The sequence below is a fragment of the Puma concolor genome, chromosome B3 (assembly GCF_028749965.1).
Source record: "Puma concolor isolate L17-30 chromosome B3, mPumCon1.1.hap2, whole genome shotgun sequence".
Taxonomy (NCBI): Eukaryota; Metazoa; Chordata; class Mammalia; order Carnivora; family Felidae; genus Puma; species Puma concolor.
The window spans coordinates 129,974,681-130,105,934 of NC_141672.1; the positions used below are offsets into that span (position 1 = coordinate 129,974,681).

Below are 131,254 nucleotides of genomic sequence, written 5' to 3' on the forward strand. Positions count from 1 at the left end.
CAATGATGTATTAGGGAAATTAGATAGTAAAAGCTTGATTATATCTCTGAAATTTTCATTTTAGCTGCTTGCTGAGGGGTGAGAGCCAAAACTTGAAAGAAAATATTTGGGGGATTCTTGCTTAGAATCTGAGGCATTCTGGGCTGGGGTATTGGCTAATTAGTTGATGGCAGCACCCACGTGGCCAACTGGTTTCATTTCTCTGGGTCCCGGTTTCCACTTGCATCAAACAGGAGCAGTTGCACCAAATAAATGGTCTGGGAGAATTCGTGGTCTTAGTGATCAATACTCTGTTAATATCATCTTTGGGCTTCAATTTGTGGGAAATTTGTATCATTTTTTGGAGGGTTAGATACATAATACAATCATGTAACAAAAAATCAGACAAATATTTAAGTCTCTACTGGGAAATCTCACTCACATTTTCCCTCAACCGCCAAGCCCCACACCTGGGGCTTTTCTTCTCTTATTTCTTGTGCATCCTTCTAGTGTTTTGTTACAAATACACTAGCAAAATTCTTATTCTCTCTGCTCTTTGTTCTGTACCACATCATACTCTTTCCATCTCAGTAGGGGGTGAATGCTTCCTTGCTCTGTTTTCCATCTGCAGACTATTTCCTTCTCTGATGGATGCACCATTGTTTATTTCTCTATTCCTCATGAAATGGACACTCGGGTCTAATCATTTAGTGTCACGAACAATGTGGCAGAGAATAACCATGTACAAGTGTCATTTTGTACTGGTATAGCTGGGGAACAAATTCTCAGAAGTGGCATTGTTGGGTTAAAAGTCAATGCACTTGTATTTTGCAATTTTGACCAAATTGCCTTCTCAGTGGGTTGCATGATTTTGCTCCCAGACTGTTGGAGAGCCTCTTTCTCCAGACTCTCCAACAGAGTGCATCATCATACTATTTTTATTTTGAACTCCTGTAGAGGCCTTAATAATCACTTCTGGATAATCATCCTTATAATGCATTAGATGGGTAATGATGTATTTATGACCCTAGCATGGGCGTGATAACACAACAAGGCATGTGAAAGATTAATGACATGGGGTCGTTTGAGCAGGTTTTATGTCATTGATGTTTTCTTAAAAATTTTTTAATGTTTATTTATTCTTTGAGAGAGACACAGAGAACACGAGCAGAGGTGGCGCAGAGAGAGACAGAATTTGAAGCAGGCTATGAGCTATCAGCATGGAGCTCAACGCAGGGCTCAAACTCACTAACTGCGAGATCATGACCTGAGCCAAAGTCAGATGCTTAACCCAGGTGCCCCTGTTGTTGATGTTTTCTTATTCTTGCTTTGCACTCTATGTGTTTGTGGATATGAATTTCTGCTGCCTCAATTTGTAGCTTAAAACTTCTTCTGCAACTTGCATATTTTTTTCCTCCAAGCAATTTTATGCTTCATTAGGCTGTGAGTAAAACAGAGAGAGTCTGAGCTTTATATATGTCTGGAGCGTTTCCACGAGGTGACCAGGTCTGACCACCATATGGACCCCTGAAGGTGGCCATGCTGCCGACTAGTGCTTGTGTTCTGATGGGGGGGGGGCACTCCTTCCCCCCCTCCTGTGGAATGGAAGCTTTGTCTTTGTGCAAACTTTCCAGCTGTGGAAACTCTGGCACTGCTCTAAAGATTAATGGCATTTCTTGGCAAAGGATGGGAAAAGCAAACTTCTCTGCTCTACAAGGATTAAGTCTTAGCCTAGAAGCAAACTGTCCCCGGCCTCCGCAGTGAGGTTATCTTGCAGAGAACATTCAGGCTGTTTCTCAATAGCGCCTGTGCTGGCGTCAGCCAATGTTTCCTAGTTAGTAAGATTACATCCCATCCGCCCAGCATGCAGAGTGGTGCTGAGTTTCTTCTGTCTGTCAAACACACACACTTGTGTGAGAAGCACACCCACAATGACTCAGTATCTGACAGAAAGAATGGACAGAGCTGATAAGCAGAGACCAAAGAAGCATGAAGATCATTCTAGCACAACCAGTGTCAGATCCACTCATGTCTGGAAGCCAGAACATAAGCCACAGTAGCTTGCCCTTTCCTGCATCTGCCTGGAAATGCTGCAAATAGAAGGAAATATTGAGCAAAAGTAATTAGCTAATGAGGACCTTAAATGCCAGTTTAATAGCAGCATTAATAATAAAGCAAAGTTTTATTGGGTTAAAAGAGGTTAAGTGGCAATCTTAGTAAAATGGTCATTATAGATTTTCTTCTTTGCAGGCAATGAACAGAACCTTCTGAAAAGACCAATTATTATAACTGCCTCCTCTGAATTTGCTGTTTCTCAAAAGAGGTGTTTCTAAAGGTTTTAAAAAATGATTACCACTCTTTGCAGGGCCCCTTGTCTGAGGCCGGAGTCTAGGAGCTGTGTCTTTAAAGAAGCCCTTACAGGGAACTCTGTCGGTTGCTCAAGGCTTGCTGCCAACAAACAATTGAGGTATTTACCAAGGGTTTCCAAGAAATTGCTGCAAATTATATGAAATGTTATACCTGTTACAGGCATTCAATGTATTAGCAACAGAAAAAATAAATGTAACGTGGGTGGGAAGAGGGTTGCAATTTGTGAGAAAATGTTCAGTAATGTAGGTAGAGATGAATTTTAGGTACGTGACATAGATAATCACACTGCATGAAGACAGAAATGAAGTTAGCATGGCATTTTTGAACACATTTCTAAATATCAGTCTAGAATCACGGAGAAGGGACTTTAACATGACGTGTGGAAAGACCCATTTGGAGATGAGGAAACTGAACCCCTGAGGGGGGTGTGCAGCTTGTTCCTGGTGGGACTTCCTCGTGTAGAGGGATGACCAGAATCCCAATTCTGCACCCGAGCCAGCCGGGGACCCCCATCTTAGGTGGTGTGTGTGCCATTAGGAACTTTCATTCTTAAATAACTCTCTAGTTTGGGGCTTCCCTTGCAAGTTTTTCTGAGTGTGGCTAACTCCACTCCTTTTTTTTTTTTTTTTAAGTTTATTTATTTTGAGAGAAGGAGACACACACACACACACAGCATGAGTTGGGGAGGGGTAGAGAGAGAAGGAGAGAGAGAATCCCAAGCAGGCTCTGCACTGTCAGCGCAGAGCCCAGTGTGGGGCTCCAACTCATGCACCGTGATATCACGATCTGAGCTGAAATCAAGAGTTGGATGTTCAACCCATTGAGCCGCCCAGGTGTCCCAAACACCACTCCTTGTTTAAGATGGGAAAAATAGTCAACGAGTCCCTCAATCTAAGAGGGAGGGCTCCTAGTGCAGCGAAATCGAGAAATAGTTCTTTCCTCCGTTTACTAAGGTGCAATGCCTATGAAATCTGATCAACCTGACTTCTCCTCATCTTTAAAAATAAATTAGGGGGAGGGAGACATAGGGAGTGAGGAGCTGCCTGGCCTGGAGCAGGTTTTGAGGAGGGTGCTGTGTGCGCATTGGTAGGCTGGGGTCTCAGATGCACGCCATCCTCCCAAGATCCTTGCTGGTAATGGCTGTGCAGGAGCTGGTAGGGCTGGTGTCCAGACAGGCAGGCCTCCACAGTGGAGTTACCGATTTGGCCCTTTGGGCTGTCACTGAAATCCTGGCATTTGCCTTCAGCTATGAAATCCCATCCTGATTCAGGCCTCTGCAGGGCCCTTGTTGGGACATCTTTAGATCCTTCCCAGGGAGAACTATCTCAGCTTGAAGATCGAGCTGCTGCTTCCAGCTGTGTTGAAGCTTCCCCTCCCTATCCCCAGGCTGCACTTGGGAAGCGGCCCTTTCACCAGTGTAGAGGCTCCAGGAGCCCCTGGCTGACTTCTATAGGTCCCTGGCTCTCCTCCCTTCCCACCATCCTCTGGGCAGGCATCACCCTGCTTTTCCTGGGAGGACTTCACCTATGTCACATTCTCTTTGTACTGGGCGTTCTAAATGGTCAGACTCAGGCTTTATGGAGATAGGGAATCCTCTCTACATCATGAAAGACACACTTCATGAGTCTGCAGATGAGGCAGGTGAGGCTATGGATCTAGGAAGCAAGAAATTGAGGAGGACAAAACGTTTACCAGCCACAAAATGTTAAGTCCCAACACATGTTTATATGCTTTTCATTGGATTTCAGTCTAGAAGAGGAAATATACAGGGTTTTAGGCAGGTTAGAAAATACTGAACTCATTAAGTATGTCACCAGATTGAACATCTGTGTCTTGCCAGATTCGTGCTTTATGGAAATCATTGTGAATTATGGGGCTGTTGCTGAATTTGGGGCATCTGGTGACTACTTGGCATTTGTGGCTTATGGTCTTACTGGAAACCCCTTTGGATGGTTTTCAAGCCTGTAATTCATGGTTATATGTTCTGTATTTTGCCCAAGACCACTGCTGGAATCCTGTGTTCACTGTATAATGAGCATTTTATTTTTAGATGTGGATCACCTCTTCAGGAGGGAGTCTGTGGGGAAGGTGGGTAATGAACTATTTTTGACATAAATCACAAGTGCCAAAGAAAGTGGTAATATCTGAAGAATAAACAACAGTGACCACCATTCAATTGCAGAGACTGTGTCTGTATCTCCCACAACTTGCCACTTCAAATTGTGTAATATTTCAAACATTTGGTCATATTAACAATGAAGAAAGATCCAAAGGATTACCCCAAGCATGCTTACTTTCTGTCCCTAATTCATTTGATGACATGAAGGGGACCTGTCAGGCTCCAGGGAAACACTTTGCTCTCCAGGAGTTTCATTAGAAAACCCCAATATATTGGCGACTAAGTAACAAGACTAATATTTACTCTATGCAAACATTAGTTGTATGGACACTTCCTTGGCTTTTGTAGCCTTACTAAGTTTCTTTTTAAAAAGAGGAAATGTATAAAATTTAAAATCCATCCTAGAGAGGCTGTTATTCAAAACCTGTGTCTAGAAATACACGGCACTTTTATGGATGAACTATGTAGAAATATTGACAAAGATTCAGGTAGATTGGGGGTACTAGTCGACTATCTGCCCACAAAGAATGTAAATAAAAGTAGTGTTTACCATCCAGAGTATTAACATCACCTACCATTTCTTCAAATCCATTAAAGACTAGCAGTGTTAGGAGCTTGGGCATTAAATACGGGTGTTTTTTTTTTGTTTTTTTTGTTTTTTTTTAAGCTTAGAAACTAGGGGCAGGGAACAAGGTAAGTGAATTCACGGTTCACTCTCTAAGCTTGCACGTCTCAAACGGCTCCTGCACTGTTTATTCTATATGTGCTCGTTCCTGCCCACATAACGGCGGGAACAAAGGTGCAGTGTGAATCGGGAAGACGCGGGGAAGGTAGACGGTCAGGTCCGCCTGGCTGGAGGGCAGGGCGTGGGCAGTGGGGTTTATGTGAGGACAGTCTCAACAGATGGAACGAGCGGTTCGTGCAGAGTTTGGGGACCAAGAAGCCCCTTCTTTAAAAATCCCTCCTCAGCTTCACGCCAGCAGTGCATCTTGCAGGATGGGGCCGCCTGGAGGACACGGTCCCGGGGAGAGGACGCCCCGGGGCCAGGGCTGGGCGCCGCCGCCAAGAGTCCGAGCAAGGACCGGCGGGGGCGTGGTCGCCGGGCGGATAACGGGCTGCAGGGCGCCGCGGCCCGGGCCCCCGCCGGCGCCGAGCCGGCCCCACGCCCCCTCCGCCCCGGCAGCCCAGCCGCAGACCGCGCGGGCGGGGCGGGCGCCTAGCGCGCGCCGGGAGGGTTTTTTTTTTTTTTTTTTTTTTTTTTTGTTAAACTTTGGCCACGTGAACCGCCCCCCATTCACTTTTGCGCCAATCCGGCGGCGCGGACGGATCCCGAGAGGGGCCAGGCTCCACCGCCGCCGGGGCCGCTTCATAACGCGCCGTGCGTGACGTGAGGGGCTCCTGTTGCAATGGCGAGCTAAGCCGGAGGATGTGCAGCTGCAGCGGCGGCGCCGGCCACGAAGAGGACAGGGGCGGGTGCCGCGCGAGCCTAGCCGAGCCAGCCGAGAGACGCGGGCAGGGCGGGACTGGGGTGCGGACTCCGCTGCCACAGCCGTCGCCGTCGCGCTGGCCCCGCGCCCCCGTGCGCCAGCGGGAGGAGCCGCCGCCGCCTCGCGCTCTAGCTGCTGCCGGCGCGCGCCGGGCATGGTCCCCTCTTAAAGGCGCAGGCCGCGGCGGTGGGGGTGGGCGTGCGGAACAAAGCGGCGGCGTCGGGCCTGCGGGCGGCTCGGGGGCCGCGATGGGCGCGGCGGGCCCGCGGCGGCCGCGGCGCTGCCCGGGCCGGGCCTCGCGGCGCTAGGGCGGGCTGGCCTCCGCGGGCGGGGGCGGCGGGCTGAGGGCGCGCGGAGCCTGCGGCGGCGGCGGCGGCCCGGCGGGCAGAGCGGCGCGGGCATGGCCGCGCGCGGCCGGCGCGCCTGGCTCAGCGTGCTGCTCGGGCTCGTGTTGGGCTTCGTGCTGGCCTCACGGCTCGTCCTGCCCCGCGCCTCTGAGCTGAAGCGAGCGGGTCCTCGGCGCCGCGCCAGCCTCGAGGGCTGCCGGCCAGGGCAGGCGGCGGCTTCCCAGGCCGGCGGGGCGCGCGGCGATGTGCGCGGGGCGCAGCTCTGGCCGTACGGCCCGGCCTCGGATGGCGGTCCGCGCGACAGGAACTTTCTCTTCGTGGGAGTCATGACCGCCCAGAAATACCTGCAGACCCGCGCCGTGGCCGCCTACAGGTGAGTCCCTGCTCCCCGGGAGCCGCCTCCTGTATCCAGCATCCCCGCGGGCGGCCCTGCCGGTATTCCGTTGGCTTGAGCATTTACCTGCTTCCCAGACCCGAAGCTCCCCGGCAATGTCGGGCGTTGGAAGCTGAGGTCAGTGGTGGGGCGGTGAACGCAACGCACAAGAGCACGGGCTTTGGGGTCAGGCCGACCAGGGTGGCCCCCGTGGGTGTGGTCCTCAGCCCGAATTTGTGCAAGGCACTTTAGCTTTCCACGTCCAAGTCCTCTGCTAAATGGGTGTGATTGACCATCGCTCTCATACCTGTGATAGCAGTGACAGTAACGGTTATCGTTTGATTCTCTGAAATATGCACCTTTGCTTTTGCAGAGCTAGAGCCGAGGTCAGTTAATCTGGTTACAACCCTTCCATAGCATACTTACAGATTTCCCTGGTGGAGGCTCTCCTGTAAATGAAGAGGGCTGCCCACTGCACTCTTGACCACACCAGTCTGTTGAGTTAATGGAAAGAGAACCTTGGGAAAAGTAGTTCTTAGCCCGTGGTAGATTCGGGGTTAACTAGCTCAGTTTAGGGATGTGTGTGTGCGTGTGTGTGTGTGCGTGTGTGTGTGTGTGTGTTATCCAGTATCTGGGTCCTCATTGGCCATATGAGTCATAAAAGTGGCTGGAATCATGTTCAGGATTAACAAAGGGATTAACCAAAGTAATCTTTGGAAGGGCGATGATTTTGGAATGACAGACTTGTAGTGGAGTGAATTTGAGGTAGAAGAGGAATGTGGACTCAGTAAAGGGATTTAATGGGACAGCGTATGTGTGAAGTACAGAAATGCTTACTGTGTGGGTAAGATTTGGGATTCATCCAGCCACAGAACAAACCAATGCAGGGAGGTCCCCTGAGAATGAACTTTTAGAGGAGTCAGTGCTGAGGCCAAGCTGGTTACTGTTGGTTTTTAATTTGTAACCAATACCTTTGAAACTTTGGCTTTTAAATCTAGTGCTGGTCTAAATGTTCAAGCATTAGATGTGAGGGGAAAACATATATGGATACTTGTTCCTCTAAGGGAGGAAGTACAGGATTGGGAAAGAAGATAAAACAGCAGTTGAGAATGTCAGTGCTTTCAGCACATTGATCCCATGTTCCTATGTGTTTCCATTAGGATCTTGTTTAAATCCAGAGCCCAGCTTCTGCCAGGAAGGGTCCTGAGTGTCTGAAAAGCTTAGAGGATAGCCACTTAGGACAAATTTAAACTATGGTAGTGATTTAGGAACCCGCAGATAAAAATTTTCTCCCGGATCTCCCATGAATTACCTGGAATTTTATGCAAATTGTGCTTTTGGACAAGAGAAATGTCCACATCTGAAATTGAGGATGAGCTGTATAAATTGTTTACAGAATGGTTTTGAAAGTAAGTCCACATGACTGCCATTGGGTGAAATCACACCTTTGGAGATGATTACCAAAGTAGTTCAAATGCTAGATTGCCCACCAAACAAATACATTTTTCACGGATTCAGAATCAATATATACAAACCAGTAGGGGTCCTGGTACGCCAGAAAATGTAGCGCAAACTTGACCTACCCTTCTTACACTTGGAGAGTCCTTTCCCTAAGCCCATGCTTGACCCTCTTACTTTTGGTCTCCTTTAGCAAATCTCCTACCTCATCTTTTTTGGATGTAGGACTTGTATCTCACTGTTTATTAACTTTCAGACAGTTGAGATAAAGTAGAAACCCAGTTTGCCCTCTGGTGCCAGTTCTTCCTTTTTTGTGACCACTCTGCCTTTCTGGTCAGGGAAACCTTTCCGGGGAAACAGTGTACCTGCTCAGGCATTCTGTCGGCTTTCCTGCAGCTCTTCTCTTTTCTGTCTTGGATCCTAAGAAGTCCCATTACTTGAAGCTTTGGAGTGGACTTACCTTTCCGGTTCCGGTCCTCTGCTTCTCAACCTGTCAACCCTCTGTTTAGACTGGCTGCAGGAGATGGCACAAGACGATTTTAGTCTTAAAGAACTTTTGGGGAAGGCCTGAATTGGGGCCGAGGTTACAGTGTGTAACTTATGATTATGGCTTTTGCTGTGCTTTGCAGCCCAGGCTGAAACTCCACACTCGGCTCTTAAAATGGAAATTTCACACACAGTTTGGCATAAAAGTCGGCCTGAATCTTAACAGCACTAGTTAGTTTGGCAATGGGTGTGCTCAGTTTTACATCTCCCCTAAAAGGCACACTCATTCTTTATCTTAAGAAATACTCTAATGTTTTTAGTTTTGTTTTTTTTTTTTTTTAATGAAATTATTGTTTGGCTTATGGCTTGAAGGAGATGCCAGCATTTTTAGTAAGATGGCTGTATGGTGTACTTTTATCCTAGGATATTGAAAATGTCAGAATTTAGGTGTAGGGACCAGTAACTGTCTGAGATCCAGAAAGGAGCTTAAAAAGCCTTTTGGAAATTCAGTGAGATCTGCCTTTCTGCACTAACGTTAGTGGACTTTAATGATGGAACAGCCCCATCGTTATAGACTTTTATTTTCCCGACCTGCTAAATGGTTGAAGTGGGGAGAGGGGCCACCAAGGGATGTTAGCAGTGCAGTGACAGCTGATGGCAGGCAAGAAACAGATTTTAAAAAGGAAGCAGAACAAAACTCAAAGTGTAGTTGATCAGAGACTGAACAGGGCTAACTTCTTCCTTAGGCCCTGAGCAGACACCATAGCTGTTAAGTCAAGGAGTAAAAATATGGTTCGTAAAAATATTCAGTTACAGGGGTGCCTGGGTGGCTCAGTCAGTTAAGTGTCTGACTTCAGCTCAGGTTATGATCTTGTGATGATTTATGAATTCAAGCTCCACATCAGGCTCTGTGCTGCACATTCTCTCTCTCAAAAAGAAACATTATTATTATTTTTTTAAATATTTAGTTCTAGGGGCACCTGGGCAGCTCAGTTGGCTAAGCGTCTGACTCATGATTTTGGCCCAGGTCCTGATCCCACAGTTCTTGGGATTGAGCCCTGGGGTGGGCTCTGCACTGGGTGGTGCGGAGCCTGCTTGGGATTCTCTCTCTCTGTCTCTCCCTGCCCCTCCCATGCTTGCTTTCTCTCTCTCTCAAAATAAACATTAAAAAAAATTATTCAGTTGCACTTAAGATTCATTCCTTTGTTTAACAAATACATGCATGGCTCCTCTGGGTTCAGACCCTAAGTATTAAGGACACAGTAGTGAAGATGTTTGTTCTCATGGTGCTTTGCTTCTGTTGTAATGGAAGGGAAGACACTGAAAAGAGGGTTAATGATGGATACTATGGAGAAAACAAAACAAGGTAAGGAAAGGGTGGGGTGGCATCTGGAGAATTTGGTATTTTGGGTGCAGTCTTAACCATGGTTGTGTGAATATCACTGATGAGCAAGGGAGGAGAGGGAAGAGCTGGTAAGTTACAACTTGATTCCAAGTTACAACCAACTTGGAATCAAAGAAGGCCGATAAAAGAAAGCGGATGAGGCCTGATAGTGTCTGGTCTCTTATTCTCAGTGAATTAGAAAGCCTTTGGAGGGTTTAGACAGGAAGGGGAGGTGATTGCATTATGTCCTAAATTGTGAGTTCTGCCCGTTGTGTGGAGCATGGACTGGAGATAAGCAAGGAGATGTTAGGAGGTGGTCAGGTTGGATGTGTGGGTGGCAGGGACTGGTGTAGCAGTGGAGGTGGAAGTGGATGGTTCTGGGATATATGCTGGGGCCAAGGTAAAGTGGTGCTGATGGAATGCTAGTGAGGGGTGAGGCAGAGAGGAATCACGTGCCTCCTGGGGTCTTGCTTGAGACACAGTGTGAGTGGTTGTATCATTTATTGAGATGGGGAAAATGAGTCAACAGGTCTGGTTTTGCATAAGAAGTTTGAAGAAGGCTTTTAGACACGCAGGCAGAAGTATCCTTAGCTTCATAAATGTAATGAATTTACAAAGAAATTAAGAAAAGGGACCCCTGAGTGTCTCAGTCGGTTAAGTGTCCAACGTCAGTTCAGGCCATGATCTCACAGTCGGTGAGTTCAAGTCCTGCATTGGGCTGTTTGCTGACAGTGTGGAGCCTGCTTGGGATTCTCTGTCTCTACCCCTCTCCCATTCGCTTGCCCGCTCTCTCCCTCTCTCTCCCTCTCTCTCCCGCTCTCTCCCGCTCTCTCTCCAAATGAACTTAGAATTAACAAAATTTTTTAAAAAAGTAAAAAACAAGAAATTAAGAAAAGATTTATATCTGAGGTGGTTACAGTGCTAGAGCTCTGAAGCTGTCTTAAACTAAAATTGCCTAAGGGTTCTGCATAGCTGGGGTTTTACAAATATATAAAGAAATTCATTTTGACTCATATCCTAGAGTACTTGTTTTCTCGGCAATTTCACTTCAGAATGGTACCTTGATTCCTCCGAGTGATTTGTTAGGTCATTTAGTGACTGATCATCAGAACCCTGTGTTCTTTGGGTCTTTTGTTACTAGCTACAGTTCATATTATTTCTATATTTTATTCTTTGTTCTTAGTTATGGTGTTTGATACACAGAAGTTCATGTAGTTCAGTCTTTACCTTTCTGATTTTAGGGTCCCCCCCACCAAGCTCAAGCTCAGAAGGTTATTGCCCTGGAGAGATTGTTAAAAGCAACATTTTTTTGCTGATTCTAGAAGGGGTAGAAATAATCTTAATCTCATTTTTTCCCCCAAATAGTGCATTGTCTCAGTACCATCTGTTGAGTAATCTCCCATTTCCCTACCAATATGAAATGCCATCTTCATCATACTCAGAATTCCTGGGTATGTTTTTGGACTTCTTATTCTGTTCACTGATCTTTCTCTCTGTTCTTGTGCCAGTACCACCCATTGAAATTATTGGAAGTTGAATAATTTTTTAATATCCGGTAGACAAGTTCTTCTTTGTTCCTCTTCTGTTTCAAGCATTTCTTGGCTACACTTACCTGTTCTTGCTGGGAGAGTTTTGATACCGTTTGGGTTTTCTTTTTAATTAATGGTTTGATAAAAAACAAAACAAAACAAAAAAAAAAAAACCATACATACTTTGCTTTTTAGTCCTTTCTTATGCCCAGAACGCTAAGCTAATCCAACACCTTTCATTTGTCTTGATTCTTACCTCCCCTGGGCTGAAGGTGGGGAACTGTTTTGTTCTTTCTTTACTTTCTCAGAGGAAAGAGGTGGATGGTTTCCCTTCTTTGCCCTGGGAGTGATAAAGGGCACCATTAAAGATTAGCATCAGTCTGTAGGGAACTGTGGGAAGAAAGTTTGAGAAACACTAGCTGGAGATATAGGAATCTTGTTGCAAGATGTTGTTATACCAGTTAATGGCCTCTTCCTAATGCTTTCAGCGAAGGCACACTGTTCTTTTACCAATCTTAATGAGCAAACCTCAGGGTTCCTTTCCTTATTCTTGAACCCAGTAAACCGTGCTTATCTCGAGACAGTTTAGAGCAATACTTTCTTTCTCAGATAGAATTCAGTTTGGCAAAAATTTACCGACTGCCTTCTATAATCCGAATAATCAACCTGTAAGTGAACTTACGGAGCACAACCCATTTCACATTGTGAATTGCCTGTATAAGATGACCGCTGGAATACGTGATCCTGATAAAGAGTTTAGTTTTCTATGCCGTGCTTTCAGAACTTGATGCCCTCAAATAGTCAGAATGTTCCAAGTTAGGGATAGCTGTGGCTGTCGACAGAAAATGATACAAGGTTGTATTTTCACTTCCCCTGTCCATTCATTAAGGTGGTCTTTATTGGAAACGAATTAATAATTCTATCCTTGCAGGGTTTGTCATCCAGGGAAGGAAAGAAATGGAAATACTTCATGATAAGGGCTCACTGGGTGCCTGGGCTCACTGGGGTGGGAACACAGGAGAAAGAGGCCTGTGCTGATTTATGAAGGGGATCAGGAAAGGCCTCACCCACACTCTCCTGCCCCCTTTCCCTCACTTGGTCTTGAAGGATGAATAGGAGTTTTTGAGGCAGAGACAACAGATTCCCAGAAATGTGGAATAGCAGGAAGTAGTGAAGGAACGAGATTGTTCATTTTGAGGCTGGGACCTGAAATCTAGCATTTCCTCTAGAATTTTTCAAAGGGATTTAAAGATGTGCTTGAAGATGTATGTAAGGAGTGGAAATTTCAAGTGTCTTTGGTGTCCTGCGTGAGGAACTGTGGACCTTAATCGATTTCCCAAGTTTATCTATACTGTGATGTCTCTCTAGCCACAAAAAATCAAGTGGCTCGAATATGTTGACTGAAATGAAGAGAGATTCACAATATACTTAAATTTAAGAGTAGGTTATAAAATTGTATGCCCGGTATGGGTTCCATTTTTGCTTAAAATCAAAATAATTTTATGTTTGTGTAGTGTAGAAAAGAAAGTGTGAAAGCATCTATACACAATGATGCCGAGGAGTTTTCATACTCTTCTTGGCCCTCTTCTGTACTTTTGTGTTTTACTATAGTGAGCAATTATTTTGTAATAAATCTACAGAGCTACAGTTAAAAAAAAAAAAAAAGAAGGGAGGAGGGGGGAGGAGGGGGGAGGAGGGGGAGGAGGGAAGAGCCCTTGGAAGGAAATGAGTGCAGTTTCCAGCGAGTTAGGTTGTAGGTACCTGTAACTTGGGCACAGCAGGCTCCCTGGGGCTGGGGTCAGAGGTCATTCTTTTTTGCAAGTAACAGTTAATCCTGCACTGAAAAGTATTTATTTGGTTACTGTAACTGTATTTTCCTCAGTTACTCTAACTTCCCAGTCCCCCCCCCTTCCATATGTGGATGTCGGTATCAGTGTTTCCATCTGCCAATGTCTTTTTGTGGATGTGGGTGGAATTGGGAGGAATAAAAAACTTAGTTACGATATATAAGTCCTGAAACTGTCCATCTACTTACCTTAATTCAGTGTCCTTTCTGAAGCATTTATAGCGATGGTATTTGTTCTGTAGCTGAGGACCTTGGTTTGTGGATGATTAAAAATATAAGGTGTCCACTGCTCTGATTTGATGCAGTCCTAGGCTTGCAAACCCAAAGCCTGAAGACTAATGAAAATGTAGTTATTAATGCCATTAAAACGATTGCTTTGTAAGTAGAACCCAGGTGTGAAGGCGGCTTTTGTGTTGGGGTTTTCTGTGTTTCCAACCTGCTGTGGGGAAAATGATTGGGCAGGATTTACAGTAGCGAAGGGACCCACACGGAAGGAGGGTTTCAGAAGCTACCATTTGAGTAGAGTCTTCTGACCTTCAATTAAATCCAGCTTAGACTCTGAAGAGGTGTCCTCAACAGGCAGGTTTCTGCCAGGCAGACACAGTGGAAGTGGCTTAAGTAGTTGTAAGTGTGCTCCCCGTGTCTGTGATGACTCTGTTTTCTCAGCCTTATCAGTGGAGTATAGTCTGCAAAGGAAATGTGGGTGCTAACCTGGAAATAACTGCGGGATGAAAAAGCCAGTAGCTGGCCAGCAGAGCCTTTAGAGTCAGACCCCATTTGCATTCTGGCTTCGACTTTTATTAGCCTTGTGATCTTGGGCAAATTACTTACCTGGCCCTGAGCCTCCGTCCCCTCATCTGGATTATGTGGGTGGCAATACCTCAACACACCCCATTGAACTATCACAGACTGAGTTACTTTGTTTTGCTTAAAGTGTATTTATTTTGAGAGAGAGAGCCTGCGCGCGCGAGCATGTGTATGCAAGTGGGGGAGGGGCAGAGAGAGCCCAAGCAGGCTCTGAGCTAACAGTGTGGACTTGAACCCATGAACCATGAGATCATGACCCAAGCTGAAGCCGACTTGGACACCTAACCAACTGAGCCACCCAGGTGCCCCCATAGGCTGAGTTTCAAATGCCCTTAGCATGGTACACCACACTAGGTAACTGCTTGGTTGCTGGGTGGCCGTGGGCTGCTGTTCAGTGGTTCGATACCAGGAAGTGCCTTGATAACAGTAACACTGACTTGTAAGGGGGTGGGCCAAAATAGGTTCGGGTGGTTTTATTGTTTGCATTAAGTAACACTTTTTGCTGTTGTTGTTTGGGTTTTTTTGCTTAGAATTAAATTTGAAAACGAATTTTGTTCATGCGTGATTAAGAATTAGTTGCATATTTATACTTTTAAGTGCACAACAGCAAAATACAAACTATATAAGGTAGCTTTCCAACATTTGAAGCTTTGGAAATGTATCACTAGGTTACATTTTGCCTTCTGTTATTAACACTCCGAATTTTGATTCTTAGGTTCCAAAGAGGGCGTTTTTTTGTGGTCTGTACTGATGAGTATTCCCATTGTTTGCTGTGAGCCTGGGCTCAAAGGGCAGGTTGCTGTTAGCTCTTAATACCTTGGAGCTGCCTCCTGGGCTAGTGGCCAGGCCATTGTGGAGGTGGGAAGCTGTAATCCACCAGCCAACGGCTTTATTGAACGGAAAAAAAAAAAAGTCTCCTTAATGCTTGCTTTCACCTTTAGTGTGCTTTTTAAGGATTAATGGTAAAGAGTATAATTTGATTTCTTTTAAAAAATATTTTCCCCACCATTTGTGATTTCTTTTCTATTTCCCCATGTAATTCTAAAAAGAATTGAGATTGCTCACGTCATAGGGTGTTGCAATAAGACAGTTAAAGACTTTACAAGAGGAAGCCGTGTATCCGGAAGGCAGACAGAGGAAGGAAAACCTACGGCTAAGGGTGCTGGCTGCAGGGCTGGTCCCTCATCCTAGGACAGGGCAGAGGTAATGGACTGAGTAATGCTTGCAGCCTTCTGCCAGAGGGCACTCCTTCAGGGCCAGGAGAGGCCTTGAGCCTTCACTTGGTAGCCTTGGAAGACCTCTGAGTTTTCACTAGGCCTGGTCAAGTTCAAGTGCATGGCTGCTCTGCCTGCTCAAGTGCATGCTGTTCTCCACATACTTTTTGGGAGGGTGAGCTGAGACTGCTTGCTGCTTCATCAAGCTTGCGCTTCCTGTGACGATGCTCACCACGTTTGCCCTGCTCTCTCTACCGTGGCCCCGCAGAGAAGTTTCTGTCAGGTCTCCCTGTCTGGAATAGTTACTTCACTTAACCCTGAGCAGTGGGACACAGTCCTGTGACTTCTCTTGGTTGCCTGCTGGAAGGCGTGCTGCCGATTTGGGCCACTGTTAGCGGACGTAGAGACCACATGATGGCAGTTGGTCTCATCACGCGGGCTCCCTTGTTCTAGTTGGCATCTTTTCAGAGGACTCCCCTTGGTTGAGTGTTTCCTGTGGGCACAGCGCTGAGCAGGCAGCCCCTCCCAGGCAGGGTTTTGCCTTCCCTGGTATAGGTACCACTTTCCTGCCTTGCTCCCACGACCCTACTTTTATTTTTCTTCAGCCTCGTTTTCTCGCTTCTGTTATCGTACTGTATGCCTTTTGGTTAGGTTAGCTGAAATCTTTTCTGTAATGCAAGAATGGAAATACATACATTCAATTCCTATTATCTATCAGTTCTACGAGGGGAAAAACTATATTCTCCCTTCCTTCCGTGACTCCAGGTTCTGATATGATTTGATCGTGAGTCCTTTCAAATGTATCACTGTAACTGTCTGACAATGTATTTATTTATTTTTTTATTTTTATTTTTTTAAATTTACATCCAAATTAGTTAGCATATAGTGCAACAGTGATTTCAGGAGTAGGTTCCTTAATGCCCCTTACCCATTTAGCCCATCCCCCCTCCCCACAACCCCTCCAGTAACCTTCTGTTTGTTCTCCATATTTAAGAGTCTCTTATGTTTTTAAATGTATTTAATCGTGATTTTGGGGAAATCACAGAAGAGCTCCTCTTTTTGTAAGAATTACTATAGCTATTCAAATTCAGAAAATGTGCAGGAAAAGTACTCAGTCTTACTGAGTTTTTGTCCACTGGATAGAATAGAAAAATGTTTATTATAAAAGTAGAATTTTCTGTTGTCATATCTTTTCATTTCTTTGGATGCTTTTTAGCTTAAAGCTTTTCTCCAGATTAAAAATTTTTTTTTCCCAGTTCTAAATACACCTTTCTGTTGCAGAAAATTTAGAAATGTAGAAAACATGAAGAAAATTAAATGCCTTCTGATCCTCCAACCACAAATAACCATAGTAAGCACTTTGGGGCAAAGTTGTAAAATATTTTATTTTTGTATATGTACTTTTGTTCCCTTAATAGTCCACATCACAAGTATATACTCTTGCCTGCTTTTTGCCCGTGGATTACGAATGTGTACTTAGGACAGGAGTCCTGCTATAGATGCAGTTTTATACAGAAGTGTATTTTATGTAGTTTTTCTTAAAATGGTAACCGAATGGGAAGGGGGACTATATGAAGTCTTAAGTCAGCAAAGGCAACCCTTAGCGAAGCTAATTATCATCTAGCTGCATTACTTAACAGTGATTTAACTTGGTGGAGGGATAGCGTTTAGAAGCCCCGAGGAAGGGCTGATAGCTTTCTTGGCTCTCTCAGATTTCAGTTGTCTTATCTGTGCCTTTAGCTAGAGTTGGTTATCGGTCCACTGAAACTTGAGCTAGCTGGCGAGGGCCTCTGCAAACGTTCTGTGGTTTCAATCAAGTGAGAGCTCTTTGCTCCCGGTAACAAACGTGTCAGTGGCAAGGTTGACATTTGCTTATGAAAATTAAGGAACTGGACCTGGTTCTCTCACGGAAGGAGGGCCAGCCTGCTGCTTGAGCAGCGTGCTTCCTTCACTTCTTAGCCATTATTACAGCCCCCCCCCCCCCCCCCCCCGTTCCCCCAGGATGGTGAATCATGATCTCTGTTCCAGAAGCCTTTAACCGGATGACGCTCTTGAAGCCAAAGGCACCCTAAGTGAAAACGGTCATCATTTCTTAAGATTGGAGGATTGATTTACAGAAATTCGTTCTGAGAGATTTCCCTCAAACTGCCAGTCATTTAGACAGAAAAGGGCAGCTTGAGGTTTTTGCCTGGGTTACCTAAAAAGGAAAAGATAATAATTGGGTGGAGTTGCCATAAAACTGCAGAGAGGCTTTTAAGGATGGTTTGAGGTTAGATTGTCTGTTTTTAAAATTAATTGGCTTCTCTTCTTAGACAAATTACACCATTTCAAGTCACAGTGCGGGCATTAATCGCCTGGGTGCCGGTTGTACCATCGGCACTTTCTCTGCCTGCTCTGTCCGCGGGGGCACGGGCGCTGCGGGCCCGGACCGGGAGGGGTTTCCATCCTCAGTCTCCTACAAAGGATTCCAGCATTAAGAAGTGAAAAAACTTTTAAAAGTTGAAGTCTCCTTAGACTTATACCCTGATGTTGTCTGAGATTGACAGCAAAACGGAATTCTAATAGCTGGCTTGAGTGTCAGGTTTTCAGCCAGCAACGTGAGAAGCAGCATTTTCCACAGCGCCTCCGCGCTGGCGTGTGATCCTGTGACGGGCTGTCCCGGGTCCATCCCACGCTCCCTTGTGTCCTTCATTTTCTCTTTCACCGTCTTATTTGCAAACTGCTGTCTTCCCCAGTAAGTCACCCTTCTGTTATGCTTACTGCGTGCCAGGCCGACGTCTGAGCACTTGAGATAGAAGGGTCCATCTGACCCTCACAACAGCCCTATTAAGGTAGGTGCCATTATTACCCCATCCCCCAGCCTGCAGATAAGGAAAGGGAGGCACAGGGTGGCTCACCCAAAGTGGGGCCAGGACCATCACCCCACAAGCCTGATTCCGGAGCCTGTCCTTTTAGCCGTGACACAGCGTGTTGTGTCTTGAGTAGGTTATTCTTTTGAAGGCGGATGTTGTCTTACTCATCCCATGTCTCAATATCATGGTGCTTTAATATCTTAACAGCTTCTGAGCTCACCCGACCCCAGTACTTTAGTACTTACTGGTTTGAACTTGGTCTGTTTTATTAATCACATTTTAGTTCAGAAGCAGTTGGGTAGAAGCTGAAGTTAGGTTGATTTTATTCACTATCCGTGTGTAATCAGTTATGAGATAATGCAGACTCTTTAGCTTTAAACTACATTTCAGAGGGACCATGGACGGTAGTATATTTGAACTCCAGCAGGCCTGTGAATTTTACCTCTTGTTTTCTGGTTGGGTCTGATTAAGTCCGGTTCTTCATGTAGGAATGGCAGGAAGTGGTAGAGTGTTATGGAAAGTGATTAGAAACTCACTTGGAGGTGTCTCAGAGACAGAAATGGTTTCTGCTCTTTTCCGCGTGGAGGTGTGCTCACACTTGCACACACACACACACACACACACACACACACAGCACTTTAAGTCACTTTTTTTAATGCAAGTGAGCAGGATTTATTGACTTGTTATATGCCAACCACTGAAATTATTTACTTTTTCAAGTAATTGATATGACTCCCAAACAAAAATCATTTCTCTTAGAGGAAGGAATCAGAGGCTCCTTGCCCTGGATGGTGGTCCTCTTAGTACATCTTCATTGTCACCCACCTCCTGGGGCTGGGAAGTCATCTCCCCTCTAGATTACCACGTCAGAAGGGTGTCTTTCAGTTATTATACATTCTGTGTAGACTGTGGTTCATTCTCATGCTTAGAATTTTTTTTTTAATGTTTATTTATTTTTGGGGGGAGGGAGGGAGGGAGAATGAACGGGGGAAGGGCAGACAGGGAGACACAGAATCCGAAGCAGGCTCCAGGCTCTGAGCTGTCAGCATAGAGCCCGATGCAGGGCTCGAACCTGCAAACCATGAGATCATGACCTGAGCCAAAGCTGGACGCCCAACCGACTGAGCCACCCAGGCGCCCCCAGTTCATTCTCATTTTTAAATAGACTTATCTCTTTATGGAAACGGTTGGTTTCTCCTTAAATTAGTTGCTACATTCCTGCCATGTTTACTTTTCATCCATTCTTTTGGGTGCTTATCCTTTGTGAAAATGGGAGTACAGCATCTGTAGTCCCATCAGGTACCATATATGCTGAGTTTTGTAAATGGCATAAGACTCCATAGGTCCATTTTAAATCCACAGGCATTAAGGGAAAAACATTACTACGACTGTCTTACATCATTCTAAGATGCACATTTCCCCCCACATTTTAACATCTCTGAAACAGGATGCGTTTTACAGTTGCTGGCATCATGTGATTATGATTGGCACTGTTTTTTCCTTGTTATTGGCACAAAAAACAATTGTGTGTCTTACAGTCGACTTCCTAGCTTTGATGAAAAACGGTATGTATTTAATCCTTGGATTTTTTTGAGAAGCATGTTTGACAAGTTCATCGAATTCCTCTTCTGCTTGAATGAGAGAAATTTGAAGTCATTTTGTATTCCTTATATTTGGGTTAGGAGAAGAATTAAAAGCCAGTAATTGCTTTTTTAAGTAATTCATTGTAGATCATTTATAAAATTACAAAAATAATACTGTACTTTAGAGATTTAGTTTTGCAGATGAAAACATTCTGGAGATGCATGGTGGTGATGTTGAAGAACAATATGAATATGTTCAATGCCACTGAACAGTAGTACTTAAAAAATGGTTAAAATGGTAAATTTCAAGTTACATATATTTTAGCACAGTTAACCCTCCCCCCCCCAATAATATCCTGCTTATAAAAACTTTCCTTCATTTGAAGATACACAGAATAAAAAGAGAAAGCTCTTTATCCCCTTCTTAGTCCCTCCCCACTCCCCTACTTCTGTACCTCTCCTCTGGGGGTTGGTATATGTCTTTTACAAGAATTTCTCTCCCTAAGACCTTTCATGTAAGATGTGTGGTTTTCATTGACCCTTCAAGTTCACTTTTCACTATAATACATATGATTGTAATGGATAAGCAAAATAAAAATATATTGGAGAGAATATCACCTGGGAACAGACCTTTTTTGATCTGCTTCATTTATGTTCTGTTTATTGACTGCTTCATTTATGTTCTGCGATGTTTTTCCTAGAAGTAGTCTGTATAAATGCATATTTGTAGCTGGACCGCTTCAGCTCTTACTACATAAAATGAGGAAGGCATAAGGAAAGTTGGAACACGATGGCCTTAAATCAGTTGTGCAGGAGCAGGATTCTTTGTTTCCTTTTCGTTCATTTCTAATCTCTCCTCTGACAATGGGACGTGCAGTTACCCTTGGCACCCCCCGTCCAGGCTGCTGTGGCAGTTCCCACCCAGTGGCCCCAACCCTCTCCTCCACCCCCGAAGACCGTGGAATACTCAGCGTTCACCCGTTTCTGTGCCATCCCTTTCCTCTGCTGCATCCTGGGTCTGTATCTCATCCTTGACATTCACCCTGTCTCCAGGAAGCATTCTCTGCATTGTGTGTCTTGTTTGTGATCTTTCTGTGTGTTTGCTCTTGAAGGCTGTGTGCCTTTCAGAGCACTTGTTTTAATTCATAATAGTATGTACATTTGTGTGTGACTCCTTTGATAAACGTCTGTCTCTCCTGATGACTGCTCTATAAGTTGGCATCTGTGTTTTGTTCGCCCTGCATCCCCTGGCTTAGCACATACTTGGCATTGATATGCATCCAAAGAAACTTTGCTGAATGAAGAATTTGATTTTTAATTGTCTTCTGGAGTGGAGGAGTTTGTAGGTGGAGGGTTGATAGTATCAGAAAATTAACCTGGGTGTTGAAACCTTGGTGTCCCGGCAATTTGGTTTTCAGCCACAGCTTAAAACTTAGTTATCCCGGAAATATTTTAACACTTCATTAATCTCTTTTTGGTGGGATTCTTTTGAAAATGAACTTGGGCCTTGCAATACCCCATAGCCTGGACTTCTGTTAAGGGGAAGCAAGCAGATCAGGTAGCTTTTTATCATTCCTTCTGAACACACAGTGCTTCAACATGAGTAGATCTGTGGATTTCTGGAAATGAGAAGCTTGAAATAAACTGTTCTCTCACTGATGCTTATTTTAATTCCAGAACATGGTCCAAGACAATTCCTGGGAAAGTCGAATTCTTCTCTAGTGAGGGTTCAGACACCTCGATACCAATTCCGATAGTGCCACTACGGGGCGTGGACGACTCCTACCCACCCCAGAAGAAGTCTTTCATGATGCTCAAGTACATGCATGACCACTACCTGGACAAGTATGAATGGTTTATGAGAGCAGATGATGACGTGTATATCAAAGGAGACCGTCTGGAGAATTTTCTGAGGAGTTTGAATAGCAGTGAGCCCCTCTTTCTCGGGCAGACAGGACTGGGCACCACGGAAGAGATGGGGAAACTGGCCCTGGAACCCGGTGAGAACTTCTGCATGGGGGGGCCCGGTGTGATCATGAGCCGGGAGGTTCTCCGGAGAATGGTGCCGCACATTGGAAAGTGTCTCCGGGAAATGTACACGACTCACGAGGACGTGGAGGTGGGAAGATGTGTCCGGAGGTTTGCGGGGGTGCAGTGTGTCTGGTCTTATGAGGTAAGAACAGAAGAAAAAAAAAACCGGTTAATTTCATCATCAGTTATGCGCCAATTGCAGGAAACTAGTTGATGATACCTTCTCTAAGGCTTGAAGTTGGTATTAAGTTATTACACATTCTTACCTTAGTTTTTTAAATTTGAATTCCTTTTTAGTATCTTTCAGCCTTCATTTGTAGGACATACCTTCTATACTTTTGTCCTCATACCTTAGTTAATAAATCATGGCATTTGGAGCCCAAAGAAATGATACGTTTCACTGTAGGTCACCGTGATATTTTCACAGTTATCTGGAAAATTCATCTAATCTGAGTATTGCTGAATCTGTAGATGTGATTACAGTTGTATCAACTTTCCCTGTCCCTGTTCTCCCAAAGGCCTGACTTCTCTCATGTCGTTTGTTGACCCACACAGTATTGAAACTTAACGTGTTTAGAATTGATAAAATGAGTAATGATATTTTAAAAAAAGCCATTAGCATTTGGTTTTGCATTTATTTTAAACCTTGACATTTTAGACCTTTATTTGTAGTCTGTAAGTTTGCAGTAAGGTTGTTCCTTTGAGGATAGTGGGTAGGCAATCCCTGACTTATCTGGACACACAAATGCAATTTGTTGTAGGAAGTCTACTTGTAGATGTTTTCTCTTTAAATGCTCTCGAGAACATGAGTTAGCTTTTGACTTTTCTCTGTTTTTATTGGCAGATGTGCACCTCTTGCCTGCAGTTACAGGATCTGATATTAGTCAGAATGGAAAAAATTATTTAGGTTGTTGTTGTGTTTAAATTGATAAACTACTGATAGTTGTGATGAACAGAGGGAATTTCTAGACCTCTGCCCAAGAAAAAGAAACCTACTTTCTGATGTGAACTGTTAGCTTTTGTTATGAGTTAATTTTCTCAAGGGCTTGAGTGAAGAAATTGTATTCCTGCCAGTACTTGCCTTCTGCCCCCAAGACTTGCTTTTAAAGGTTTCCTAATAACTGGTTCTTTCATTTGAACTGTTAGGGAAGTGGACATTTTCAAGAATACCGGAAGTAGTTTTCATGTTGTTTCTAATTATAAAAGGTACATTCAGATGTCATTTGAGTGAAACCTCTGATCTCTGTGTGTGTGTCCCCCCCGCCCCCCCCCCCCCCCCCCCCCGACCTCCTCACTGGATCTAGCGGGGGTTTCTGTTGCATTGGATTTTTGCAGCGAGGAAACTATTTGGGGATGTCATGCAGTTTTAAGAATACAGCTGGCAGTGTTTCTGCATTTCCTCCCATCCTTAATTTAGTAGTTGTAACCTTAACATGCTTCATTATAGTTAAAACATGCAGTGCCTTGTGTATTTTGGAATGTTTTACCCTCTCTCTCCCTGATCTCTGAGAAGCTAGCCGTCCTGCTGAATTGTAGACAATAGGCCTACCTTTGAGAGTGAATTTTTAACAATCTGTGTCTTAGTGTCGTGGCGCTGTTATATCTTAACATCCTGCTAGATAGATGTCGCTGGGGCCAGCGTCTTGTTTATCCAGAACTCTCAGCTAGCATTAGTGCCAGGATGTTGTTAGAAAGTATTGTCCTAGGGCTTCAGGGGCTGGGAGGTAGTTTTAGGGCTGTCCTCTTGTAATCGCCAAAGTTCTCTAAGGCCTGAACCTGGGTGCTGAGGATCCTCCTTTCTGGACACTGGAGGCCACCTCTTTGCCTGGAGGCACCTGGTGAATGATTTTATTAGTTAAAGGGATCTGGTGGAGAGGAGGCTCCCTCCCTGGCCAGTTCCCTGTCCCTAGGATCTCTGGGGGGTGTGGAGGACATGTGTGCAGCCAGGGGACAGTCAGCTCTGGGTGGTGTCGCTGCTACTCTCCATGTGTTTACAGGCCTGATGACGACAGAGCTTTTCCTGGGTGCTGCCAGTTTGTGAGCTCCTTTTGCAGGGGCCTGTCCTCTCCCCAAAAGTGACTCGTCCTTTCCCTTTAAATGTGGCTTTACTTCACATGCAAATTGTGAGTTTTGAGTGTAGTTTAATTTCTCATTCTTCTCCTGTATGGCTTGTGCTTTTTTATGTAAGAAATTTTCCCTTCCTGGAGGGATGGGAATTGTCTCCCGTATGTTTTTCTGTAAATTTAAAGTTTTGCCTTTCATGTGTAGTCCTTCATCATTGTCATTTCTAAGAATTAGATCTATTGGGACATGTACCATTTTATTAGACCTTTGATTTCTGTTTTCTTTTTTGGTAGGGCTTTAAGTGCTCTTAACCTACATCGTTAGCTAGGATTTATCATTGTGTTTGCCACTCAAGCGAGATTAATCCCTCGTGTGGATGAGAACTTTTATTAAACTTCCTGTAAATCTAGTTTCTCCATTAAGGTTCACATTATGAGAAATTACTGAGGTGGAGTCTTATGTTAAAGACAATTATGTTAAGCTTTAGGTCTTGGAAGGTACTTATTTAGCTCTTATAAATCTAGCCAGAAGGTGTAATTTTTACTTTTTTTTTTTTTTGCAAATTGAAATAGTGCCTTGGCATTAAAATGCGTCATGAGAGGCAACTGTCATAATCAAAATCCAGATTCATTTCTAAGCTTGTTTTGATTCTTATTGGTAGTAATTTATTAATACATGGTTTTAAAAGACTTTATTTGGAAGTAATTTTAATTTCACAGAAAAAAAACCAACACAAAGCACATCCACACACCCTGGACTCAAATTAACCTGTTAACATTTTACCCTATTCTCATGATCATTTGCCACTGCTGCTTAGTCTCCCCCTGTTCCCGCATACAGGGACATAGACCTGTCCCTCATTTAAGAGTAACTTAACATTGTGGCCCTTTACTTTAACTAACATCAATTGTATTTTGTTTTTTTTTTTTTTTTTTAATTTTTTTTTTCAACGTTTTTATTTATTTTTGGGACAGAGAGAGACAGAGCATGAACGGGGGAGGGGCAGAGAGAGAGGGAGACACAGAATCGGAAACAGGCTCCAGGCTCTGAGCCATCAGCCCAGAGCCTGACGTGGGGCTCGAACTCACGGACCGCGAGATCGTGACCTGGCTGAAGTCGGATGCTTAACCGACTGCGCCACCCAGGCGCCCCTGTATTTTGATTAAGAGTGGGGAAATGCTCTCATATGACCATAGTATAGCCTAAGTTCAGTTCAACACGGAGACTTCAACCTGCCGTTTATTTTCTGATTTTACCTGTTTATGTAGCAAAGTCCTGGGTAACAGTTCTCCCTTCTCCATCACAGAAGCAGCCTCGGGTCAGGTGTTGGATTTGACGGTCACGCCTCTATAGGTAGCCTCCTTCTGTCTGGACTGTTTGCACAGCCTCCATCTGCATCCTTTGTGACTTTGGCATTTTTGATAAGTCTTTAAATACTTTCATTTTCATAATTTAAAAATGTAATTGCAATGCAGTAAACCATAAGGTGGTTTTTAGTAATGCTCCTCAGTGCTTACTGAACCCTCCCAGCCCAGAGTGAGAATGTGGGACTGGAGGCCGTTACTACTGATGGAGAAGCAGAGCAGGCAGACCTGAGCCCCCTTGTCACACGGGCTCGGCATGACATCTCAGTCATAGGAGGTTGCTTTTGAGGAACATTGCTGAACAATTTGAAACAATTTTTTAGGCAAATAAATGACATATACTGGCCTTTTAATAAGGGAACAAAAAGACAGTTGACCTAAGTAACCTTTTCATTTTATGTTTGACTTTTTATTGAGGTATATTATACCTGTGGAAAAGTACACAGATCATAATTAAGTGTAGAGCTCAGTGGATTTTCACAAAGAGAACATAGCTGGGTAACCAGCAACCAGATCTTGCTTTTCTTATTTTAACCCAACATTTGACTTAGTCATAAAGGTGTTTTGCATAGAAAATAGTCATTACTAGGCATAGGTGGTTTTGGCAACTTTAAAAAGTTTATTGGGGTGCCTGGGTGGCTCAGTCGGTTAAACGTCTGACTTCGGCTCAGGTCATGATCACACAGTTCATGAGTTCCAGCCTTGCATCGGGGCTGCTGACAGCTCAGAGCCTGGAGCCTGCTTTGAATTCTGTGTCTCCCTCTCTGTCTGCCCCTTCCCTGCTCACACTCTGTCTTTCTTTCTCTCAAAAATAAATAAACATTAAAAAAAATTATTGGGGGGCCCTGGGTGGCTTAGTCGGGTTGAGTGCCAACTCTTGATTTCGGCTCATGTCATGATCCCAGGGTTGTAGGTATGGAGCCCCACGTCAGGCCCTGCACTGAGTGTGGAACCTGCTTGAGACTGTCTCTCTCTCTTTCTCTCCCTCTCTCCCTTCCCTTTCCCCTTGCCCTCCCTGCCTCCCTTACCCACTTTCTCTCCTCCTCTAAAATAGAATTCAAAAAAATTTAATGCCGTCACATGCTTTAAAATTCAGAAGTTCAGTGGGTTCATTGGGATAAGTTTTCCCATCTCCATCTCTACCTCCTGGGTTCCCTTCAGGGCCAGCCACTGTGGTGTACCCGTAAAGGCGTACCGTATGCATAGGTAATCCATGAAGTGTGTGTATGCTCCTTATTACGTGGATGGTAGCATGTTTTACATACTGCCTGGATCTTGCTGGCTTTCACTTACGTGTCTTGGAAGATTTTCTAGTTGGTACATGAGGAGGTTCATCTTTTTTATGGACATTCAGTCTCTTTCTAGTTCTTTTCAGAAGTGTTTCTAATTAGTCCTTTAACCCAGGGTTTTTTTGTTGTTGTGTGTTTGTTTCTGAGAGAGAGAGAGCGCACGTGTGCAAGTGGGGGGAGGGGGCAGAGAGAGAGAGACAGAGAGTCTTAAGCATCCATGCGGTGCTCAATCCCATGATCCCACGACCCTGGGATCAAGACCTGAGCCGAAGTCAAGAGTTGGAGGCTCAACTGACTGCCACTCAGGTGCCCCTCAGCAGTGTTTCTAATTAGTCCCTTAACTCAGTGTTTCCCAGCCTTTTTCACATGGTGATGCACACATTGAGGTGCTCCTGCTACCCCAACCTCTAACCACTGCACCCCCTGCCCCAGACCCAAAGGGGTTGTTATCTTGGCACATCTAGAAGTTGTTTGGGACACACCAGTATATTAGGACACACCTGTATGACCCTCTGAGTTAACCAGTATTTGTTAAGGGAGCATTAATGAGCCCAGCACAGCTCTCTGAGCGGGCAGGGAACTACAAAAAGGAGAATGAAACATGAATGGCCTTTTTTTCCCCCCAAGGGCTTTAAGTCTGGTTAAGGAGACAAAAACATGTTCATGGAGCAGTTTAGAAAAATGTGAGAGCGTAAAACCCTGTGATAGTGATTTTAAGTATAAAACAGTACAGGGAAGGGTAAGATTGATGATGTTCTTTTTATGGGAAGGCATGTCCTCAAAGGAAATTGGAATTTAGAGCAAAATATGTAAAAAGAGAACGTCTTCCTTTTGTTAGTCTGACTGGCTTATAAAGGAATGTTGAACATCTTTATATCAGAAGGCTGGGAATTTTTTTTCCTTAATAATGGAAGAAGTAATGTTTCTTAACCGCTGGTTGCCATGGAACTGATTTGCATTATACTGGTGCCTTCCTGGGCCTTTAGGCTGCCCATTAACCTTGCCTGCCTAAGAACTAGGCTGGCTCCTAGGTGGCTAGAATAAGATGCTCCAAATACTGATCCCTAATGCTTCCTGATTCTTCAAGGCAGAGCCCCTTGTGGTTTTATACTGAGCCTTATTCTTTTGTTCTGCAAGTTCGATGGTTCCATCTCCAAACTTCTAATAGATTATAAGGGCAAATTAGCATCCACAATGGCGGTGGGGGGGGTTACCATACAAAGACACTGTCAGCAGTGAGTGGGAAGGATATGAAAAAGTGAAACACAAGAGGAAATGAGACTGAACAGCACAGCAGTCTAAGACCCACCATTGTGTTACTGATTTTTAATTTCATTCGGTATGGTTGGAGAACATACTTTGTATTATTTCAGTTCTTTTAAATTTATTGAGACTTTGGGGCGCCTGGGTGGCGCAGTCGGTTAAGCGTCCGACTTCAGCCAGGTCACGATCTCACGGTCTGTGAGTTCGAGCCCCGCGTCAGGCTCTGGGCTGATGGCTCAGAGCCTGGAGCCTGTTTCCAATTCTGTGTCTCCCTCTCTCTCTGCCCCTCCCCTGTTCATGCTCTGTCTCTCTCTGTCTCAAAAATAGATAAACGTTGAAAAAAAAAAATTAAAAAAAAAAAAATTTATTGAGACTTTTTAATGGCCTAACATATGGTTTACCCTGGAGAATGTTTTGTATGTGCTGGAGAAGAATGTGTATTCTGGGGGCACGAGGGTGGCTCAGTCGGTTGAGCGTCCAACTTCGGCTCAGGTCATGATTTCACGGTCTGAGTTCAAGCCCCACATCAGGCTCTGTGCTGACAGCTCAGAGCCTGGAGCCTGCTTTGGATTCTCTGTGTCCGTCTCTCTCTGCCCTTCCCTTGCTCATGCTCTGTCTCTCTGTCAAAAATAAATAAATATTAAAAAAATAAAAAAAAATGTATATTCTGCTATTGAGTATTCTGTGGGTATCTTTTAGGTCTAGTTGATTTGTATGTTGATTAAGTCTTTTTCCTTGTGTGTTTAGTTATTCTATGCATTATTGAAAGTGAGATATTGAAGTCTCTAATATTGTTGAATTGTGTATTTCTGTCTTCTGTTGTGTCAGTTTTTGCTTCATGTATTTTGGGGCTCTGTTGTTAAGTGCATATATGCAATTATGGGTGGACGAGCCCTTTTATCATTATAAAATTCATTCTTTGTCTTTAGTGACAAATTTTGTCTTAAAGTCTGTTTTGTCTGATAGTATAATCATTCCAGCACTCTTTTGGTTACCAGTGCATGCTAGATCTTTTTCCAGCCTTTCACTTTTAGCCTTTTTTTTTCAATGTTTATTTATTTTTGAGAGAGAGAGAAAGAGCGCACGTGTACGCGCACGAGTGAGGGAGGGGCAGAAAGAGGGAGACACAGATCAGAAGTGGGCTCTGGGCTAACAGCAGCGGGCCTGATGCAGGGCTCAAACTCCCAACCGTGAGATCATGACCTGAGTGGAAGTCAGACACTCAACTGACTAAGCTACCCAGGCACCCCTGGTCTGTTTGTCTTTGAATCTAAAATGTTTCTCTTGTAGAGAGCATGTAATTGGACCAGTTTTTAATTGGAGTGTTTAATCCATTTACATTTAATGTCATTACTGATAGGGTAGGATTTATGTCTGTCATTTTGCTCTTGGTTTCCTAGGTCATGTCTGTTTTGTTTCTTTGTTCCTACAGTGCTGCCTTATTTGTGTTAGATAGTTTTTATACATTTTCACTCTCTTGTCATTTCTTTTACTTTATTTTTTCTGAGTTATTTTTTAAGAGGCTACCCTAAGTGTTAACAGTTAACATCTTAACTGGTAATAACATAGGTTGGGTTAACACCAACTTTGCAACTAGTATACACAATCTTTGCTTTGATATAAAGCTTTATTTCTCCCTGTTTCCCTCCTGCTATTATTGTCACACAAATTAACATCTTTATACATGATATGCCTATCAACACAGATTTATAATTACTGCTTAATGCAGTTGTTTTTTAAATCAGATTAGAGAAAAAAATGTTACAACCTATTTATACCGTCTTTTATATTTACCTATGTAGTTACCTTTTTTGGGCTCTTTATTCACGTGTATTTGAGTTAATGTTTAGTGTGCTTTCATTTCAGTCTGAAAGGCCTCTTTTAATATTTCTCATAGGGTAGGTTTGTTAGTGACAGATTCTTCCAGTTTTTGTTTATCTGGGAACGCCCTAATTTCTTCCTCACTTTTGAAGGACAGTTTTGTTGGTAGAGAATTCTTGGTTGACAGTCTTTTTCTTTCAGCAGTTTGAATGGAGGCTTTCTGGTATCCGTGGTTTCTTTGGATGAGAAACCAGTTGTTAATCTTACCGAGGATCCCTCCAATGCGATGAGTCTCTTCTCTTGCTGCTTTTGAGGCTCTGGCTTTCAGTAGTTTGATTATGACGAGTCTAGGTGTGGCTCCCTGAGTTTATTATACTTGGAGTTCCTTGAGCTTCTTGGGCATGTAGATTGTTTTTCATCACATTTGGTAAGTTTTCAGCCATTATTTCTTCAAACATTTTTGCCCTTCTCTCTTTCTCGCTCCTCTCCTTCTGCCACTGCCCTATGCATATGCTTGGGCTCTTTCTTTTCCTTTTTTCTTTCAATTCCTCAGACTGGATAATCTCAACTGGCCTATCTTTTGTCTGTTCAGATTGGTTGTGGATTTTTTGTTTTGGTTATTATGACTTTCAATTCCAGAATTTCTGTTTGCCTCTTTTCTTTATAATTTCCACCTCTTTATTGGCTGCTTCCTTCCTGCCCTACCTACCCCCCTCCCCACATTAATGGGCTGTACCTTCTTGTTTCTTTGAATGTCTCATAATTTCTTGTAGACAACAGAACATTTAAAATAATACAGCAGCCCTGGAAATCAGATTCTGCACCTTCCCCAGGGGTTAATGATGTTACTATTGTTTTAGTGACTTTTTGGAAAATTTTGTAAAGTCTGTAGCGTGTGTGTTTGTAGCCACTTAAATCTCTGCTTGGTTTGCTTAGCGGTTAGCTAATGAATGGATGAAGATTTCCTTAGATGCCTGGAACTAAGTCTCCCAGTCTTTGCTTAGGGGCTCTGTGTACTCATTGGTGCTTGCCTTTAATACTCACCATGCAGTTTTCAGCTCTTCCTTAGCCTCACCTCCTGCCTGTACACAGCCTTACGGTCAACCAGAGATGAGAGCTTAGGGCCTTCTCAGGTCTTCCCTGGGCATGTGCACAGCCCGATGCATGTTCATGGCCTTCTAGGTTCCCAGATATATATAAAAGCTTTTCAAAGTGCCGTATGGACATGTCATACCCCTACTTTTCTTTTTAAGCTGTTTGGTTAGCCTGTGTTTTGCCCATACTGTTAGCCACATCCTCAGGCAGCATGATATTCAACAATTACCTGTGATTATTTTTAACAAATACTTCCTCCCCTCCCCACCAAGAGACTTTTTGCAGTAGGAGGGCTCTGAGTCAGGTCAAATAAAGACAGCCTTACAAGTAGGGTCTTCTAGGAAACCACCAGGCAGGTCAGATAATGACAGTTCTCTGGGAATGGGGCTTTGAAGGAGCTCCAGCCCTGCCTGCTCTGTCTCCTTCCAGTGGCTGCCAGTTTGCTGGTTTTCGGCATGGTTGTGGATGTTGGTTTTCAAGGTTACCACCACATTGCTGGGGAATAGGGAATGGGAACGGACAGTTAACATGCCACAGAATTCACTCTTCTTACCAAAATTTCACTGTTTTTCTTGCATAAATGCTTCTTGGGTTACTCTAAGCCTTTGGTTAATATCCAGAGTCCTGAATAGGTGCCGGAAACTATTTTGGCCCAAGTTCTCTTTGCTTTTATGGAGGAGAGAATTTTTGGAGGTCTTTACTCCACCATTTTCATTTGGTATCACCTAAGACCATCAATTATGGAGCCTTAGCTTCACAGCTTAAATTTTGCTTTCTCCAATTAGATAAATCACTCTGAATATCCTCTTATCCTCTGCATAAGAGGTCAGGGAATTGTGCCCTAAAAATTAGGAAGATTTTCAGCAAGTCAGTTACAATATTCACACATACTTACTTTTCAAATAAATCGTGAACGTCTGCTATGATTAAGACACTGTTCTAGTTGGGGACGCAGCAGTGCAGAGAGCAGAGGTCCTGCTCTCTCCTGTTCCTGTGGGGCTGGGCTGGGGTGCAAAGGGACAGTAGAGTAATGTATGAGGTGTTTAACACATCACAAAGGGACCAATGTTTTTGGTGTGGGGTGAGCAAGAGGAGAGAGGTGTAAGCTGAGGCCAAGTGGCACAAAGGTTGAGGGGAGCAGGGGAGTGAGTGGTGAGGACATGCTTTGGGATACAGTGGGCTGGAATCTCCCAGTTCATTCGGTATTCTTCACTAGCAGTGTCATCCTGGGCAGCGAGTAGCCTAACTTCTCTGGACTGTTAGCTCCTTAAAAGATGGCATAAGACATTGCCTACCTTGTAGGATTGTCTCAAGCATTGAGATGCTGCATATTATCGTAGCTCGTGCTTGGCACAGAGTGAGTGCTTATGAAATACCCAAGTATCTGGAAAACTAAGCCCTTCAGAACTCATTCCCTGAGGACTTTGCATAGGTTTTGACCTGCATAAACAAGTACTTGGATATGACTTGTAGGAACACTGTGGTGTTAGAATCCTTGGTTTTTGCTGTTAAAATTTAAAGAAGACTGTTCTGACAGAACACATCAGAGTTGACCTAAAATGGAGAAGTTAGTTGCTTTGGACCTGTAATTATTTTACTGTCAAAACCTTCTGTAAGTATACAAACATCTCTGAAATGGTGTCCCCATTTGTTATATCAGAGTCTTGTGCTTGTGAGGGAGGGGGTGTGGTCTCAAGGCAAAGTGCTTTGTTCAGGTTTGGTAGGAGTGTGTTAAAGATGTTCGAGACTTTACATGTTCATCATCTTTCTTATTATAAGGTCATCACTAGACATACCTAATTTAGGTTGAATTGACAGAAAAGGGCTCCTTAGCAACATTATCAGGAAGTGGGATCAGAATATCATTTTCCTTATCTTTTTTTTTTTTTTTTTAATTTTTTTTTAACGTTTTTATTTATTTTTGAGACAGAGAGAGACAGAGCATGAATGGGGGAGGGGCAGAGAGAGGGGGAGACACAGAATCGGAAGCAGGCTCCAGGCTCTGAGCCATCAGCCCAGAGCCCGACGCGGGGCTCGAACTCACGGACCGTGAGATCGTGACCTGAGCTGAAGTCGGACGCTCAACCGACTGAGCCACCCAGGCGCCCCTCATTTTCCTTATCTTAAGCTAATAGCTGAAGAGTATTTTCTGTGTAGATGAAAAGATTGAGATCACATGTGCCATCAACTCAATTCCTATAATAAACTGACAGTTTATTTGAAGTGTTAGATGAGACATTTTGAGGTAATACGAGTGAAATGAGCTCTGAGAACTTATTTTCACTATGTGAAAAGGGACTAATCTTTATGAAAAAAAAAATACCTCCCTGCCTAATTATAGTAAAGCAACAATAAACCAGGGAAAAATAGTGTGAGCTGCACAGTAAAGTGTGGAGGGCTGTGGGACTACTGGCGCAGGGTGGAATGGTTTGGGAGGGTAGCGTTGAGGAGGCTTGCATTGTGTGGGTCACTCCTTTCTCTAATCGATTTCTGGACTGTTTTCCACTGTCAGGATGGTATCCATTCACAGTTGTAAGAGATCTAGGGATGTCAACAGCAAAGCTTTATAAAGTTTGTAATTCCAGTATTTAATCATCCTTTCTGACCTGAACTGGTAAGACTATCTGGCACCTGAAAAATAACAAGTGAGGGGACAAAGGCAGGAATGAACTTGATGGTAGCAGTGTTGTGTGGGTCAGAAAGAGACCTTTGGAGGTAAAGCTTTGTAAGGCATAACAGTGTGTTGTAAGTCAGTTTTCCAAGCCTTTTTCAGTGGGAAAATTGTGTGTGTGTGTGTGCGTGTGCATGTACTTCAAGTATTAGCATTGTCCATAGGTCTTACACTAAGTTGCTCTTTCTCAGAGGGAAGCTATTTAAAAGAGAATCACTTGAGGTGTTTGTTACAGAGCAAATTTCCAGACCCAACCCAGAACCAGACTCTTGGTAGGTGGAGTCCAATGATCTGCACTATTTATAGGCTTCTCTGATCATTCTACTTGCTCATGTGTAAGAACCCTAGATGCCGTTAATACTCTTACAACATTGCTTATAATCTAATGAGGTTTTGGAACTAGGTGGAGACTGACATTATGTTTTGATTAATTGGCATCATCTTATTTAGCCCCTGTTCAGTGCAGAGCATTTTGTTGGTGGTGGAGAAGACAAAAAAGGAGTTTGGACTTTGGTCTTTCCAGTAAATGACTTACAGTCCAGTTGCAGGGAAGCCATACTTGGCATACGGTGTCGCCCCATCATACATGTTTGACAGACTACTGCTTTATCATTTTTCCCCTTTCTTCTCTCCTATGAGCCATGTTAATTGCCATGAGTTGCATAGCCGGATAAAAGTCAGTAAGGATGAGAGCTGATCAGCAGTAAATCTTGAGTAATGATAAGGGTAGAAGCTCTATTTGATGTGATGACGAAAACAAAGAACTTTTGGCCAGAGATAAAACTGACAAATGCTCTAAAGCTAAAATCAAATGATATTTTTAAAAATCTTTTTGTCTCTGCAGTTGATGATTTCACAAATGTCTGCCTATGTGGTCTAGTTATAAATCTTCTTTGAGCCTTAGCCTTTTTTATTTCTTTTTTGCCTCAACTTTTGTTTGTTGCCATGAACCATAAGCTGAGATTTGTTTAGCTAAACAAATTTCATTAAAAAAAAAACAAAAGAGGGACTTACAAAGTATTCATTAATTGCCATGGTGGTTTTAACATTCACAGATTTTTGAATAATCTTCCCTCCTGGTGGTGGAGCTTGACTTCCTTCCCCTTGACTGTGGGTTGGATTCATTTGTAATGGATGGAGTAGGGAATAGGAAAAATAGTAACTTCACAGTAGAAAACCTGGCAGACACGACCTTAACATGAGCAGTATAAAGTCATATTTATATGTCAGGTATGATGGGATGAGATGGCTCTTCACCTGTGCCTTAGTCCTCTCAAAGCCATAATTCCAGTCTGGTCGTGAGAAAACATCAGACAAACCCAACTTGAGGGACATTCTACAAAATACCTGACCATTGTTCTTCCAAGTGTCAAGGTCATGAAAAGCAAGGAAAGACTGAGTGATTGTTCCAGATTGGCAGTGACCAAAGATATGACAGCTGAATGCATTGTGGGGTCCTGGACTGGAAGAAAAGAGACATTAGTGGAAAAACTGATGAAATCTGAATAGATCCTGTGGTTTAGTTAATAGTGTTGTATGAGTGTCAATTTCTTAGTTTTAATATGCATAGGATATAGTTACATAAGATGTTGACATTAGAGGAAGTGGGGTCAAGAGATGGGATCTCTCTCTACTGTCTTTACAGCTCTGCTATAAACCTGAAGTTATTTCAAAATAAAAAGTAGTTAGACCCCAGAGATGATCTGATTGGACACACAGAAGTGGAGTGTATGGTGTTGACTGCCCAGTGCCCTGGGAAGCTGGGGTGAAGCCACAGAAGACTAGATCTTCTGTGAGTCTAAGTGGATATTGTGCAGGATGTGATTTTTAGCTTATTGACTTCTAGGAAATCTAAGACAGAAAGGCCTTTGTTTGAGAGGGCTGCAGACTTCTAACCCTCATAAAGAGCTTATCATTTGAGCAAGCTTATAATGTACCGTGTTATTACTGTAAGAAATTTGTAATGGTACCATTACAGCAAAACTTCTCCCTGGCTAAAAAGAGTCCTTCAGCGTTCACTCAGCAATTTTATGCTAGCGCTCCTACCAACGTCATCCTGGTTAACCCTATAGTGTTTCGTTTCTGGGTTTTCTCCCAGTGAGCCTTGTGAGGATAAAGAAATCAGTATAGAGTTTTTTTTCTTTGCTGCCTGGCACTTATTTTTGAAGATTTTTTCTTTTGAAAAATACTGCACTACTTTTCTTTTTGTACATGTTCACACCTGTGCATTCCCCTTTGGCAGGAACATTCAGTTTAAGGGCAGAAGCCATATTTTTATTTATAATGATGTGGTCCATTTAAGGCAGAAAGAGGAGTACATTCTTATTTTTTACCACCCGAGGAATGCCTGTTTGCTTTTTATGTTGCTATGAACAGATTCTGCAATAATTTAGAATTCTGGTAGTTTTATGGGGGGAAGATGGGCATGGAAATTGAAATAACCCAGATGATACAAACAAATCTTTAATGGTTAACTCACTAAATAAACTATCTTCTTGCGTGCTCTGTGACAGGCCCTGCTCAAGACACTGGGGCTACAGCAGTGAGCACAGCAAAGCCTGCTCTCCTGGAGCATTTACTTCTTTATGGGGACGTCTGAGGAGACAAATATATACTGGCAGGTGGTGCCAATACCTGCTTGAAGAAGTACAAGCATGGTGAGGTGACAGAGTGATGGAGGGGTCAGGGAGTGCCAGCCCAGCTGAGAGAGTGAAAGTGAACTTTGCTTACATCCAGGAAGAACCATCTCCAGCCAGAGGAAATGGGGCATGCAAAGGCCCAGAGGCAGAGATTGTGTGCATGATTAGGACAGCAAGGAATCTGCATGGCTGGAGCACATGAGTGGGAGGGTCTGGATTGTGGAAGGCCTGTCCCTGATAAAGGCTCTGTGTTCTATGCCCAGTGAGCTGGGCAAGCACTGGGGGTTCGGGGCAGAGGAGTATAGGGAGCTGTTTCAAAAGGACCCCACCAGTTGGTGTTTGAAGAAGAAACTGCAGGGGAGCAAGAGTGGGAGCAGGGAGATCCATGAGCAAGCACTTCTGGTAACTCAGAGAACGGAAAACGGTAGCGCTTGGTGCAGGTGGCAGCAGTGGGAGTGGGAAGAAGTGGTAGCTTGTGATGAATTTCGAAGGTACAGCTGATAGGACTTGTTGAGGAGTGAGATGTGGGAGAGAGGAGAGTTTTCTGAGCAGCTGGAGGGATGGGGAAGACTTGGAAGGTCAGGCTAGAGATACCAATGTGAGTCCTCTGCATCTTGACAGTATTTAAAGCCGGAGGATGAATGACATCCATGAAGATAGAGAAAACTCTAGGGCTGAGCCCAGGGGCTTCCAGGGGCTGGAAGTCTGAAATGAGGAGGATCTGGCAGAGGAGACTGAGCCAGGGAGGCCAGTGAAAGAGGAAGAAACCTTCACCTTTGATTTACATTTGCTTAGTTTGAACTTGAAGTGTTGGAACACTCACCATTTAGACTTTTTAATCTATTGATGACTCATGGGGTGAATAGTTCCTAAAACTGATAAACCTTAGGGGACAGCTGAGAACCGGTGGACCACAGATGGCTGGTGGTCAGCATCCAGGCAGAAACTGGAATGTTGTTTGCTTGGAGTAAGAAGCAGTGGGGCTTGTGTCCCAGTGATACAGAGGTCTTATTTGTCATGGAATTTGATGTTCATGTATGTTCATTGAAAACTACATGGTTTTACTTATTAAAAAAAAAAAAAAAGCCACTCCATAGAATTGCGTATGTCATCACAAAGTTGGTCCACATCCTTAACTAATTAATGATAGAAATGTAACAGGGGCTTAGCCTTTCTGTTATAATCTTTGGCCTATAATACTACTACTAATAGACAAAGAGTTTACTGATCATCAAGTGATCTAAGTCACTTTGTAATAGTTACAGTAGATCAATGAAGTTTCCAAGTGGGCACTTACCATGGAAGGCAGAAATCCCTGTTAATTTCAGGAGACAGTTAGAATTGAACATTGATTCAGTTAAGCCTTTGTATTAAAGAATTTGTTTTTGGAGGCATAGGTTTAAAGGACATCTTACACTTTTGGTGTGGTGAGAAAGTGTGTCTAAACTCTGCTTTCCCAAGTCTCAGTTTCCTCTTATCTGAAATGGGAGATCAGTTAACGCATCCTGGATTGGACAGATGGTAAAGTGCTCAATTCAGAATTTGAATCCAGGCAGTTTGGCTGCTGAGCCTACAATTCTAACTCTAATGAAATAAATTTTCTTTTTCTGTATCACACTGTGCTGCACTCTACCTTTTTATTGTAACTATTGCTGGTATTTGTTTGAAAAGAATCAATTTAAACTTTAGACAAAGGGAAAATTTTCATGCTCCTTACATTTCTTTGGTGCAGTATTTTCAGTATACTCATAATGTTTAGGATAATATTCAGCTGAGAGCAATTAGACCGCATAGTACTCTGTCACTTTTATTTGTTAGACCCTTGCCAAGCTAGTGTAAATGTCTAGCTGAAAAGTAGTGGTTTAAATGGGTTTAAAGTGGTGGACCTCAACCCAAGAACAAACAAAAGAGGTATTTGATCTCCAATCCCTAGATTTACTCTTAGGAAGTTTTTAATGTAAGAGAGAGCAGCAGAACAAACATTCCTGGATCAGTTTGCAAGAGATCTTTAAGCTAAATCTTCAATTCTCAAGAAATCCTTAAACTAAAAATCTTTCATTTTAGTCTTAAAATTTCTCAAAAGTCACTTTAAAGATCCCGGTTTGTCACAGTCATCTAAAACCAGCCCTCTGAAAACTCTGCCCTTGATGAAGGTGTTTATTAACTGTGTAATTGAATTTTAGGTAGTTTAGGAGATGGTAATACTCTACATCCACAGTTGATTTTATGTAGTGTTCTGTGGTCATCCCTGCAGGAAGGAAACAACTGCCAGATCCTTGGTCAGAAATCTTCATTCTCTGCTATAATTTTGTAGGGGAAATCCATTGATGTCTTCTTGACTTACAGCGTGTGTAGTAGGTTGAATAATGACCTCCCACAGGTATCAGGTCCTAATCCCTTAAATTGGTAAATATTATCTTATTTGGAAAAAGGGTCTTTGCAAATGTATTTAAGGAGATGAGATTACCCTGGATTATCCAGTTGGGTCCTAAATGTCATCATGAGAGTCCTTATAAGAGAGAAGCAAAGAAAAGTAACACAGACACAGAGAAGACAGAGACTGGAGTGATGTGGCCAGAAGCCCAGAGTGCCAGGGCCACCAGAAGCTAGAAGAGGTGAGGGGTAGAATCTTCCTTGGAGAGAGCATGGCCCTGTTGGATTTCAGACTTCCAGCCTCCAGAACATTGAGAGAGTAACAACTTGTTGTTCTAAGCCACCTAGTTTGTGGTAATTTGTTAGAGCCACCTCAGGAGATGAATACATTACCCAGAAATGAGGCCCCTCAAGAGGACAGGACAAAGGCTCCACAGTCCAGTCATGCAGCTGTGGCCTGAGGAGAACTACTCTCTTTCTCTAATATGGGGGTGTTTCTTGTGGTTATGTTGTGGTAAGTACCTGACACATGGTAAGCATTCACTAAAGGCCTTTCTTATTGCTTGGCTGGCCTAAAGCAGTGATTCTCAAAATGTGGTCCCCAGACCAGCAGCCTGAGCATCACCTGATTCTGAAGTCCCACCCCCATCCTGTTTCAGAAATCAGAGCGTCTGTGCGTGCAAATGTTATTGTGTGTCAGAGTCACGGAAGGGGCTTTTTAAAAACACAGATTGCTGAGCCCTATCCCTGGACCTGATTCAGCAGGTCTGGGGCAGGGCCTGAAAAGTGGCATTTCTAACAAGCTGCCAGGTGGGTCTGATGCTGCTGGTCCAGGGACCACACTTCGAGAATCACTAGTTTGGTGGTTTAGAGAACAGTGGTTGGAGTGAAGGAGATTTTGGTTTGTTTATTTTGTTTTAAAATAAACTTTTGACTTTAGGAGAGTTTTGGATTTACAGAAAAATCATGAAGATAAAGTAAGTCCATACTTTATTCAGATGTTTTTAGTTTTTACCTGCTGTCCTTTTTATCATTATATCTCCTGAGGCTCCTATGGTCTGTGACAGTTTCTTAAGCTTTCCTTGTTTTTGATGACCTTGATGGTTTTGAGGAGTATTGGTTAGGTATTTTGTAAAATGTCCCTTTTTAGGATTTAACTGATGTTTTTCTTTTTCTCATGATTAGACGGGGGTTATGGAATTTGAGAGGAAGACCACAGAGGTGAAGTGCCGTTCTTTTCACATCATGTCAGGAGTAATATTGTCAACATGACGTATCACTGTACGTTGACTCCCAGCTGAGGGAGTGTTAGGTTTCTCCTCTGTAAACAAAACTCTTTCCTCCCCTTTCCAGAGTGTGCTTTTTGGAAGGAAGGCACTAAACACAGCCTACACTTAAGGAGTGACAGGTTATGCTCCCCCAACTTGAGGTTGGACTGTCTGCAAATATTATTTAGAATTCTGCACAGGAGATATGTCTCTTCTTTCCCATTTATGTATTCAGTTGTGAATTTGTATCAGTATGGACTCATGGATATTTATTCTATATTTTGGTTATATACTACTTTATTTAGTTGCTAAAATTGTTCCAGCTCTGGTCATTGGAAATTCTTTCAGCTGGATTTCTCCCCTCCCCTGTCCTCGCCTCTCCTCCCCCTCCACTTCCTCCTCCACCTGCCTCTACCTCTCCTCTCTCTTGAGTACTTCCCTTACTCTCTGGCATTAGAAGGTACTGCAGGCTCATCTTGTAAATTTTCTGCCAAAGTCCTAGAATCAGCCATTTCTTCAAGGAGCCCACGTTCTTTCTATTGGAAAATGGCATTAGAAACCAAGACCTGGGTGCTCGGTGTGCTTGTTGCTATTGGGGTGTCCGTTGCTTCTAGGCCCCCCTCATATGACAGAACAGGGAAGCTATATGTGTATACTGGCCCATGCATATATACAAGTGTATAAATATTTCTGTGTGTAACCATCTGTGTCTATATGAAACTAGACGTGTGTTGATACTGACGTCTCCAGGTCAGATCGTCAGCACACGGATCATTTTAGCCTCCTCTCTTTGCTTAACTGTCACCTCCCACCTCAGCACTGAGAGCTGTCGCTGTCACCCTCCACCATCCCTTTAGTATATTGTTCAATCCCTGTGTACACATACAGTCGTTTCTGAATCTTTACCACGTATCCCCGTGAGAAACTTTATCAATGATATGGCACTCTTGTCCGCTTTCATTTGCCTGTAGCCTTCATTTCTGCTTCGTTATACTTAGGTCAGCAACCTTTTCCCCACTCCCTTTGGTGTCACTGTTCCATACATTTGTAAAACTGTTTTTGTCATTGGCTGCATTCTGTCCTGGGATCCCCTGACCTCTTTAAAAGACTTTCTTTAAAAAATTTTTATACGTTAAGGTTCACTCTTTGTGTTATATCTGAAGTTCCATGGGTTTTGATGAATATGTGTCATGTGTCTGTCATTACAGTTGAATACAGAAGAGTTTCACTGCCCTAAAAAATCCATGTGCTTCACCTGTTCAGGGTTCCTCCCCCCACTAAGCCCTCGGCAGCCACGGATCTTTTTATTGTCTCTATAGTTTTACCTTTTCCAGAATTGGAATCATACAGTTTTTTCAAATTGCCTTCTTTAGTTAGGAGTATGCATTTAAGGTTCATCCATGACTTCTACCAACTAATACTCCATTGTCTGGATGTACCACAGTAGATTCATTTGTTACAGGACATTTTGACTGCTTCTAGTTTTTGGCAATTATGCATAAAGCTGTTATAAAACATATGCGTGTATGAGTTTGTGTGGACATACGTTATTAATTGGGTAAATATGTAGAAGTGTGATTGCTGGATGTATGGTCATAGTGTGTTTAGCTTTGTAAGAAAGGGCCAAACCGTCTTCCAGAGTGGCTGTACCACTTTGCCTTCCCACCAGCAGTGAATGAGAGTTCCTGTTGTTCTTACCCTCTCAAGCGCCTGGTGTTGTCATTGTTCTGGATTTTAGCCATTTTAATAGGTGTGTAGTGGTGTTTCATTGTTGTTTTAGGAAGAGGTTTTTAGTACCCTATTTATGGTTTAGTCCAGGCAGACATGCTTTTATTTGGTATTCTTCTAACTGTGTATAATTTGGGCAGGTGGCTCTTTCCATTTTTGTATTTTAATAATATTAAGCTTGGACAGGTTTGTGCTTGACTATAATGAGGATATGGAAAATTGTTGAATTGATCTTCCCAGAGGTTGGGTTTGATTTTTTCCCCCCCTCCCTGTTCTTTTTTTTTTTTTTTCTTTTTTTTTTTGGGTATTCATGCGCCTTAGGCATGTGGAATATTAATGCAGAGAACTCAACCTTAACGGTAATGGCAAAAGTTTTTAGAACAAGTCTGAACAACTTACAGAAGATGATCACATTGTGTGTTTCATACCTAGGTGAATATTAACAAAAGCTGAGAGTGATTCTGAAGAGATGAATATGAATTGCTTATTCAACAGGCAGTTAATAAATGTGTACCATGAAATAGTGGGGTTGTGTGGCAGGGGTACTAAGGTGGTAAACTTGTACCCATCCTTGCCATCGTGGAAATTTTCTAAAGGGAGAGACGGGATATATAAACTTCTGTGATTCATTCAGCACTCAGCAAAATCAGTACTTAGCAAAATGTTGTGTGCTTGCCATGTACCTGGTACTGAGGAGTCAGGGGTGAGCAGCGAGGAAGTCCCTGAGCTCTGGCGCGTACGTATGTCTGTGCAAAGGCACTACTTCATTCTTTACAGCGTTGCTGCTCTGTACTGCGAAGACAAGAGTACAGAGAGCTGTTAGCAGGCTCTGTAGAGCAGGCAGGCTGACGTGGGGCAGGGCGTTCTCCATGAGGAAGCATCTAAAGGAGGAAGTAATGAGTTCAGTGGGTTCAGGTAGGGAGAGGGGAGATGAGGAATGTAAGGAGTAGAAGGAGCCAAGTTCAAGTTAGATAGTAGCGCCTGGTAGTGTTCTATAATCAACTTGCTTTCAGTTTGATGTTTTCCCCCATTAAAGGCTGTTTTAGTGCTTCAAATCCCAACCCTTTCCCATTTATAGGTAAATAGAGTGCCAGTGGTATAATTGAACATACTTCTTGCAGACTGAATTTTTACTGTCCAATAGAAACAGTACAGACTAATGTTAAGAGTAAAAAACATTCCCCTCTTTTTAGCCAGAGGATCAAAGATGAGTGGGACAAGAACCTTACTTTGAAGTAGCCCATCGTCCTGCATGGGAGAGATTGTGTTGTAATCACACGTATCAGAGAGAAGTAGTACTGACATAGCCGGGAACAGGGTGTTCCAGGAAACCAGCGGCAGACTGCTTAGGGTGGAGGAGAGGGTGGCAGGGAGAAGTCCACGTGGGGGGCTCTTAACCCAGAACCTTGTTGACCCCAGGGGCTGTCCCAACCTTACAAAGATGGGGCATCCTGTCAAAGGAACAGTGAGTATGAAGTCACAGGGATCTGGGACAGTCCAGCCTGTTGTGAAAACCACACGTGGCTTAGTATGACTGGAGTGGTGAGAAATTAGACTGGAGAGATGGGTGGACAAAGTAGTTAGTTTTTATTTTAGGGGCTGAGGGCATCCACCATGAAACATGCTGTATGCAGTCTGCCTTGATGTTTTAACTAAACTTCCCTGATTTTTGTAACAAATAAACCAACAGACCTTTGTATGGAAAAACTGAGCCTTCTATAAACTGCAGTAAGGTCATTACAGTGAAGAGATTAAAGATTTCCATAGTTTATTTGCTAAGGGAGGTGTATGTGCCCAGCATACATTGCCTGATCCATCCAAGTGAATTTGTAATAAAAATCATCCCATGGTGTGATAGAGGAAATAAGGACTGTGCATTTTCTTCGGCAGTTACAAAACTATGTGGAAAAAGCCAGTGCAGAATAAAGTATTATTTTAGTGGAATTGAAAGGTTGTGCTGTAGTCTTACCAAAGATGTTCACTGAGCTGCTTCTGCTCAAAGACAGGAGGACCCTAAGATCTACATCTTAACCACCCCCCACCAAAACGAGTGGATCACAAAATTATTTTTTTATCAGAACTCAAAATTTGAAAAACCTGTGGAAAAGTAAGCAGACTTATGATTTGTTTAGCAAAGTACAAGAATTCAGACTCAAAGAGAGCAAATGACTCAAGCAGTTGGCACCTGAGAGTGGAACTGAACCATATTTCATTGATTCTAAGATGCCAACCATTATAGGACACCACGCTCTTCTGTGTACCGGTGAGAAAGAAGACACTGCTGCGCGGTAACTGTTCCGGGGTGCTTTCTTACGGGTGATAGGACACATCCTGACCTCAGAGATGCTGAGATGTGGGAAACTTGAAATGGGGGCAGTTCTCTATTCCCTATGCATACTAGCCTACTGGATTATCAGAGTGATTAACTATAGTCTGTGGATACCACGTTTTGTTCCCCTTGCCCTCAATGCTTAGTACAGTCCCTGGCACATAGTAGGTGTCCGATAACTGAGTAAGTACATAAGCGGAAGGAAGGATGGATGGGTAGATGGATGGACAGACAGATGGACAGACACATGAGGTAGGGTTGAATGTGGATAGGTAGAGAAAGTATGTGGGGAAAGGTGTTCTGAGCAGCTTGAATTTTTAGAAAAATTACTAAAGTAGCAAATTTGACAGAAAGATTGAATACTTAAATAAGTGCTTGGCCCTTAGAACTTGATGTTTACTAATTCATTTTATCGTCATAACAGTTCAAGGAGATAGGTGCTATTATTCCCCATTTTACAGACAAGAACACTGAAGCCCAAGATCATAGAGCATTGACTTAGAAGCATGTAATAAGAATGCTGGCATAGAAATACTGTAAATCTGTTTACAGTTGGAAATTATTTTGATTTTAAAAAATCATTTTGAAAGAATTTACTTTTCTCTGTATTTTATAATTATGTCAGTCTGTGCCATGGCAACTCCTTGAAGGGCTTACTCAGTAGCTACTAAATATTATATACTTACCCTTTCGTTTTTTAATGTCCTCTCAAACTTAAGTTTGCTTGCGCTATCTGACATTGTAAGCTTTTATTGATACTATACTCCAGAACACCCTTTAAATTATTGGCTCCATGAGTTATAGTCTTCACCAAGTATTTGCAGCTCTTTGTACATCATTTAATATACATCATTTAAGGGGCCCTGGGTGGCTCAGTCAGTTGAGCGTCTGACTTCAGCTCAGGTCATGACCTCATGGCTTGTGGGTTCGAGCCCCGTGTCGGGCTCTGTGCTGAAAGCTCAGAGCCTGGAGCCTGCTAGAGATCCTGTGTCTCCCTCTCTCTCTGCCCCTCTCCCACTTGCACTCTGTCTCTCTGTCCCTCAAAAATAAACATTAAACAAAAATTTAATGTACATCATTTAATAAAGTATATAACATTTGTTAAAATTACAGAGGATGTACCTGATTGAAATTGTTACTGTTTTGTGTTTTGTTTTTTTTAAGATGGCAGATGGAGACACAACTTGTAGGGTGAGGTTGATGCAGACCTTCCTTGGTATATAGTCAGTGGTCTCCCTAAAAAAGGGATATAAAAATTATATTGCTTTTAAGATATAAACAGGCCCTGGTAAGTCTGTGTTGAATGCGTTTGGGGGTGAGAGAAATAAGAGGTGCCCAGGGACATGAAGTTGCTGTTCTCCACTGCACCCCTACACTTGAGATGCAGTTCTCCTTAATCTCTCTACTTGCTTCTGTTCTGCAGTCTACTTAATTGTTATGATTTTTTAACTTTATTTTAAGAGAGCGAGTGTGTGTGTGAGAAGAGGGGAGGGGCAGAGAGAGGGAGGGAGAATCCCAAGAAAGCTCCATGCTGTCCGTGCAAAGCCCGATTTGGGGCTTGATCTCATGAACAGTGAGATGCTTAACCGACTGAGCCACCCAGGTGCCCCTGATGTTTTTTTATTACAACTTAGGTCCCAGTTTCTCTCGACTCCCGGAAGTTATTTCTAATTTGAAAACTTAAGAAAACTTAAGAAAAACTTGAGATTCAATGCAATATCTTTCCAGCACCCATGTATCTTTGTATGTATCACTTCTAGATTGTTACTTAGAGTGAATTTTTCTGTCAAATGCAGTGTTTTTGTAGTGACAAGAGTATGATTTCAAGAGGCTGATGTTCAAGGTGTGGTAGAGCCTTCAGCCTCGCTTCCTCCTGAGCAGTTCAACTACGTGTGCTGTGCAGAATTACGGCTGTTAGTATGCCATACTGACAGCTGCCTGTGGCCACAGGTTTAACAAACCTGACCAGTAAAAGGTCCTGCCTAATTGCAAACTGTTTAATGAGTAATTACAGTCAAATCTTTTAAGCCAGTGTAAAAAACAGAGATCTTGTTTTTGGAGCTTTCTTTTGTTTTTTTGGCTTTTTTTCTTTTTCAATGCTTTTTACTAGAAGCCTTCAGAAAGTTTTCCCAGGGCTAGTGGGTAGATGGGAAGAGAACTTATAATTTTTTTTTTAATATTTATTCATTTTTGAGAGATAGAGAGAGACGGAGCATGAGTGGGGGAGGGGCAGAGAGAGAGGGGGACAGAATCTGAAACAGGTTCCAGGCTTTGAGCTGTCAGCACAGAGCCCGACGTGGGGCTCTGACCCACGGACTGACTGCAAGATCATGACCCGAGCTGAAGTTGGATGCTTAACCGACTGAGCCACCCAGTTGCTCCTGGGAAGAGAAATAACTAGAAGAGAAACCAAAAGTCCAAAACAAGTACTTGGAGAAGCTTGATCAGTATTTTAACAGCACTACCTTGTAGGAATCTTAAAGAGTCGATGTTACAAAGTTGAAGGCACTTTTTATATTTTATGTGTTGAACTTAGCCGTTTAAATGATCTTTTAAGACAGCTTGATCACATGCCAATAGATTTGTCTTTAACATAACCCTATATCCACCCTCACCTTCCAGGAGGCCGAAGTGTGCTACTGTGTGTGTTCTAAACAAATAACGTTTGTCTGTTGGAGTGGTTTCTGATTTGTTTACAGCCTATCCTGGAAATTTAGCATAGAAGATATAGAAAGATTTATTTTTACTGCCTTTTATCCTCCTTTGTTGACTTCATGCAAACATATCTCATTATTGTTGCATAGCAACTGACTTTGTGTTTGTGATTTTTGTTTAGCAGTTTTTTTTCCTATGGAACATTGAATTTGTATAACAATTTCCAGTCTCTGAAGCATCAGCGATGAAGATTTATAAGTTAACTCTTTTTCCTTAAAATAGAAAAAGCTACGTGGCATTCTAGGTATAGATCCCTTTGTTCCTTTTCTAAAATCTGTATAAATTGAGATTCTGTTTAAGTGTTTGACGTTTACAATGCTGTGGGTGTTCTCTTTAGTCACCTTCAATCTGAAATAGCGGCTGGCTTTCTTTCCTTGATGTTTAGACCTTGACACTTAAGGGGATTTCAAGCTGGTGGAATGTTTAGCTATTTGGATTTGTTTATTGTTTCCTCATGATTAGATCCAAGTTCTACATTTTGGGCAGGAATGTTACAGAAATAATGCTGTGTTCTTCTTTTTTTCCAACAAGTCATGATTTTGATTTGTTTTCTCATTGGTGGTATTAACACTGGTCACTTGATAAAGGTGGTATCTGGCAGCTTTCTTCACGGTGAAGTAACTTTCCTTTTATAATTAAGAAGCATCATTGTGGAGAGATGCTTTAAGATGGTGTAAATATCCTGTTCCTCATCAGACTTCCAGCTGCTGTTTTTAGCAACCATCGATGTCTCTCAGCTGAATAAAGTATTGCTGTAATGATTGTCAAAAGGCACTTTTCTAATTCCATTCTTTCTTTCTGCTTTTATAATTAAAAGTAAGGAAAGCTTGTTCTTCCCATTTACCTATGCATACATATGTTTGTCTGAGTGTAGGCTCTGTATTCCTGTTTTATTCGATGGGTTATCATTTTTTTTCCCCCTCTATTTCATGCCTCCTCTCCGCTCTGGCAGTCACCAATTTGTTCTTTGTATTTAAGAGTCTGTTCTTTTCTGTGTGTGTGTTTTTTCTGTGTTTTCTTTCTTAAATTATATATATGTATGTCATGGTATTTGTCTTACTCTGGCCGATTTGTTTCACTTAGCATAATACCCTTTAGGTCCATCAGTGTTGTCACAAATGGCAAGATGTCATGCTGTTTTATGGCTAATATTCTATTGTGTGTGTGTGTGCGCGCGCGCATGCGTGCACGTGTGTGTGCATGTACAAACATGCATATGCATACACACCACATCTTTATCTGTTCATTAATCAGTGGATACTTGGGCTGCTTCCTTATCTTGGCATTTGGGTTCTAATGTTTTACTATTATATATTTTTGTGTTTAAATCATCCCAGATTTGTCCAGTGGCAGCCCTTTCTTGCCAGTTTGTGTGTCTTTTTGTCATGTCTCTGTCATTCTTTGAGCAACTTCTTGCTTTCTGGCACAACAGAATATTTCAGGCTCCTATTTTTATTTTTTTCTGGCACAGCTCTGCAGTCTGCCATTTCTCTAAGAGACCCTGGTTCCTTTTAATGAAAAATATGTAGAAGCCAAGATCTAGGCTCTAGGTGTGCTCATTGTCGTTGGGGTGTTGCTGCTTCCAGTCCTGTTCAGTGAACTAAACCAGGGAAAGTGCGTGTGTGTGTGTGTGTGTGTGATGTGTATCCACGAGTTCACAGTGATAGCCCAAATCCCATTTCAACACTAAAGAATTTATTCTTGTCATCTCCCTTTTCATATTTTTATCTCCTTTCTTTGACAGTTGAGGAATCTTAACTCCCATTATTTATAGATACATTGGTAAATTTAGCAAAACAGCATTTCTGTTTTGATAGTATGTTCTTTGAAGATAGATTTTCTTTGAGTCTTTGCACCAAATGTTTGTCTTGGTCTTTTTCCTAGTAGATTGGGTCTTGTCTTAACCATTCTTTATTCCTTTTAAAGGCTAATATATCAGACACTTAAATGTTTGATAATTAGCATATATAGGCAATACAGTAAAGGTACATTGAGGCTTAAGAAAAAAGTATTCTGTTAACATTGAAATCAAATATTGTGTATAGCTGTGACAACTAGCCAGCATCATGACTTGTACTCTCAAAATTGGAATGGATAATTTTTAAAATACTGTTGCTAGTTGGCAAACTTGAGAAGCACTTGGTGATACTAATTCTTCCCATTCTGAAGTTTCATATGGGTGTAACTCTTTCCTCTTATTTTAGCCAAAAAAAATTTTTTTTTTGTTTCCAAAAAATGAGGTATAGAAGAAAAGCCTTTTATTCCCATTTTAGGTAGTGAGTGGTTTCTTTTTCTTTTTACCATAAATGCTATGTTAATATAAAAAACATTTTTCAGGAGTGGACTTTTTCCGAGAAGTGGACTAGACAAGATTTGTTTCAGAAACCCCCCTTCCAGTTTTGTTTCTTTGCTTTTGGTTTTGTTTTGTTTTGTCTAGCCTTGTTGGTTTTAGATAAAATTTTACTGTTAGAATCAGGTTTCTCCAAAAGGGCATTCAGGTGTGTGCTGATATGCCAGGGCCAGAGGATAAACATAGCTTACATCCCTAGAACCCTAATGTTATATCAAGTTGGGGAGCAAGAGAGACATTTTTACAGTGAGACAGACATGGATATCATAGAGCAGCATAATGCAAATTTGTATGAAATTTTAAGAGTAAAAATATGAAAAATGGAATTTAATGTTTACTGGAGGACTGCTTTAGCTATGTGCCCCCAGACTGTGGAATGTGCAGTCATTCTTCCCTGCCCTTTGGGTACTTCTGTGTGCAGAAAGTGAAAAAGCTGCATTTATTTTCTCATAGGTTATATTTTAGTCCTTTCTTCTTTTCTGTAGCCAGTTTAGTGATGTGGTCTAATGCCTCTGTCTTTTCTAGCTTCCATAGTACACTACCTTACATAGGACACCATATTCTTTCAGTGAATAACGTGAGAGCTGTTTATTTTCTGAAGTGTTACTTCTGTGTAGTTAGCTCACATAAATGCTTCTGTCCCAGACCATTTTCAGAGGAAACAAATCTCCGTTGTGACCGTAGCACTTAGCCCAATTCCATCTTCAGAGCCCAGGGAATTAAACTAGCTGAGGAGTTTCTTACTCCCTGTCCAGGGTATTGTGAGGTATCCTGCACCGCACGGCCGTCCCCCCATCCTGTCCCTGTGGCTTAGTTGCTTTCTTTCAGGGACCACATGACTCTTTAAAAACAAACATCTGGGAGTTGGTTGTCCTGCAGCTTGGAGACCTGTTGAGTTTTCCGTCGTCTATCTAATCTCACGCCTGGCACGTGGGCCTGACTGTGCTCGTGTGGCCTCGGTCTGTTTCCTGGATTTTACCTCTTTGCTCAGAGACTGCCTGTAGGAGAGAAAGGAGAAAGGATTTGAAACTAAGCTTCTCATTTAGTCATGCAAACACTGTGTAACATCCACCAAAAATCAAATGCCCTTAAATACTATTATTTTAAGAATGGGACATGTTACTAGCTATACGTACTTGAACTAGAAAACTCTGCCATACCGTTACAAAACATCTTCAAAATTAAAGTTCTCTTTGAGCGGAATAAGTGTATGTGGGTTTGTGTATCTAGATATCAGAGCGGCTCATACTAATAGTCATCAACAGACACGTCAGATTCCTAACGTTTTGTTATCACAATACCCTTTAGATGTGAATATGGATCTCTCAGTGAATAGCTCAAATAGTGGCTGGTAGAGCTATTTTTTTCTACTTACCAGGAAGCTTTGTAGGCTCCGTGTAGGTTGATGGCTGCTTTATATTAAGGGGAAATACAAGAACCAGTCTTTTTCTTAAACAGCTGATGGGTATGCCGGTTCCAGTAGTACATACTGGCTTCCCCCCCTCTGAATCATCAGCGTGTATGGTGGTAATTTAGTGACTAGGAGGCACTGTAAATTATTGGTTATAATAAATTGATGTCATGCTCACAACATAGCAGGCAAAAAAGGATGAATTAGAGACAGAAATAGTAACAGGTTTTTGTCCAGGAAACCTCAAAGAATATAATGAAGTATTGCCATGTTGGTTATTTTAAAAAAAGAAAAAGGGAAAGAAAGATCCAGAAGACAAAATGTTGAAACCTTAGGTTTAATAAAACAGATTATAAATCAAAGGCTTCTTGCTTTACACTTCTGAAAATCTCTGAGCAGCTAAAGAACGTTTAAGAAATCTCTTACCAGAAGTTCATGATTAATTTGTGGGTGGGTGGAGTATACAGTATTGCAGAAAGCCATCACTGTCATTTTTAACCTCTCTTTTTGGTAACTTTTTTAGATTTTGAAATAACTTTAGAACAGTTTCAAGAATATTACAAAGAACTCCCACATACCCTTCACCCAGATTCCCTTATTAACTTTTTCTACATTTGCTTTATCATTTTTTTCTATACGTATATATTATTTTTTCTTGAGAACCATTTGAGAGTAATTTATGGACATAATACTCTTTTTTGACCCTAAATACTTCAGCATGTATTTCCTAAGAAGGATATTCACCTATATAGATACAGTGCAATAATCAAAATCAGGAAATTAATATTGACATAATACTGTTATCTAATCCACAGACTTTATTTATATATCACCAGTGTCCTAATAACATCCTTGATCACCAGTGTCCTAATAACATCCTTGATAGGAAAAATAAAAAACAAACTAAAAGCAAAACTGAAAAAAACCATCCAGACTGCAGTTCAGGGTCACATGTAGCATTTACTCAACATGTCTCTTAAGTGTGATTTAATTCTGACCTGGACATTGTCAAAAAGTACTGACCAGTTATCTTGCAGTATCCCTTAGTTTGGAATTATCTGTTGGGTCCCTGGCTAAGTGAGGAGTGTCCTCCTCGATGTGTCATCTCAGGAGACCCACAATGTCATTGTGACTCCAATGGGCAGGATTAACTGATCTCTTACTAAGTCTCCACTGTAAAATTGCCGTTTTCCTCTGTTAATTAATGTATACATTATAGGGACATATTTTGAGACCTATTCCTATTTGATTCCTCCTCTAGCTGCCATCCACTAATTTTAGCATCCATTGATGATTCGTACCTGAATTGATTACTCTATTTGTCAAATGATGGTATGCTTCGCTCCACCAGATGGTAGTTTTTTAGGCCCAGCAGCTTTATAATGGGGGCTTTTGGAAATTATTTGCTTTCTTAGAAGTAGTTTGAGTTCTACTCAATACAAATTGAGTATTTGTATTGTATTGAATTAAGTAGTGTCTCTCTTGTCCTCTGTTGTCCTGTTCCCTTGGGCGTATCTCCGGCTATGGAACGGGTGGAGATGGTGTGTGGCCTGGGGGGACTGTGGACAGGATCTGCCGAGTGCCCTCTGGGTACCTGCTCTGCTCTTCTATATTCTGCACCCCTCATTTCCCTCTTTCAGGGGTTTAGGGCTCTGGAACTCAGCGCATTCCACGTTAAAGCCTGCTTTTAGGTGTTCGGTTCTTAACACAGTTGATCTGTGGTTGCTTTCTTGTTATCTTTAATTATTGGTCCTTACTTTATAGTCTTTAGCCTTTGGTCTTAACTACCTCTCCAGAATTCCTCAACATGCAAACTATTTATTAATCAACCTTTTTAAAGTAAAAAAAAACAAAAAAAAAAAAACAAAAAAAACAGCCAACATCCTAAATTGGGGTCACCTTGTCCCATCTGTACCAGTGAGTGCTGCCAGTGGTCACAGATGCCCTGGTCCTTCACTGCAGACTGTACCCCTGAACTTCAGACCCCACCGCCCCTTCCAGGCTGGTGCGTCCTTCCTCTCTGGGGCCAGGTAGGAAGAGAACTTGTCATAAACAGTGTCTGAAGTTGCTAAAGCTCATGGAAATGCAGTCTGACCCATCACATTAGCTCACATTGAAAGCTAGAGTGTGGGCGGAGGGCTGAGGGTTGTCCTCAGCTGTGGTGTTGGGCCCTGGCTGGCTTGATGCTGACCTGAGATCACTTCTAACCCCTCCTGTCACAGCTCCATGGGCATGAAGGCAGCCTTCAGTTCTTGCTCGGGCTCAGCTCAGGAAAGGTAGAAGGTGACAGTCTTCCTTTCCTTCCTTTTCAACTGGTTAGCCTGGTCTCCCTGAGAGAATACGTCCCTCAAATCAAAAGAAAAGGGCAGTCCCTACCAGCCCAGGGCCACCAGAGCTGCCAGGGAACGCCTGTCTGTATTTCTTTCCTGCCGCTGGTCCTTGTAACCTTTTGTAATCTCCCCATTCCGTGACTCACAGCTGTAGCCTTCAGCTGAGACTTAGCTCCTTTGACTTGGTGCCTTCCTGCTGCCCTCCCCACTTGCCCAGCGTTCTGGGAAGGAGCCTCTTCTCTACTCCCTGAGTGTAGCAGGTTAGCCTCCAAGGACATTAAGAGTGGAGGCTGGAGATCAGCCTTGAACCCTTTCTTAGGCATGTTTCTTATGCAGTGCTTCCTAGTCTGTCCATTTGTCCTCCCTTGTTCCGTAGGATTTGAGAGGTGGTCCTTTCTGCGAGAGCCCCTCCATGTTGATATTCATAGAAGGGGACAAGGGGGGAAGAATAGGCAACTCTTCCCGAGGTCCCTTTGTGCAGACACTTGCCTCCTTATATTCTTTATGTGGTGGGTTTTGCCAGGGATGTGCATTAGAATCCCACATGGTTCTGCCATGTGCCCCTGTTGGAGAATCACTGCTCTGTAAGAAGAATAAAGGAGATTGGTCTCCTATATCTCATTGGCTCTCCCGATACACACACAGCCTTGTAGGCACATCTGGGAGATCCTGGGAGAGCAGTGGGGTATTGTGACAGAAAGTACACAGGCCCTTTGGGGCCCACAGCCCCGGGCTCAGGGAAAGATGAGTCCTGGGGAGGCTGACCAGGCCTGGAGATTGGCTTGCATAGAGAGTGGAAACCTGCTGGCCCAGCCACAGGCTGCCACAGAATTGGGCCTGTTGGACGTAGCTGGAATGTGAGGGGACCTAGGGATTACGCAGAGAGGTTCTTTTGATGGAGTCAGTTATTCCCAGCAAGCAGTTCAGCAAGCAGGCAACATGACCAGAGTTCTGTATTTGAAAGACCACCCAGCAAGCTTAGAGGAAGGTAAGGCAGGGGGCAGGGAAGACAGGAGGTTTCTACTGCAGCCAGGTGAGGAAAGAGGAGGGTCAGAGCTTAGCTGATGGGCTGCACGAGGGCTGCACGAGGGTGGATGCAACGGTAAGACCCAGGGGCTGCATTTCCCAGAGTTTGGTCACCTGCAGCTTGTCCGTTTTTATTGGACTGGAGAGCAGGCTTCGCATGATCCTTCTTAAACTTGTCCATACTATTAATTTGCCCTAAATTGTAACCTGGAAAGGGACTTTAATGTTTAGCCCCCTCATTTCACAGTTAAACTGAGATTTGCTTAAGGTCATCCAGTCTGTGACACAGAGCAGGCCCTGGCTTCTCAGCGCCTCGTGGGCATCATACTGAACATTGAGTGTTACAGCACGGTAGACCCTGATTTTGTTTATAGCTAGTATTCGTTCTTTGGTCATTGTCTCTCCCTTCCTCCCTCTCTGTCTCTCTCTCTCTCTTTTTTTTACCTTGAAACTCGTAAAAATGAAAATGAAAAAAGAATTTTCAAGGTAAGCTGGCTCATGAAATGACTCCAACTGGTGAAAATATGTTGTCTTACTCATCCTAGGTTGTCACCTGAGTGGTGATGATGAGTAGTTGAAATTAAAAATATTTACTCGTGCTGTAGAGTATCGGATAACAGTACAGCTTTGCCTGGCATACAGTGGGCATTCACAAAATATTTGTTGTGTGAAATGAATTGTGTGTGAAGCACTTTCTTGTACCTTATTCACAGTGATGCTTCCGAGAGCTTTTGTGACTCATTCATATCCAGTTGCTGACGCAGCTGGAAAGCTGGTCAGAAGTAGGCATAAAATGAGCACACGCTGCTGGTTCGTGGTCTTTGAGGGTTCTATTTTGAGGAGCGCTGTGTCTGTTTTTAGTTTCTTGAAACTGCCTTTTATGCACAAAACCGAAGTAGCATGAATGTATACCACAAAGTATAAGGCATGCAGAATTTGATTCATTGTGTTTTCTGCTTCTGGTGCTATTGCTTTCAGGTTTTTAATTTAGCTTGAATCAAATATGTTTGTTTTTGAACAACTCTAAGATTTTGACTTCGAAAGTACTTTTTTGGAATGAGTTCTGTTAGCACTGAAAAAGTAGGAACACAGAGGCGTTGACTTGCACAGGCATGACATGGTGTGTTGGCGAGATACAACCTGACACCGGTCAAGACAGGTGGGCGTGGGGTCAGGGAGCAGAGAGCAAGGAGACGGGACGGTGAACCACGTGGGGAGAACAGCACAGGTGGGAACAGGCGTGTTGTTTAGGCCAAGTCTGCACGTGCTGGCCTACCTCTATTCAAGGAGGCACAGTGGTGGTGAGTGGCCCTAGATCGGGGGTCAGCGGGCTTTTTCTGTCAAGGGCCAGACAGTAAGTATTTTAGGTGTTGGTGGCACATAAGGTCTCGGTCTCGACAGAAGCAGCCAGAGACAGCTGCTAAGCAAATGCACATAGCGTGTTCCAGTAAAACTTCCAACAAGCGGCAGGCCACTTTGAGATTGTGGCCCCGGGGCCATGTTGGCCAACCTCTGCTCTGGTTGCAGACCTGAGTGTTTGGGTGTTTGACTCTGCTGTTACTCTGTTGCCTTGTCGGTTTGGCCCGTTTCTCAAAGTTCTTTTTCTGCTCTGTAAAATGGGAATAATCCAGTTGACCCTTGAACAGTGCTGGGGGTTAGGAGTGCCCTAACGGTCAGAAATCCACCTTCAGTCAAAAACCTGTGTATAACTTTTAACTCCCCCAGAACTTAACTGTTAATACCCTGTTTTTGATCAGAAGCTTTACCAGTAACAAAGTCAATTAACACATTTTGTATATATATTATGTACTGTATTCATAACAGTAAGGTAAGCTAGAGGACAGAAAATGTTAGGAAAATCATAAGGAAGAGAAAATACATTTGCAGGACTGTTCTATACTGATCGAAAAAAATCAGTGTGTCAGTAGACCTATGCTGCTCATGGGTCACCTGTACTGAAGGCTGGCATGAAGTTACGTGAAATAATATGTAAAATACTACTCAGAAAATAATAGTTGTCCTGCTTTTTTTGTGAGGTGTCATTTTGCAGAGTTGGATTTAAATCGTAGTTTGTTCATCGGCTCATGTATTTAATATGTAGGCAAATTTATAACTTCTATGACTTACAAAAGGGCTAAACACTGTAACAGACACCTGAGGAATGCAGTGGAGCTGGGAGGTAGGCATTCCAGGATACTGGGACTCTGTTCCTTACGGTCATTTAGGGACCCATGTTCTCCTTTTGCTTCCCTGCCATCGCCTGCGGCATCCTCCTCAACCGTGTGGTTACAAGGCTGAGGCTGTGGGTACAAGAGCCACAGGAGGGGACAAGAGCCTGGGGACACAGAGCCAGGCCCTGAGGAGGCACCAGCTGGAAGGGGAGCACATCGCTTCCATTCACACTTGCGGGAGAGAACTCGGGTGTGTGGCCACACCTAACTAGATGGGGCAGGCGGCTGGAGCCAGGCCACCGTCTGTCCCCACGCAGGAAGGGAGGACAGATGCTGGCAGTCAGGTCACAGTCATTGCCATACAACTGAAAGCAGTCTTTACATCCTGTAGTGAATCTTTACATCCAGAGTAGCCTTTCCTCTCTGGTGGATTTGTGGATTGAGTTCCTCAGGTTGCAAGTGCAGGGCGTCTGAATATCACTTTTAGAAATCATGGCAGTGTACCCAGGTCAGACGTTGAAGAAATACAATTGTGTAGTACAATTTAATTTTTAACTTTTAGGTGAAAACGCACCTAATTATGAGGTCTAAATAGGAAATAGGCTTCTCCCAAGGATTTCCATTGGCAAGAATCATTGCCTGTTAGGAACTGTTTGTTTTATATGACGCTCTTATAATTTAACTTTGTATAAATGCCACCATTTGGGATGTCCATAGATACTTTGCCTAAATTTTTCTCTTCTAGAAAATCATTCTGGCTGTAACAGTAAGGGTATAAAGACCTGGGGATATTTTCAAAATATAGAATGAAACCATCAAATCAGTCCAAATGGGAAAGTTTCCCTTAAGGTGTTTTCTTTTAAATTTATATTACGTCGCTTTTAGCTTTATCCTTTCCATAACATGGAGACTGGGGATGCATTCGTGATTAAATTTGCATCTGGGGAATGTGGAAATGCCTTACTGGTAGTTATCAAAGCTTAACCTGATGTTTAAAGAAGGAATGTAATTAATGGGCTTGCAGTCAAATTCGTCAATAATTTAAGGAAAATCTCTAATTGGATTACCTTCTTTAGGAAGAAAATAAAGTTTATGATTCTTCAGTATTTACTTAGTTACATACTTTTAAGGTAAAACAAAGAATAAAATAATTAAACGTAAACATGAATTGCTCCTTTGTATTCTAGGAGTATGCCTGTAGTTCATTGTGAACTGCTAAGCTTTCATACACCCAGTGTAACATTTTAGCATGTTAGACCAATGCATTTGAAGAAACCAGGGCATTCACATTTAAATTTATTTTGACATCAATTGGACCCTAAGATAGTAACAGTGGTTATGGCCGGGTAGTAAGAATAGAATTCTTGTTTTATTTTACCTCTCTTGAGTTTTCCTGGTTTCGACCAGTGAACAGGGGTTGTATATTAAACCTCTCCCCACTTTGCAATGGCACAGTAATGTCTGACACCCGGACTTCACATCAGTATGGGACACCAGAAAATTCCTGACCAGGAGGCTTGTAAAGAAAGAGGTTTTCATTTCTTTCAGTGCAGTTCATACTTACAGGGTTTGATGAGTGATACATTGTTTATTTAGAGTATGCTTATTTCACAGACACATCTACTTTGTATATTTATAGATGACTTATGTTGACTTACTTGGGTCAAGATAATGTGCAACTAGAGGTGCCTGAGTGGCTCAGATGGTTGTGTTGGACTCTTGATCTCACCTCAGGTCTTGATCTTAAGGTCATGAGTTCAGGCCCCTCATTGGGCTCCACATTAGGCCTGGAGCCTACTTAAAAAAAAAAAAAAAAAAAAAAGATAATGTGCAACTTGAATTTGAACCTATGTGGAATTCTCTGGTTACTGTCCCTTACCGCTTTTGTGAAAAAAATTTGTACTTCTCCCCTTCGTTTGACATATGATTTATTCCTTTACGTTACCCTATAAGTTTGCTCACGTCTATGAAATGTTTGCTTTTCTTGTGGCTTATAATTTTAGTGTTTCTTTTTCTTTGGTTCAAAGGTCCTGATTTGACAAATAGCAGAATCGCTTGATTTTAGTTAGGAGTTAGTGTTGTTAACTATATCAGGAAAATAAATGTTCAGAAGTAGAATTACTACTCCAATAGAATGTACTTATAAGTATATACATACTGTACAGCTTGCAGAATGTATTTGGTTTTGTTACCTTATATGTGAGTATGTACATTAGAATGAATATTTGTCAGATGTGCCCAGAGTAGGTTTGTGATTCTCCCTCTTTTCAGCATTTTATAATGAATGCATATTGTTTCATAACAATAAAAAAAGATTTAAAAATAGTAATCATGTGATTTGAGTATTTCTACAAGATGGCATTTTAAAAATCACATGGCGGGGCGCCTGGGTGGCTCAGTCAGTTGAGCGTCCAACTTCGGCTCAGGTCACGATCTCACGGTTCATGAGTTCGAGCCCTGCGTCGGGCTCTGGGCTGATGGCCCAGAGCCTGGAGCCTGCTTCCCATCCTGTGTCTCCCTCTCTCTCTGCCCCTCCCCCATTCATGCTCTGTCTCTCTCTGTCTCAAAAATAAATAAACATTAAAAAAAATTTTAAAAATAAATAAATAAATAAAAATCACATGGCTTGCAGTGTAGACAGTAAATGCTCTTTGTAAGACTACACTTCATTTGTGAAATTCCCCTTTATTTCATTGTACTTGATCTTTGTTATAACATACATGTTGTAGAATCTGATCGAAACTTTGAGCAAAGAAGTAGATGAGATCTTATCTTTTTGTCATCCTTTTCAGAAGTGTCCTTTTGAAAATAGAAATTTGAGGGGTGCCTGGTGCCTCCCTCAGTTAAATATCCTACTTCGGCTCAGGTCAAGATCTCATGGTGGGTTTGAGCCCCGCGTCGGACTCTGCTGACAGTTCGGAGCCTGGAGCCTGCTTCGGATTCTGTGTCTCCCACTGTCTCAGCCCCTCGCCCTCTTACACTCTTTCTCTCTCTCAAAAATAAATAAACATTAAAAAAATTAAGAAAATAGAATTTTGACTTTTCAGAGCAACCAGTGGTTATCTCCCACCCCTACCTGTCACAGCTCTCACGGTCTCGCCTTTCCCCCAGCCAGCACATGTGCACACAGAGTCAGAGGTTGCTGTTTGATTTAGAAATAGAGGCAAAATTTGAAAGTCTGAGTGTGCAGGGACTTGGAGACGGTGCGTGTGCAGTGTTTCCAGCAGGAGTGGAAAGTTCTGGGTGCGACTGACGAAACACCGCTGCCTTTGGCATGTAGCATCAAATCTCCCCTTCTCTTCCTAGCACCGGATTGTTAGTTATTTAATGGTGCAGAATATTAGATAGGAAGCAAGGACTCACTGTAAGGGCAAGAGTGATGGCTAGATAGTTGTATTGGCCACAGACTTCAAAGCACAGTTAAGACATTCTCATCTAAAGTGCTGTAGTGAAAATGTTTCATTTCAAAACAGAGTACTTTAAAGTGTTACCCTGCTCCACTGTTTCTTGCTGAGGTACCTCTGTAAAATGTGCCCACATGAACAGGGCAAGGAAGAAGCAGGCGAGTAAATCGTTGAATTAGTTGAGATAGCGTTACCTTGAATGAACTTTTTCATTCTGTTTGCCTTCAGCCTAGAGTGCTGGAGGCCCATGTGTAAATAAATGTCAGTAATAAAGCCAGTTGCCCATTCTTATCTTTAGGAATGGCTTTCTTTTCTTTTTTTCTATGTTTAAGATCACTACCATTACCAGTGATGGCTTTACTGCTGAACACTACCATGAGGCACGGGGCGGGTGCAGCTGCTTAGTCCTTTTGAGTCACTTCCACTTTAAAAGACAGTTGGGCTGGCATTGGGAGCCCACTTTGTTCTGGTGCTGGGCCAGGGCAGGGCAGTGGGTGGCTGCCCATAAGTGAGGGAGGAAGTGGGTGGAGAGAGAGAGAGGTGTGGAAATCCGTGCTCAATGGTTCCTCCTCCTCTGCCCCCCCCCACCACCACCCCAACACCCCCATTGTGGAGACTCAGTCTGTCTGCTCACAGAGTGAAAATGATCCTACCTTTGCCTAGAGAGCGGGTTTTCTTAGAAAGTGAAGGTCCCCGTCATCTTGGTGTAGGAGATTGGTACTGTCATCACCAGATCTTCCTTTGCCCCAGGAATGTTTGTGTTGTGTGCACATTAAATAGGGGACTTTTCGACTCTTGCTTGCTTTGATGCTTCATCTGGCCAAAATTTGGTTCCATGGAGTTTACATACTTGTTCAGAAAGTTTGGGGTAACTTTTAAGCCTTCCTTATTGATTATACCATTAAGATACCTTCCCCCCGACACTCACTCCGTTACCTAAACCCCAGACTTCTGCTTGGCCCCACTGCACACATGCACGAGCCTTGCCGTGAGCATGGAAGGGCTGGCACAGAGGGATGGGCAGGTTGGGAGGGGACTTGGCACCGTGTCTGGAGAGCTCCTGGGTGGACCTTCAGGCCGGTGTCCTGGCCACGGTTCCTGCTATTTGCCCCCTAGTGTGGCCCTTGCACAGAGTATGTCAGTCATACTTGCTGAAGAAATTAATGTTCTAGAGGGAGTACCACATATTGTCTAGTCTTTGACCCACGGTGCCTTTGGAACTCTTCCCTCCCCCTCGCTTCTGTCAGGTCACTGCTCAGATTCCCCCTGCCACAGAGGCCTGCCCCTACCCGCCACTCCCCTGTCCCCTGCCTCCCCACCCTCTGTATTTCCTTAGGGCTCCAGTCTCCTCTCTTGAGTTACCTGCCTGCCCCAGCCCTGGAGTGTGAGCTGCAGGACAGGACCTGCCTGGCCATTGTGTGTGCCCTGTACCCAGAGCAGTGCCTGCAGGAGAGCCCCCGAGCTGTCATGAAATAGCCCTCCGGGCAGCTGGGACAGTGGGGCACTGGGCAGCTCGAATCTCCTGATTTGAAAATGTGGATAATAATCGCACCACCTCATAGGCTTGAACGAGTGAGTGCGTGGGAAGTGCCCGTGGAGCTTCTGAGAGGTGTTGCTTATCCATGTTCTAAAATCATAAACTGTTCAACTTCCATTAGGTTATAAGGATTAAAAAAAAAAAATCAAGTACCTCTGAAGGGTCAAAGGACACGCTTTCAGTTCAAACGTGTTGCCTAACATGTAACTAACAGAAAGGTTCTGTTGATGGTTTTGGAAGTCGGGTAGGTTATTTTAGAAGTGTAGGATGATTATGTGCTCAGTACACTAAAATTCTCCACTGTTTACCTTTTCTCCTTTGGGTCAGTGTTTATTAAGGGATTGTGTCCCATGCCGGGCTCTGCTCTGTGCTGGAGCTGCAGAAATAGTGGGCGAGGTCTGCCTTCAAGGAACTTCAGTCTGGCGGAGCAGCTAGGGGGCCCTAAGTGAGATTTTTGAAAATTCTAGATCGATCTTTTTTTTTTTTTTTTTTTTTTTGAGAGAGAGAGAGAGCAGGGGAGGGGCAGAGAGAGAGAAGGGAACAGAGGACCCATAGCAGGCTGAGCCCCGATGCGGGGCTCAAACTCTCAAACCGTGAGATGACGACCTGAGCCAAAGTCAGACGCTTAACTGACTGAGGCCCCCAGGTGCCCCTAGAAGATCCTCTCTCAAGGATGCTTTTCCTCTTTCATGTCTCTGAGGACAGAATGTACACATTCAGGGGCTGTCTTCTGAGGTCCTGTTGCCGTATCTGTTGGGAGTTGGGGAAGCGGGGGCCAGGGAGGGGGCAGGGGTGGGCTGAGTGTGTGTCTCGCCTTTGACTGGTCTGCCCACCGAGCCCTGGACGGTCTGCCTGGGAATGTGAGGGGCAGGGTTGGCTTGAGGACAGGGGTAGCTTTGCCTGGCACATGTGGTACGATGTAGCTTCTCTTTCCTAAAGTGTCACCTCTTCCGTTGGGTAAGATGTTTCTCTGTCATTGTGATGTTGAAATATCGCCTGGAGCCACTTACAGTGTTAAGTGATTAATCTTTTTTGTCCTCATTTGTAAAGTAGGAGAAATAACATCCACCCATTCATATATTCAGCCAGTGCTTATTGCGCAACTGCTTGTGTTAGGCACCTACAGCAAAAGTAGGTTTTGCCCTTAAGGGGTTTAAAATTGTAAGGATTAAAATGAGTGTGTGCGTGTGGGGGGAGGAAGGGGGGGCAGGAGGTACACTAATGAGATGTTCAAATACTCAAAAAAAAAAAAAAAAACTCTTCTTTTTGTATAGGGCTTTCTAGTTTGCTGTCTTCAAAGACCAAAAAATCTTAACTCATTGTGAATTGTTAATCACTTGGATTTTGTTTCCACATATCTCTTTCCACAAGGATCTGAATCCTAGAGTATTTTATATATTCCTCTAAAGGGTTTGTTTTGCTTAGAGCAGGGAGTAGACTAATGAGTGGAAGGGAAGAACAAAAGAATTGATTATAAATAACAAGTCAGAGAAAAAGGATTGACTATCTTCCCCTGGAATCTACTTTTATTAACATAAAACATTAACATAAAACATAATTTGAGGATTTTTTTTTCCTGCTAGGTTGCCTGTGAGTTTTTAAAAAATTAAGTCACTATTTTTTAGAGCAGTTGAGGTTTAAAGGGAAGTTGAGCAGACTGTAGTGTTCCCATATACCCGTCTCTCCCCCAACCCCATGATCACGTCATCAGCACCCCCACAGGATGGTACATTTGTTACAGTCGGTGGGCCTGCACTGACACATCATAATCACCCAGTCCCTAGTTTACCTTAGAGTTCCCTCTCGATGTTGTGCATTCTCTCACCATTGTAGTATCATACTGAGTAGTGTCACTTCCCTAAAAATCCTCTGTGCACCCCCTCTCCCCTAACTCTTGGCAACCACTGATCTTTTTATTGTCTCCATGGTTTTGCCTTTTCCAGGATGTCCTATAGTTGGAATTGTACAGTATGTAGTGGCCTTTTCAGATTAGCTTCTTTCGCTTAATGATACACATTAGAGCTTCCTCTGTGTCTTTCCGTGGCTTGATAGCTCATTTCTTTTTATTGCTGAATAATTTTCCGTTGTCTGGATGTACCACAGTTTATTCATTCACCTGCTTGAAGGACACACTGGTTGACTGCAGGTTTGGGAATTTATGACTAAAGCTGCTACACCTTGTGTGGACGTAAGTTTTTGATTCAGTTGGTTAAATACCAAGGAATGTAATTGCTAGATCTAACAGTTAAGGGTACGTTTAATTTTGTAAGAAACTGCCACATGTCTTTAGAGGCTGTGCCATTTTGTGTTCCCACTATCCATGAACGAGAGATCCTATATTTTTTTATTTTTTATTTTTTTAAGTTTTATTTATTTATTTTGAGAGAGACAAAGACAGCATGAGCGGGGGAGGGGGGGTAGAGAGGGAGAGAGAGAATTCTAAGAGGGTCCGCATCATCAGCACAGAGCCTAATGTGGGGCTGAAACTCACGAACCATGAGATCATGACCTGAGCCAAAACCTGAGCCACCGAGACGCCCCATGAGAGGGTCTATTGATCCATATGCTTGCCAGCAGTTGATGTTACCAGTATTTTGGATTTTGTCCATTTTAATAGGTCTGTGGTGGTATCTCATTTTATTTTGCATTTCTCTAATGTCGTACGATGTTAAACATCTTTTCACATGCTTATTGGTCATCTGCATATCTTCTTTGGGGAGTTTTGAAACTTCTTTGTGTATTTTGGACACTTGTCCTTTATCAGATATGTTTTTTGCAAACATTTTCTCCCAGCCTCTGGATTTTCTTCTCATTCTTTTGACATTGTCTTTTGCAGAGAGGTTTTTTAATTTTGATGAAGTCCGGCTCCTCAATTATTCCTCTCATGGATCACCTTTGGTGCTGTATTAAAACGTCATCTCCATACCCAGGGTTCTCTGGGTTGCCTCCTGTTATCTCCAAGGACTTTTATAGTTTTGTGTTTTTACATTCAGGTCTGTGGTCTGTCTTGAGTTAATTTCTGGGAAGGGTGTAAAGTCGATGTCCAGATTGATTTTTGTTTGTTTGTTTGTTTTTTCTTGTGAGTGTTCAGTTGCTCTGGCAACATTTGCTGAAAAGACTATCTTTGCTCCAGCTTATATTGCCTTTGCTCCTTTGTTGGTTGCCTATGTTTAGAAAATGTTTATTTGTATCACTTCTCTAGAAATCTGATACTGTAGAATTTAAGAGCTTCCCCCCTTCCCCCGGAAACACTCCCTTTCCTTCCCCTTTCCCCATTTCTTGAAGACAAGTGTAGGAACTCAACCCTTTGTAATTGCAGAGTGAGAGCCCCTTCTCAGATTTACATGGGGTTAATTGCAGGATTATTAAGCCTGGGAGTCCCCATGCAGACTCCTTCACCACCGTGTGACAGAAATACTGACTTGAATGTGTGAAACAAAGCCATGATATCTACCATCAGGTTCTCAAGCAGAAGCTGTACTTTCAAAAGGCTGGAGTGAACAGGAATTGGGCTGTGCTCTTGCTCCCCCTCCACCGGCCTTGCTGCCCTCCTCTGGTGGCCTCGTCTTGTGACTGCAACTCCACTGGGTTGTCCTAACTCATTAGACTTTCATCATTAAAAAAAATTTTGTTAATCTTTATTTTTGAGAGAGAGAGAGAGAGAGAGTGTGAGTTCATACCTGAGCCGAAGTCAGATGCTTAACCAACCGACTGTGCCACCCAGGTGCTCCTGGACCTTCATCATTCAAAGCCTGCTTGGATCTTTAGGGTGTGTGTGTGTGTGTGTGTGTGTGTGTGTGTGTGTGTGTGTGTGTGTAAGATATTACTTGATAGGGGCGCCTGGGTGGCGCAGTCGGTTAAGCGTCCGACTTCAGCCAGGTCACGATCTCGCGGTCCGTGAGTTCGAGCCCCGCGTCGGGCTCTGGGCTGATGGCTCAGAGCCTGGAGCCTGTTTCCGATTCTGTGTCTCCCTCTCTCTCTGCCCCTCCCCTGTTCATGCTCTGTCTCTCTCTGTCCCAAAAATAAATAAACGTTGAAAAAAAAAAAAAGATATTACTTGATAAATGTGGCAAGTTAAAATGGTTTAAAATGTCTTTATTTAGAATGAGATTCCACAACAAATCAGGAATCTTGACTTCAAAAAATCCTAGAAGGAAATGAACTTGTATGCCACATTTGGCCCACAGGTTCATTTGGGCTCATATTTCTCTGTCTCTCATTCCAACATTTGAATTGGTGGCTAACAGTTAAAAATTAGGAAACTTTATGGGCACCTAGGTGGCTCAGTTGGTTGAGCATCCGACTTCGGCTCCAGTCATGATCTCACATTTCGTGAGTTTCAGTCTCATGTCAGGCTCTGTGCTGACAGCTCAGAGCCTGGAGCCTGCTTTGGATTCTGTCTCTCTCTCTGCCTCTCCCCTACTCACACTCTTTCTCTCTCTCTTTCAAAAATAAACATAAAAAAAATAAAAAGTAGGAAACTTATACAAAAATAGCCATATTTCTACCTTTTCTGTAAAAAAAATCAGATCTGAACCCACTGGGCCTGTGTTCCTATGTGTCCCTGTCCTCCAACTTCCCTAACCTGGTGCACTTCCCCAATACTGCCCCGTAAGATTGTTTTTAGTTTTATTTCTGTTTTTGTTTGTTTTTTGGCGATCCCTTAGGCTATAGCTTAAGTTGCTTTTCCTATGGTTATTTGCTCCAGGGTGAGAGCTGTATGTGGCCACAAAGGGACTAGCGTTAGGAAGGAGCACTGTGAGGGGACGCGTATGTGGTGGCCAGCTGGTGGCCAACGGTGACTGGACCCGGGCACCTGCTGTCAGTCAGGTTTTAGAGAAACACCTATACAGAGGGAGAGCCCTTCATACACTTCCCTTAAGAGCAGGCTGAGGGCCCAGGTGGTAGTGCTGCCCACTGTGTGCTTTATCTTTGTGTGCAAGCTTATCTTTTCTTTGTACTTGACCTTTTAGATTTTCCCTGCCTCGTAGGGTGCCTTTAATGTGTTCAGTAAGTATTTGGTGCCACATTTGCGCAAGACTTTGTTCTTTTGAAGATAATTGTGCATACATTCATTCTTCATAATGCCACATTTGCTTCTTTATCTATGGTAGGGGGTGGGGGGGGTGGGGAAAGGCAGTGCCTGGAAAGCTTAATTGACTCCCACAAGGTCAACCGTTAGTAAAGAGCAGAGATGGAAGTTTAGATAGTTTTCTGACTAGCAGATAAAGGCGTTCTCTTTCCACTGCCGCTGTTGACTATTCAGACCACGAAATGTTCACCCGCAGACTCTATTGATTTCAGTTTGATCACTTTGCTTATTGTTTTATGTAGAAGTATTACCTTACTACGGACAGTTTTCATAATAGTTTGCCAAGCTGAGTTTTCAGGTCTTTTGAAGTGCGTCAGACTTCTCAAAAAGGTATTTGGATTTCAGATTTTGGCACTAATGGATCAAGACACAAACATACAGCTCTTATTATTTTTCTTTCTTTTTTTTTTTTTTTTTTTACCACTAGAGGCCCAGCATAATTCCCATGAAAAAATTTGCTTTTTTAAATGAACTCTTTAAAATACAAAGCACCTAATCCTTGAACTTATTAATTGAATGCATATTGGCAAAGCCTATACAAACGCATTAGGAGAGAGACCTAATAGGGGCATGTGGAGTGACCATATGTCCCGAGAGCCATGGACAGGCCAGTTTACGCCAGTGATCTTGGCCTAATTTATTAACACATTTTCTCTTTCATCTCTAAAGGTCCTGCTTCAGCCAGTAAATTCTCTGGAAAAACCCTACCTATAGGTATATGAGAATGTTAATTTAAATATTTAAAACTGTGAGTGAGATGATTTTGAAACTATTACCAGTTATGATCTCCTGACATTTAGGCAACCCATATTTTCTTTGAAACGTTTTTCAGCAGAAAAGGATAAGAAAAATTCTCTGCAAAGAATTGAAATGCTGCATAAATCAGAATGAAGAAATATCCATCGATCTGGAGCAGTGATAGTCTGTTGATGCAGCTGAAATACATATTTAATGATGGACACTAATGTAAACAGTTAATGGGGAGAACCGTGACTTAATGAGAATGTTGGCCTTCCTTGCAGAGGATGCCAAGGACATTTGCTAATGAAGACTGTAGCAGTCGCTATTTGTTAACCGAAGATTAGATGTGGGTAGTTGATGGGTGTTCCCAGCTGGGCTAGAAGTTCCTGGGAATAGCGTGACCTTGATATTTGTTAGCCCCTCTCAGATTTACCATAGAATGAGTCACAGTTCTGAAACATCTCACAGTACAGGAGATGGCTTTTCCGGAGTCCAAGGTTATGGGGACACTTTTTAGAACAAAGCTTAAGAGCTGTATTATGGACACTGGAAATTAAACCATCAGTGGTGCTGTATGTGTTTTAAAAAGGCTTTCTTCCTTGTTTTTTATGCAAGAAATGACCTTGTGATTATAAAAGAAACCTGAATGCCAGATTTGTGTTTTCTCCTGCAGTACTTTTTAACTTCCCATTATGTAATATTCTTGGAAGGAATGTGCCGAGTGACAGATTATTGAACTATACTACATAATAATGAAGTTTTCTTAAAATTTAAATTTGAATGCTTTGTAACAAACAAACTACATATTTGTTGCCGCATGGAATTACTACAATGACCTGTTATGAATCTCCTATCCTTAACTATTTTTATAGCAGAATTGGAGGTTTGCAGGGCCCCTGGATGGCTCAGTCAGTTAAGCCTCTGACTCTTGATTTCGGCTCATGGCATGATCTCATGGTTGTAAGACTGAGTCTCATGTTGGGCTTTGCGCTGAGCGTGGAGACTGCTTAAGATTCTCTGTCTCTTTAACTCTGCCCCTTCCTCGCACTCCCCCCCCCCCCAAATAAGTAAGTAAGTAAGTAAGTAACCATTAAAAAAAGAAGAAGAATTGGAGGTTTGCTTTTATAAGACGGAAGCAGTTAACTGGGATGTAGTGGTATCTTTTAATGCTCCAAACAGTTTGACTCAGTGAAGGTAGAATCTTGTAACGTTTCTAATGCTGTATCTTCAACCATATCAGGATGGATGGGTAGAACATCACAGCATGACTTTAGAATCCTATGTGATTGGTTATGAAACTAGCACGTAGATCCCATCTTAGAATTCTTCACACTGAAGGAACCTTTAGTACGATATAGACATTCAATAAACGAGAAAACTTTGAGACCCAACAAATTCAAGTGACTCCTCCAAGGTCTTACAACTCACTAGTAGCATAAAAGCGATAAATGTCTCCATATAGTCTTATTTCTGAATGTTTATTTTAAATTGTTACATTCTGAACTTTCTCACAGAGAAATAGTAGTTTATTTCTATTACCACTAAATTGCTAAACACTTACTTTAGTCACGTAATTATACCTCTTAAAGGTAGAGGACTTCATTCCTGTTGAATCTAGGCAATTGCCTGGAGTCCAGAAATTAAATGGTATACCTGCCTCTTATCTGCTTAGTGGGGAACATTGTAGTGAACAGCACGTTAGCCATAATTTGAGGAAAAGAGGGACAATGCATAATAGAAGGTACAGATGTTCACCTTAATGATCCAACTGTTCCTCATTCAAGTGCCCCAGAGCAAAATGGCTTGATTTCATCTCACCTGCAGCATTCTTAAATGCAACCAGGCATCTTTAACGGCAAAACCCAAATGACAGCAGGAAACTAGGAACTAGTGAAGATAAAAACAAAGATAATTTGAGGAGAACTTCGCAAGGGATCCCCAGAGCAAAAGCAAATGCCTAAAATACTACAAAGGCAGACATGAGATCCAAAAGCACTAAGATCACTTGATGTGAACAGGTGGAAAAGGTGACGGGGTAAAAGTGGAAGGGGATAGATGGAGGGGGGTGGTGTTGCGCACTCACAACCTTTTTCCTTACCTTTCCTCCGAAGCCATTTTGTAATAAGGCTTTGTATAGAAGTTGATGGCATTTGTTAAATGTGCTCAGTGAACAAAAGGTGCCACTAGAAGCCGATTTGGGCAGGGTCTTAGTATCAGCATCAGTACCCTTCTGTGGAGGTGCATGGCCTCACCTGTAGACATTCTGTCTGCTCACCTGTAAAGTACTTATGTCCACATTTGCTCTTTTAGACAAGGAGCTATTTATTTAGATTTTTCTTAGGATCATAGCAGGTGTCTTTTCCATCCAGTCTGTCAGGTGGGTGGCTTCTTTGTCTAAAATGTTTATTTTGTAGTAATATTAGTGTACTAAGTAAATCCTTTGGGGGTGATACAGGAGGGGAGAGCACCCAGCTAGTCTGGGCCTAGACTTGGCCTCATTTGTAACAAAATAAGTGCTGTTCCCCCCGAACACACACGCTCACGCGATCTCTGTCTTGTGAAAGATTTCTTCATTTAAAAAGAAAAAAGGATATAACATAACATTCCTTTCATTCAGATTTTTAGAGGTTAGTCAGAAGATACCTACAACTTTCCTCTAAGTTCACATTCTCAGTCTGTAATCGTTCCTGGGGATTTTAAGGCTTCCATAAGCCCGTTAGTCAAATGTCAAGAATTTTCTTTGTGTTTATGCCTTTAGCACACATACTCTGTTTTGGGTGAAGCTTGCCGAGACGTCCGACACTATGAAAGTCATAGCCGCAGACGGCCTCTAAAAGATGTTGAGAAATGTAGTCCTGAAAGTGTTCGGGGATGTGATGTCCTGGTGAGCCTGTAAGAAGCAGCAGTTATGTGCAGCAGACCATGCACTGCACAGAGGACTCCCTTTGGAGATCACTCTCCATGCATAGGGTTTTGATAGCCAAGAATAAAATGTGTAGTCACGGACTCAGTTTTCTAGGGAGTAAAGGACAAATAACAACTACATCCTTTGTCTGGAAGGGTACTTATTTTTCCTCAAAATACACTGCTGATTTTTACATTCCAAAATATATTCTAGCCAGAGGGACCTCAGGCTTGTCCCTCATCGTTAGTTACTGAGGATCTCGTGTCTGTCAGCCCTCGTCATCTGTGTTCTTCTGCATTAAATCATGCCACAGTATCTTGATACCTGCTGTGCGTGAAGACTTTCCTGTTTATCATAAATTCACCAAATACCTGCTGAGCGTCTTGTGTCCAATGTGAGCCAGACTCTGGAGATGTAGTGAATGTCTGGATACCAGTTCCCCCAGTCTGCTCTAGAACTCTTTGTCTCAAGTCTGTCCTGGCTGCCAGAGCAAAAACACTGTCAACTGGGTGGTTTAAACAGCAGAAATGTATTTCTCACAGTTCTGGAGGCTGGAGGTCTGAGATGAAGGTATCTGCATGGTCAGGTTCTGGTGACGACCATCTGCCTGGTTTACAGACCTGCTTTCTTGTGTACCGTCTTGGTGGGGACTGAGTGCTCTGGTCCCTTTACCCCCTTATACAGGCCCCCATCCCACCGCAGGGGCCTCATCCTCATGACTTCATCTAAATTCAGTCACCTTCCAGAGGTGCCACCTCCAGATAACATCACATTGAGAGCACTTCAGCATGTCATTTGGGGTGAATTGGGAGTCCGCAGACATCCAGTCCATTGCACTCTTCTTATGGGGCTTACTTGCACTGTCTTTCTGGGGCTCTCTTTGCTTTCTTCTCTGTTGTACCTTTTGTTTCCAGGATCCTATGTGATCATCTTTCTAGATGTATTCCCTCACTCTAGAGGGGCACATCCTTTCATAGCTGGGATGGAATGAGTACGAGGTAAAACCGTCCTTGAATGTCTGAAGATCTCCCTTCTACCCTCCTACCTGATGGGTCGTTTGGTTGGGAAGAGAATTCTCCATTGAGAATAACTTTCACTCCCCCCCTGCTTTTAATAAGGCATTGGTCTTTCTCTTCCAGTCAGGACAGAGCACTCTAGTTTCAGGTTAATTTATACATGGCCCTTTTCCTCCTCTTTGGAAGTTTTTCAGATTGCTTTATCTGTGGTGTTCCGAGTTTGTACTCTTAGTACTAGGTAGTTGGGGTTTAATTCAGCAACTGTGTCTTTAATTCTGAGCCCATTTTCTGTATTGTTACTCTCTCCCTCATGTGCTTTTCTCTTTTTGGAATGAATACTTTTCTGTTTCCTGATTTTGTTTTCATCTCTCTTTTCTGGGATGTCCTTCAGCTTTATCCTCAAACTCTCCTTTTTTTCTTTGGCTATTTTATGTTTATTTTCAAGAGCTTTTTTGGTTTTTCTGATTTTTTTTTTTTTTTTTACAGTATTCAGTTTTTGTTGCACGAGTGCCTTGTCTTCTGTGTGAATGTGCTACAGGTTTGTTTTTTGTTTCCGTTGTTGAGTTTCTCTTCTGTTCACTGCATTGTTTCTCTTTCCGGCAATCTTTTGTTTCTGTGTTCTGTCTCCATCTTTCCTGTTGGAACCCTCTGGAACCCTCCTTCAGCTGCCTGATGGTCCCTGGCTGTTGATGATCAAGGAAGACTCAGGCATTGAAGAAGCTAACTGAAAGCCCTGTAGGCAAGATTCCTTAAACTAGTGTCATAGCTGTAGTGATCTGGCCTTGGGCGATCCCTTCTGCAGGAGGACTCCAGATAATCTATGGGAATGTTTAATTGATGCAGAAAAGACTCTTCCAGTCTCCTACTGGGAATGGAGAGTGGAGGGTGAGTGCTCTGAGACCCAGTTGAGGAAAGGGCTGGGAGCCCTGCTCTTTAGACGTTCATTTCCCTCAAGCTGTCAGCCTTGCTTTCATCCCTGCCCAGCTGTTCAGTGAACTAAGTCCTAGAGGAGTGAGGGAAGGAGCCTGTAGACAGATCTCTTCTGGAACAACTACTGTAAATGATGACCGTGTTAAGAAACCTCCAATACTTGCTTCTCGTGCATCCCGATTCCGTTACAGTTGGTGGGCAGTCCTACATGAATTTGGGCAACACCCCCATCATCTAAATGGCAGAGTAACCTGGAGCATGTCTTTGAAGATGCTGGACATCTGCCAGCGCTCTCCTCCCTCCATGTGCCTATGGTTTCGCTGGGTCCAGCACTGGGCCTCACCCCTGCCTTTCACAGCACCTTTCCTGGGGTTCTGAAGGGCACATTGGGTTACTGTTCAGAGCAGGCCGTTAGCTGCCATCTTCCTTGGCTCCCTTTTCATGTCCTCAGCATTTGGGGGCATCTCTTACCTACTGTGTTTCCTCTCCCATTCTCTTGGTCCTTGTGGGTTTATTCCTTTCTTTCTTCTTTCTTCTCTTTGAAGAGATAATTTGGAAAGAATCATATGGGTTCTAGGACTTCATTTTTAGCCATAAGCCTCTGATTTGTATTTTAAGACCATTTTTGCTACTGTGTCAAAATGGCCCTGAGGGAAGGAGAACAGAATTCTGCAGGGAGCCCCATTGGGAAGCCCTGAGGAGGCATAGCCCAGCCTGGAGAGAGAAGAGAAGGCCTGAGACCCCGGGGAGGTGGGCTGGGCAGCACTAACTGTCTGCAGGGGGCAAGGGCCGGAGGGGGGAGGAGCACCACCGGCTTCAGGCTCTTCTGACCTAATTTTGGAAAGCAGCTTGTATGGTTCATTGTGTTTACATTCTTGCAAATGGAGAGACCTTTAAAACAAGCCATGGTTCTTCATGCCCACTGTTAAAAATTTTAAATGGACAAAATGAAAATACTATGTCGTCATAACAAATACATATAAATTATTACATAGCTTTCCGTCTCTCATACAGTAGTTGTTTTACTAGTCCGCAGGCATGGAGCCCTGGGCCATTGCTGATTCCTTTGCCGTGGTGGTGGGGGCACCACTGTGTCCTTTCCGGAGCTCCCCTGCACCCAGGTGGCATCCTCAGGGGAGGGGGGAGGCGGCAGGACTCAGATAACTGGAGGAAGGGCCTCCGGGCTGCTGTTGGGGCCCGCAGGGGTAAGGGGAGTCCGGGCGCCCTGCTTTCCCTAAGCACATCCCAGACTGCAGCCTTGCTTCTGGCCGTTTGAGTCCAGCATTGGAGTTTTGCTCTCCCGCATTGCCTGGTAAATGACAGAAGACGTGTGTAAAGTCGCACATCAGTGAGTGCCTATGTTGTATGCTGTCCCCTGGGAGCAGAAACTACGAGGGGCCCTGCAGGCTGGTCAGGGAGCACCCTGCGTGCGCCCAGCGCCTCCTGGCACACCACAACGGCGGGGATGCTCTCCCAGGTTCGGGACGCTCTGCCTGCCTTCTAGCTTCTTTGACACCTGACTGCTTTTTCTAATTAATTTAAAATTTGGGAACTACCTCAGTGGCTGATCCCATGCACCCAGGTCACATGTTGATCACAGACCTTGTGGGAAGAAAGTTGGAAACAGGGCACTTCCGAGATGTTGTCTTATTCCAGGCTAAGTCCTGCTCTGAGAACGGACCTCACAGGCGTCCAGAAGAGCAAAGGGCCGAGTTTGAGAAGGTCAGCATTTGCCAGACTCGTGGCTCCCTGAGAATTGAGTGAGGGAGTGAATGTGGGTGGAGGCCTTGCTCAGAACCTGGCCTGTATTCTTTGCCCCCTCTTCCTCTCTGTCTTTCTCTCTCTGTTTCTATCTCTCTCACCATTCTGTGGAAGTATTTCCCCTTTTTTTCTTATTGGCTTTATTTATTGGTAGTTTGTAGTATCATATCGAAGAAGAAAACCGGATGTAAAAATGCTAACCCATATTTTACTGTTACATTGATTGCCATGTCTCAGAAAAAAAAAAAAATAAGACTTTCCAAAGGCACATAAACTGCTTGGTTCACATACATATCACCCTATCAAGCATTAGTATTTAGCAATATGAACAAAACCCCAAAATGACCCACAAATGAAACAGGACTAATTTATCACATACCAACTTCAATATTATTGAGTGGTTTTTGCAGATTTTTATTCTTCGTTCCAGAAGGCTTTGTAGATACTCATCATCTCACCGCTCGGATGTTCAGGGGAATTAAGTATATTCTCTATCTGACTTAAGGAACATGCCGCATTTGGGCTGATGGACCTCAAACCTTTGTCCCCCCTGCTCCCCCCAAGCCAGTGTCCCAGGACAGGGGACAAGTTGGTGGAATAATGGGCCCGTTTGGGTTGCCTGCCTTTTAGCTGGACATTCTGAGCCTGCCGTGTGCTGCCCTGTGCCAGTGCTGGAGCCCCGGTGCTAAGTGAGCAGACCCTCTCCTGCCTGCACAGAGGCCGTGGGGAGGTGCACTTGACACTAGGAACAAGCAAGTCAGAGTGCTCACTTCCAGTGACCTTGCAGAACCTTGGCTTCGCCTGCAGCATGCCCTTCCAGACGGCAGGCCTCCTCCCCTTTCCTTGTCTTCAGCTCCCTGGAAGCAGTGTTAGTCCTGCGTCAGGTCCCGCTCCTGGAGTTTTTCTCTTTACACCATCAATGTGGGCACTTCCTGTGTCGGGGTAGCTGTAGGGTCTGCTCTTCCAGCTGGGCAGCAGCTCCCACCGGGGGCCAGTCTTCAGGAGGGGGGACCTCGGCTCTTGGGTCCCTTACATGGGCTTGGTGGGGACCCAGGATGACATTCTCTCCCAGGTATGCTGACCGTGATCTGAAGATTACACCTTTTCTATAGGAAAACTTTCTTAAAATTCGGTTTGCCTTCAGAATTATATTGGCCAACTCTGGTTATTGATGAAGGCTTATTTCTTGATGCAGTTCATATTTCTTACTCATTTCATCCCATCAGACTGCTGGAGATTGGGCTTTACCTAAGGCTTCTGGTATGCCGTGGTGGCTCATTTGGAAAGGTTTCAAATATTTAGATTTTTTTGAAGACTTTGCAGGTGTGTAAGGAAATGCGAGACTAGAGGGACAGAGTCACGTGATACTAACCTAGCCATCATCTTTTTTTTTTTTCCTTAACAGATGCAGCAGCTTTTTTATGAGAATTACGAACAGAACAAAAAGGGGTACATTAGAGATCTCCATAATAGTAAAATTCACCGAGCCATCACCCTGCACCCCAACAAAAACCCACCCTACCAGTACCGGCTCCACAGCTACATGCTCAGCCGCAAGATAGCCGAGCTTCGCCACCGCACCATCCAGCTCCACCGAGAGATCGTCCTGATGGGCAGATACAGCAACACGGAGATTCACAAAGAAGACCTCCAGCTGGGAATCCCACCTTCCTTCATGAGGTTTCAGCCCCGCCAGCGGGAGGAGATCCTGGAGTGGGAGTTTCTGACTGGGAAATACTTGTATTCTGCGGCTGAGGGCCAGCCGCCTCGGAGAGGGATGGACTCCGCTCAGAGGGAGGCCTTGGATGACATTGTCATGCAGGTCATGGAGATGATCAATGCCAATGCCAAGACCAGAGGACGCATTATTGACTTCAAGGAGATACAGTATGGCTACCGCCGGGTGAACCCCATGTATGGGGCCGAATACATCCTGGACCTGCTCCTTCTGTACAAAAAGCACAAAGGGAAAAAAATGACTGTTCCCGTCCGGCGACACGCATATTTACAGCAGACCTTCAGCAAGATCCAGTTTGTGGAGCACGAGGAACTGGATGCAAAGGAATTGGCCAACAAAATCAATCAGGAATCCGGATCCTTGTCCTTTCTCTCAAATTCCCTGAAGAAACTTGTTCCCTTTCAGCTCCCTGGATCAAAGAACGAGCACAAAGAACCCAAAGAGAAAAAGATAAATATATTGATTCCATTGTCTGGGCGTTTCGACATGTTTGTGAGATTCATGGGAAACTTCGAGAAGACGTGTCTCATTCCCAATCAGAACGTCAAGCTCGTGGTTCTGCTTTTCAATTCTGACTCGAACCCTGACAAGGCCAAACAAGTTGAACTCATGAGAGATTATCGCATTAAGTACCCTAAAGCTGACATGCAGATTTTGCCTGTGTCTGGAGAGTTTTCAAGAGCTCTGGCCCTTGAAGTAGGGTCTTCCCAGTTCAGTAACGAGTCTCTGCTCTTTTTCTGTGACGTTGACCTCGTGTTTACTACAGAATTCCTTCAACGATGTCGAGCAAACACAGTTCTGGGCCAACAGATATATTTTCCAATCATCTTTAGCCAGTACGATCCAAAGATTGTTTATAGTGGGAAAGTTCCCAGTGATAACCATTTTGCCTTCACTCAGAAAACTGGCTTCTGGAGAAACTATGGGTTTGGCATTACTTGCATTTACAAGGGAGATCTTGTCCGAGTAGGCGGCTTTGATGTTTCCATCCAGGGCTGGGGGCTCGAGGATGTGGACCTTTTCAACAAGGTTGTCCAGGCAGGTTTGAAGACATTTAGGAGCCAAGAAGTGGGAGTAGTCCACGTCCACCATCCTGTCTTTTGTGATCCCAATCTCGATCCCAAACAGTACAAAATGTGCTTGGGGTCCAAAGCATCCACATATGGGTCCACACAGCAGCTGGCTGAAATGTGGCTGGAAAAAAACGACCCAAGTTACAGTAAAAACAGCAATAACAGTGGCTCAGTGAGGACAGCCTAAGGTCCAGCTTTGCTGGAAGAGACGTTTTTAATTATCTAATTTATTTTTCAAAAATTTTTTGTATGATCCGTTTTCGAAGTCCATACAAGGATTATATTTTACACATGATTTTCTTACAAAGGACTCCTTGATGATTGAGCTTTTTGAACAAAAATGTGATCATGTTTGCCTTTGAGCACATTTTCTTGCTGAACGTCATGTAGCAGGCCTGCTTGATAATGACTTGAAATGTACCTGATGGACAGAACTTTCTTGTCGTGTTTCGTTGTGTTTTATGCGTTTCTTTTCAGACCCCTTTGCTGTGGTCCTATGGTAGAAAACATGAACGTTCCTGCAAAGTATTAATGTAACAGAACACTGTAACTCTGGTACATGTTTTGTTGTAACTGGTAACGTTGCACAGATTCGACCTTTTGTCTTTTTTTTTTTCAATGGCGATTTTTTTTTTTTTAAGCCATTTCATGTTCTAATTGTAAAATAAGGAAATGTGATAATAAGCTGTATCATCATTGTCGGGAGAGCTTTCCAAAGTTGATTCTTTCCCCCAACTTGTGCTCATTGTGGTCACGGAGTTGTTTTAAAAGCAAGGGGAGAAAGGCACAGTAAGATGAATGGCTGTCGTCGTAATTTGTGTGGCTTAATGGACCTGGCATTAAATTCCAAGAAGGATTTGGTTTTTTGTTTTTTTGTTTTTTCTCATCTTTAAAGGGTACACTATTAATATTTGGAATGGCAAGGAAGAATTATTGTAATAAATCTAATGTACACAAGCTAAAACAGAAACAAAAACCCGCCCTAATGAAAGCATTGGGGGAAAATGTATTTTGGTTTTGTTCATCCTGTCTGTGTTACATCGGTGGAGTTGGCTGTTTCAATCTTTAATTACTGTTTTGTTTTATTCTTTGTATCTGAAATACCTTTAATTTATTTAATATCCATTGTTTAGAGCTCGGCCATTTCTCAAGTACCTGTTTAGCTATTAGTATTTATGTGTATCAGGAGTGTGTTTAGTGTTATTTTATTTGCAGTAAACTGATCTCCAAAGATTTCCTTTTGAAAATGCTTTTCCCTCCTCAATTTTTACATTCCTTACTGTTTTACTAAATATTAAGTGTTCTTTGACAATTTTGGTGCTCACATGTTTTGGGGACAAAAGTGAAATCTGTCATTACACCAGAAAGTTCGTTTGTTTTAAAAACTCACAGATCAAATGTGCCTTAATAAATTTTCTTTTTCATTTAGATTTCAAACAGTAATAGACTTGCCATTTTAATACACATCGTTGGAGATCTGCTTATTTGTAAATAGTCTGTTGCTCATTCGGGAAAATAAACCAGTCAACAGTATTTTTCTATTGTACTTTTCAGGACCATTTTGTCTCATTACTCCTGTTTTAGCTAAAGAATTGTATAACATTTGGAGAGTAAAAACATGAAACACTGATTTATAAAGTTTTTCAAGTTATTTCAGGGGGAATATTTATGTAGAATGCAGTTTGGGAGTGAAATGAAACTTTCAAGTGCCTCTTCCTCTCCCCCCACCCCCCTCCAGTGAATCTGTCCTTTGTTCCTCTTCAGCTTGTCCATTCTCTGTTCTCTAGAACAAGGGTCTTCAAACCCACTCCATGCCCCATCTGGCTTCCTGGTACGGATGCACCTTCCTGGCCCCATATTGGACTGACTACGCCCATTGGAATCTGCATTTTAACCAGTGCCCACGTGCTACTGTGTGCACGAACGTTCTCGGGGTTTTAGGCTAGATCTAACTACAGGATAAATTGTGTATGGTTGCTCTATAATCCAAGAATCAAAAAAAGTTTAGATCTTTGATGCCAAGGGAGCAAGCTGTGTGGATGCCAGTTCCAGTCCGGGACAGGTACTTACCGTGTAATGACAGTTAAGACCCAGTATAATAACATTGTGCTCTCGGGAGGGATTGCTGCCATTCAGCCTAATTGTCATTTACTTTGTGGGGATGTTTAGTTTTCCTTTGGAAAAAAAGCACAGATGTTTTTATTCTTCAGTAAGGAAGAGCACAGTATGCGTCCTGATGACAAAGTAAGTTCTCCATCATACTAGCTAACTAGAGGGATTTAGGACGGGGTATGAGCAGTTTCCTTCTCAAGCTTGAATGGCCATCCAGTGTCTTGGTGACGCTTTGTTCAAGTTCACCGTTTCCTTCCTACTCCCACTCGTGCTCGTCTATTCCACTTCCTGATGTCGTGTGGATGTTTACGGAGGTGCTGCCCTCCCTTCCTCGAGATTCAGTCTTTAGGAATGCTGCTGGACCCCTTCCTTCTGGTTCCCTCTTTGGTGGTGCCATGCCCAGACTCTGTGCTCACTGGCCTCCTGGTTCACTCTCCTCCTGGCCTCTCCTCGTGTATCCCGCCAGGATCCCTCTTCTCAATCAGCAGCTTTAGTGTCTTCCTGCCTGGGAGAAGACTCTGTGAGCCCCCTCCTCAGGAGCCTCCAGCGAAACTGGGCTCTAAGTTTGTGGGGTCATCAGTCTCTTTCCTGCTCTGGCCTCTGTCTGGAGCGCTCTCTGCACACCACTCCGCTGGCCACCCGGACTCATTCTCCAGGAGCCAACTGAAACTCTCGCCCTGACCACTCTGGGTTCATCCTGGGCCCTTCCAGCATAGATGTGACCCAGCTGGACTTCATTCCATGGTCATGTGATAATGTCTCCCTCACTCCAGCCCCTCGAGTGCATCTGGATCTCTTCCCAGCGGTACCCTGGCACGTTGAGCCCTCTTGTCTGTGTGCTACGCTGTCCCCAGCCTTGCTATTAGTGCATGGTGCCCCGTCTGTATGCGTTCCTCCCAGTGGAATGTCCAGCTGACCTGCCTACCTGTCACTGCATTGGCTGTGACCTTGTGGCCCATCCATACCCATGACCTGGAAGTAATTGCTTCTTCCCTTAAACCTCTGAAGGCCTTCTACTTGAGATACGCTTTGCTTCATTGTTACTTTATTTATACTTAGTATGCATTGCTTTATTTTAAATATAGAGAAGTATTGAAATGGCCCATAACCCCACAAACCAGATAGCCCTTGTTAACAGTATCTAGAAATGAAGAATACGTGGAGATGGTTGGAAGGGGGAAGAGATCACAATGCTGCACAAAGGGGGGAAATGGAGCCTTCCTCCTCCTCTAACCGTCCAGCCCTGAGGTCCCTCCCACAAAGAACCACCGGCTTTGTGTGTCCTGGTGGGGAATGGGTGGTGCGAAACGTGTGTGAACTAGATTGGTAGCATTGGAAACAATTCATTTACACAAATGAGAACCACATGCTTGCTTGGGCACCTGGGCCTGTGTGAGCCTCTTCTTACCACACGACAGAGGTGGACCTGGTCCGCTCATGACTGGTGGACATATTTCTGGAGGGCAGGGCGGGACCGGTGGGCTTTTGGGCGTTGTGGGGACACGTGTGGGAGCCCTGTCCGGAGTGGGAGTGGGAGAGTCTTGTGGGGCAGACGCTCATGGCACCTCACCTCTGGAAGGTGGGATTGCTTTCCCAGTCCTGCTATTCTGGGCCAACATGAGGCCATAGTATGCATGTGGACCATAGCATTTCAGGACTTTGGTGTTTGGAGACAGGGCCATGTGTCACAAACTGTAGGTCACATGACTGTCCGTCCCTCTTGGCTGCAGAGTGACAGCTGGGAGTGAAGGGGATGCATTCCCTTTCACAGGGTGCTGAGGGAGAAGGGGCAGGTGCTGCTGGTGCACCCACAGCTGGGGGAACACAGAAGTAGCCCTGACCTTTCCCTAGTCTCCCCAAACTCCCATCAACCCAGCGGGATCAAGCTCTTGATCTCTGTGGGCCAAGACTGTGCTCCCTTCCTGCCCAGCCTTTTGACACATCCCATTCACAAAGCTCGCCCAGCCTCACCCCCAATTCAGCGGGCGTGTGCTTCCTCTGCTGCTCAGACAACAGGTGCAGGGACGCGGCTAACGCACATCTTCACTCCCAGCAGGCTAGAGACGCTTACCATTGTCATGTGTGATTGAGCAAAATGACAGTCACATTTTGCCTCAATCCTATGCCCTTGAAGGGTCACGTGGAGGAGGACGACAGTAAAGGGGAATGGTAGGTTTTCAGAGTCATTCTGATGCCAGGTCTCTTGCCTTTCAACAAAAGGTCCATCCTCCAGGAAGGTGAACTGTCACCTGCGGGGCTGCCTGCCCACTGGACTTTGTCAGCCGCTGAGGGGCTCTGCCCTGGCCCCAGACTTCAGGGTCTCCCCTTGTGCTTTCTTGTCATGGTGGGGAGCAAGTGCCAGCCCTCCTGCACCTGCACTGGCGCCCGCCCTGGGGGATTAGGCTGTGTTACTGCATATAAATTGCTGTAATCTGTGCTGCAAAGGAGCTTATGTGCCGCAGTGACTGGGGGCAGCAGGGAGGGGACCTGTTTGCTATGGTGGCTGCACAGGCCTGCACCCTACCTCAATGGGTCCCACTGTGCTCTTCAAGCCCTGAAAGGATGGGCTTCTGTTCCATTTGAAGGAAAAGGCTGCTCATACCAAATCTGCTTCGTCAAACTTGTTACAAGTGCAGTTGAAGTGTAAATGTTGCAATGCTTTGGATCAAATTACAGCAACTCATTTTGTATGACTTGCAGTAGGGGGAAAAAAAAACTTCTCATGTTAGTTTTGCTATGCTTCAGCGTTTTGGGGTTTTTTTTGTTTGTTTTTGTTTTTGTTTTTGTTTTTGCAGAGATGTGAAGGGGGTGGATCGGAGAAGGGGGAAGAAAGAAAAACCTTCAACAGTACGGCAAACCATATTAAGGGCCAGCTTGTCACCAATGAGTTAAACCATTTACATGCCTGTTATCAGATACTTTTTAATGCATTTATTTACCATTAATTATATTCCAGTTTTGAAGGTTTTCATGTCTTACTACAACAATCAAAAACAAAATTTTGGGGACACCCGGGTGGCTCAGTTGGTTAAATATCTGACTTGATTTCAGCTCAGGTCATGATCTCACGGTTTCATGAGTTTGAGCCCCATGTTGGGCTCTGTGCTGGCAGTATGGAGCCTGTTTGGGATTCTCTCTGCCCCTCCCCCACTTATGCTCTCTCCTGTGTCTCTCAAAGTAAATAAACTTAAAAGAAAACCCACAAAATTTTGTCCTTTGGAAAACATTCTAGCTGCATTTTCTTTAAAACGAGTTGTCTGGCTGATGAGTTGTTCCTGACTGTTTGTTTAGTTTATGTATTTATTTTGAGAGAGAGCATGAGCAGGGGAGGAGCAGAGAGAGGCTCTCAAGCAGGGTATGCACTGTCAGCACAGAGCACAACTCGGAGCTGGATCTCATGAAATGTGAAATCATGACCTAAACTGAAATCAAGCGTCGGTCACTTAACTGACTAAGCCACCCAGGTGCCTCTGCCAGACTGATTTCTTTTTCTTTTTTTCTTTTTAAAAAATGTTTTATTTTTGGGAGAGAGATAGAGTGCGAGTGAGGGGGGTTTGCAGAGAGAGAGGGACACAGAATCTGAAGCAGGCTCTAGGCTCTGAGCTGTCAGCACAGAGCCTGATGTGGTGCTCGAACTCGTGAACTGTGAGATCATGACCTGAGCTGAAGTTGGACGCTCAACCGACTGAGCCACTCAGGCACCGCTATGCCTGACTTGATTTCTAATGAGAAAGTATAATAAGAAATTGATCAAACCATTTAGTGATGCAAAATAGGTAAGCTCTGGAATCTACTTAAATGCATCTGTAATGCATTTCCCTCTATCACAAGCCGGTGATGCCTCTGGCCTGCCACCTTCTCTTTCTTCTTGCTGATGTGCTGCAACTCAACATCTGTGTTGGGCCACAGCCTACTGCATACCCAGCTTAATGCTACATACACATTCCCACTGGAGGAAGGAACACGGTTAGAGCCAAATCTCAAAGGTACCTTCAAATTTATTCTGAATTAAGTTTGGGGCTTTCTCTAGGCAGAGGCTTACCTCCTGTTACAAAACTAAAAGGGAAACCTCAATCATAGGTTCAGAATGCCCTCCCAAAGCTAGAAATGGTGTTGTGAAGGGAGCATTTTGGACTTTTAAATCTGTCTCCCCTTGTGAATAGCAATGTAATTAATCACAATATGAAAATATGTATACAGGGAAATTGAGTCAAGAAGGAAAGATCTTCCTCTTCCACCAGCCCGTTCCCACTTTGGCAGGTTCCTCTGGAGTTTTTATAACGCACTTACAGTTTGATGCAATGGCATATGTTCAGTGAGGCAACTTTCTCCTTGCTCCCACACCACATACCCTTAAAACCCCTTTTTTGGTCGTTTGAAATCACCATTAGAGGCTGCATCCTCTGTTAAAGTTGAGAATTTTCCCAGTGTTGACCATCCCGAGTGCCCCATATTGTATCCCAAGTAACGCTGCAGTGAGCATTTTGTACTTGGACCGTCAGATTCCCGGAAGTGGGCCATCCACCTCGAGGGCCTTGGGACGCGGTGTTTGGCTATTTCTGACACAACACTAAGTCGTTTGGTATTTTACTTGGTCAACGCTGACATTTTGTCCCTACCAGCACTTCTAATAAAACCTTTTAAAAATAAACTTGAACTCAGCCAACTGGCCTTCAAGAAATACTACGGGCATATTGCACATGGTATCTTGGTTACGCCATCCCATGGGAACAGGCACTCTATGAGAGTACACCACCGAATCACTACGAAGTGAGAAGAGAGGCAGACAGACTTATTGATGAGTCAGGCAGGGAGCGAAGAGACTCAAGTTCCAGACAGATGGCCTGTTTGGGAATAAGGTACATTTCTCCACCCCTGGGCCACAGGCGTTCTTCCCAGGAGACCGAAGGGCAGGGGTCAGGAATGGACATGGCTGGCTTGAGATCAAGAGCGGCTCTTTCCAGACCTCACAAGGCAGCGGGGGTGCCGGGCGAGGTGTGGACGTGACCAGAGGCGCCAGGCATCCCTCTGTGCAGCCAGAAGGGAGTCTGCATTTTGGGGTGGGCGATGGGTCCATTTCACACAGATGGGAATTAATCTCAATATTCAGAGATGAAACTACTGACCACTTACCTATGTTCCAGGCAAGATTTGAGGATTCATTATATACTTCTATCATAATGATGTATTGTCATTTGGCATGTGTGCTGCTTGGACACCAAAGCCTGTGACTGGGTTCGAAGGCCGTATTGGCTGAGGGCTAGTATTGGGGACTGAATGGTCACTTGTAGGAGCAGGCCATGAGGGGAGATGTGGGGTGTCTCATGGAAGCTCACTGTTGGTCCCCACTGAGCTGGAGATCTCTGAGAGAGTGTCTTGGGCTCAGGGAAGGCCAGTGCTAACGACAGGGACCTTCACGGCTTTTCCAGCAGCTGGAGCAGGCAGAGGGCTGAGGTGGATCACCATGCAGTCATGGGTAATGGAGCCGTTTAGGTTATGATTCATGGGCTTTCTTTAAAAATTAGATTTGGGGACGGGCCTTTCCTTTTCCCAAAAGGATGTGGCTTCCAGCAAAAACTCGCCAGGCCCAGTTTCTTTGAGAGGCGGGCTGTCAGCGCAGTCCCTGACTGGGCCACGTCCTCATGAGGATGTGACCTTTGTGTCCTGCCAGCTTGGCGGGATAGAAAAGCCCTGTCCAGCCCCAGACGGTGTCCCCTGGGTCTGTGGGGAGGTGCCAGGCAGTCTTGGCCACTGTGTCTGCTCAGGAGCTAATCCTGGCTGCCAGGTCTCCCCTGAGCTAGGAGGATGCTTGCCTTGGCTTCCATTTCCCACCCCACTGGGGACCCTCCAGTTAGCTCCTGCCCCACAGTGCTGGGTCATCTCTCTCGCCTCCTGGCCAAGGAGGTGCCCTTCCCCTCACAGTCATTGCTGCAGCCAACAGCTGCTCCCGTGTTGCTTTGGGAGGTGAGTTTCTCACAGAATCACTCCATTTCACCCCAAAGCCCATCCCCTCTGTCCCCATAGAAATGCATGGTCGGGAGGGTTCTGCTTGCCCTATTTCTGGCACCACATGTTGGCCTTTGCTGCCTCCACACAGTCCCAAATTAAGAGGAGAATGTCCACAAACTGCAAGATTGGGGAGAAAATATGGCATGTACAGACTGGCATAGGTTTGGCACTAAAATGCTGCAGATAGGGGCACCTGGGTGTCTCAGTCGGTTAAGCGTCTGACTCTTGATTTCAGCTCAGGTCATGATCTCATGGTTCATGAGTTCCAGCCCCACATCCAGCTCTGCGCCGATAGCGTGGAGCCTAATGGGATTCTGTCTCTCACTCTCTCTGCCCTCCCCTACTTGTCCTCTCTCTGTCTCTATCAAAAATAAAAAAGTAAACAGTTTTTTTAATGTTTATTTTTGAGAGAGAGGCAGAGAGCGGGAGGGGAAGGGGTGGAGAGAGAGGGGGAGACACAGAATCCGAAGCAGGCTCCAGGCTCTGAGCCGTCAGCACAGAGCCCGACTCGGGGCTGGAACCCACAAACCGTGAGATCATGACCTGAGCTGAAAGCGGCCACCGAGGCGCCCCCTAAGTTAAAAGACAACATATTTTAAAAATGCTACAGATCATCTTAAAAGGAATCGTTTGAGAGAACGTGGAGTTGCCAACTTTGATGACAGATGCTGTGCAAACTGAGCCCGTCTGCAGACGGTGACGCCACGAACACACTTGGGACGAGAACCTGCTGCGATGGGGCTCTGAACGGTGAACGGTGAGCGGCTGCCGGCCCTGCTGATGTGGGAGTGCTGCCAGGTGGGTGTGAAAACCAGCTCGCTTCGGCTGCAGCTATTTCACATGTCCTCTCAGCAAAGAGTGTCTGTGTGGGAGATTTGCTGCTTGAATATGGCTCCAGCAGAATTCACCAAACCACGCATCCTGAAATAGCAAGGCCTGGAGGGTGGGGACAGATAGGGGACAGTGAGTCCACCCTGCTGTTCCCTGTGGCCCATTTGATGCACCAATCTGTGGTTCTAGAAACCCCAGGGAGTTTGGGGGGAAGGGCAGGGAATAAACATACAAAGAATTGGGTTAATAGTGAGGTGTTTGGTTTGGCATGCTGGTGGGAGAAGCCGCCCAGAAGCAGGCAGTTTGGGTCAGTGGTGGGCTGGAATGGGCTGGTGCTGGCTAGCGCAGGCTAGTACCAGTGAGTACTGGCTGGTACTGGCTCACGACAGTCAACTGTGGGCAGCACCCCCAGCCCCCATTCGGTGACCTCACACCAGGTAGCCTGCAATTGGCCGGGGTGGGAGTGTGGTGAATGAATGTTTCAGGTCAGGATTTCTCTTCTTTCCTTGTGTGTTTGTGGAGTTGGCTTTAGCACAGCACTGGTTTGCACCGGTTGGGATCAGGCGCACAGGCGATGGCCCAGGCCCTGTGTGACTGTGCCAGCCACTGGGGGACCTGGGACAGGTTACCTGCGCCAGAGCTCCACTTCCTCCTCTGAAATGGCCAGCTATCGATGAAAGAATTCACAGAACCTGGTTCAGCTCCTGTCGCTTGGTTTCTGTCAACGCGTCACCTCCACACTGTGTCTCCACCTAGAACTTGCAGTTGCTCAAAACTCCTTCCAGACCCGTATCCGGTGACTCATCAAATCCCTCAATCCTCCTGGATATAAAGGCACCAGGGTGGCCCCTCCTCCCACCCCATCGTCTCCCCACAAAGCGGCCCCGCATTGGGCAGGTCCTGCCCATTTCCTGCTCCAGTCCAGTTGCTTCTTGGCTACTGGACTCTTCTTTAAAAACACAAAACTTAATCCATATTCTCCCGCTTAGACACGACCCCGGTTCAAGTCCAGACATAAGCCCTGACTGGCCCGAGGCTCTGCTTGGCCAGCCTCCAGAGGGCCTCATCTGAGCCCAGCAACCCCTGCCCCCATCACCACACCTCCCTGCCCAAGAGGAGACAGGAAATCCCTCTTGAAACTGCAAGCCTTGGCCCAGATGGCATCCTGTGCTTGGAATGCCGGCCTCCTCTGTCTGGAGCAGATTTGCAGATTCGGTGGCAGTGTTACCCTCTCATCACTCAGGCCCGTCTGGGTATCTTAGATGGGGTTTCATCACGCTGCCTCACCCCATCCTAGGCCCCCTTTCCACTCACCCTTGCAGGTCCTAGCTCCTAGCTGGGGCTTCTTGTCTCCAACTGCTGGGAGCCCAGCTGCCACACCAGACTGGCCCAGACTAAGGCTCATTCACCTTTGTGACTCACCAGGGGCCAGTGTTAGTTTCCCTTCTATTCTAGGCTCTTGGCTGGGTTATTTGCCAAGGGGAAATAACTAAGATGAAATATTTCTATACGGACAGCCTGGGACATCCAGTTTTTTGGTGAAAACAATCAAATAGCTTTCAGTACGAACTGTAGGAACAAGAACTTTACTTACTTCAGAGATGTGGAATGCTCTCCCTCTTGAGTCATGAAACTAACATTTATGGAACAGTTACTAAGTGCCAGGCATTTTATATGTTACTTCATTTACTGTTCCCTTAATCCCTGTGAGATCAGTATTCTGACCTCAATTTATAGGGGAGGAATGGAAGCTCAGAGAGTTTTGGTGACATGCTCAAGGTCACAGAGCTAGTAAATGGCAGATCCAAAATTCACACCAGATCAGGCTTCCACGCCCCCACCAAATCCATGTCTTGGGGGGTGGAAAAGGCAGTGTATCTACTTGTCAGGGAAATTTAAGGTCCTCTATTTAGAGCACTCACAAAGTACCAGGATGTGAGAACCCACTGAATGGGATGTTTTCAGAACCATAAAAAAAGACAATGCATAAATACTTTATCTTTTAATTTTTGTCTACCTTTTTAAATGCTGAATTTCTTTGAGATTCCCAAAGCATACAATTCAATATAGGTAGAGTAAAAAATTTTATTTTCAATATACACAGTATTCAGAAGAATTAAAGTTCCTGTAATGGTGGAGTACCTTGTATCAGACTCATTTTTCCATTGATAGTGATGATAAACTATGGACAAAGCAGCAAATGCATACACACAGAAAAAAATATTTGAAGGTTTGAAGGCCCTGGAGAGTGACAGAAATCAGGCAGCTACCAGAGGAGATATGACCCTCGAAGATGGGAACTGCATATTATTATTACACATATTATTTATTTTGCTCTTTCCTGGAGAGCACTCTCCTGGCCACAGAGCACGGGGGGATAGGGACTCAGAAAGTTCTACTATTTATTAAAGATGGAGTTTAGAGTTGACAGAGAAGCTGAAGGTGGAAGTAGGAAATCCCAGGAAGCAGGGAGACATGAAGGAGGCAAACCCCAAATCTCCACATCAACTCTGTTCCTGGAATCAGTTACTCCTGAGCTGTGCTTGCAATGGGGAGACTCCAAGGAACACAGTGGAAAGTAATAAGCAGGAAAAGCTAATCAAAAATTTCAGCTGCTTCCCACTGCAGTGAAGTGAGAGTTGGGAGTTAGAATCCCACTAAGTTGAAGGACATTTCCATTAAAACCCCAAAGGGGCTGCATATTAGGAGCAAAGACTTTGTCTCAGATTTATCCTAAGACCAATAGCAAAATCAAAACAGACTGCCCCTAATAAGTATTAAAAACGAGGCTCCACAAAATCAAAATGATCAGCTAGGAATTTAACAGGTATTCACAAAAATCAACACTCTTCAGAGGAAGATAACAGAATCCAGAGTTTGTACAACCTCACTGATGAGGTCTAAGATTTCCCTCTCAGTCATAGGTTTATTAGTGCCTTTGGCAGAGTTTCAGTCATGGCTCCCTATTCCCATCCTGGACCCCCTTTGAGGTTAAGTTCTAATACTTATATGGGGGCTTCTTGTAAAGATCTGCTGCTTGGCTGGCTGCCACACCAGACTGATAACTTTTGATTAGTAGACATGTGTGAAAAAACAGAGAAATGTGACCTGCAGTCAAGAGAAAATCCAGGCCATAGAAACAGACCTGACATAAGCCAGGTATTCAAATGACCAGACAAGTGTTTAAATTTTTTTTAATGTTTATTTTTGAGAGAGAGACAGTGTGAGTCAGGGAGGGGCAGAGAGAGAGAGAGGGAGACACAGAATCTGAAGCAGGCTCCAGGTTCTGAGCTGTCAGCACAGAGCCCGATGCAAGACTCAAACTCATGAACTGTGAGATCATGACCTGAGCAAAAGTTCAACACATAACTGACTGAGCCACCCAGGTGCCCCAAATGATCAGACAAGTCTTTAATGCAGCAATTATAAAATATTCAAGGAGTGACTATATGGAGACTCTTAATTGAGACATAGAAAATAGAAAAAAGAATTTCATAGATATTCTGAAAAATATAATATCTGAAATGAAGGATTCACTGAATGGACTTAATCACACAATGGAAATTGAAAAAAGTTTTTTTTTGTTTTTTTTTTTTTAAGACTAAAGAAATTAGCAGGGTGCCCGGGTGGTTCAGTCAGTTAAGCATCTGACTCTTGATTTCGGCTCAGGTGATGATCTCATGGTTTGTGAGTTTCAGCCCCACATCAGGCTCTGTGCTGACAGTGCAGAGCCTGCTTGGGATTTTCTGCCTTCCTCTCTCTGCCTCTCCTCTGCTTGCATGCTCTCTCTCTCTCAAAATAAATTCACAAAAGGATTTTTAAAAATATTAAAGAAATTAGCAAACCACTATAAAACTGATCAAGAAAAAAATAGGACAAAACACAATTTACTAAAATCAGAAATGAAACAGAGGATATCATTACAGATCCTGCAGTGATAATTACTTACTAGAGTGATTAATTACTGTATTAAATGAGTAATATTAACTTTATGTTAATGAATTCAATAACAAAAATGAAATGGAAGCATTTAAAAACAAAACTTACCAAAATTGACACAAGATGATATAGATAATCTGAATAGCCTTTCATATAATAAAAAATTTAATTTGTAATTAAAAATCTGGCCAGAGAAAAGCAATAACAGGCCAGATGGCTTCAGGGGTGAATTATATCAATATTTTATGAAGAAATGATAAGCAATCCCACAGAAATTGTTAGGAAGTGGAAGAGGAGGGAACATTTCCCCTCTCATATTTCAGACCAGCATAATCCAATACCAAAACCTGACAAAGATACTGGAGGCCTTGTAGAGTGGAGTGTCTGCTGAGGTGTCCTAGACTCTGGCTATGGGTTGCCCTATCATGTCCTCCATTGCAAGGCCTCTCTTCATGGGACATCCTTCCTCACTTCCAGAAGTGCCACTAGCCATATTCAGGAAACATTTGTTACCTTCTGCATTTCTTCTGCTTCACTGTACCAACACTGCCAGACACAAGGATAAATCAATCTGGGGTCTTGCTAATATCCCCAGTCCTCCTGAGGATGGGAGCATCAGTTCTCACTGATCTTAGATTCCCAAGAAACTAAGGATTCAAGAGAGATGGTCCAGAGACAGGAAGCCCACCCCAACCTGTGCTCTGCCCCTTGCTTCTCCTCCTCCTCACCTAAGGGATTTTTATGTCCTCTCAGGGGCATCTCATCTCTGACTTATCTGTATCCTTTTGAAATTCAAAAGTCAAGGGGCACCTGGGTGGCTCAGTCAGTTAAGTGTCCGACTTCGTCTCAGGTCATGATCTCACAGTTTGTGAGTTCAAGCCCCACATCGGGCTCCGTGCTGATAGCTTGGAGCCGAGAACCTGCTTCAGATTCTGTGTCTCCCTCTCTCTCTGTTCCTCCCCTGCTTTCACTCTTTCTCTCTCCCTCTCAAAAATAAATAAACACTAAAAAAAAATTTTTTTGAAATTCAAAAGTCAAGAACCTTGACTATTTATCATCTACGTTCTGCTGCAACAACAATCCCTTGAGGAAATGGGTGTCTCATAGGCCAGCTGTTTGAGTGAGGGAACAACATGGAGCAACAGGAAATAGTGGTGTAGAGGAAACACTTGTCTTCACAACATGATTCTGCCCACACTTTTCTGTAATAATGACTATGTAAATAAAGCCTGGGCAGAGGGAGAGAGAGAGAGAGAGAGAGAGAGAGAGATCAATGGAACAGACTAAACAGCTCAGAAGCAGGTCTGTGCATATGCAGACATGAAATGTTACAGGGTGGCCTGCGGATTTGTGGGAGAGGATTGACTTCTCAATAAATGGTGCTGACACTCAAAGTTGAGTAGAATATGACCCCAACCTTATGCCGTGCGCAGAAAACTCACAGGTGGCTTAAACACCTGAATGTAAAAAAACAAGACCATAATCCTTTTAGAAATTAACATGGGAGAATATCTTTTTGATCTGGGGGTTAGGGAAGGTTTCCTAAACAAGATCCCAAAAATGTACTAACCAAAAAGGCAAAGACTAATAAATTTGTGCACATCAAAAGGCATCATAAAAGGAACAAAAAGACAAGCCATAGACCAGGAAAAGATATTTTCAACACATATAACTGACAAAATACCTACATTTGGAATACGTAAAGCACTCCTACAAGCCAGTAAGAACAAGACAGATGACCCACAGCAAATGTGCAAAAGTTCTCAACAAGAATTCCACAATGAAGGAAATTTAAATGTCCATTAAACATGAAAAGACATTCAATTTTATTAGTACTCAGGAGCATGTGAACTAAAACCATATTGAGAAACTCTCACACACCAGTAGAAGAGTAAGACATTTTCAAGTCTAAAGAATGATCCCTAGTGTTGGTGAACACAGGGAGGAATGAGGGCCCATCTCTTGTTGACAGGAATGTATATTGGGATAGACACATTGGAAACAAGTTTGGCATTATCTAATCAAGTTGATGACACATCTATTGTCTTAGGAACAATTCTCATAAGTAGAAATGGATGTATGCTAGGATTCATCTGCAAGAATGTTCATAATAGCCTTGTTCATGATAGCCAAATATTGGAAACAACTCAATGGTTCTCAACAGTAAAAGTGGATGAATAAATGGAGTAAGCACATACTGATAAAAAGAATACCATATATAGCAATGAAAATTAATAATCTATTGTTAAACGTGACACTAGATGAACCTACAAATGAATGAAAAAAGTCAGCAGGAAGACATTATATTTCTATGCACATCAAATTAAAAAAAAACAGCCAAATTAAACAACATTTAATTGTCTAAAGATGAATCCAGAGATGGTAAAACTACTAAGAAAAAAAAGGAGAGAATTATCATAAAGACAGTATAGTGGTTGAATCTGTCAAGAAAAGGGTTTCTGGGGTGCAGTAAATATTGTTACATTACCTGAGCCTTCCTATTATAATTACAACTTAAACTGTACATATGCTAATGACCTCCTTTATATTTATTATCCATTTCACAGAATAAATGAATTAAGAGAAAAAATGAACTATGGCACTGTATGCTGTATTTACTAAAGACCATCTTACTGAAGACAATTCTACAACATGGGACACCGTTCAAGTATTGATAAGAATAGGAAGCAAGTTACAAAACCATATACACAGCATGAGTGCAGCTTAGAAGGGGATGTATATATTCACAGAGAAAAGATCTAATAGGAAAACCTCAAAAATGTTAAGTGATCCTTTTTTTTTGTATACTCTAAAGTGATAACCCAAATTTGCACAATGAATAAGTGTTAACTTTCTTGTTTTAATAGGAAACCAATACATATTATGTAAATTCTCTGCAGAAAGGTCTGAAATAAAACTTACCAAGTTATTTCTATCAATCAGGATCTAGTGTAGGAAACGGAAGCCCCTCAAGGTATTTCCAGAAAAAGTATTGAATAGAGGGGCTTGGGTGCCTGCTGTACTGGAAGACTAGAGAAGCCAGACACTATGCCCGGACTGATCTGTAAGAGGGTACATTACTGTGGCTTTGATTCAAAAGTCATCACTGTCCAGGCCACCACTGCCACAGACACATCTCACACCCAGGAAGAGATTTAGCAATTGGTTGTGGTGGGTCACAGCTACACATAGCTGCCAGCAGCAGGAGCAGCCACAGCTGGCCTCCACCTCAGTCCCACCTTGTAGATCACACGAATGTCTCTCATCAGTGAACCTAATATGTATGCAGAGCCCAAGTGGATGAGTCTAGTGAATGGAGGTTAGAGCATTGTGTACCTTGCATGTCCATGGGGATTGTCCTCAAGGGGGTTAGAGAGGATGTGGCTGAGGGGGACATCCTTCCTTGAGCTATTATGTATGTATGTATGTATGTATGTATGTATATACGTATGTATGTATTTTTAAAGTTTATTTATTTATTTTGAGAGAGAAAATGAGAGCAAGGGAGGAGCAGAATGAGAGGGGGAGAAAGAGAGAGAGAGAGAGAGGAAAAGAAAGAGAGAATGAATCTCAAGCAGTCTCCATGCCCAGCATGGAGCCCAACAAAAGGCTTGATCCCACAACCCTGGGATCATGGCCTGAGCTGAAATCCAGAGTTGGACACTCAACCGACTGAGCCACCCAGGTGCCCTTTATGCCCTTTTGGATTTAATGCTAGGGCTACCATAAAAAATAATGCCATAGACTGGGCAGCTCAAACAACAGAAATGTGCTTTCTCCCTGTGCTGGAGGCCAGAAGTCCAAAATCAAGGCACTGGTAGCACCAATTCTTTCTGAGAGCTGTAGGAACATTGTTCCAGGCCTTTTTTGTTAGATTATAGATGGCTATGTCTTCACATGGTCTTCCCCTCTATCCATATATCTGTATCCAAATGTTCTCTCTCTTTTTTTTAGGTTTATTTATTTAGAGAAAAAGAGAGAGAGCGCATACTTTTTAGGTTTATTTATTTATTTAGAGAAAAAGAGAGAGAGAGAGAGCATACGTGCACACATGAGCAGGGTAGGGGCAGAGAGAGAGAATTCCAGGCAGGGTTAGCACTGTCTGTGTGGAGCCCGACCCAGGGCTCAAACCCATGAACCGTGAGATCATGACCTGAACTGAAGTCAGTCACTTAACTCATGAGCCACCCAGGTGCCCCCCAATTTTCTCTTTTATAAGGACATCAGTCACATTGGATCAGGGGCCACTTCACTCCAGCATGACCTCATCTTAACTAATTACACCTACAGTGACCCCGTTTCCAAACAAGTTCACTTTCTGAGAAACTGGGGGTTAGGGCATATGAATCTGAGAGGGGGACACAATTCAACCCATAACAATACGTTCAAGCTTCTTCTTCTTTTTTTTTTTAATGTTTATTTATTTTTGAGACAGAGAGAGACAGAGCATGAATGGGGGAGGGTCAGAGAGAGAGGGAGACACAGAATCGGAAGCAGGCTCCAGGCTCCAGGCTCCGAGCTGTCAGCATAGAGCCGGACGCGGGGCTCGAACTCACGGACTGTGAGATCGTGACCTGAGCCGAAGTCGGACGCTCAACCTACTGAGCCACCCAGGCGCCCAATACTTTCAAGCTTCTTACAAAAAGCATGTATAATGGAGGGAAAAAGGAAACCTAAGATTCTCTGCAGATTAATCATGGAGACTTTGACAATGTGCTGTGCTGGGAAGGGCCCTGTGGAGGCTGGGACCCTGGGGCAATTTTCAAGGCCAAAGGTCAGCACCAAGGACACAGATGTCAGCCTTCCGAGAATATTCTTCCAGGTGATCGCTTTGTTGGCAGCAGAGTCCAAGAACTAACATAAAAATCCATCTGCCTTCTGCACCACCTGGGGGGTTTATTTTGTGTGGGAGGACACCCTGTCTGAACCCCCCCAGCTGCCATCTGGCTGGACGCACCTTGGAGGGGGAGGAGGGAGCCAGTCCCTGGGGCTTGGGGCCCCCACACCTCTTTATTATTCTGGGTCTGGCTCTGGGCCTAGGAAAGCTTTGGGAGAACAGGCAGAGGCCCTGGAAGAAGGCCCTGTCTTGATCTGATCTGGCAGAGACCCGGCCTCAGAGCGGGGGCACATGCCTGCCTTCCTCCCTGAGCTGCTGCAGTGTCTCTGCACAGAAACGGTCTTGCTTCTCCAGTGGCCATGGGAGTAGCTCCCGAGACACCAGAGAGGCCTGGGCTCCCCTCCCCCCTGCTGGGACCGTCCCCTTGAATGATAAGCGGTCATCTGTGGCCAGAGGGTCGGAGCAGAGCCCTGTGGCTCCCAGCGAGAGTTTCACGTTTCCCTTCCAGCGGCTGTTGGCCGGGACTGCACGGATGCCTTTGTCCCCGCGGGTCGCTCCGAAGCTTGGATTCCATCCCTGGCCAGGCCCCAGAGATGCCGGCTGGTTTTCTCCGGCGGAAGAAGCTGTTCTTTTTGTGTCTGCAGATGGTCCTGTGGCAAGTGCCTCGGTCCGGGTCTTTCTGGAAGAGCATGCCAAGATGAGCTGACGTTCCCCTTCCTTTGAGAGGGTGCTGCCGGCTGGGGTGGAAATGGCCTTGGGGTTAGTGGGGTTCTGTTCAGTACTTCTCTGGGGATCAGTCACCCTGCCCCTCCATGCTTTGCTTCTGTCTCTTCCTCTCCCTTCCTCCTCTTAGCCACATGGACAGGACAACTCTGCAGCCATCCTGCACACCACTCCAAAGCCTTCCTCTGGCCTCCTGCACAGCCTTGCTCCAAAACCTTTTATGGCTCCCTATTGCCTAAAGTGGCTTTTCTCAGACTGAGTGCCTCAGACCTGCAGACTTGTTTGTAGGTCATAAAAGATCATCCCCTTCCAGCTCCCATCCCGGACCCAGCAATCAGACCTCCAGTGGTGGAGCCCAAGGACTTTAACTTCTTAGGTGACCTTTTGTTCACTCGTATATATACATTTTTTAAATATTGTAGTAAAATACACAAAATATGAAATTCACCATTTTATCCATTTTTACATATACACTTCAGGGGAATTAAGTACTAGCATGGACTGAATGTTTGTCCATATGTTGAAGACCCAATCTCTGTTGTGATGGTATTTGGAGGTGGGGCCCTTGGGAGGTGCTTAGGTTTAGATGAGATCAGGAGGGTGGGGGTCCTATGATATTAGTGTCCTTCTAAGAAGAGAAAGAGAGATCTCTCTCCGTGAGCATCCACTGGAAGAAAGGCCATGTGAATGTAGCCTCCAGAACTGAGAAGGTAAGTGACGTTTAAGTGACCCGGTCTGCTCTTCTAGAATAGCAGCCTGAGCTGCCTGGGACAAGTACGTTCACACTGTTGTGTAACCATCATTACCAGCTACCCCTGGAGCTTTTCTTCTCCCCCATCTGAAACCCTGTGTCTATTAACACTAGCTCCCCATTCCTCCCTCTGCCCCTTCTACTTTCTATCTTTATGAATTTGATGAATATAAGCAGAACCATATAGTATTTGTCCTCTGTGACTGGTTGATTTCACTTATCGTAATGTCCGCCATTTTGTAGCATGCGCCCAAATTATCTTTCTTTTTTTTATTTTAATTTTTTTCTTTTTAAAGCTGAATAACATTCCATTGTTTGCAGAGACTACATTTTTGTTCATCCAGGCATCAGTCGGTGACACTTGGGTTGCCTACGTGTTTTGGCTCTTCTGAATAATGTGGCCGTAAACACGGGTGTATAAACGGCTCTTCCACACCCTGTCTTCAATTCTTTTGTGTTCATATCTGGAAGTAGAATTGCTGGATTATACGGTAATTCTATTTTTTTTAAGTTTTTAAAATTTTACTTATTTTGAGAGAGATGGAGACAGAGGGAGAGAGAGGCAGAGAGGAGAGAGAGAGGGAGGGAGAGAACCCCAAGCAGGCTCCAAGCTGTCAGCACACAGCTGGAAGCAGGACTTGATCTCATGAACCTTGAGATCGTGACCTGAGCTGATATCAAAAGTTGATGCTTAACCAATCGAGTCACCCAGCAGCCCCGGCAATCTTATTTTTAATGCTTCTGAGGAACCGTCATACTACAGTGGCTGCACCATTTTCCATTCCCACCAAAGGCACACAAGTGTTCCAATTTCCCCACATCCTCACTGACACTTGTTATTTTCTGTTTTGTTCATTCGTTTGTTTTGTTGGTTTTTGGGGTTTTGTTTTGTTTTTTGGTAGTAGCCATCCTAGTGGATATGAGGTGATATCTCATGGTAGTTTTGATTTACATTTCCCTGACACTCAGGGATGCTGAGAATCTTTCCATGGACTTATTGTTCATTTGTATATCTTATTTGGAGAAATATCTGTTCAAGTCCTTAGCCCATTTTTTTAAATTGGATTTGGTTGTTGTTGTTGAGTTGTATCTATATGTGATTTTGATGGGAGGCAAGGTGAGAGATCATTGGATGAGAAAACGAGCCCTTTTTAGGGCGTCCAGGGCCCTCTGCCCTGCTTTCCATCTCATTTCCTGCCATTCCCAGCAAGAATGCTTTCTTTGCTCTAGCTGGGCGTTTCCATCTTCTGGCCTTCATTATACCATTCCAACAACATGGACTTTTGCAGCAGACTTTTTCTTGCCTGCACAAGAAACCCCTTCTTGCATCTCCTCTTGAGATGGTTCTGCTGGGACTGTGGGTCATGGTGTCCCTCCCCCTCCTGGCTGCACATGACCCAGTCTTGCCTGATCCTAGTGCTCCCAGCAGCTTGGTTTAAGGGCTGGCCTACAGGGTGGCCATTCAATCCATGCCAGTCAGGCCACAATGTGGCTATTAGAGAAGTGTCTCTTTCTGCTTGGCATACCAAACTGGGATGATACGAGCCTGGGAAGCTTGTGGATTCTCTGCAGGCAGAAAGAAAAGGAGGACACGCAGTATAAGAGGAGTCAAGACAAGGAGAGTGAAGGGAGAATGTGAGTAAGAGAGAATGATATTGAGTCCCTGGATCCAGCAGTACCTGAAACTAGCCCTCCCTGGATAGTTCGAGTACACAAGCCAGTCGATTCCCAGCCTAAGCTGGCCCGGGTGCAGTTTCTGCCACTGGCAACAAAAAGTTCTGATGACTGCAGAGCCCCCTTCCCAGTTCTTTCATCTGTTACACGTGTGGCCACCTCCATGCACCCCCATCCAGCTTAGATCCACCCTCTTTTCTGTCGGGCGAAGGGCTGTGCCCTCTAGGGATCTCCAGCAGTCCAGAGGTAAGGAGATGGCTTTCTAGGTGTTCTCATTTTCAACTCTCTGCCTGCCCAGTCCCTCGAGAACTTCTGTGTCAGACACTTGCTGTCTGTACCTTGGGTAACAGGGTAAGTGCAAGGAAAATCCTTGTGGTGGCTGGTGTGAACTTGGGAGAGAGACATCCAGCATCTCCACATTCCCCACCCACACCTTGGGGGCAGCCTCAGGCAGAGGCCCAGCCCCAGTGGAGGAATGAGGACGAGGAATGAGGAACGTCCTCCTCCACAGGGACTTACTGAGGGAGGGTGTGAAAAGGTGAGTAAGTGCGGAAAACATGAGCTGGTGTCTCCTTCTTGTGGGTTTCAAGTGTGTGGCTTTTCTTCTTGCAGCTGTGCTCTCCCTAGAGGGTTTCCCACCTCCAGCCCAGGAAGGGGAAGCCACCCCCGGGTGTCGGAAGGGGCCGGGCCACTCCCATGGGGGACACTGGTCTTTATGGTTCAGTCCCTTGGAGGGGGGCTGCTGCATCCTCGGAACAAGATGGAGGGTGGAGCCTCTGGTCAAAGGTTTTGGGGGCCGGCCTGGCCACCCTGAGCGAGAGGAAGGAGATGGGTGTTGGAGTCCTGCTCAGTGGTGAGCCCAGCACCCTGAACAACCCACCCCCAGACAGCATTTCCTCTGGGCGGTAGGAGTGCGGGGAGACCTCCTCCCCACACTTACGTAGTTTGGGGCTTGTACCGTGCAAATGTGTTCTGGTATGACTTGCTCAAAGACCATTTTTTTTTAAGTGTAAAACTTTATTTAGAAAACAGATGTTTCTTGCACGCAGGTGTCATGGAGCAAGTTGTTAGGTGCAGCACGTTCATATGTCAGTGGATCACGTGGTACCTTTCACCTTTCTTTCTTTCTTTCTTTCTTTCTTTCTTTCTTTCTTTCTTTCTTTTTTTCTTTCGCCAGTGCTGTGTTGACCACTGGCTGTGTACTTGGGCCATTAATTTAGGGATGTTCCTGTCCCGATTTCCCCAGTCGTTTTGTTGAATCCTGCTTCTACTGCTCTCAATTGCCCGCGGCATCGAGAGCCTGGCCTGGGAGAAATGCTCAAAGGGCGTGAAGTTGGCAATAATAATAATAATAGCTAATAACATCTATGGTGGGCTTTGTATGAATCAGGGACTAGTTTAAGCTCTTTACAAGTATCATTTCATCAAGAGTTGATACTGAGAGAGATCCTAATTTTGTAATCTACATAGATGTGCATGCGCTGTTACTGACCTCTCCCACCCCCGCTAAGGAGCCAGGGCTCGCCGTTCCTTCTGGAAAGCACGCTGAGAATCTGGTGGGTTTATTCCCAATGTTGTTCATGCCAGTTACACTTGTTACATTAAGGAAGCAATCTAAATATGATGCACACTAATGAGCTACAGGGTAATAAGACTGAATTGTTGTCTTTATGATATGTAGATGAGATGCTTTGGAAACACTTGATAAAGGTGAGTCACCTTATAAAAATCTCTGTCAAGCTAGATGTGGGCAACACAGCTATGAAAGATCAGGAAAGCCCAGTCGCAGTGACCCTGCCCACGAGCCGCTCGCTTCACACGGGTTTGCAAGTTCTGGCTCCGCTTTGAGGCAAACCAAGTGGAAAATCATAGATGCACATTATAGACACAAGTGATGCAAAAAAAATAAAAGCGGACGTGGAATTCTATCAAGTGGCTCCTTGTTGCGGGCTTGAACCTGAATCAAAGTGTAATTACTAAGTGTGCTTTCAGTTAGAAGCTTCAACTTGTAAGAGTGGTTTTAAGATTCCCCGCTTTAACTGTCTTTTTAAATTAGCCCACCTACTGTTTGGGGGAGGGTTTGGCCACAGGTATGTATGGGTGTGGAAGAGGGGTCCTGTGCCTACCACTGTCTTTCGGAGGAAGGTTCCTGAGACATTCCCTGGTTTTGTTCCTATCCCCTTGTCGGGGCAGGATTTTTCCTTCACACCACCCCCACCCCTCCTGGTATCCAGGTCACCTGCAGGCCCAGGTCACAGGAGAGTCCCTGTGATGACTCCAGCTAACCTTGACCCCTCCCTTCTCCCTGGTCTCCAGGAGACACCCCTCATCTGGCCCTATGAGCACATATCCAGATCTTTCTGTTTCTTACTCTGGCACCTTCTCTGAGACTTCATCATGAGCTGGGAGAGGGAAATGGCCCTCGGGACACCAGTAAGTCAGAGGGGAGAAAAGTCCACAGAAAACACTCAGCATTTGGACAAATGGATGAACAAAATATGGTCCCTCCGTATAGTGGACTAGTACTCTGCCTTAACAAGGAAAGAAATCCTAACACCTGCTACAGCATGAGAGAGCCCTGAGGACATTGTGCTGAGTGACATACGCCAGTCACAAAAGCACAAATCCTGCATGACCCCACTCAAATGTGGTACCCAGAGTAGGCACATTCACAGAGACAGAGGGTGGAATGCTGGTGCCAGACCTGGACTGTAGGAACAAGGGAACCAGGAGTCGGTGTCTAATGGTGCAGAGTTTCAGTCTGGGAAGATGAAAAATGTCATGGAGACAGACAGTGATGGCTGCACGACAGTGTGAATGTCTTTCATTCCGCTGAACCATGCACTCAAAAATGGGTAAAATGGTAAATTTTGTGTTGTGTATAGTTTCACACGCACACACACACACACACACACACACACACGAACCATGCCCTGCTCTTCAGTGCTTCACCTCAGTGGGAAGCACCGAGGTTGTTTCTGGTGGATGGGATTCTTTTCTTTCTTTCTTTCTTTCTTTCTTTCTTTCTTTCTTTCTTTCTTTCTTTCTTTCCTTTTCTTTCTTTCCTTCCTTCTTTCTCTTTCTTTCTTTCTTTCTGCCTTCTTTCTTTCTGTCTTTCCTTTCTTTTCTTTTTTCTTTTCTCTTCTTTCTTTCTTTCTGTCCTTCTTTCTGTCCTTCTTTCTTTTCTTTTTTCTTTTCTCTTTCTTTCTTTCTTTCTTTCTTTCTTTCTTTTTGTCTTTCCTTTCTTTCTTTTTCCTTTTCTCTTCTTTTCTTTCTTTCTTTCTGTCTTTTATTTCTCTCCTTTTCTTTTTTCTTTTCTCTTCTTTCTTTTTCCTTTTCTCTTCTTTTCTTTCTTTCTTTCCTTTCTTTTTCCTTTTATCTTCTTTTCTTTCTTTCTTCTTTCTTTCTTTCTTTCTTTCTTTCTTTCTTTCTTTCTATTCTTTCTCTCTCTCTCTCTCTCTCTCTCTCTCTCTCTCTCGCACAGGAGGGGCAGGGAGAAAGGGAGAGAGGATCCCAAGCAGGCTCTGTGCTATCAATGCAGAGCCCAATGCTGGGCTCAAACTCATGAACTGCAAGATCGTGACCTGAGCTGAAATCAAGAGTCAGAAGTTCAACCGACTGAGCCACCCAGGCGCCCCTGGTGGATGGGATTCTGGACATCTTAGTATTTTCCCTTGAGCCTTAATATATTTCCCCAACTCTCTGCAAAGAGCACTTATTACTTTAAAAATTGAGGGGAGGGTGAAGGGCACTTTAAGAATTTAAAAGGCAATAAGAAGTAAGGGAGTGAATTGTCTGGATCTCATCCCCAGCCCCCACTGCCCAGGGCCTGAGTCTTGTGCCTGTGGGCAAGGTGGCTGGATATGCCCTGAGGGTGGACTAGAGTGTCAGGGGGGCCAGGAAACCAGGGTGAAGGGCAGTTGTCCAGCTATCAGCCCTGACAACGGCCCTTGATTTAACCATTAGATAAATAGGTGCTACAAATTTTAGGGCACCAACACTGGTCCGGTCACCAAGGAGGGCTTTATAGGCATTATTTTTGAAATTCTCACAGAAATCCTGTGGTGAAGGATCTTTATTAAAAAAATTTTTTTTTAAACGTTTATTCATTTTTGACAGAGCACAAGTGGGAAAGGGGCAGAGAGAGAGGGAGACATAGAATCCAAAGCAGGCTCCAGGCTCTGAGCTGTCAGCACAGAGCCCAGTGCGGGGCTCAAACCTGTGGACCATGAGATCATGACCTGAGCTGAAGTCGGACGCTTAACTGACTGAGCCACCCAGGCACCCCAGCATCTTTATTTTAAATAATTTTCCTTGTAAAATATATGCTACAGATACAGAAGCAGGTATAATATATTTGTACATTTATTTTTGAGTTTTTAATAGGAAATTAATTGCATTCATCAGGGTGACTACTGTAACAAATCTAATGGCAAAAACACAAAGACCTTTGATTTCTACTCACCAAAGCAGGCCAAAGCAGGCCAGGGCAGTGGAGGCAGGCAGAGGAGGGGTGGGCGGCTGTTGTCCACACTGTCACTCAGGGATCCAGGCTGCCGGGGGCTCTGCTATTTCCAGCTCAGGGTGTATGAGGCTGCCCTTGGCATGGACAGGCAGCCGCTTGGAAAGGAACTCACAGGGCAGAGTTTTACAGCCAGCCCTGAGAGTCATGATGTAACTTCCACTTATGTTTTACTGGCTGAAACTCACTCTCATGGCCAAACCTAACTGCACGAGAGACTAAGAAACACAGTCCAGCTGTGCACTCAGGACAAAAGAGAAATGGCTTTGGATTTGGAATAGGGTGACACTTGTAATTTATCATTCAAACTAAGGCCCTACCACCGACAGGGAAGAGTGTGACTGAATTATGTCAGGAGAGCAAGCCCAAACCAGAATGCGGACAGACATTCTGATTTGGGGGAGCAAGAGCAGGCGAAGAATATGTTTTCATATTTTTCTTATTTTCTACAAAAGGGGAAGGCACGGCACGTAGCCTCTTCTATACTTTGGCTTAATTTCTCCGACTTTGCAGTGTATCCCGGAGATCTTTCACGCAGAGATCGTGCATTGGGTGGTTGCTTGCAAGCTTTGGTACGGTGACACTTGGTGAACCTCAGTCCCTACCGAGCGACAGGGCTTGTTTCGATCTTTTGCTATTACAAACCATGGCACAACAAGTCATGCTGTACAAACATCACTTTAGATACATCTTAAATAGTAGGAGTAAAATGAACACAGGCTGTTAGCACCCTTGTATGTGTGCATCTCAGATTAATGCACTAGATGGTTTTCTCTAGTTTTGTACCTTACAGAAACAAGAATAGATTAAATATATTCTTTTTAAATTCTGTGACTCTCCCCCCATTTTTGCACAAAATGGCTTTGTTTGTTTATTTGTTTTTTTGTTTTTGAGAGAGAAAGAGAGAGAGAGAGAGAGAGCTCACATGTACAAGAGCAGGAGAGGGTCAGAGGGAGAGAGAGGGAGAGAGAATCTTAAGCGGAGCTCGATCCCATGACCTTGAGACCATGACCCGAGCTGAAATCAAGAGTCAGATGCTCAACCGACTGAGCTACCCAGGCACCCCTCAAAATATTTTTGAGATTTATCCATGTAATGAATGTTGGATTCCATTAAGTGAATGCACTGCTATTAAAAAATAATTTAGTCTACATTTGAGGATGGTTTGCATCATTGCTGGTGTTCTGATCTTTGGACGATGGGGAGTGAATTCCCTGGCCTCCAGTGCACTGTGCATGTTTTCTGTAGGGCTTACACCATCATAGGGCAGGAATGTATAGCCTCATTAGATGCTGCTAGACCATCCTCCAGGCTGGATGTGCTGAATCACACTGGCATTTAACAGACCCCCACCACTCCACATTCCTATCTTAGCTTTCTTTTGCATTTAGAGTTAAGCAAATTGTCCTTTCTTTGTGATTTGAGTTTCTGCATTTGCAAATGTCTCTGTGACCTTTGCCCATTTTTCCCACCAGACCGATATCATCTCCCTGTTGGATTGGAGGAGCTCTTTCTCCACATAGTGAATACTAACTCTTTGTTGGTTATAATCGCTGCAGATACTGTCGGTTTGTGACTTGTGTTTACCCTCTTCATGATGTCTTCTGATAACAGAAGTTCCTAATGCAGTGTGGTCAAATACATCTTTCCCTTAGGGTTGGTGTTCTGTTGTTTCTTTGAGAAGCCTTCCTAGTCTGGGTCTCAGTCCCCAGTTCACATGGGAGAAGACAGTGGTTCAGATGTTTGGGTAATGTGTTCAAGGCCAAGATTTGGTGCCCAGGTTCTGACCTAGCCTGCTCCTCCTGAGGAGTTTCTAGCACAAACCTGGCCACCCAACGTCCAGAGTGAGGCTGGGAGAGACCTGCCCCTTCCCAAACCTGCCAGGGGCATGTTGGAATCTCTTGCTACACAGGAACCCTCTGGCCACTCTGCTGACCACCCCAGGCCAGTCTCCCCACCTTCACACACCATCATCGGCTCCTCCTTCGGGCCTGGAATTTTATTTTTCTGTGTAACACGCTTCCCCATGGTGGGACCAGCCTGTATTCTTTGGGATACAATGCAGGATACAGTCTGGGATGCATCTAGGTGACTGCCACATGGCACCTTCCTGGGCAGCTGCTCTGGGGCTGGAGTCTCCAAAAATGTGGTTTTATCGGGGGAAATGGGGTTTAGCATGGTTCTGGCTTTAATGACAACAGCAGTGGACATGATGATGCTTTTTGTTGTTTGGATTGCACACGGGCTGAGAGGTAGAGCAAGGATTTCGACACAAAGAAGAAAGCTGGGAAACAGTTTGAGGGCATTTCTCCCTCTCTCTACTGGCCAGGAGGAACCATCATGGGGGCTCTGGTCTCTGCCTGTTGAAGACAGACAGAAAACCCAATGGCCTCCTTTACAGGCAGGAAGAGAGAGTGAAAGAAAAAAAGAAAAGAGGGAAGCCAGGAAGGAGGGAGGGAGGGTCCCCTGCAATCCCCAAATCCCAACACACAACCTCCTTCCAGGTCACGGGCAGACCTGTTTCGTGTCAGTTACCGCACAGACCATTTTGTGTTGCTCTGTTTGTCCTTGTGAAACAGACATCATTTTCCACAGCCATACAGGAAGTCATTGAGTTGATAGTCACACACTAATAACAGCCATCTTTCTGGTGTTTGGACAGACATGAGGCCATTTCCAGAGTCATCTTAGATGAATTTAGTCAAAACCTGCAGCGGGTGGCTTTAACTGTTACTCTTTTTTTCTTCTTTTTAATTATTACCTTAAGCTACATTCTCAGAAAATGAGGTTTCTGGGTAAAAGGGGATGGATTGTTTTTATGGCCTTTTAAAGATAGTGGCAAATTTCTTTTCAAAGATGCTGTGCTAATTTGCAAAACCCAAAATAAGTTTCATACAGTTTTCTAAAGCTAGAGCGAGGCAGGAAGAGCTCACGAGAATCTCTCCAGTACCTCCCGGAGGGGCTGTGGCCTTAGTGCTGTTGGAAGATTCTAATCAGTGGTGTTATTTTTGTGTGGCCAGGCTGCAGCAGACGGCAAGGCTTTGTGGCTATCTGGACTGATAAGATTATTGGAGGGCTGTTTCTGGGCAGCTAAAGTGCCCGCTCTGCAGGGCTCCAGTCTGGGGGCCCAGTAAGCGGTGACGGGGCCCTGTCTCCCAGATCTTCCATTTTAAGTGAGAGGTGAAGCAACCAAGAGGATTGCCAAGTAGGGTCGGGGAGCCTTGCTTACTCAGCACTCTTGTTTGGTCTCAGAGGTGCAGGCCTGGGTGGTTATGGCCAGGCCCAAAGGTACCCTGAGAGGGTCTCAGCCCTCAGGCCGGTGGCCCAGCCAGGGTGGCTGGGTCCTGGGGGTTAGAGATGAGCCGGACCCTTAGGGAAACAAAAGGAAGGTCCAGGCAGACCAGCAGTGTTTGGTACCAGCCAGAACATTTCCCTTTGGTGGCTGGGCCTTCCCAGGACAGACAGGGAGCCACAGCTCAGGGATGAAGGACAGGTGTCTCCACCCTGGCTGGGCCACAGACCCACACGCATCCTCCATCAGAGGCGGCTGATCTTTCTGTAGGTGCCTGGCGTGAACCCAAGCCCACTTTTTGGCCACCCCAGAGGCAGGCCAAAACCTCAGCAGAGGCCTGCCCAGGACAGGATCATCAGTTCACTTCCCCTTGGGGAGCAGGGTGGGAGGCCGTGTGGGGACGGGAACCCTAAGAGGTCTGAACACTCAGAGCAAATGTCACACAAAATTAACCGCTTCCTGGGTGAGGGTGGGAGGGCGTGCAGCACCTGGGGTGTCGGGGCCCAGCTCACTGCCCTCCACCCTTGCCCTGCCAAAGTGGACTTTTGGGGCTCCTAGCACCCGTGGAGTTCAAGACACCCTCCCCTGTTACTGCCTCTGCCACACGGTTTCACAAGCTTCTCCGCCCACTCTGGCATTATCAGCCACAATAAAAATAATAAGATAGCAATCACTGATACGTCCCCCGCCTGCCATAGCCACAGCACTAAGTGCCCTATGTCGCCTAGCTGGATGCTGGATGCTGCTCTCATTATTCCCATTCTACAGATGAGGAAATTGAAGCCAGAGAGGTTAAGAAACTTGCCCCAGGTCACTCAGCCGGGGGGGGGGGCGGGGGGTAGCAGAACTGGGAACCAAAACGAGGCTGCCTGTCTCCCGAGCCTGGGAGTTACCTCACCTTCAGTACTGTAAGGCAACAAATGCCCACACATGTTCTCTAAAGAAATTTGTAGGTGCCTGCGACTGGGTCTAGGGGCACAGTGGTGGTTCCCAGCCCTGACCCAGGACGGCATCCCAGCACGGCTGCTACCAGCCAGGTGGCTGTGCCTAATTACTGTGTTTCTATTAACCTGTTACTTGAGGTGAAATGCGGTATAATCCCCACGTCACAGGGGGCTGGGAGGATTAAATGAGATCACATCCGTGACCATGAACAGCCCTATAGCCCCCGGCCCTGGTGGACATCTACGAAGTGTGGGCTCCGGGCTCCAGTCCTCTTCTTTCTCATATGTACTCTGAGGGTCCTCTCACTGTCCTAGGTGCAAGGGAGCATCCACAAAACAGTGACAATTCTGTGCATCTTGCCACATGAGGCTGTTGGAAGAGGCAAATGCACTCAGCATCATAAGACTCCATGTACGAGGCTGGTGCCCTCTGGAATTCTCTACGAAGCTATGAACTGTGGGGTTCGGATAATGTTTTTCTGACAGTTCCCTGCCCGTGTGGAGATCTGTGGATCAGCTGCCTGATGTCCTGCTCTTGGTTTTATAGTTTCATCAGATGGCCCCTGGGGACTAGCCAGCCTGCAAGCCCAGGGCACAGGATTACGTTCGGTAATCATTTTCTTCTTCCAGATTCACCTCTTGAATTCCAAAAAGGGCCATTGGGGAATTTTACTCATCTTCCTGACCTCCCCATTCTACAGCAAAGTCAGCTTGCCTGGCCAAGGCGAGAGTGAAATATTTATTAATACCATAAAAATTTAATGCTAATTTAGATTTCAGTTTGATTTTTCGATCCCGCTTAAAAAGATTGGAGGGTTGCAAGTGTGTATAGCTCGCTGTGCCATGAATATCACTGATGACATTGTTCCTGTTTCAGATAATTGATGGTATTAGAAGATGCTTGGCCAGGTCACTTACTTGCCTGGGCTGCACTCTCTTTCCCTCTGTGTGTCCTTCTTCCTTGTATGTCCCCACAGTGCCGTGTGCTCCTCTCTGAGCTTTGGTTCCTTGACAGCGGTGTCGTATCTGACTTTATTGGCCAGTTTGCTCTTCCACTCACCACCATTTCATGTCTCTCCTCTCTCTCCTAACCTCCCACATCTCTCTGGCTCCCTCCCACTGGCTGATGGCCTCCCTTCACACCACATCGCCACAAGATGGCTGCTGCATCACCAGGCATCACATCTCCTTTCTATGCAGGAAGAGGAGGAAGGGGGGAGAGTCAAAGGAACACAGGCAGTCTTTCTTCTAGCAAGGCTTCAACTTTTTATCTAAACAGGGTTCTTCTCCCCAGAAACTTTCACCTACATTTTGTTGACCAGACCTGTGTCAGTGGCCACCTCCGAGAAGATGAGTGTTTTTAAAGTTTATTTATTTATTTATTTATTTATTTATTTATTTATTTATTTTGAGAGAGAGAAAGTGAGACAGCAGGGGAGGGGCAGAGAGAGAGGGAGAATTCCAAGCAGGCTCTGCACTGTCAGTGCAGGGCCTGATGTGGGGCTCAAACTCATGAACTGCAAGATCATGACCTGAGCTGAGATCAAGAATCGGATGCTTAACGCTCTGAGCCACCCAGGCGCCCAGGGCACACTTACAATCCCTTCCAAACCAGGACTCTGTTAGTGAGAAAGAAGGGGTGGCTGGGGGGTGGGGGTGGGGTGGGGGGATGGGTGCTGGATAGGCAGTAGCAGTGGCCGCCTCACAGTCTGCCCCCTTGCTAGCTGACACCTGTCACTCCCTTCCCTCACACACAGAAAACATGTCTGTCTCCCAGGGCAGACAGCCAAGGTCTCCGCCTGCTCCACCCGGGACAGGCTTCTCCATAATGTTCCCGGTGGTCCTGTGACCTTTCAACTACGAGATAAGTTATCTGCTCCAACTTCTCCAATTAGCATTGGTGAGAAATGGCAGAATGCAGAAGCAGCTTGTGTTCAGGAAAGGCGAGCACAGGCAGCAGTAAAATTCTCCTCTGCGAGGACGCCCGGCTCCTCGGGCAGCCACAAGTTGCCTTCTCTGCTCCTGGGAGACTCTGCCCGTAGCCCCTGTGGACTCGGTTCTGCCCTTCAGAGGGGTCCTCCTTGTCCGTTATTCTCCATGGCCACACCAGAGGCATGCCATCTCTGGGGGCCACGTGGCCTCCTGTTGGTGTGAGTTTGGGGACCTGGGGGTAGCTTCAGGGATTGGTCTTGGGTTATTTGGGGCAATACATTTCTCTCAAAAACTTGGTTGGCTTCTGGTCTTTTGGTGGCAGGGGGAGGAGGGGTCAGTTCCATTTGAGAGTAACTCCAGCCAAAGAGCTGTCTGGCCAAGCCTTACATGTGACATCTCCAATTATGTGCCCACTGACCCCTGCGGTGCCTTCACCCTAACTGAATGGTTACTGTTCTGAGGCAATTCAAAACAGTGACCTCGGTGGGAGACTGTCCCTTTATATGCTCTTTTCCAGGGGCCTCTGTTAGTTGGAATTCTTAAGAGAAAGTTCTGGAAAAAGACTTTGTGTCTTAATTTCCTCTCCCACTATGGCTGTCACTTAAAAAAATTTTTTTAATGCTTATTCATTTTTGAGAGAGAGAGGAAGAGAGACAGAAAGAGAGAGTGAGAACAGGGGAGAGGCAGAGAGAGAGGGAGAAACAGAATCCAAAACAGGCTCCAGGCTCCAGGTTCTGAGCTGTCAGCACAGAGCCTGACACGGGGCTTCAACCCACGAACCATGAAACCATGACCTGAGCCAAAGTCAGACACTCAACCAACTGAGCCACCCAGATGCCCCCATGGCTGTCATTTGCAGGCAAGAACTTGCTTTAGTCTGGGATAAAGAAACTGTGTGTGTGTGTGTGTGTGTGTGTGTGTGCGCACATGTGCAAGACTGCAAGACTCTAAACTCTGGAACATTCCATCCATTCAGATGGCAGGCCACTGGCAATGGGTGCCTCTCTCAATGCTGTCACGTTCCTTTCTGTCACTGCTTCACATCCATCACTGGTCTCAATCCTTCCTCTCTTGTAAGACATTGCCCAAAGTAGCCAACAGCAACCCCATTCTGGGTTTTCCCTCACATTTCCCCAATTCTACAGACCCAGTTTGCATATAGTCTGTGTCCCACCATGCAGCAGGCAACCGGTTGGCCAAATGTCTTGTAGAGGTCGCCAGCTTTCCATCTTGCAGCGCTGGGGTTCTCAATGCCTGCCCCTTCCTCCCCCCGCAGCCCATCCCTGCAGTCCTCCACTGCCAGCTACCAGAGTTTGGCTTAGTTAGAAGTGCACTTGGCTGTAAGAAAACATGAAAACTGGGGAGAGATTTATTGGTCTCATGCAACAGGAAGTCTGGGGCAGTCCAGGGCTGGCCCAGCATCTGAGAGTGACAGGCACTCAGGCTCTTTCTTGCTTTCTGTTCTGCCCTTTCTGTTCTTTCTAGCCTTTGAAATCAAGCATAATTCTTAGTTTGGGCAACAGAAGCCAAGTTAAGAACATTGAACAAAACATGAGTTTATTAAGAGGAGTTTTGAGGAAGGCTGGAGGAGCAGGCTGGAAACCAAACCCCAAGGATCAGCAACCCCCCTCCCCCCTCAACGCCATGGAGTAGCTAGAGAGGAAACCACTACTGCTGCTCCATGGACCACCAGATGCTACAGTGGGTCCAGTGCCTGGAACTTGACCTTACTGAAGTTGGCATTGGTGACACCACCAGTGCCCTTTGGTACTTGGAGCTCAACCACGGCTGCCCAGTGGAGCTTCCTTCTGGACTGATGCCATATGTGCTTGAATCTGATTGGTGGAGCCAGGTCACATGCCTGTGCCTGGCTGCAAAGGAAGCTGGAGAGAGAGTTAGAAATTTCATGAGGTTGCATCTGCTTGGTTTGAGCCCTGGGTGCAAAGGAGACCAGGAGAAGAATTTTCTCCAGTCTGCCTCAGGGGCACGGGACTCTCACAAACATAGCCTGAGTGTTCTCAAAGTATAGGGCAGCCAGAAAACATGACGGGTGTCACCCCATGCACCATTTCCTGTCCGTCACCTCTCAGTCACTATTCTCTCCACCCCCATTCACCTCCTGTCCCACAGCTACAATGGAGCTGCTCTGGCCGGGCACCAGTGGCCCCCTGTGACCATCCCCAGGCAGGTCTCTGTGCCCGTCTAACTTCTCAGCAGAAGGGGACATGTTGACCTCCTCCTTAGAACACTTGTCTCCCGCCTTCCTCAGCACCCTATCTCCCTGGTTCCCCTTCCTCCTGTGGCCACTCCTCTGGCTCCTCAGCTGCCTCCTCCCTTTCCTCCCCCTCCTCCTCCTGGCTTCTATGTCTGAGGGGTCCTGCACCACCTAGATGATTCCACCCGTGAGTCATGGCCTTACATTTCCATCTCTAGGCCAGACCTCTCCCTTAAGACCCTAACACTCCCTGTGTGTACTTGTTCCACAGACACCCCTAACTTCCTCTGTCCACCGCACAGCTCCCGATTTCCCTCTTTAATTTCTCAGTCGGCGTACCCCGTCCAGTCACTGACACTGCCATGTTAAAGCCAGCAGCGTAAGGGGTTCTCCTTCCTTCCTTCCAATCTCAGATCCACCCCCAGCAGCAAGTTGCATTCGGCTCTATATTCAAAATTATCCCAGTTCTCCCTACTTCACTGCTATCCAGGTAAGCCTTGGTTTTCCCCCTGGAGTGCTCTGAAGGCCTCTCTGTTCCACTTGTGTCTCTTCCAGCCCATTCTCCACACGGCAGCAGAAGACTGGCAGTGGGAAGATGTCGGTCCTCTGCCTCAAACCTCCCAACAGCTTCCCATCTAACTAAGGAGGAAACCTACATTCTTTTTTTTTTTAAAATTTTTTTTTTTCAACGTTTATTTATTTTGGGGACAGAGAGAGACAGAGCATGAACGGGCGAGGGGCAGAGAGAGAGGGAGACACAGAATCGGAAACAGGCTCCAGGCTCCGAGCCATCAGCCCAGAGCCCGACGCGGGGCTCGAACTCACGGACCGCGAGATCGTGACCTGGCTGAAGTCGGACGCTTAACCGACTGCGCCACCCAGGCGCCCCATAAACCTACACTCTTTATAGCTTGTGTGGCCCCGATCATCTGTTCCTGTGTCTCTTTTGCCTGCGCCAGCCGCCTTAGTCTCTCTCAGGGAGTTGAGCGTGGCAACTTCTTCCCTGCCTCAGGACATTTGCACATGCTAGTCTCAGTCTGCAATGTTTTTTCCTTGCATTCTTCCATGACTGGCTCATTCTCCAACTTCCTATCTCAGTTTAAATGTCCTGCTGTCAAAGAGGACTCTGATCGCCTAGTGTTATAATTGTCTCAGTCTGTTTATCTTCTTGACAATACTTGAGCATTTATGGATTCACAGTCATTTTATTTATTCAACCGCCTCCTTATCTGCTCCTCAACTTGAATTGCAGGCCCATGAGGGTGAGACCAACCCTGTCTCACTCACTGACTAGCAGAATACTGGGAAGAGTAGGCTCTCCACAGATTCAAATTGCTTGAATATTATCTGTCTGTCCCTCAAACATAGCCTGGCACCTGGTGCTCCAGAAATCTTTATCGACTCCTCTGGCTCGAACGCTTGGGCAAATGTTGCCTGTAAGATATGTTCTTGTGGGGGAGAAGTGGTTTGGCAAACCCTGTGGCCCACTCAGCTCTCAAACTGCATTTACAACGAATGGATCTGATCTTGAACCTTTTAATAACCAGCAGTGAAATGCAGCCAACCAGCTCGCCCTCAGGTGTGCGCAGGCCCAGTCTTCCGCCCACCAGGAATCCAGGGCTCCGTGGCTGTTCACACGCTTGTAAAAGGCAGCTCCCCGGAGGCCTCGGACCTCCTGGTTGTTTGGCACGTTGACATGTGTGATGAAAATTCTCCAAAGACTCAGGTGAAGTGTGTGGGGGAGCAGATCTCCCAGGCAGGTCAAAGGTGTTTTGATTTATGATGTGTTGCCCTTTCCTGTTGAGTACAGGCCGGAGACCATGTACAGCGTGGTTTTGTTCAGGCTTTGCGAAGTTACAGGAGCAATCCTGCGTGCCTCAAATCTCCAGTTTATAGCATTAGAATTATGTGAGAGTGGAAAGGGAGCCCTTTGCGCATGGTAACCATGTGTAGCATTTGCTAGGCGCCAGCTGTATACCAGTCCCCAGATAGGCCTTTATTCACACCATCTGCAATCCTCTTGCGATTCTGAAAGGTCTCTACATTCTACAGAAGGAGGCTCTGAAGCTCTGAGCAGCCCCTCCCCCCACCCCCTGTCCCCCTGCCAGCTCGAGAGTGGAAGAACTGGGACTGTGGTCAGGTCCATCTTTTCCAACCCCCCTGAAGGGAAGCTGAAGCCGAAAAGGCAGCCTAGGCCAGGTTCCTCTTGCAGGTGAGGTCACCCCTTGGGGGTTCTTGGGTTTGTTCCCCTTGTGGGGGCGGAGACTTGGCAGCCTGGGAATGGGACCACAGGCGGGCAGGTGGGGGGCTGACCTGGGTCCCACCTTGGCTGAGTGGCCTGACCACACCAGGTCCTGGGAGGTCACACACCCTCCCACAACTCCCTTAGGGTGTCTGGTCCAGTCCCAGCATGTGGATTGACAGCCTCGCTTGAGAAGCGCCCTCTTGCAGAGGAGGAGGGACCTGGGCGGGCTCCTTAGCACTCATCAGTCTTTATCATTTGCTGTGTCTCCATGGGGCATTCATTCCACACTATCAGAGCTCTTATGACACCACCCAGACACTTGCTGTTGTTCATTTGTTTTTGTACCCACAATACTTGGAAGGTAAGAGTATGAACAAGTGGATAAATGGATGGATGAATGGAGAGATGGATGGCTAGGTGGGTAGATGTATGGGTAGATAGGTGGTTGGATGGGTGCAGGGGTGGGTGGATGGATGGGTGGTTGAATGAGTGGGTGGGTGGATGGGTTAGTAGATGGTTACATGGGTGGATGGATGGGTGGATAGATGGAAGGGTGGGTGGCTGTATGTTTCAGTGAATGGATGGGTGGGTGGGTGGGTAGATGAGGAAGTTGAGATCAGGGAGGGGATTTGCTTCCACTTGCCCAGCCAGCCATCACAGAGGTACTCCAATCCTCAACTGTCTTCCTCCTGTCCCTGTTGGTCTCTCCTCCCTTTGGGCCCCAGCATCAGGCCAACTGTCCATTCCATTGGTGGGTGTGACAGGGCCAGGGTGTGGTTCTGGTCACCAGAAGTGGGGATTGTGGTGAGAGAAGAAGCAGGTGTACTGAATGGGGCCCACAGCTGTAGTTCCCCAGGTGGAAACTTGAGGATTCTGGACCCTCACCCTCTGGGGCAGAACTGCCAATAGAACTTTCTTCAATAATGGACTGCTCTATGTCCGTGCTGTCCAATATGGTAGCCACTAGCCCACGTGGCTATTAAACACTTAAAATGTTGAAATGTTAGTGTGATAGAGGAGCTGATGTTTTAAATTTATTTAATTTTCTTGTTTATTTTTTATTGAGATATAAATACATATAACATTATATTAATATACATGCAATTAACATCCATCACCGCACATACTTACATTGTTTTCTCATGATGAAAAGTTTTAATATTGGCTGTCATAGAAACTTCCAAATATGCAATATAGAATTATTAATTATAGCCACCATGCTGTACATTACATCCTCAGGACTTTTTTTTTTTTTTTAATAACTGGAAGCGTGTATCTTTTGACCACCTTCTCCCCTTTCACCCACCCCCATCCCCTACCCTGGCAACCACTAATCTATTCTCTGTATCTATGAGTTTGGTTTTGTTTTGATTTCACGTGTGAGATCATATGGCATTTGTTTTTCTCTGTCTGACTCATTTCACTTAGAAGAATGCTCTCAAGGTCTATCCATGTTGTCAAAAATGGCAAGATTTCCTTCTTTTTTTTTTTTTTTTTTTTTTTTTTTTTTTTTAATTTTTTTTTTTTTTTTTCAACGTTTATTTATTTTTGGGATAGAGAGAGACAGAGCATGAACGGGGGAGGGGCAGAGAGAGAGGGAGACACAGAATCGGAAACAGGCTCCAGGCTCTGAGCCATCAGCCCAGAGCCCGACGCGGGGCTCGAACTCACGGACGGCGAGATCGTGACCTGGCTGAAGTCGGACGCTTAACCGACTGCGCCACCCAGGCGCCCCAAGATTTCCTTCTTTTTTATGGTTGAGTAATATTCTTGTGTGTGTGTGTGTGTGTGTGTGTGCACGTGTGCCACATTTTCTTTATCCATTCATCTCTTGATGGACACTTACATTGCTTCCATGTCTTGGCTATTGTAAATAATGCTCAAATAAACATGGGGGCGCAGATACATTTTCGAGTTAGTGTTTTCCCTTCCTTTGGATAAATACCCAGAAGTGGAATCACGGGAATCATATGGTAGTTGTGTTTAATTTTCAAGGAACCTCCACACTGCTTTCCACAGTGGCTACACCAATTCACATTCCCACCAAGAGCGCACAAGGATTTTTCTCCACATCCTTGTCAGCACTGGTTATCTCCTGTCATCCTCATACCTGAGAGCTGATGTCTCATTGTGGTCTTGTTTGCATTTTCCTGATGATTAGTGGTGTTGGGCACCAAAATCTATTTAAGTTTAATTTAAATTTATATTTCAACAGCCACAGATGAGTAGTGGCGGTGAACCATTTGAGGAGGCACAGCTCTGGTGGGCTGGGTCAGCTCTAATTTGTAAGACAGCCTCATTCAAGGAAGAGTCCCAGGACAGGGACGCCCCTGACTCCTGAGCCTTAGAACCCAGAATGAAGCAGGGGGAGAGATGTCACTGTAGCATAGACATGAGCAGGCACAGCCTTGGCAGACTCAGGTGTCCTTCCCTGTTTTGCAGAGGCTGGAGCCTATCAGGGCCGGCTGAGCCTAAAGGTCACCTCCCCCACATCCCTTCACCCCCTCCAGAACTCCTGGCTGAGCTGGCTCGTGGCCTCCTGAGCTAAGACCACGTGTGTTCTCAGCCTCCGTGGCACTTGGGTGGGTGTCTTTGTTCTGGTGGAAAGGATAAGAGCAGAAGTGCTGTCAGGCAGCGAATGTGGAACATCCTGAAGACAGGTCTGCGGGGTGGCCTTTGCTGAGCGCAACTGTGTTGAGGTCCATCTCTTGTCATGAGGATCAGCAAACCACCCCACCCCCAGGGATGATGGAGGGGAAAGCCAGAGGTGGCCTGGGCCCCATATTTAAGCACAACTAGCTCACCTGCTGTGGTGGGAAATCCTGGCGGGATGAGGCTTACCAGGCCCGACTCTCTTCTGTCGTCTCCTGACTCCACAGGGGTTCCGTCCATTCACCTCCAGCCCGTGCACCCTCGTGACCTGGGCTGAGGGGCTCCGCGCGGCCGCTGCTCCTGCTGCCCGCCACCCCCTCCTCCTGGACAGATTTCTTCCAAGTGGCTTTGCATGCATCCTTTCTTTTGTATGGTCTAATGCCTGTCCTCTGGCCAAAACCCGAAACCAAAACTTTCTCTCTCAAGCTGGGCTCTTGCAACGTGAAGCTTTGGCTCCTACTGTCTTTCCTCTTCCCTGAGTCTCAGCAGCCGGTAGTGGACATCAAAAGTCTACCCGTGTGTGTTCTGTGGTCCCCCCTCTGAGGACCACCATTCTGAAATAACCCCCTTCTGAACGGGCTAATTGATGGAGTAAACATAGTGTACAGAACACCCCCGAACAGAAAACAAAGCCCTTTGATTAATATGTCAAGGTAGTATCCACAGAAATAGCTCCCTGTGGATTGAAAACAACCCTTTCCCTCTTTCTGTTAATGACGAAGAACCTTTTGGCCTAAAAGGTATTTGGATCCCCTGGGGAACAGTTGGGAAGGGCAGAGTGGAGGGGTGGGGTGAGCCCATCTCAAAGGTTGTAGCCCCTCTGAGGTCTTCTGGGGCCTACTCCTCAAAGCAGATGCAGCCCGAGTCAGGCCCCCCAACACCTCCCCACCACACACACACACACACAGACACGGACAACGCCCACACACCCGCTCCACCTACCACTTCTCTTGGTTTGATGTTTTCACTTCCTGCCTCTCAGTTCTGTCAAAGAATAACATTTCCATTTGTTGGTACTTTGTTAGGCCCTGGAGACTAAGGCGTTGTGGTGGAAAAGGAAATAAATGAGATTTCTTCACTGACCATCATGAGTTTAATGCATTGTAGCCATAAAGGGCATCTGTGCCCAGCAGAAGCTGGGTGTTCTACATCTAGCCCCAGGAGCCCCAAGGGGGTCTTGGAGGTTATGAGGGGTGATGCATTTTTTTCCTAGAGCAGTGGGTGGGCAGGGGGTTGAGGCTGCCAGATTGTGACACATGTCTATGCAGTGGTGCCCCAGATCTAGACGGTCCCCAAGGTGTGTGTAAGTCCCCAGGCCCCTCCCTAATGTAGGGTGGCCCCTCTTGCCAACCTTGGGGCCCAGGCATCTCAGGGTCATCTGTCCCATCGGTGACGTCTGCTCTTAGGAACACTTGAACCCTTAAAGTGAACTCCTCAGGGAGGTTGTACTTGAACAAGGATCTACTCCACATTTAGCAATGAATGGTGGAATTTGAGGCGTCAGCTAGTGGGTGGGCAGCTCTGTTTCTGTGACTGGCCTTTTCCAGTGCTCTTGAAATTACTCATCATCTGGGTTTAAGGCCCTGATTGCAGGGTTAAGACCAAGGATATGAAAAGGACTCTCACAAGGCCTCCCTTGGGAGAACCATGAGCTGCAGGTTGTATGCCTGGAACTGACCAACTCAGCAACGCCTCCCCACCTCAGAGAATCTGTGGAGAGTCAAGGGGCTGGAAGCTTAGTCCCCACTCTTTCCCCGCTGCCTGTGGGAACTGGGGGCCCCCAGACTCTCTCTGCCATCAGATCTTTCCTCTGTAAAGGAAGTGGGCCACCTCTGTAGCAGTGAGCACACTGAGAGCCAAATCCTAGGTTCTAAATCCTGCTCCCATGCTGGGGACCCGCAGCTCTTTGGGAGACCAGCTGGTCCTAGATCTGGGGCAGGAACAGCACGAGGCAGGTCTGGGACATCTTGTGCCAGAAAGTAAGCAACTGCTCAAAGATTTCTGGGGCAATTGGAGCACTGGAAAGCATAATGACCATAAGTGAGTGGAAAGAACCATACATACAAATCATGGGCCCACTGTGATTATCAAGGAAAGAAAAGAAAGAAAGAAAGAAAGAAAGAAAGAAAGAAAGAAAGAAAAGAAGGAAAAAAGGAAGGAAGGGAGGAGAGAAGGAAGGAGAGAAGGAAGGAAGGAAGGGAAAGGAAGGAAGGAGGGAAGGAAGGAAGGAAGGACAGAAGGAAGAAAGGAAAGAAGGAAGGAAGGAGGGAAGGGAAGGGAAGGGAAGGGAGGAAGGAAGGAAGGAAGGAAAGAAGGAAGGAAGGAAGGAAGGAAGGAAGGAAGGGAAGGGAAGAAGGAAGGAAGGAAGGAAGGAAGGAAGGAAGGAAGGGAAGGAGAAAGAAAAGCCCATTTCCCACCATTGGAGGTGAGCATGACACATTTTTAGAAGAAGCATTTGTTGCCCCGGGGGGTAAGGGAAGCTCTTCTTCACAGAAGAATGTCGGATAATGTAGAAAGGAGAGAATCAGAAAGTCACGGATCTGCAGCCCTCAGTGTGTAACTGATTCAGGCCAAGACCATCGGTGGAGGCTAAAACCATTTAGTGAGATGTTCCTGGGGATTGGGGTATCCACGGGACATGGAAGTGTCCCCTGTGGATAACTTGACAATCACAAAAGCAAAAAAAAAAAAAGCCCTTTGTGAAAGAGATCTAGCCGTCTCTGAGCTGACAAAGGGCTGCCCTGGGCAAGGGTCCCCGCCCCAGCTTCCCAGACCCCTCTGTTAATCCTCTGGAATGGAGGGCAGTGAGTCTGGTCACATGTGTGGCTCCAGGTACAGGGACAATCCATGGTGTTGGGGGCTGGGTTCCTCAGAGATGCCTTCCTCTGAGCAGAGAGGCTTCCTTTGAGGGTGGTGGGCAGGGCCCTGGGGGTCTGACTCTGCTCTCCCGAAGGGTGGTCTTGGAGCAGGCTCCGGACTTCTTGGCCTCCTAACCTGGAAAAACATTGCTGCCGACTCTGGACAGAGTTTCTCGGTCTTTCTTTGCCTCGAGTGATGTCTGAGATAACCCTGCAGTGAACTGGCCCTGTGAAATTTGGCGCTTCCCACAGAGGATGTCCTGGTGGGCGGGAGGAGCAGGGTCGTCCCTAAGTCCTGGTGTTAAGTGACAAAAGCAGGTTGGATCAACACATATGCTAAGAGCCAATCACATGCATACACACACACACTCCTCACTTGGGGTGCTGACCATGTGTACTAAGTATAGAAGAACAGGACCCAGCCCACTCTGCTACTGATGGTGGGGAGGGATCAAGGGTTTGGTGTGTGTGTGTGTGTGTGTGTGTGTGCACATGCATGTGCCTGGCTTGGTGTCCTGTATGTTATCTGTGGAATCAGAAAACTAAAAAGGGAGGCCCCGTGATCTGGCATGTGTGTGGAGCAGGGAATCATAAGAAGGCGCTGTATGTGCCTGTATGTTCGATGTCTCTGTCCAGATCAGTCTCCATCACATCCCTGCTCAGGAAGCCATGCAGCCACCTCAGTGACACCGCCTTCTCTTCCACCTTCACTAGTGCAAATGTGGCGACTTGTGGCGTCATGTTCCCTCTTGGCTTACACAGCACATCAGACCTTGACTCCCCACCTCTTCTCAGAGGCAGGCTGGCTTGTTAGGCCCACTCCACAGAGGAGAAAAGTGAGGCTCAGAGTCTTGGGGACTTGTTCAAGGTCCCACAGCTGGGAGCGGCTTCTCCCAAACCCACATTCTTTCCATACCCCACTCCAGGCCCCAGGCGGCCCCTCCGCTCAGCTCCTGCACGGCTGCCCAGCCCCCTGCTCCCATCCTCTGCTTAGTGGCTCAGCCCTGCCCTCTCTGTGTCCTCTCTCCCAAGTGCCATCCACACTGCCTGGTGCCAGCTAAGACTGCTGCTCCCTGTGGACCAAGTGCCCAGGCCTTGGTCTCTGCCCTGCATTCACTGCCCACAGGCACTACTCAGGAGATGTTAGATCTAGGAGTTCAGAGGCATGACAGTGACTTCTTCCTGGAAGATGCATCTGGTGCATCTGGGACGAAGTGTTCCTCTCAGAGGCACAGAGGCATGAGGTGTGTGTGTGTGTGTGTGTGTGAGATGGAAGACTGCTTGAGGCCGCTGGAAGAGGGCAGGTGACACCGAATGACACCAACAGAGGCCCTCGGACTCCTGCTGCAGGAGTGGCAATAGTACCCTGTGGGCAATGCATGGGAGCTGAGCTTGGCTTTGCAGAGATGGGCAGGTCTGGGGGGCCCATGGCGCCTGCAAGACCTCCTCCTAGCCTTGGTCTCTAACTTGGGGGCCTGGATTTCAGGCTCAACAAAATACTGAATTACTAGATTATGGTAAGGATGAACGCTGACACTTAGCACTTGTGATTTGCATGGCACTGACTAAATGCTTTCCCTGTATGTAATTCATCTTTGTAGGTACTATTTTTTACTTTTTCAGGGAACTGGGCATTACTACCCCTCTGGGTCCCCGGGGGTGTTGCCCACAGGAAAGACAGGGCACAGCAGGGCAGGGCAGGGCCATGTCCTGGCTGTAGCCCAAAGCAATGCCTCCCCTTGGCCGGCCTGTGGCTGGCTCTCACTTCGGTGCAGCCTGCGAAGTGAGTCTGGCGGTGGAGAGACAGCGTGACCCTGAGCTGACAGCCCAATGCTGAATAAACAGGCCCTTCCCCGACCTGTGTTCCTGATGAGAGTTTGCTAATTTCCCCAAATGCTAGGGAGCCCTTTTGACAGTTTTCTAAGCCTTTTAAAAAAGTGGGGTGCGGGAGCTGGGGGAGAAGATCTGAACAGATACTTCATCAAAGAAGATGCACAGCTGGCCAATCAGCACATGACAAGATGGACTGTCATCAGTTGTTAGGGGAAATGCAAAATAAATTCATGATAAGATGCCACCGTACACCCGTTCAAACAGCGGAAATGAGAGGCACTGAGAACACTGAGTGCTGGCGAGGATGCGGAGCTACTGGAACCCCCTTACGCCGCTGCTGGGAACATAAAGCAGAAAAAACACTCTAGCAAACAGTATGGCTGCTTCCTACAGAAGGAAACATATACCTACCATATGACCAGTAATCCCACCCCTAGGTTCACCCACGCGTTGAAAACGTAAGTCCTCACAAAAACGTGTGCGCAGGGCGCCTGGGTGGCTCAGTCGGTTAAGCGTCCGACTTCAGCTCAGGTCACGATCTCGTGGTCCGTGAGTTCGAGCCCCGCGTCGGGCTCTGGGCTGATGGCTCAGAGCCTGGAGCCTGCTTCCGATTCTGTGTCTCCCTCTCTCTCTGTCCTTCCCCCATTCATGCTCTGTCTCTCTCTGTCTCACAAATAAACGTTAAAAAAAACAAAAACAAAAACAAAAACGTGTGCGTGATGGTTCCCAGCGGCACATTTCACCGTAGCTAAGAGGTTAAACAGCCCAATGTCCCTCAAGCGGTGCACGGAGAGACAAAGCATAGTGTAGCCACCACACAAGGGAACACTACCCAGCAGTAAGAGAAGGAAGTTCCAAAGCAGGCACTGATGTGCAGGAAGCTCAAAAACACTGTGAGAAAACTAGGCCCGCTTGTTTTATGGTTCCAATTATATGACAGTCTGGCAAAGGTAAAACTCTAGGGATGGAAAAGAGATCAGCGGTCGCCGGGTTTGGAGAGGCGGAAGGATACTGACCACAAAGGCACAGGAAACGTTTTGAGGCGGTGATGTTGCCTCCCTAGATTGTGGTGGTGGTTACATGACCATGCGCTTGTCCCGAAGCATCAAGTTGTACACCGACAAAGGCTGAATTTTACTATATATAAAGGGCACGTCAATAAATTTGATTTAAAAATAGTTCCGCCTGGGAGGCGCCTGGGGGCTCAGTCGGTTAAGCATTGGACATGATCTCATGGTTTGTGAGTTCGAGCCCTGCATCCAGCTCTCTACTGTCAGCACAGCCCGCTTCAGATCCTCTGCCCATTCCGCCCCCCGCCCCCCGCCTCTCCCCTGCTCGTTGAACATTAAAACATTAAGCATTAAAAAAAAACTAGTTCAACCTGAAGGGCCAAACCTCACCGTATGATCAGCTGTCAGGCCATGCCGGTGAGCGACCATCTCCCGTATAGACACCCGGGATGGAGGAGGCCACAGGGCAGAGCTGGGAAGGAGAGAATCATACTCACAAAGGAATCGGGGTTCTAGCTCCCAGGCTCTGGGGAAATGGCTTTGTCATCTGCTTCCTTTACGGGAACACTGGGCAGGTCCATCTCTGGGGAGGGATTCTGTCAGGACTTTTCCAGGCTAGATTCTAGAAACATCCAGCCTGGGAAAGGCCCGTTTCAGCCCAGCCCTGCTGGCTACTCGCTGCTCCCCCGCTGGCTCTGGGCAGGGGACAGGAGCTCCCTGGGGGTAGGCCAGGCTTGTGTGGCAGCCCCCGCCCTGCCACTCCTCCTTCCCCAGCCCCGGGGCTGCCTGGCAGCCTGCAGTTTCCTGCCAGGCGCTGCCCCCTCCCACCTCAGGCCCAGTGTCAGGGAATTAGAAACATGTGACTGAAGGGCTTGGCAGGGGAGATGTCAAGAGGTGCCGGCAGCTGTGGCCCCTGCCAGACCCAGACCCTGGGACACCGGGGCCCTGTCAAGCAGGAGCATGAGGCTGTGGTAGAGGAGGGTCAGAGGAGAAAGGTCAGTGAGCACAGGGACTTTGAAAAGAGCAAGTGGAGAATACTGCATAAGCCAGGGAAGAGCTGCTAGTCGTGCAGGGCCCCTGTGGTGCTGGGGTCCGTCGGGCCGGGCCAGCGTGGCTGCTGTCTTGTGGGGCTGACCAGAGCCTTTTTCTAGCACATTGTGACCAGGTTTGGGCTGCTGGACTGTGGAGAGTCGCCCCCTAGTCAGCCCCAGGTGCGGGGGTGCATAGACCCTGTGCCACTTGGACCCATGGCCCTTAGCTTTAGTGTCTTTATCCTTGGCCTCAGGGCTGCTGTGAGGACCGGCAAGGCAAGGTGGTGTGACCTGTCACTTCACTCCTGTCTCAGCGGTGGGGGTGGGGGTGGGGGCGGTGCTCAGGTGAGAGGGGCTTGGGGGCCTGGGTTCCATTCTCCTTCCAGGGGACTTGGCCTAGCCTCTCCGGCCTTTCTTTGATGGACAAGGGCAGTCACAACACCCATCCTCCATGAGCGGCTCTTGTGAAATGCCATGGTCCGATGGGGGGGAAGGGTCGGAGCTGGCGAGCCTCCTGGAACAGGCCAGGGGAGAACAATGCACCTGCCCCCTCTCTGCCTGCTCCTGGCACTCACTTCCCTTCACTCTCCAGGCAGCTACAGGAGGTCAGGGCCAAGGGGAGCTTCTGCCTGGGTGTGGAGGAGAGACAGCAAGGGGAGGAGGAGAGGCTCCTTGTGGGGAAGGATGGAAGGAAGGGGAGAGGGGCCGTGGTGGGCGCTGCAGCCAAGCCGGGCCCCCCTAACCTGGCCCAGCAAGGCCAGCTGAGGACATCTACATGCGTGCTTCAGCGAGACCTGCCCGCTCCCAATTGCTAAGCCATCTGTTCCTTCGAGCGAGCCTTTGAGTTTGTATGATGTTTTAGTCACCGGGATGCCATGAAGCAACTGTGGTGGCCTCTCCTGGCCAGAGCCGAAGCCGAGGAAATAGCAGTGGCCAGCATTTATGAGCTGTGTAGCCCCATGCCATCATCCACACCATGGGCCGTGTCCCCTGCAGTCCCCACAGCACTGTTTAGAATGGACCAGGCTTGTCCCTCAGGCCAAGGTGAGACGCAGGCAAGGGTAGTGACGGCCGGGCCAGGACGTAAGCCAAGCAGGGACTCCAGCACCCACACTTGCCACCGCTCTTACTGACCGCTAGCACCACTGGCCTGCCTGTCCTCCCCGCGGAGATCAGAAGTGGCCTTCCTGTGGATGCCTGGGGTGGGGGTTTTATAGAAGTGTCTGGTTTGGGGTCCATTCTGGGCCTGAACCCCTGCCTCGCTTAGGATGAGAGCCCCCCTCACACCTAGGTTTGTGCGGTCGTGCATAGGTTATGGCCGCCCCCGAGCTGGGTGGTCGCCCGTGAAGACACTGAAGCCACGGGGATGAATGACTCTCTCAAGGTCAGAACAGGCCCAGGCCCCCGTGTGCCCCGAAGTCCAGCGTTGATTCCTGCAGAAAAGCAGGCATGTAAGGTGGTGCTGACTCTTCCAGCCCAAGCTCTGCTCTTCCCTGGCCAAACACCACATTCCCATGGCCGATGTATTATATTTCTGCAACCATTAAAACAAATATTTTTGAACTGGCAATAGTTGTTCGTTGGTACAAAATTCAAAATGTATCAAAAGGCATATGGTAAAAATCTCCTTTCCCATCCCTGCTTCCCCCTACTCTCCCCTGGAGGCAAACCTTTTGCTTGGACTCATTTTCTTGGGTATCTTTCTAGAGACTGTTCTACTTAGCTAAGTAAATACATTTATAGATTCCTTTGACTGCTTTCAACTTGAGTGACAGTATACTATATACATAATGATTTGGAAAAAAATCCATTTTTTCATTTAACATATTATGGAGGGTCTTCCTTATGCTTATAGAATTGCTTCTTCCATTTTCATGGTTGCATAGTATTTCAGTGCAGGAGTCAGTATTGCTGTTAGTGCAACTCTGGGGAGGTGTCTTTCGCGTGGTATTCAATGTGGCCCTGGATAGACGCACTATAATTTATTTGACCAGTTCCCTGTTAATTGAAATTTGCTTGGGTATTCATCTGCTTGGGCTGCCGTAACAAAATACCACAGACTGGGAGGCTTCACTCATTTATTTCCTCACAGTTTTGGCACCTGGGAGTCCAAGAACAAGGTGCTGTCATGGTGGGTTCCTGGTGAGTGTTCTCTTCCTGGCTTGCAGGCAGCCACCTCCTTATGGTGTCCTCATATGGCAGAGAGAGTGAGTGAGCTCTGAGTCCCTTCCTCTCCTAATAAGGACACTAATCCTACTGGATGAGGACCTCACCCTAAGATCTCATGTAACTCTGCCTCTTTAAAGGTCCCATCTCTAAATACAGTCACACTTGGGGTTAAGGCTTTAATATATGAATTTGGGGGGAATGCAGTTCAGTCCATATAGCTTATTTCTGTATTTGGCTATTATTATTATTATTTACATGTTTATTTGTTTTTGAGAGAGACCGAGAGAGAGAGAGAGAGAGAGAGAGAGAGAGAGTACATGTGTGCATGTGCATGTGCAGGGAAGGGGCAGAGAGAGTGAGGGAGACAGAAGATCCGAAGCAGGCTCCGTGCTATCAGTCCAGAGTCCCATGTGACGCTTGAGCTCACAAACCATGAGATCATGACCTGAGCCAAAGTCGGACACTTAACCACCTGAGCGACTCAGGTGCTCCTATATTTGCCTATTATTAAATAAAAACCAAAAACAATGATTAGGCATCCAGAAGGTCATGCTGGCTAAGGAGACAAAGCAGGGCCTGGTTGTTTGGCCCTCTGGTCTTACCTCTTCTCGACGCACTTGCCAGCTCCTAGGGGCTGACAGGCCCCCATCTGGCTCCTCTGGGCCACGAAACTGGGTAACTTTGTCTAATTAATAGCCACAGATGTACGGTGTCTTGGATTTGTTTCTTTCCTTGTTTTTTCTTTTTTTTATTGTTGTTTCTTGTTATTTCTGAAGAACAGTTGGCCTCTCTAAAAATTGTCTCTAGGATTATTGTGCCTGGAATTTCATTGGCTGCAGCTGATACGGAAGTAACATGTCAATGATCATGGCAACTGAAGCCGTAATCTTGACCCTAATAGCTGCCTCTTTTCCTAATGAGCTGCTTATGCAAGCCTTCTTTCCCTGCTGTGGACACACATCAGCAATTTCCAAACCCTGTTTTGAACCAACACACTATTTTGTCACTTTGCCAGTTCCCTTGCTGGGGGGTTAATACATTTCGACATATGGTCAGGAGCAATTTGTGCTGAGAAATGTAGCTTCAGCACAATTACTAACAACCCCATGACATAATCAGTCATAGGTCATTCCGCACACTTGTGCGTTTCCTTCAAGATGCAGTCCCGAAGTGCGGGGGATGGGTGGTGACTTGGCAGCGGGCATCCTTACCACCTTCTTCTTTCTTCAAAGGTTGGTAAGTGAACAGCTGCATTTCCTGCTTCCCTTGCAGCTAGAGTTCTAGTTGTGAATCGGGCTCTGCCCAGTGGTGTGTTCAACCAGCTCTCAAAAAAAAAAAAAAAAAAAAAAAAATTAAAAAGTACACTCTGGCCGTGTATACTCCAACCGTGGTCGGTTTCAGTCAAGCTATTCATATTATGTCACTGACTGTGAAGCTGGATTGCTGTGTGCCATCGACCCTTGCTGGGTGAGCCGACTCCAGCACATGCCCAGCTCTGCCAATTAGTTGCATGGGACTATACGTAGTTCAAGGCCAAGAGCATCCCCCCCTGCTGCTTTTGGCTGTTCCTGCTGGCAAGCAGGGTTGTGGTGGTTGTTTCTGCTCCAGTGGAATCCAGGGTCCATTGAGTCCATCTGTGGGGTCAAGAGGCAGCAGGGGTGACCTCCTCATCCCCACCTGGCTGCTGGGGCTGAGGCAGCAGCACCCGGCCGCCTGGTCCCCAGGCATTGTTCTGGGCATCTCTCCAATCGTCCTGGCCCACGCCTGCTCCTCCAGCCCTTTCAATAAAATTGTAAGCCCATAATTTCCTGTCTAAACCCCCTTTTGCTTAAAATTGTTTGAGTGGTTTCTATTTCCTGTAAGTAAACCCTGGATGATATAAAGTTGAATCTGAAATCATTTTTTTCCTCCTTAAAACAGATAGACATTTTTCTAATCTGTTCCCTAATCTGTCTGTGCAGAAGCATGTTAATGAGTCATGAGGTCTGGGAGGACAATAATAAAGACATCGGCACTTGATGAGCTCGGTAAATCTGGCAACTCTGGAGGGAAGATCTGAGTGCACTGAGAAGGAAAGGCCCCCCTTCCAGAGCGTTCTCTTTTCTCTCACAGCCTCTTCTCCTGGGCCCTGCTCAGCCTGCCTGCATTCACAGGCAGAGGCTAAGCTGTTGGATGCTAGCTCCAGTTGGGGAAGAAGCTAGATTTTCTTGGCCCCACATAACCAGACACATGAGAATGTGTCATGCATTTGTTACTCTAAATGCACTTTGAAGCTGAGTTGTCTTTGGGGTCTCTCTCTTTATCCTCAGGCAGAACTCATGTCTGGGGAGCAAAATACTCCTGAGGTGATATGGAGGAGGAGGGATGTGTTATACGGATGATTCTGGCAGCCTAGTAGAGGCATTCTTTTGGCTACTTACCAAGTATTCCCTTTGTTAAAGGCAAATATCTCCTGAGAAAAGAGGCTGTTATCAGCTCTGGGCACCTTAGTGTGAAGGAATTCCCAGGTTCTATCCAGGCTTATAACAGACACTGAGCTGAGGACAGTTTCCTAGGAACATGACCCACCTGGGGTGAGTCTGACAGCAGAAATATGGTGAGTAGACCAATCAGTGGCAGCAATGAGAGAGGCCAGTCTGGGTGGGGTCCCACAGGTGGGAAGCTAGGCCCTGAACCAAAATGGCAGACCTGGCTTCAGGCTCTGATCCCTCCTCCTAGCTCCTACACAAACCACTCACTCTCTGGGCCTCATTTGTAAAACGGGGACTATAATAGCTAACCTCTTAAGTTTCTCCATAGGGTTGGCTAAAATAAGAACTATAAGGCATTGGGGAACAGAAAGTGTAGGTGGTGAAGCAAGGGCAGAGTGATTGAGCCTTCGGCTTGGGTTTAGGCAATAAAGAGGGGGCCATCTGTAGAAAACTGGACAATAATGACACTGACACCAAGTCAGACTGCTATCTTTTTTAAAAAGTTTTTTTTTTTTAATGTTTATTTTCAAGAGAGAAAAAGAGAGAGAGACAGAGCATGAGTGGGAGAGGGGTAGAGAGAGTGGAGACACAGAATCTGAAGCAGGCTCCAGGCTCTGAGCCATCAGCACAGAGCCCAATGTGGGGCTCGAACTCACTGTGAGATCACGACCTGAGCCAAAGTCAGACGCCCAACTGACTCAGCCACCCGGTGCCCCAATTTTTTTTTAATTAAAAAAAAATGTTTATTTAATTTTGGGGAAGAGACAGACAGGGTGTGAGCTGGGGAGGGGCAAAGGGGGGGGGGGGACACAGAATCCGATGCAGGCCTTTAAATTTATGGATATACCATAGTTTCTTTATCCATTCATCAGTTGATGGACATCTGAGTTGTTCGTACTTTTTGACTATTATGAGTAATGCTGCTGTGATGATTCATGTACAAGATTTTGGGAAGACATATGCTTTCATTTCTCTTGTGTATATGCCCAAAAGTGGAACTGCTGGCTCATATAGTAACTCTACGTTTACATTTTAAAGGACCCACCACACTGTTTTCCAAGGTGGCTTCGTGATTTTGCATTCCCATTAGCAGTGTTTAAGTGTCCCAATTTCTCTACATTCTTGTAAATACTTATTATCTGCCTTTTTAAAATTAGAGTAATCCTAATGTATTTGGAGTAGAATCTCATTGTGGTTTTGATTTGCATTTCCCTAATAACTAATCATGTTAAATATCTTTTTGTACATGTTTTTGTACAAACACTCATTGTAAATCTTCTTTGGAGAACTGTCTATTCAAATCCTTTGCCATTTTAAAGCCAAATTATTTGTCTTATTCTCAGTTTTTAGAATTCTTTACATATTCCAGAAATAAATCCCTTATCAGATGTATGATTCATAAATATTTTCTCCCATTCTCTGGGTTGTCTTTTCAGTTTTTTGATGGTGTGCTTTAAGACACAAAAGTGTTTAGTTTTGATGATGTCCAATTGATTTATTTTTTTCCTTTTTTGCTTATGGTATCATATCTAAGAAACTATTGCCTGATACGGGATCAAGATTTATGTCTATGTTTGCTTCCAAGAGTATTTCAGCTTTAGCTCTCACTTTTGGACATTAAAAAAAAATTTTTTTTAATGTTTATTTATTTTTGAGACAGAGAAAGACAGAGCATGAACAGGGGAGGGTCAGAGAGAGAGGGAGACACAGAATCTGAAACAGGCTCCAGGCTCCGAGCTGTCAGCACAGAGCCCGATGCGGGGCTCGAACCCACGGACCGTGAGATCATGACCTGGGCCGAAGTCGGACGTTCAACCGACTGAGCCACCCAGGTGCCCCTTGGACATTTTTTAAAAATCTATTTTGAGTTAATTTTTTTATATGGTATGAGTTGGGGGGTCCAATTTCACTTCTTTGCCGGTGCATATCCAATTGTCCCCAAATCATTTTTTGAAAAAGCTTTTCTTTCACGTATTAACTTGTCTTGGCACCCTTAGTGAAAATCTATAGACCATAGATGTAGCTATTTGAAGTTTTATTTATGTTTGTCCCCTCCATCTTATTTTGAAAGATGTAAATTGATTTGGAGTGCTGGGTGGCTCAGTTGGTTGGGCTTCTGACTTCAGCTCAGCTCATGATCTCGTGGTTTAAGGGTTCGAGCCCTGCGTTGGACTCTGTGCTGACAGCTTGGAGCCTGGAGCCTGCTTCGGATTCTGTGTCTCCCTCTCTCTCTCTCTCTCTCTCTCTCTCTGTCCCTCCCCCGCTTGCACTTTCTCTCTCTCAAAATAAATAAATAAACATTTAAAAAAATTTAAAAAAGAAAAATATAAGTTGACTTGACCTTGACTCTTCTGTGTTGTTTCGGTGAGATATTCTTTCCAAACAGGTCAACAAGTGGCCCCACTCACAACCCTGGTAGTTGGTTGGGCTGTCGGCTTGCTGCCTGGGTTCTCCTGCACGTGCCTCTCCAGCAGGCTGGCTCAGGCCTCCTCCCAGGGAGTTCCAAAGGAATGAGAACGGAAGCTGCAAGTGTCTTGAGTTTTTGCTTGGAGTCACACGGCATCATCTGTGCCACACTCTGCAGCTCAAAGCAAATTTACAAGTCGGCACATCTTAGAAGGGTATGGACACAGACTGTGCCTTTTGATGGAAGAAGCTGCAAAGAATCTCCAAAGTATCTGTGGCCATTTTGAATTCACAACAATCTCTAAACACACCAGTTTGTATCTTCTAAGAACAAGGAAATTCTGGATTATACATAGATTACACGAGGCTGTTCAGGGGGTGTCCCCCTTTTCAGGGGAGGGGCCATTTGATAGAAACCTGAGTGAAGGGAATGCAGCATGAGGAAGAGTATTTAAGCCAGGAGGAAGAGCATGTGCAAGGGTCCTGGGGCAAGAAACCATGTGGTGTGTTCAAGGAACAGCATAGAGATCAGTGTGACAGGGGAGAAGTGGTGCTGTTGTGAACATCAAATGGGAAAAAATATGTAAGCAAGTTATATTATGGGATGAGAAAGGTGGGCTATTTCTTATCACTGAGATTCTCCCAAGATATTTCCAGAGGGTGAGAGAAGACAAAAGAAGATACCCTTGGTAATAACATCCAGCTAGATCAGGGCCAGGGACGAGCATCAGGCATGCCACATTCCCCTTAGTGTCCAATGCCTGCTACCCAAAGTGGGCACTGCGTTGGGAACCTGGGCCAGTCCTCCCAGGTAGGCTGAGTACCTGCTTTGGATCCCCTTTCTTCCTGGTTTCTCAGCCCCAGCTAGGGGCCCTCTCATGTGCCACAGCCAGGTGGCTGCCCAGGCTACCCTGGCTTTCAGGGTCTCTGATTCCAGTGACTTCTAAGGGGCAAGAGGATTCAAAGGTCTTAGCATTTTGGGGTATAAGACTTTCCCTGGGACTGCTGAAGGTCCTGGGGCCTGTGATGGGGTCCATGGGAAGCCTCATGCTCTCAGTGAGGGCACTTACAGAGCCACACCAGCCTTCTAGGTGACCTCAGGTTGGAGGCAAGTCCTGGCCACACTTGTGCTCTTGGAGCATTTCAATATATTAAAAAAAGAAAGAAAGAAAGAGAAAAGAAAAGAAAAGAAAAAAGAAAAGAGGGAAAGAAAGGGAGGGGAAGGAAGGGAAGAAGGAAGGAAGGCAGGATGGAGGGAGGGAAGGAAGGAGGGAGGGAGGGAAGGAAGGAGGGAGGGAGGGAAAGAAGGAAGGAGGGAGGGAGGGAGGGAAAGAAGGAAAGAAGGGAGGATGGAGGGAGGGAAGGAATGAGGGAGAGAAGGAAGGAAAAAAGGAAGGAGGGAAGAAAGAAACGGGAGAGGAAGGAAGGAAGGAAGGAAGGAAGAAGAGGAAGGAAGAAGAAATAGATTCAGAAAAAAAACAAGCCGGCAAGCATGGGGTGTGCTCAGCATATGAACAAACCTGACAGTGTTTTAATCCACAAGATACAGCTGAACAAACTAGCACGGTGCGCTATTCACAACACAGTCACGGGCTTCCCGAAAACCTTACTTCATAGCGCAGCCCAAGGCTCTCGTACCGGGTGAGCTGTAGCTTCTGTCCATCCCCTGTGTGACTCCAGGTCCAGCTTCATTTGGGGAGAGGTGGCCCGGGATGCCCTCCAGGGCAGGGTCAGCGAGTGGGAGCCGGGCCTCGGCAGCGGGGAGCTCTGTTCCGGCACGGGCTGGGGCATCGGTCCAGCAGGGCGGCAGCTCAGGGGGGGCCCGGGGGTCCAGCAGGGACCTGAGCGCCTTACTCCGCTCTCCGGCTGCCCTTACCCTGTCTGAGCATTAGAAGGTCTCTCTCCCTCTCCGTCTGTCTCTTGTCTCTTTCTATCTCTGTCTTCTATCTTCTTTGTGTGTCTTTCTTTTCTCTGTCTCTGTTTCTGTCTCGCTCGTTCCAGAGGCCTTCCTGCCTTCACGGCCTGGCCTCCTCACAATAAAGTTGCATTCGGACATCTCAGGGTTGGAAAACAGCAGAAGGTTGCCGGCAGGGTGGGGACTTTCTTCTCTCTGGCCTGGCTTTCTCCCAGCTGGAGGGCCTGGCCAGCGCTGCCCCGGGACCCCCTGCCGTGTGTGGTGTCTGGCCTGGGCCGGGGCCAGGGTGCTGGTGTCTGATGTCTCAGTGGGGCCCCCACGGGCCAAGGATTCGGGGGAGGCGAGGGCATTCTTGCAGGGCCGCCCACACTCTCGTGTGGAGAGAATGCTCTGGAGAGGCGTTTCCTTTCTTGGTCTCCTTCTGACCTTCTTTCCGGATCAGTCAGTGTTTTCCCCAGAGGTTGGGACGTGGGGATGCGCGTGGACATCACAGGGTTTGTCCTCTTTCTAGGCCAGTCCTGGCCCCTCCAGTGCTGGAGGCACGAGGGTGTCATTGTCCCAGCAGGCTGAGGGGGAGCCGGCTTGCCTCTGAGGCCCAACGCGGCCTGGCCCAGCCACACAAATGTGGTGTTTAAATATTTATTTTTAGTGGCCACTGGTTAAATAGAGCCTTCACTTTGATGGGGGCAACCCTGAACAGTAAAAATAAATCAGATCTTTGCCTTGTCAGTACATCGCACTGGTCCCTGCTGGGTGGACCCTGAGCCCAGTCCTCAAATGTCCAGGGCAGTCATCAAGGCTAGTTGAGGGTCCCTCATGGAGCCAAGCTGGTGATGACCACAGCCCCTCACTGGGAAGACCTCAGCCCTTCTGTCCCCAGCCTCTTGGCCTGGGCCCAGCTCCCCTGCGTCATG

The 131,254-nt window shown here is 45.4% G+C and overlaps 1 protein-coding gene and 1 long non-coding RNA gene across 2 annotated transcripts; one reads left to right on the forward strand and one right to left on the reverse strand.

Moving 5' to 3' along the window:
* Positions 1 to 5,810: 5,810 nt before the first annotated feature.
* On the forward strand, positions 5,811 to 77,599 carry CHSY1 (chondroitin sulfate synthase 1). The gene is made up of 3 exons (XM_025919145.2): positions 5,811 to 6,675; positions 21,512 to 22,007; positions 74,564 to 77,599. The coding sequence occupies exons 1-3, from the start codon at positions 6,356 to 6,358 to the stop codon at positions 76,154 to 76,156; spliced, it is 2,409 nt and encodes an 802-aa protein (XP_025774930.2). The 5' UTR covers positions 5,811 to 6,355; the 3' UTR covers positions 76,157 to 77,599.
* Positions 21,675 to 31,765, reverse strand: LOC147580375 (uncharacterized). The gene is made up of 3 exons (XR_015252837.1): positions 31,657 to 31,765; positions 31,087 to 31,256; positions 21,675 to 21,999 (listed from the first exon to the last, which is right to left on the reverse strand). It is a non-coding gene; the product is annotated as an uncharacterized LOC147580375 (long non-coding RNA).
* Positions 77,600 to 131,254: the final 53,655 nt, after the last annotated feature.

What these genes read in the sequence shown, in the direction of transcription:
- CHSY1 (XM_025919145.2), top strand. Translation starts at nt 6,356, where the DNA reads ATGGCCGCGCGCGGCCGGCGCGCCTGGCTCAGCGTGCTGCTCGGGCTC. An exon ending in CGCGCCGTGGCCGCCTACAG is followed by an intron (nt 6,676 to 21,511) that starts GTGAGTCCCTGC and finishes TTTTAATTCCAG; the next exon opens with AACATGGTCCAAGACAATTC. An exon ending in AGTGTGTCTGGTCTTATGAG is followed by an intron (nt 22,008 to 74,563) that starts GTAAGAACAGAA and finishes TTTCCTTAACAG; the next exon opens with ATGCAGCAGCTTTTTTATGA.